At 40.1% G+C, this 121,896-nt stretch overlaps 5 protein-coding genes across 7 annotated transcripts; 2 read left to right on the forward strand and 3 right to left on the reverse strand.

The window, feature by feature from the left end:
- Positions 1-23,402: 23,402 nt before the first annotated feature.
- hmmr (hyaluronan-mediated motility receptor (RHAMM)) lies at positions 23,403-36,962 on the reverse strand. Of its 2 annotated transcripts, none has more exons than XM_055224632.1 (20): positions 36,806-36,962; positions 36,500-36,598; positions 36,339-36,424; positions 34,377-34,454; positions 34,104-34,292; positions 33,938-34,024; positions 33,749-33,860; positions 33,180-33,245; positions 32,802-32,875; positions 32,661-32,725; positions 32,222-32,589; positions 31,304-31,452; positions 30,008-30,243; positions 28,321-28,437; positions 28,019-28,207; positions 27,232-27,921; positions 25,729-25,801; positions 24,611-24,787; positions 23,677-23,830; positions 23,403-23,593 (listed from the first exon to the last, which is right to left on the reverse strand). In XM_055224632.1, exons 1-20 carry the CDS (start codon positions 36,849-36,851, stop codon positions 23,553-23,555), a joined length of 3,096 nt encoding a protein of 1,031 aa, XP_055080607.1. In that variant the 5' UTR covers positions 36,852-36,962; the 3' UTR covers positions 23,403-23,552. The 2 variants fall into 2 exon arrangements, with proteins under 2 accessions (XP_055080607.1, XP_055080608.1); XM_055224633.1 differs by having other exon boundaries at positions 23,404-23,593; positions 36,339-36,421; positions 36,806-36,956.
- A 1,812-nt stretch (positions 36,963-38,774) lies between these two features.
- Positions 38,775-85,271, reverse strand: cyfip2 (cytoplasmic FMR1 interacting protein 2). 2 transcript variants are annotated; one of them, XM_033974010.2, is made up of 30 exons: positions 85,114-85,271; positions 70,340-70,489; positions 69,309-69,398; positions 67,811-67,888; positions 66,418-66,519; positions 66,159-66,340; positions 65,978-66,074; positions 64,548-64,676; positions 64,367-64,471; positions 64,179-64,267; positions 62,772-63,009; positions 61,655-61,807; positions 60,673-60,812; positions 59,255-59,402; positions 57,969-58,122; positions 56,965-57,121; positions 56,796-56,892; positions 56,223-56,299; positions 56,035-56,143; positions 55,824-55,943; positions 54,623-54,822; positions 54,452-54,539; positions 53,243-53,386; positions 52,957-53,047; positions 48,684-48,814; positions 43,967-44,039; positions 43,785-43,879; positions 41,915-42,153; positions 41,680-41,827; positions 38,775-41,214 (listed from the first exon to the last, which is right to left on the reverse strand). In XM_033974010.2, the coding sequence occupies exons 2-30, from the start codon at positions 70,454-70,456 to the stop codon at positions 41,047-41,049; spliced, it is 3,759 nt and encodes a 1,252-aa protein (XP_033829901.1). In that variant the 5' UTR covers positions 70,457-70,489; positions 85,114-85,271; the 3' UTR covers positions 38,775-41,046. The 2 variants fall into 2 exon arrangements, with proteins under 2 accessions (XP_033829901.1, XP_055080606.1); XM_055224631.1 differs by lacking the exons at positions 70,340-70,489; positions 85,114-85,271 and adding an exon at positions 70,211-70,224 and having other exon boundaries at positions 40,990-41,214.
- A 260-nt stretch (positions 85,272-85,531) lies between these two features.
- itk (IL2 inducible T cell kinase) lies at positions 85,532-93,949 on the reverse strand. The gene is made up of 16 exons (XM_033974003.2): positions 93,704-93,949; positions 93,522-93,626; positions 92,403-92,484; positions 92,178-92,338; positions 91,953-92,098; positions 91,362-91,427; positions 91,229-91,283; positions 91,062-91,141; positions 90,842-90,978; positions 89,650-89,730; positions 89,398-89,566; positions 87,547-87,763; positions 87,424-87,485; positions 87,244-87,362; positions 86,995-87,152; positions 85,532-86,597 (listed from the first exon to the last, which is right to left on the reverse strand). Exons 1-16 carry the CDS (start codon positions 93,839-93,841, stop codon positions 86,532-86,534), a joined length of 1,842 nt encoding a protein of 613 aa, XP_033829894.1. The 5' UTR covers positions 93,842-93,949; the 3' UTR covers positions 85,532-86,531.
- A 1,348-nt stretch (positions 93,950-95,297) lies between these two features.
- On the forward strand, positions 95,298-98,717 carry med7 (mediator complex subunit 7). Its single transcript, XM_033974007.2, has 2 exons — positions 95,298-95,420; positions 97,160-98,717. The coding sequence occupies exon 2, from the start codon at positions 97,169-97,171 to the stop codon at positions 97,922-97,924; it is 756 nt and encodes a 251-aa protein (XP_033829898.1). The 5' UTR covers positions 95,298-95,420; positions 97,160-97,168; the 3' UTR covers positions 97,925-98,717.
- A 1,174-nt stretch (positions 98,718-99,891) lies between these two features.
- Positions 99,892-119,210, forward strand: lonrf1 (LON peptidase N-terminal domain and ring finger 1). Its single transcript, XM_033974004.2, has 12 exons — positions 99,892-100,660; positions 101,172-101,290; positions 103,044-103,166; positions 107,597-107,764; positions 108,713-108,830; positions 110,933-111,008; positions 111,978-112,092; positions 112,166-112,287; positions 113,355-113,513; positions 115,172-115,334; positions 115,408-115,557; positions 117,418-119,210. The coding sequence occupies exons 1-12, from the start codon at positions 100,363-100,365 to the stop codon at positions 117,565-117,567; spliced, it is 1,761 nt and encodes a 586-aa protein (XP_033829895.1). The 5' UTR covers positions 99,892-100,362; the 3' UTR covers positions 117,568-119,210.
- Positions 119,211-121,896: the final 2,686 nt, after the last annotated feature.

Below are 121,896 nucleotides of genomic sequence, written 5' to 3' on the forward strand. Positions count from 1 at the left end.
ACGCACCACACGTTCCTTATGATATTTATAGATGTGTCCAATTTTCATTATCGTCTTCATTACTGGACATAAATAACCGGCGTAAATGTGCCCGGACAGACCCCGGCGCCAAGTTCGTCCAAAGCCGTCCCGGGTGAGCGATAGCTGTTAGCTTAGCACGCGTGGCCCCTCCCACTCCATCAGGGAAGCGGACCGAATATGACGGCATTAACTTTTTAAGGTTTTATGGCGTCTTCTTTACCCATCGCGTCTCATCAATTCACTTAACGCTCGCCGTGACCCCTTTCATGGCGTTTCGTAAAATAAAAATATGAATAAACCCATTACGGTCTCTATTGTGGAGAGTCGGAGGATATAAATCACGCTGGTTTTATTAGAAGTACGGCCACGGTGACGAGTCAGTCAGCCGCGCGAAATCGATACCGAAATGTTTGCAATTTAGGGCCGGGAAAGGGATTTTTTAAAGTTATTCGCAGATTTGTATGCGAGAGACGTGGCGCTAAACAGCTACCTGATTTGCAAGGTCCATCTCAGAAGACATTTCGCTCCAGAAGAACGTAATAAACAGGACAGAATACGAAATCGAGGCTAAATTAATGTAAAACAGGACGAGGTACAAAGCAAACTTGAGGAAAAGAAGCCAAATGAAAGCAGTGGCGGAAGGTAACGCAGTAAAAGAAGTAAAGTACACGCGCTACACATCCAACTAGCCTGGTTTTGCACAGTAAAGTACTATATTTAAGTACAAATTTTAGGTATTTGAACTTTACTTAAGTAGATTTAAAACAGTGTACTTTATACTTTTACTTAAGTACATTTGAGAGCAGTATCTGTACTTTCTACTCCATTACATTTCTGAACTAAACTGAAAAGTAAAAGTGTTTTTTTAATTATTGTGTGAGACCTGCTGATTTATTTTTAACACAATAAACAAAAATATACAAAAATAAATAAATAAAAAATACATATTCAACAGTTTTTATCTATTCAACAAAAATCAGGACAAATCTTTAACAAAATCAGTACATCAGACCTCAAAATCTGTGCAAAATACTTCAATGTTTTACTCTTTAAGTACATTTTTAAACAGATACTTTAATACTTTTACCCAAGTAGATGTTTTCATGTGATACTTTTACTTGAGTATTTTTCCGTTCCAGTAACAAAATGTGTTCTTTTTCCATTGCTTTGTTAACCGGAAGTGTTAGTGCAGTTTAGTGTCATTTAGAGACAAAAATGGACAAATAAGGTCAAAACTAAAACCATGAAATATGTAGTAACTGGACCAATATCAGTATCTTGTTGGCATAGGCAGAGTGTGCAAATATACAGAACCTCACCAGCCAAAGTCCACTGTTACAATACAGTAAACCCAGGGCCAGACTTTAATCAGACTGAGCAGCTGCTTAGGGCCCCGAGGCCACCAGGGGGCCCCCATGAGCTCACACATTTATATTGAAAATAATGTAATATTTAAAGTTTGTCATGATCCGCACCGTCTGTTCCACGTTTTTCCTCCTGTCCTGCTCCTGGCTCCTCCTGCGCGCACCTGCAGCTTATTAGCGCAATCACCACCACCTGCTGTGTATAAGAGGAGCCAGGACCAGACACTGCGAGATCATCTGTGTATCACACCCTGTTCTGTGCCGGATCGTATGTGCGTCTCCACCCAGCTTGCAGGACCGTCTCAGCTCCAGCGCTCCCGGCTCAGCTCCGACCCTGCTTCCCCCCTGCCTCCACCCTGCTTCCCAGCCCTGGTACTGTCTTGTTTCATCTCTGCACTCCACGACCCCGGACCCTGGTTTGCACTCTGCGCCCTGCCCTGGTGCTGCCCGCATCGTCATCTCCGCTACAGTCTACGTTCCGCTCCTGGATCCTGGCCCGTGCCTCACCTCCTGCTCACCCCCGGATCAACCCTCGAACTGTACTATTTTGTCATTTCTATAATAAATACTGTAAATATTCCCCGAGTCTGCACTCTTTGGTCCGCTACACCCACTGGTTACGACAAAGTTTTACTGGACACGGGGCTTGTGTGTTTACAGCAGCATAAATATCATCTGAAACTATTTGTTTAAAATATCTACTTCTGTTATGTTTGTTTTTGAGTCGGGCAGAGGTGAGGGCAGCTCTGTGTTTACACCGGAGCAAGGACCCGACATAATGGAAATGTAAGAACACACAACTGAACACATTAAAATACAACAGAAATGAAGAAAAACTGTCTAGAATTTTAAAAGTCTTGACCCCCCTTATGTGTTTGTGTCGTTCTTATATGTTTGTTTGTTGTTGTGTTGTTGTAGTTGTGTCATTCTGGATGTTTTCAGTCTGATGTTGTTCAGATAAACACAAAAACAACTGTTCAAAGTGATGAGAGTCAGAATGTGTCAAATGTGAATCACCAACAGCTGAGCCAGGAGGGGGCCCCAGAGACACATTCAGCCCAGGGCCCCTGAACGCTGGGACCGGCCCTGAATGAAACTGAAACATATGAACAAGTATTGAACCTTAAAAGGACGGATTGGAAAAGATAAATATAATAAAAAGTCGCTAAATAATGAACAACTTCAAGAGTAAATGGGAAGAAGAAGAAGAAGACAAAGACAAAAAAGAATAAGAAGACCACAAAGAAGACAAAGAAGATCACAAAGAGGAAGACGACAAAGAAGAAGACGAAAAAGAAGATGAAGAAGATGAAGAAGAAAAATAAGACGAAGAAGAAGAAGATGAAGAAGAATAAGAAGAAAACAAAGACAAAGAAGAAGTGGACGATGATGAAGAAATAGTAGAAGCAAATATCTCCATGAAGTCAGTTTGTCGTACAGTGATAGCTCCACTTTAAGTTTCACTTTTACCAGTCTTACTTTAGTCTGAAGCATTAGGACCTGACTGTACTTTTCAAACCCTGGAAATAAAATATTGTGACATTTTCTACATTGTACAGTTGAGTTTTTTTCCCGTTTGTGAAAAGCGATTTGAAGTGACAAGGGTCATTGTCTATTATATGTAATTTAAATCAACCTATTTCAGAAGTTCATGGAGATTGGCCTATGGAAAGTGAGAGAAAGGAACATTCTCTTTGAAAACTTCTGCCTATGACCTCGTGATGACCTCTAGTCTCGACCATTAGAGACCCATCAAATAAAACGTGGCTCTGAAAAGAAAACGGCCGCTAACCTCCTCCCAACGCACAAGGTCTGTTAGCCGCGTCCGCGTTGTGTTACGTCGGTGATTAAAACGCTCCGGTTTGCAAATTGTGCATTCAGAGCTGCTCCCGTCTCGTGACACCGTCTTCAGCGCGAGGTCAAGGGTCACCGCAGACCGTGGGTAACGCGACGGAGGAGAGCGTGAAGATGCGAGCGCCGAGTCTCCAAACTGTTGAATTATAGAGCGAGGTCTAACTGAAGCGACGCGACGAGAGGAAAGGGAAAACACTCGTCTTTTGGAGTTTACTCTGTTCTTTAGACGAAAGAACTCGACAGTGTTTTGTTTAGGAAGTGGATTAAAAACGTAGTATTTTAAAACATCCGACGAGTTCATTCAACTTTCTTTTTATCTTTCTATCAGCTTTATTTTTTACATTATTTTCTCTGTTTTTGTCTGTAAAACCCCTCACCACACACTTTATACACTTTTCTCACACAGGCGTTAACATTTTCTCACATTTCTCTCTCGTTTAAACTCTCTCAAAGTTCAAACCTTCGTAGGCGTCTTTGTCGGTGCAGAACGTTTCATCGACATTGTGGGTTTTGTCGGGGAGAAAACAAATCGCAAACGTACAGCACTTCAGAGTCACACTGAGATCCAACGTTTATGTAAATTTGTCTGGACGCATTCTGTACTGGACAGGAGACACGGCACGGAGGAGACTGATGGACAATGGTCTACAGTCCAACAGCCAATCAGGACGCACGACACAATGGTCTACAGTCCAACAGCCAATCAGGACGCACGACACAATGGTCTACAGTCCAACAGCCAATCAGGACGCACGACACAATGCACGTTCATACGCTGGAAAAAAAAGCATGAAAAATTGCCCTAAAAAAATTTCACAAAACAGCGAGACCGTGAAATCTGAACCACGATTAGTTTCCTTTTCATTTAAACCACACACACCTGTTACTTTAAAGATATTTATGTATTTGGTCAAACTGAGTCATTTCAGTTGAACACATCCATCTTTTCTTACCCGAGTCTCCACATGGTCCAGACGCAGAGGGGGCGTGGTCTATGTCGGCCATTTTGAAAGCCGTGGGTGTGGTCGTGGGCCGGACCGTGTGGAGGTAGGTTTGTTTTTTTGTTTTTTGTTTCAATGCTTGTGTATTTATATTTATTTTAAGCACTTTTTTGAGTTAATGGCGTTTACCTGGGGGCGGAGCTTCTGGTTTGAGAGGGTTTATAAGAAGGGCGAGTGTTTCGGGGGATCAGAGCAGCTGCGTACACGTGGTTTTTCCGTAGTTTCTTTATTTCTGTTGGTTTTGTTTTAGCTAAGCCCAGTCACTTTCTGTAAAGATGCATTTTTCCACGGTGACCTGGAATAAATTTCAGTTACAGAGAATTTTTTGGAGCTTCCGTCTTCCCCACAGCGTCCTGGACTGTTTTTAGCTTCAGTGTCGTTAGCTCCTCCCTTCAGACAGATATAAGGCAGTGTCCGGCAGTAATCTGACCACAACTGAAGAAGAAACGGCCTGGACGAGCAGCCGAACGTCTTCACTCCTACAACAATTCGTCCAGTTACAGATTTTTATTTTTATTTTGTTATGAATCAGACCTGGACGACTGAGGGACACACAGATACTGACGAAATATTTCAACATTTTGAGACTTTTAGGGCCTGTAAATAGTCTGATTACATTGATTTACAGTATATGTGCGGCCAGGATATCGATAAAAAACGATATTTAGACGCCGATAAATCCAATCCAGTCACATTTTCAGTATCGGTGCAGATATCTGACACCAGCCTCAGATCTGTGCATCCCTTTTATTTCAAATATAAATGATTTCCTGCCCTATATTCAGCCCGAACTATTCATATTATTTGGTGATTCCATACAAATACAGTGTTTCTAAATTAAGTTGATCAAAACCATCCAGAACGTTCTCATTTTAAAGATGTAACTCTGCTCCTAAATCGTTTGAGCAGAACTGGGGCAACTGGAGGAATTCATTTCAAAACTCACCAAACGTGGGCTTCATCTCCCTGGCGTCACTGAATCTTTCATCCCTGAAAATAAAAATAAAATAAAATTGAATGGGGATTTAAGAAGAAGAGAAAAAATTTAATTCTTAATCAAATCTTAACTGTCTCTGGGATTTTCACACGTCCTGAAGACGAGGGCGACGGAGCACAACCACAGACTGTTTATATAAATGGATGTAGCTAACCTGCTAGCCGCCGCGTTACAAACAGGAAGTGATCACGGGCGCTTTTCTGGCTCCAGTTCACTTTCTATTGATAAACTGTGTCCTCTCTCTGTCTCTGCTGCTTCAGACTCATTTTGGTCTTAAATGTTCAGATTAACCCTCTACATGATCCTTTTTGAGTTATGTTAAGTTTATTTTTTCTATTTATTTATTTATTTTTTTACTTTTTCGTTATTTTGAGGGATTTTTTGTTTGTTGGGTTTTTTTTTTTTTTTTTGTTATTTTTCGTTAATTTTTTTTTTTTTTTTTTTTTGTTATTTTAAGTTAATTTTTTGTTTTGTCTCCTCTCTCTGTCTCTGCTGCTTCAGACTCGTCATTTTGGTCTTAAATGTTCATATTAACCCACTCTACATGATACTGGGGTTCTTTTTTTTTTAAAGTTATTTTGAGTTTATTTTTTTATTTTTTATTTTATTAGAATTTTTATACTTTTTTTTGAGTTTTTTATTTTAAAGTTAAGTTTAATGTTTATTTTCTTTAGTTTTTTTTTTGTTTGTTTATAAGGTTGTTGGTTTTTTTTTGGTTTTTTTTGTTATTTTGAGTTTTTTTTTAAGTTTATTTTCTTTAGTTTTTTATTTGGAGTTTTTTAATTTTTTTATTTTTATTTTGGGGGGGCTATTTTAAGTTTATTTCTTGTTTTTTGTCCCCTCTCTCTGTCTCTGCTGCTTCAGACTCATTTTGGTCTTAAATGTTCGTATTAACCCTCTACATGATCCTGAGGTTTTTATTTTCACTTTTGTGTCTGTAAATCAAGATCTGAACATTAATAACAGACAAATCAGGTCCTTCTTTCCCCGAGGTCACTCCTGTTAGCGTTAGCAACAGGTTTGATTGACAGCGTTGCTAAGCTCCCGCTCCCTGCTAAACCAGAGGAAGAGGCGTTACCTTCAACATCCTCGCTCCAGATCGGCTCTTTGGTCGCTACGATACTCGCGGTTGTCATTCCAAATAAGGAAATCGTCTCTAAATTGTTCGCTATACCTGCCCTAGCACTTCCTGGATGATAAGAACACAGTTTGAAATCTAAAAGTCCACGCACGAGCTCCTGTTTGCAGCCGCAGTGACTCTTCAGCTCAGTGAGAAGTATAGGAGGAGCTACACACACAAAGCACATTCTTCCTGTATCCTGTTTTCATACAGTCACAGTTGATGCTCCGACACCCGCCCGTGTACGTGAGAGCGGCTCCCGGGGGACCACACGATACCTGGTGTTTAATTAGACACTGCACAAATGTACTGAGAGGTGAGAATCTAGTGAGAAGTGAAGGGTCTCTCCAAGATGCAACCTCCTGTAGATGTCATCACAGCCTGGAGTTCTTCGAGCGTCGTTCAGACTCTAAACGTGGAGCGAGGAAAATAACGGGAGGGTCGTGTGGATTAGAGCGTTCTCAAGTTGGACTAGTGGTCAATTACTGGTACTGCAACGGAAAAAGTCCCTCCTGCCCAGAAAGGATTTTTCTCATAAAGCAAAATCACAAACTACAAGAGCTGATAAGGACTTACAGCTTTAACAACGGTCCAGTTTTGTGGCGATTTTGACCTATTTTCAGACCATAAACTTTTTCTCAGCTCAAAATCCATCTGTCCGTCTTTTTAATCGTTCGCTTTGGCTACAGTAAACATTTATCGATAATGATTCTATGATTCTATATTACGCAAATTACTCTTTTAAGTCATGTTCTAATGCTGTTATCGCCTCAAAAAACAGAGCTGGAGTTGTGTTTTGTTTCATTCACATGTTTGAGTCACACTTTATTATTAGTCTGTGACATCTCCAAAGCTCAAAATGCGGCGTTCCACCTTGTGATGTCATAAAGTGGTAGTTTTCAACAGTTTTAACAGCTCCTTTTACCTTTAGTTCAGTCGAGATACGTGGCAATTCCAGGAGCTGAAATGATCCAAATGATTCTAGAAATGAAGGTGTGTGGAGTTTAAAAACACAGAGGAGCACTTCCTGTGTCGCCACATGATGACATCACAAGGTGGAACAGAGTGTTTTTAGTTTGAGAGAAGAACTCAGCCTAAATATGCAGTTTTGTTTGTGTGTTGAACATGTGAGAATGAAAAAAAAAACAAAAAAAACACAACTTCAGGTCTGTTTGTGATGAGGAAACAACATTAGAACAGATCAGAAAACAGTATAACGTGGCCCATTTAAGCACAGATCTCAAAAAAGTGCACTATGTAACTTTTCTAGTACGGTATTAGCGATATCGAGGTAGCAAAATAGCCTTGATATCTTCATGGTCCCTTTTCAATATTAAACGGCTCGAATTTGTGCCCAAAATAACAGTGTTGAGTTTGTGACCGCGATAAAAACAAATACGACAAACTACACTGTGTTACTCTGAGTATTATAAACATAAACTGAATGAGCCCGTCTGAAACGCCATAATCCTGTGAGCGTTCGCACAATATCACAATAAATATCATTCCATGAGATTGGGACATCGTTACATCCATAGACTGTTTATATAAATGGACGTAGCTAACCTGCTAGCCGCTGCGTTCCAAACAGGAAGGGGTCCGTTTTTTGACATATTTTGAGTTTATTTTTACATTTTTATTTAAATTTTATTTATTTATTTTTTGTTATTTTGAGGTTTTTATTTTATTTATTTATTTATTTTTTTATTTGGAAGGTTTTTTGTTTGTTATTTTCATTATTTTTTTGTTATTCTGAGTGTTTTTATTTTTTTATCATTTTGAGTAGTTTTGTCTTATTTTATTTTTTTATCGTAATTTGTTTTTGTTATTTTGTGTTTATTTTTTGTTATTTTGAGGTTTTTATTTTATTTATTTATTTATTTATTATTTGGAAGGTTTTTTGTTTGTTATTTTAATTATTTTTTTGTTATTTTGAGTGTTTTTTTTATCATTTTGAGTAGTTTTTTCTTATTTTATTTTTTTTTACCATAATTTGTTTTTGTGTGTTTATTTTTATATTTTGTGTCCTCTCTCCGTCTCTGCTGCCGTCAGACTCGTCATTTTGCTCTTAAATGTTCGTATTAACCCTCTACATGATCCTGGGGTTTTTATTTCACTTTTGTGTCTGTAAATCAAGATATGAACATTAATAACAGACAAACCGCTGCCTTCTTACTCCGAGTTTTCTCCCGGTCGCGTTAGCAACAGGTTTGATTGACAGCGTTGCTACGTGCCCACGGCCCTTCCTCCTGATTGGCTCTTTGGTTGCTATGATACAAATTCTCCTCTATAGCTTCATTTCTATCTAAACTCCGCGTCTACGTACGTATAAAACAGCACACGTTGCAACTTTAAAAAGGCCAAAGTCCACATTTCCAAATTCAGTGAAATAATGAGAAACCCCAGTTCTCGTCCATCGTTACATCAGAGCGTCCACGTGCGTCTAATCCACTCGTTCGGACCTAAAGTCAATATGCAATTTGAAGCGAGTTGGACGGGAACATTGCTATGACTGATTCTGACCTTTCCCGTGACAGTAGCGGCTGTACTACAATCAAATAATGAAAAGTGTAGAAATCCCACTATCTTTAGCCTTCTCTTTCCAAATAAGCAGCCGCTGTTAATCCCACTCATACGTCTGGCTGGAGCGTTATCTCTGAGGGCGGAGGCGGGTGGAGGGGGTGGAGGTGGCGGAGGGGGCGGGACTCAGGGGGGGCGATATCAACAGATCGATTTGTACCGCCGTGGACTTAAGGGCGAGCGCTTGTTACAGACAGGTGATGTGCAAAGAGTATAAACCTCGGTCCGTTTTAACACGTACTACGGCAACAGAGGCGTTTTATTACTACGCAAAAACACTGACGGCGCCACCTAGAGGGAGCGGCTGATTATTCGTTTGTGAGAATTGGTCGGACGTGGACCTAGAATCACTGTTTTTGTTGTAGAATGTAGTAGAATTTTCAGGTATCTGCGCTCAACTTCAGTACATTTTACAGAGTGTACGTTTTACTTTTACTTGAGTACATTTGAGAGCAGTAGCCGTACGTTCTACTCCACTACGTCTTTGAACAGGACTGAAGTAAAAAGTACTAAGTAACACACCTGAGTACTTCATCCAGCACTGGTTTTCGAAGAACTACTGTATTTTCCGGACGATAAGTGTCACTTTTTTCATAGTTTGTCCGAGGGTGCGACTTATACTCAGATGCGACTTATATGTGAAATTATTCAAATATATAATTTCACATCTTCGTTATTGTCACAGCGATGACCACACGAGGGCGCTCTAGACTTTTTTGCCAGTATGACGCCACGAAGAAGAGAAAACGACGCTTTATCTTCCTCTGGAGTTGGTGGATTTGTTCAGAAGTGACACCGAGGATGAAGAATTTAATGGATTTATTGATTTGGAGTGAGATCCAGAGTAAACCTGTTGTTTTTTCTGCTTTATTTATCTGATTAACTGTTAATATCTTACGTTAACAAACCAGACACGTGTTCAGTTCTGTCTGTGCTTCATGGAGCTGAATAAATATAAATGTGTTACGTTAGCGTGATGTACTGATATTCAGCCTGTTGGTCCATTTTATTATTATTATTAGAACTTCACTTTAAAGATAAAATGTCTGTTCTTGGTCTCGGATTTTGTAAAATAAATTTCCCCAAAAATGCGACTTATATGTTTTTTTCCTCATTTTTCTGCATTTTTTGCTGGTGCGACTTATACTCCAGAGCGACGTATAGTCCAGAAAATACAGTATATCACGATAATTATTAAAGTTGCAGACAGTTTAAAGTGTTCTGCGTGTGAATAATTATAATTTTAATCTTATGAATTTTATGAAAGCAAAAACTTCTCCAGGAGAGTTAATTATAGGAAGTAAAGATTCACAAATACAGGAAACATTTTAACGCGAAATATTATCCCCGTCTTGTACTTTTTAAATATAGTTTCTTGGTGAAATGTGTATGTTCAGTGCTAGTTTTACTATTGTTTAGTATCTGGGTGTCATAGAACAAAAAAAAATGGGATAATTATATATTATAACTTGAATTTAAAGATAAAATGTCTGTTCTTGTCTTGGATTTTGTAAAATAAATTTCCTCAAAAATGCAACTTATATGTTTTTTTTCTTCATTATTCTGCATTTTTTGGCTGGTGCGACTAAATACGATGCGTGTAGTGACCTGGGCGTGTATTGGGGTTGGGTGAAAGTGGGAATTTTCAGAGCGTCCCAAATCCAGGGTAATTTTAATCACTTAAAAAAAACATTTCGAGAGGGTTTATGACGAGGGAGAACCATTGTCACAAGAAGAAAACAGTTTCTTTGAGCCGGAGCACGTGTTCCAGGTGGGACGGGGGGATTCTGATGATAGCAATCACAAAAAGAAACTCTTGAGTCAATACTATCAAACACCACTCAGAAAAATAGAGTCATTACAAAGAAAAGTCGCTGGGCCTATTTTTGTCTCCGCTCTTCACTCACCAGTTCACGCTGACGTCCGTGTTCTCTCCTGTAAAAGCTGGTTTCTGGTCAAATCTACAGCTCTCCGATGGCGATGGCGTTTGCGTTGCCGTGTGCTGTGTACCTGCTCCTCGGCCAAAAGGTTACTTCTACGCTGAATTTCTGCCAAACCCTGAGCTGTGATTGGTTGATCCGCAAAGACTTTACAAACAACTGATTAAAAACAACTCGGAGCGGGTAAAGTTTGGCACAGAAATGTCTGAATGTGATGTTTATTGTCACAGTAAAGACATTTTCTTTATGTAAATGAAGTTGTCTGGATTCCCACGATGCAACTGGACCCTGATAAGCTCCGGAGAAGCTCGTTTGGGTCAAGTCTGGACTATAAATGAGCATTTAAGCGTTTAAACATGAGAGCGCTCACCTGTGTCCACCTGCGCTCACCTGCGTCCACCTGCGTCTCAACCGTGTCCGCCTGCGTCTCACCCGTGTCCGCCTGCGTCTCACCCGTCTCCACCTGCGTCTCACCTGTCTCTCACCTGTGTCCGCCTGCCCTCCCGTGTCCGCCTGCGTCTCACCTGTGTCCACCTGCGCTCACCTGTGTCTCACCTGTGTCCGCCTGCGTCTCACCCGTGTCCGCCTGCGTCTCACCCGTGTCCGCCTGCGTCTCACCCGTGTCCGCCTGCGTCTCACCCGTGTCCGCCTGCGTCTCACCTGTGTCCACCTGCGTCTCACCTGTGTCTCACCTGTGTCTCATCTGTGTCCACTTGCCCTCACCCGTGTCCGCCTGCGTCTCACCCATGTCCGCCTCCGCTCACCTGTGTCCACCTGCGTCTCACCTGTGTCTCATCTGTGTCCACTTGCCCTCACCTGTGTCCACCTGCGTCTCACCCGTCTCCGCCTGCCCTCACCCGTGTCCACCTGCGTCTCACCCGTCTCCGCCTGCCCTCACCTGTGTCCACCTGCCCTCACCTGTCGCCTCTGCTCTGCGTCGATGCCACGCCCCGGGGTCTAAACATGTCCGCTCGTTGAAGTCAGCGGGTCGTGCTCAATGGCGCATGTCGCTAGTTTAGCCTTTAGCGGCTAGGTACGTCCAGTCCTGCGCATTGACCACGAGCAGTTGAGCTACTCCCCCACGAGACTTTGAGCGTCAAGAGGAGCAACTGTGAAAGAGACGAGGGAATAATAAATAAATCCTAAATGACAATGTTTGTGCGTCCAAGAGTTTCTGATCCATGTTCTAAACCTGCAGCTCATTCATGTCGTACCATGTGACCGCACTAACCAATCAGAGCTTGAGCTTAGCTAGCGCGTACATAAGAGCGTAGCCGAAGGTCTGTTTGGAGACAACAGACGGATTTTGAGCTGAGAAAAAGTTTATGACCTGAAAATAAGTCAAAGTTGCCACAAAATTTGGTCGTTGTGAAAGATTTTTTTTTGTTGTAGTACCAATGAGCGTCCACTAGTCCAACTCGAGACCCTCCAGTTATTTTAACAGATCCGTGACCTGGACGCTGATTAGCTGCGCAAAGGTATGTACAGTTTGTGTCTGTGTCTGTCATGTCTCAGCCGAGCGGAGGACGACGCTGGACCATAAACCAGCCTCAAACCTTTCCTCATTTAGACACGAGAGCGCTCACCTGTGTCCGCCCGTCTTCACCTGTCACCTCTCCTTTGTGTCCACGCCGCCGCTCGTCTCCTCCGCGACTTCTCCCACAACCCGAGCCGACACGTCACTTCCTGGTGTTTTAAATGGACGCTGTATCGACGCATTTATTTGTTTAGGTTTATTAACGCTCTTTATTCATTTGATTTAATCGTGTAACCGTTGACGACCTCCCCGAAGACCAGAAACATCCACATTTTCACAGTTGCTTATTTCCATTTAGCTCCGTCGCATTAACACAGCTCATTGTCAGCCTTAAAAATCCAAAAAAACAAAACACCAATTGCAGACGCTGAAACGTTCGCGTCCTGGGCTGAGCTCAAAGCGCCGGTCACATGGGGGTTTAAATAGAAATCTATTTTTCGGTCTGAAAATCAAACTCGCCATCATTCTGTCCTGCCTCTCCTCTCTCTGGGGAACTTGTCACACTTAGAACATGTAGTCATTTTCTCAGCTGTCAAGAGTCTGCTCCCTATACCCCCTTCTCTCCAAACTTGTCAATGTCTAGTACTAATAGGGAAGAATACATCCTCTGTGTGCGTTCATGTGTGTGTGTGTGTGTGTGTGCGTATCCGAGCCGGCATCTTTACGCAACATCTCGATCCCTTAATGCATTTTTAATTCCACTGTGCCATATGTAAAGGTCTAGACGTGGAACTCGAGCAAAGTAGGTCAGCAGAGGGGTTAGTTTAGCATTAGCGCCTGTCACGATTTGGACAGGAGGGAGCAGAGACCAGAGCAGCCCTCGCCCCGACGCACACCCCCACACGCGGGATTCTTATTTTTATTATTTCTGTCATGGATGGGAGGCAGCGGGCCGTGTCACACATTCGGGGCAGTGTCTGTGTGGGGAGAATGTTTGCGTATGACAAGAGTTGCTTGACCTGCCAAGTCGCGTCTGCCCTTGGCTCAAAAACGCTCGACTCTGCCTCTGTTTTGGCCTGGAGTGGAATCTGTCGATATTCTAATGACGCACGTAAAGTACATTTGCATCGTTGAGTGCCACAGTTGTCGACTTGTCAACAATCGTGTCCTCCCGACGGTTTAGCACGGATCATTTTTCACAAACGGAAACTTTATTCGTCTTTTCTGAATCATCATGACGCAGTTTGGTCACAGATGTATTAAGAAAAGAAACAATGAGGTTAGGTTTATATAAGTGCACATGGCTAACCGGTTAGCCGCTACTTTCCCCAACAGGAAGTGAGTATGGACGAGCTAGCGTTAGCAACAGGTTTGATTGACAGCGTTGCTAAGCGCACGCTGGAGGTGGACGTCACTCACAACATGTTAAACACGACACAAAATGAAAACTTCACCAGAGACACTTCTGTATTTAGAAAGAGTGAGTTTGTGTCTCAATGCTAACGCTAATGCTAACTTTGAGGGATAATAAACATTAAAACAACACCACACACTGAAGTTTTGTACATATAAACATCACTGGGTAGTCTTTATTTTAATTTATTTTAATTTACATAGGTTGTTTATTTCATATTTTCCAGTTTTAATAAAAGTGACTGTTAGCATTGAGCCAGCTAGCGTGCTACTGTGTACACAGCTGTTGGGAATATTTTGGTTTAGGCTAAATCACCACTACACTACCACTACAGTTTCAATCAAATAAATAAAACTACTTTGCACAACGTTGCATCGGTGAATAAGAACAACTTTTGGCCCTGAACCTGTCAATCAAACCTGTTGCTAACGCTAACAGGAGTGACCTCGGGGAAAGAAGGCGCCTGATTTGTCTGTTATTAATGTTCATATCTTGATTTACAGACACAATAGTGAAATAAAAACCCCAGGATCATGTAGAGCGTGTTAATACGAAAAAAAAACAAACAAACCTCAAAATAAAAAATAATTTAAAAAATAATCAAAATAAACTCAAAATAACAACAAAAAAAAAACTTAAAATAACAAAAATAAAAATAAACTCAAACAATAAACTAAAAATAAAAAAAAATGTAATAAAAATAAAAACAAACACACAAAAAACTCGAATAACAAAAAAAATAAAAAAGTCTGACAGCAGCAGTTACAGACAGAGGGCACACAGTTTTGCAATAGAAAGTGAATTGGAGCCAGAGTCAATGGAGCAGGAAGTGCGCCCATGATCACTTCCTGTTTGGAACGCGGTGGCTAGGAGGTTAGCTATGCCCATTTATATAAACAGTCTATGCTCAGTCGGCTAAACAGTATTTTTTGCAGTTTTTTTTTAGCCTAAATCCTCCTCGTTCTTTTCCCTCCTCTGTGTGATAAAAACATCCAGGCCTGTTTCTGTTGTCTGCAGCATTATCTGTGCTTTTTGATTCCCTTCAAGTCTCTCAAGTTTCTCCTCTCCGAAAGTCGAGCTAATTATGGAAGCGAACGCAGATCAGTATCACGGCAGATTAACAACATTTCAACAGGCAGAGCTGCTTAGACCCACTTTTATCTCCTCAAACGCCGAAGACGAGACACATTACGCAACGCCGCACCTATGGGACCCAGCCGACTTTCAACCCAGCTCCTGCCTGGCGGTCTGCGCATGTTCCCGGCGTCATCGTTGGGTGTTTGGTGTATTTGAAGACTTTGAGCTCCCGGGGTGAAAAGGGGAATGCACATGTTGTTCTGAGTGTGAGACAATCCCGGAGGAGCCAGTTTGAAAGAGCGGCAAACTTGGACCTTTCCTGGGTATAAGTTTAACAGCATCTCAAACGCAGAGGCAAAGGTAACGACGGAGGACGGCTCTTCTCACCTGTTTCTTTTTTCCCCCCCTGACTCTCCCAAGACTCTCACTTTTGGATTGAAGACACAGACCCATCGTGGAGCCAATTAAAGAGACTTTTAAAGGAGCCGTGTTACACTATTCTCTGATCCGTTTTAATGTTTCCTCATCAAAAACAGACCTGGAGTTGTGTTTTTTTGTTTCATTTACATCATATTGCCGTCTCCTCGATCAATACACTTCCCTCCGGTTCTTTAAAAAAAATCGATATTCCGACACTAATCAATTTGGATTATAAGGATTTCTACGGGAGTGAGCTGAACATTTGTTTCTCTTTAGTATTTTGCAGTAAAAAAGTCGAATTAAACTCACGATTCACACGTTTAATCTCTCTTTATACAAATACTTCGTTTCCTAGTACTTTTTTCTGCATAAATAGTCGTTCTTGCGTGAGCTCCCCCTTCAGGTGTCGTCGTGCGAGTGCAGTTTGCTTCAGATACATAAAAATACGCAACAGTTTTAAGAGCTTTAGCCACGCCCCCTTTTTAGTCGACCAATCGATCGGCAAAACACGTCTTCAAATCAAATACAGACGTAATAAAGCGATGCTACGTTTATTTTTCCTTTAAGGTCATTAAAATACTGCAGAACATTCCAGACAAAGCAATAAAATCGTCGTGGAGATAAGCACATGGCAGATCCACCGCTAGAAAAGTTACATAGTGCACCTTTTTGAGAACATTACGCCGTTTTCTGATAACTCCAGGTCTGTTTGTGACGAGGAAACGACATTAGAGCAGGTGTTTTGTTTCATTAGTATTAGTCTGTAACATCTCCAAAGCTCAAAACGCTCTGTTCCACCTCGTGATGTCACTTCCTGGTAACACAGGAAGTGCTCCGCTGTGTTTTTAAACTCCACACACCTTCATTTCTAGAATCATTTGGATCATTTCAGCTCCTGGAATTTCAAATCTACGACTGAACTAAAGGTAAAAGGAGCTGTTCACTTGAAAACTACCACCTGATGACATCACAAGGTGGAACAGAGCGTTTTGAGCTTTGGAGATGTTACAGACTAATACTAATGAAACAAAACACAACTCCAGGTCTGTGTTTTTGAGGAGGAAACGGCGTCAGAACATGATTTAAAGCTTCATACGAGTCACGAGTTTTGTGTCATATTGAATCTTTAAATCAAATAAACAATTCTGACATTTTGAAGGAGGTTTTGTTTTCTTAAATGTCAGAAATAGGTACGTCGGTGCGTAGGTTAATTTGCCGCGTTACCCCAAAAAAACACTAAGGCATAACCGCTACAGATAAAACTCGTAAAGTAAAGGTAATTTTTAAGAGCGTACTGCACATCGTCCCATAATCCATCAGGGAACTGTACTGATCCGAAGGTTTGTGGTTAGAATCCAGCTCTCGACATAAACATCATCGGCTGAACGATCTGATCCTCTGACTCGCAGGTTGTTGGTGCGATCCCAGCTCCCACAGATGAATGCTGTAGTTGTGTCCTTGGGCAACACACCTTGACCCTTGTGTTTTTTAACCGTGTTCTAGTCGTTTCTTCATATTGAGCCTCTGAATTTGTATTTGGAGTGATTCATGTTTGAGTTTAATCTTTAATCGACTATTTTCAAGACGCCATTTTGTCAATTTTCCCCCGTTTTCACCTCCACTGTGCCACGCCCACTGTGCCACGCCCACTGTGTCGCCCGCGCTTCCTTCTCCAGTTTTATTTCCTTAATCGTTGATACTCGTCGGATTCGGCAGCGTCGCGTCGTCATTTTTTCTCCAAATTCTTAAAAAACATGCTGCTCTAGTGCGACGTGCATCTGTCCATAGGGGGCGCTGCAGCTACACGCCTCTTTATTATCATGACGTTCACGGCGACGTCAGCTCCTTTTGGACACCGCAGTTTTCTAATTTGAAATCCGCTGGACTTGTTTCTTTTTTTAAGTAGTTTTAGATGAATATTGTGATTTAAAATGTGTAAATTATAACAAAATGATCCAGAAATGAGAACCATAGAGACACAAGCTCAATTGGACTGAGTTAAACTGTTAATTTTTACTATTTTTACCCTTTAAACTTCCTAAAACTGCAGATCCTGGCTCAGTATCTGAACATAAGTCGCAGCCCGTCGGGAGCAGGGACCCGCTCCAGATCCACCTCAGCGGGAGGATTTTTTACCTGTTGTTCGTGTTTTTGCGTTGGCATTTTGCGTTTCGTGCCGTAATGAACAGAAAACACGGAGCTCCCCAGATAATCCGAACATCCTCTCTGCGGTTTTAAATTATAAATGAAGCAGAACAACAGGCCTGCGCTTCAGAAAGGTCAAGATCGTAGTCACTGGATCCAACAGTTTAGACGACGATGGCGAGGAGCGGTTTTTTTTTTAACAATAAATTCTGCGTCGCACTGAGTCGGCGTTGCATAATCGTGTAAGACAGTTTCCATATCGTCCCTGGAGATTTGAACTTTCAGGAGAGATGTATATAATATCCAGGATGAAAGTAAAGAGCAGCGTGAGCCTGATCTATAATTCAGCCAATCTGCTCTGCCAAGGAGCCTGGACCGACGCCAAGACCAGCGCGGCGCCGTCAGACACTTGCCAACGCTGTAACGCCGAGCACCGGTCTATTGTTAAAGACACGGTTAAAATGATTCATTCTCAATTCAATATTCTGCAGCTCAGAGCGAAAAACGTCCACGAAGGGTCTATATCGTTACTAAAAGACGCTAAATGTGTTTTTCACCTTGAGAGGAAGTGGATCCATCACTGATTGGACGGAGCGAAAGTAACAAAACGCTGACAGCTACGAGCAGATCTGAGGCGCGTTTGATAAACTGCGGCACGGGAGTATGTAAATGAAACGCTCAAACTGTGCTAGAGGTGAGCTGGCGACTTTAAAAAGGTACAACAAGGAACTTTTCCGGTGGCGGCGACGGTATCTGCTGGAGATTTAACACAAAACTCAGACATAAGAAGTTATTTAAGTCAGGCCTGTTCTCCAAAATGGACTTTTCAAGGATTTTTTACCGTGTTCTAATTGTTGCCGCTCAATATTTCCTCGATCCAACCCGTTTAACCTTCATTAGGGACACGCCCACTGTGACACGCCCACTGGGACACGCCCACTGTGACGTCCGCACTTCCTCCTCCAGTTTTATTTCTTAATCGTTGATACTCGTAGGATTCGGCAGCGTCGCGTCGTCATTTTGGTACAAATGAAAACAAAAAAAAGTGCTGCTCTAGTGCGACGTGCGTCTGTCCATAGGGGGCGCCGACAGCTACGCGGCGCTTTGTTGTGACGACGTTTACGGCGACGTCAGCTCCAATCGGACGCCGCAGTTTTCTAACACGGATGTCAGCGGATTTGTTTGTTTGATTAAGTCGTTTTAGGTGGATATTGTGATTTAAAATGTGTAAATTATAACAAAATGATCCACGAGTGTCAGAGATGAGAACCATAGAGACACAAGCTCGATAGGTTTTGCTTTAATGCCAAATTTAAAAATACAGCTAAAAGTACAAACTCCTTTAACCCATCACCAGCAGAGGGAGCACTCCAAATACAGATTTACAAATTGGAATATTTACATACATTTTTACATTATTTCTATTGTGAAACATTCCAGGCAAAACAATGGCATCACCATGGAGACCCTGAGTGTTGTCATACCTGTTCGACTAATAACTGTCTGAGCCATTCACTGTTTATATAAATGGGCATAGCTAACCTGCTAGCCACCGTGTTCCAAACAGGAAATGAGCATGGACGCGCTTCCTGCTCCATCGACTCTGGCTCCAATTCACTTTCTATTGAAAAACTGTGGCCCAGACTCGTCGTTTTGGTCTTAAATGTTCAGATTAATCCGCTGTACATGATCCTGGGGTTAATTTTTTTAAGGATTTTTATTAGTTTATTTTTTTATTTACTTTTTAATTTTTTTTTTTATTTTGAGGTTTTTATTTAATTTAATTTTTTTTATTTTGAGGGTTTTTTGTTTGTTATTTTTATTACATATTTTTTAAAGTTATGTTGAAGGCTTTTTGTTATTTTTATTATTTTTCTTAGTTGTTTTGAGTTTTTTTTTGTTTATTTCCTTTATTTATTTATTTTTTGTTATTTTGAGGGGTTTTTTTAATTGTTATTTTTAATTATTTGGAGTTTTTTTTTTTTTTTTTTTTTTTTTAACTGTCTCTGCTGCTTTAGACTCATTTTGGTCTTAAATGTTCGTATTAACCCTCTACATGATCCTGGGGTTTTTATTTCACTTTTGTGTCTGTAAATCAAGATATGAACATTAATAACAGACAAATCAGGCGCCTTCTTTCCTCGAGGTCGGCGGGAAGAGGCTTTACCTTCATAAACCTCAGTCCAGATTGGCTCTTTGGTTGCTATGATACTCGTGGTCAGAATTCCAAATGAGGAACTTTGCTCTAAATTCGCCGCTATAGCTGCTCGAGCCTCGATGAGCTTCACGTCACTTCGTTTCCCAGTCTGTGGTCTGGGTTTAGGGTAAAACGTTCGCTGCATCCACAAGTCACTGAATCTGTCCAAAGTCACGAGGCCAAACGAACCGAAAACGATCTAAAAACCAGATCACCTTCAGCCATTTTGAATCCAACGCCTCGAGTTTAGACCCGACTTTCTGTTTAAGATTTCAGGCATAAGCAGCGATGACTTTACACAAGACTTTTCCACGGCGTTTCATCCTGGCCTCAGATGAATTATTCAGCCTCCCTCGTTCTTCAAAGCCCTTATTTTGAGTTGGCCGATGGGTTCAACGCCGCTGTTTTATTCTTACGCTGTTGTGTATCTGTCACGGCATTAGAGCAGCTCGGCTTCACCTAAATACCATTAAGAATCACATAAGCCCCGTTATAATAGGTATTGATGACGGGATTTGTGTTTGCTATAAGTGCAAAGTTTAAGTCCATAAAAGTTTGAGAGTGACTTTAGTGAGCCGTTTATACTTTTTATGTTTGGCGTTCGAGCAGGAGTTTTCCCGCAGAACATCTAAAAGTTTGAATTTTTTTTGTTTTTAGAGGCCGTAGGCGCAGATGAGCAGCCACAACTCTCCCAGTCTGTCCCAGGGCAGCTATGGCACGAACACTGCTGAGTTTAGGGAGCGTGGTCGTAGTTTTATACAGCGTTTAAGCCACTCAAAGCGTTTTACATACAAAAAAAATAACTTGCACATTCACAAGGGAGAGAGGGGGGTTAGTGTCTTGCCCAAGGACACAACAACAAAAGCAATACAGTGATGTTTATGTCGAGAGGAATTGAACCGGCAACCTTCGGATCAGCGGACAAACTCTACAAACTCAGCTACTGTCGCCCCAAAAAGCTGTATCTTATTATATGTTTATTACACAGTTTGGTCTTTGTTTATGAAATTTAAATCAAACTTATTCTACAAAATGGACGTTTCAGGACTTTTAACCAAACGGCTGTAGTTGTGTCCTTGGGCAACACACCCTCCCCCGAGCGTCTTTTAACCGTGTTCCAGTTGTTTCTTCTCGTTGAGACTCTGAAGTTTTATTTGCAGTGATTCATGTTTGAGTTTAATATTTAATCCACTATTTTCAAGACGCCATTGTGTCGATCTGCCCCGTTTAACATCCGACGGTACACGGCAACGGTGACGTACAACTCGCCAACTGTGACGTACGACGCGCCAACTGGGACGTACAACGCGGTAACTGTGACGAACAACTCGGTAACTGTGACGTACAACGCGCCAACTGTGACGTACAAAAGCGGTAACTCTGACGTACATCTCGCCAACTGTGTCCTCCGCACTTCCTTCTCCAGTTTTATTTTCTTAATCGTTGATACTCGTCGGATTCTGCAGCGTCGCGTCATCATTTTGGTACAAATGTTCAAAAATGCGCTGCTCTAGTGCGACGTGCATCTGTCCATAGGGGGCGCTACAGCCACACGACTCTTTATCGTCATGACGTTTATGGCGACGTCAGCTCCTATTGGACACCGCAGTTTATGAACTTTAAATCAGCTGGTGTGTTTGTTTTATTAAGTCGTTTTAGATGAATATTGTGATTTAAAACGAGCAAATTCCAGGTCTCATTAAAATCTAAATCTTATAAGAGTAAAAAGAGACATTTTACGTAGTTTGCCGTCGCGTAGTAACAGCATATAGTCACTTTCTTTCCTCAAACTTGACATTTAAAAATAGATCCTTCCATGTAAACTTCCCTGGCTGTTTTTCAGGCGTCCCCTTTGGCCGGAGCTCTGAGGGCCACAGTGTGCGTACGTTCCCCGCCCGTGCCCCTCCGTCCTGGGCTGCCCCCCGCTCCGAGCAGCCCCTGTGTGGGTTTGACCCTGCGGATGCCTGCTCTCAGCGTGTGGTCCTCGGGGCTTTTACTTTTAGTCCAAAACAAGTTGAGAAGAGTCGATGGCACCTGCTCGGGAAGGCCAAAACCGCTCAAAATAGTCGACGTTTGAGAGCTTTTTAAAACGCGTTCAAAATAATGTCTTGATGTTAAAGCCAATGACGCCATGAAGATATAGTTTGTGGGGAAAAAAACAGCTTCATTTCATTTTCAAACAGCTTTACTTTCCTTATTAATCTGTTTTTTTAAGAGGTTCAAATCTCTGTTTCGGTGCTGTATTCAAACACTCCTGTTACTCGTAGCTGTGAAACATGGCCGCCGGTGTTAAAAGAACAACTAAATAAACTGCCAGCACCAAATGAGCCGCTGCCTCCACTGTGTTTGTCACTTTCATTTGTCAATTGTTTTTGAGACTTGTTTGTGGAGAGGTTTCAAATCAGTCACCTCCTGTAGCACGGTGTCACAGTGCCCTCTGCTGGACGAGGCGAGGACTGCAACGACCAGCACAACAGTCACACTGAGGGTTTAAGGTCAGATCATGTGACTTTAGCACGTGATTAAGAGTTTAGATCATGTGACTTTAACACGTGATTAAGAGTTTAGATCATGTGACTTTAGCACGTGATTAAGAGTTTAGATCATGTGACTAACACGTGATTAAGAGGTTAGATCATGTGACTTTAACACGTGATTAAGAGGTTAGATCATGTGACTTTAGCACGTGATTAAGAGTTTAGATCATGTGACTTTAGCACGTGATTAAGAGGTTAGATCATGTGACTTTAGCACGTGATTAAGAGTTTAGATCATGTGACTTTAGCACGTGATTAAGAGGTCAGATCATGTGACTTTAGCATGTGATTAAGAGGTCAGATCATGTGACTTTATCTGTAAATTAACCAAAATTATGCATCCACATGTTTATTATTGAGTAGAAGTAATAGTATTAGTAAGTTGTGGTAGTAAGTTGTAATTAGTAGTAATAATAGTAGTAAGTTGCAGTAATAGTAGTACCAAGTAAGTTGTAACAATTAGTAGTAAGTTGTATGTAGAATAGTAAGTAGTACTAGAAGTAGTAAGTTGTAGTAAGTAGTAGTAGTCATAAGTTGCAGTCTGTAGTAGTAATAGTAAGTTGTAGTAATATTAATGCCTTGTAAGTTATAGCACGTAGTAGTAAGTTGTAGTAAGTAGTAATAGTAGTAGTAAGTTGTAGTAAGTAGTAATAGTAGTAGTAAGTTGTAGTAATATTAGTACCTACTAAGTTGTAATAGTAGTAGAAAGTTGTAGTACTGATAGTAAGTTGTAGTTGTACTAGTAGTAAATTGTAGTATATAGCAGTAATAGTACGTAATAAGTTGTAGTTAATAACAGTAGTAGTAAGTAGTAATAGCAGTACATAGTAAGTTGTAGCAAGTAGTAGTATGTTGTAGTAATAGTAAGTAGTACTAGAAGTAGTAATAAGTTATAGTAAGTAGTAGTAGTAGTAGTCATACGTTGCAGTTTGTAGTCGTAAGTAGCAAAAGTAGTAAGTTGTAGTAATATTAGTACCTAGTAAGTTATAGCATGTAGTAGTAAGTTGTAATAGTGAGTTGTACTAGTAGTAAGTTGTAGTATGTAGCAGTAATAGTAGTGCGTAGTAAGTTGTAATAGTAGTAGTGAGTTGTACTAGTAGTAAGTTGTAGCATGTAGCAGTAATAGTAGTAAGTTTTATGAAGTAGTAGTAATAGTAAGTTGTACTAAGTAATAGTATAAGTACGTGGATAAAGACGTACTAACAGTATAATAATAATAAAAACAACAATAATAATAATAATAATATTTTAAGCATTTGGAGAAATAAAAAAACTATAAAACCAATCTTTATTTACAGGTAAAATGTTACACCAGACTCGTGTTATTTTTGTATAAAGCTAAAAACAAGTGTTAAATCTATGTAGTAAAAGTAAATTAAATGTTCAAAAGTAACAATAAAATAAGGGTTTAGTTGCTAGTGGAGACGCTCCTCTTGTTTTTGCCGTTACCTACAAAAATAAACCAGGAAGTATAAAAAAAACTGTAAAAACGATTGAATAAATGTGCGGTTCTTCCGTGTTCGGATACTCACCGTCTCTCAGCGGTTTGGCGGCCTCCATGTTTTCCTTGTCGTGCTGAAACGCTTTGCTGGGGTCAAACCTGCGCTGCGTCCCGGCGACCTTCGACCTCAGCTGCTCCATCTCGCTCTTTTGTTTGGACACGAGCGTGCGAAGTTTAGAGACCTCCTAAAAAAAACATGAACGAAAGACTGAGCGCCGCACGGGTCAGGTGGAAGAATTATGACGAGGCGGCCATTTTGAAAAATCGTTATTGTGTTTTGAGCTCGTGATCGTGATTTGAACTGAACGACACGACGACAGCGACGTTTCAGGCACGTGCTTGACTCGTAAATATTCTCTAGAGCCATTTCAGTCGCCATATTTCATCCTTTTTATGATTAAAGTGTCTGTCGATACCAAAATCAAGCGATACCAGAGCAGAGACTGAAAATGTTTCCTTCAAAAACGTCTTTTATTACGCAAAACTGACTCCAGTGTGAATGAAACAAAACAAAACACAACTCCACTTCTGTTTATGAAGAGGCAACAACAGTTAAAAGCTCAGTCTGTCACATCTCCAAAGCTCAAAACGCTCTGTTCCACCTCGTGATGTCACCAAGTGGTAGTTTTCAAGTGAACAGCTACGTTTTTATCTTTAGCTCAGCAGAGATTCACAATTCTGGGACTGAAATGATCCGAATGATTCTAGAAAAATGAAGGCGTGTGGAGGTTAAAAACACAGCGGAGCACTTCCTGTATCGCCACACGATGACATCACAAGGTGGAACTGAGTGTTTTCAGTTTGAGGGAAAAACTCAGCCTAAATCTGCAGGGTTTGTGAGTTCAGCGAGATCAGAAAATAAAACAATATTGTCTCTTTAAACAGAAATAAAATCCTTAAATGTCTGAAATTGAAAACCGTTACGACTCCGGTGATTACGGCAACACAAACAGTTTTTTTTTTACCTGTTTGAGCGTCAAGTTTTCATCTTTGAGCTTCACCACGTGTTTGATTTTCTGTTTCTGGTTCTGGTGACCGAGCAGACGGGCGTAAGCGTCGGAGAGCTTGTTCAGTTCCTCCTGATTGGCTCCTTTCTCGTTTAGCAGCGCATCCTTCTCAGCAGCAAAAGCGTTCAACTGCGCCTACGATAAACAGAAATATAGAGACATTTTAAAGTTTACAAAAGCCTCAAATACCAGTTTTTTTACAGAGCAGTTTCCCAGTGATGCTATGGTAGTTTTGTCAGAATGGATGGGACATAGAGCTTATTTATCTGTATTTATCACAGAACCATGTGTGACCAGTACAGTTCAGTGCACATGTCAAACTCAAGGCCCGAGGGCTAAATGCGGCCCACCATGTCATTTTATGTGGCCCGTGAGAAGGTAAATTAAGGCTTGACTGTCATTTTAAAATAAGTCTGTACTGATTTAATGTTTGCATCGACAATAAACTCATGAGATTTTCCCAACAAGTGACACAAATATTTGCAAATAATCATCCCAAATTGTTCAGGAAGAGGAAAATTGTCGGCGTAGAAGGAAGTTTCAAGAAAGACACTAAAGGTGAATACAAGTTTGTGCTTTAAGGAGAAAATCTGTGTGTTTTTTGTGTTATGAGGCGCGGTCGGTACAATCTACGTCGACATTTTGACACAAAACACGGAGCTAAGTATGAAAAAGTGAGTCTGCGAGAAAAACGACAAATTGTCCAATAATTAAAAGGCTAAAAAAGTCTGTTTTTGAATCAGAGCTGAAGGTTCTGACCAGATCCACACTTTTAAAAATGTCAGTTTATCAGGAAATACACAGTTACACAGACACGTAATATTTGCAACTTGAATAAGTAATAAACACAGAAACAGTTATTTAACACGTTTAAAAGTAGTTACATTTATTTTACATGACATTTGTTTACATTTAGTGACATTTATCCTGCCACAGTCACATCTGGCCCTTGACGGCGGCCATTTTGCTGATGTGGCCCTCGGTGAAAATGAGTTTGACGCCTCTGCTTTAGTTCATTCATTTAGTTTTATTTTATTGGATTATTAAACAGGCTTCAGTAAAGACGCCCGACTCACCTGGAAAGGCCCCACTTTGGACAGCAGCTCCTCGTACAGACTCCTCCAGTGTTCAACTTCGGCTTTTGTGGCGCTTTAAGAAACGATGCACATTAAACATCAGCCATTTACTCCCATATTTGTGTGTGTGTTTATTTATAATATATGTTTTTTATGTATTTTTATGTATATTATTATTATTATTGTCATCATCATCATCAAGTATTTAAAAGGTGCACTTATGTAACTTTTCCAGCAGGGGTTTCCTCCAAAGTAGAGAATGTTATTGCTTTAATGCTGCACTGGGGAACATTAAAGCTAAACTTATCTTACGTAAACTCAGATGTTTATTGTTATAACATCTTACAAAACACATCTTTACTGTGAGCGACGCCGGACGGACGGATACGAGGCTGGGGTCAGATATCGGCGTCGATATGGAACATTCTGGTGGATCTAATATCGGTTCAGTCGATATCGGTTACATTGATATCTCATTTTGGTTTATAAACTGGTGGACGAAGACGATTTTCTGGCTGATGTTGATCCCAAACGTCTCATTTGTTCACATTTGCCTTCAGCTCATGACTGTTTTTATTGTTTGTTGTTTTGTTTATAGAATTTTTGTTGTTGTTTTTACATTTTAATGCACTTTGGTTCAGTTTTTGCTGTTGTAAAGTGCTATACAAATAAAGTTTGATTGATTGATAATATTAAACTTATATTTTACAAAGCTGTTCTGTCGTTACTTTAAATCATATGTGTCAAACTCAAGGCCCGTGGGTCAAATGCGGCCCGCCATTTCATTTTATGTGGCCCGCGGCAAAGTAAATTAAAAGGTATGACTGTCTTAAAATGTCAGTTTATCATTAGATACACAGTTAAACAGCCATTTTTTCATATCTATGCAAATCCATATGCAATATTTGTAACTTGAATAAGTGATAAATATAGAAACGGTTAATTAACTAGATTAAAAAGTAGTTGCATTTATTTTACATTAAATTTGGTTACATTTAGTGACATTTATCTTACAGTTAGTTACACCTGGCCCTGAGTTTGACACCTCTGCTTTAAATGATAAATGGCAGCCACAAAACACATTTGGATCATTTTTTTTGTCCATTGACTTCGCTGTTTGTGTTTAAAGGAAATTAATTATATTTTCAGTCTCTGGTATCGGTTGAAATCAGGCAAATACCTAACGCCAAAGTATCGTATCTGTGTGATCCCTCAGTCGTCCAGGCCTGACCCATCGTAAAAGCAAAAGTCAAATCCAGTTGGCAGATTTTACTTTTGCTTTTACCAAATTATCGGTATCAAAACAGGTGGCATTCGTCATAGGGATGCACTGATCCAGCTGTTCTCTCCACAGATCTGACCTGTAACCCGGCCTTGTGGCACCAACTGCTCGTCCCCATCCGCTCGAAAAGCTACACAGTGCATCTTTACTTATCGTCCGTGTCCACGAAGGCTCTGTACATTTATTATTACTTCTTTTCATCATAACCGCTGCTCGTTTACCTTTGCTCTTTGGCGTCTGTGATCCGTCTGTCAAACTCTCGTCTCTGCTCCTCCATCTCCCACTGCAGCGTCACCTTCTCCTGCGTCAGCACCTCCACCTGCTCCTCCAGGCCCCGCGTCTCCTGCCCCTGCTCCTCCAGCTCCGACTTAAACCTCTGCACCTCCTCCTCCATCGCGAGCACCTCCTCTAACCGGGCCTCGAGCTCATTTTTCACCCGCTCTGTTTCTTTTAGCCTGTTCTCCAGCATCACCTGTGTTTCTTTACTCTTCTCTAAGTCTGACGTGACGCTCGCCTTCTCCTCGTTCACCTGTCGGATTCGCGTCTGCAGCTGAACCACCTCCGCCTTGACCGAATCCCGATCCTTCCTCGCGTCCTCCAGAGCTCCCCTTTCAGTCTTTAGCGTCATTTCTATTTCTACTCTCTGCCTTTTCTCATCCTGAACCTGTTTTAGAAGCTCCTCTTTCTCCCGAGCGATGTCCTCTAGCAGTTTACGGGCCGATTCTTTCTCATTTTGGAGCTGAGTAAGAGTCTGGCTCGTCTGCGCCTCGACTTGCCCCCGTACGTCCCCTCGTCTTTTCAGCTGCTCCATCTCTTGCTGTAACTGGCTGATCAGAGCCGCGTTACTCTCCTCCGCTTCCTTCATCTCGTCTTCTTTCCGAACGAGACGGGCCCGCACCTCCAGCAAGTTCCTATCAAGTCGAGAAGAAAGAGTTTATAAAGGGGGAAAGAAAAAAAAAAAAACACAAACGGTGGAGACTTTCAACAGAGTAAAATCGGGTTTGACACCTTGCAGTTTCATCCTTGGCTCGCTCCTCGCACTCGAGTCTCTCCAGCTGCTCCTTTAAACTCTCCCTCGCTCCCTTCATCTCCTCTTCCTTCTCTTGTAACACCGTGTCCATCTCCTGTAGCTTACGGGTCAGCGCCTGCACTTCGCCTTCCAGCTCCTCTTGTCTTTTAATCAGCGTTTCTTTAGTCCTGGGAGCGATAGATAAACTAGCGACGTTGAACTTTTACCATATGCAGAGTTTGGGGGGATGAAACATAACACAGAAAAAAACAAAACGAAAAAAAAAAAAAAACGTGCTAACCTCTGGAGCTCCGACACAGCTGCCTCCATCTTGTTCAGCGAATGTGTGTGTTCCTCCCTCAGCTCTGTCATGGCTGCCAAATGCTCCTCTTTCAAAGCGTCTGCGTCAATGGTGTTACTGAAAATAAAACATGAAGAACGGCAAACAGCGTGTGGTTACGAAACAAAGCTGGAAACCGACAGACGGTGATTTTGAGATACAACGGAGCGACAGAACAGAACAAGCCCTGAGGTTTTATGAAGCAACAAATTAGATGTACACCGCATTATTTTCACGCGATATTCAGGTGTTTTGCGAGTACGTCTGCGAACGCTTTTAACTTTAATACGCAGGGTTTTGTTGTAGAAGTGCGCCACGGATACGCGAAATGACACGCTCGCTCGGGTGGATTAAAAGAGCGCGATGTAGGTTTGTGATCTGAAAATACCTTTACTTCACTTTAACGCAGGCCCTTAGTTTTATTTGATCATAGCTTATATTATACCACAGAAACGAGCTCCCAGTTTGTGAATGTGTCGTTCTGATTCCATTTTGTCCATTGCTTTAAATCACAGGTGTCAAACTCATTTTCACCGAGGGCCACATCAGCAAAATGGCCGCCATCAAGAGATAAATGTCACTAAATGTAAACAAATGTCATGTAAAATAAATGTAACTACTTTTAAACTTGTTAAATAACTGTTTCTGTGTTTATTACTTATTCAAGTTGCAAATATTACGTGTCTGTGTAACTGTGTATTTCCTGATAAACACATTTTTAAAAGTGTGGATCTGGTCAGAACCTTCAGCTCTGATTCAAAAACAGACTTTTTTAGCCTTTTAATTATTGGACAATTTGTTGTTTTTCTTGCAGACTCACTTTTTCATACTTAGCTCCGTGTTTTGTGTCAAAATGTCGACGTAGATTGTACCGACCGCGCCTCATAACACAAAAAACACACAGATTTTCTCCTTAAAGCACAAACTTGTATTCACCTTTAGCGTCTTTTTTGAAACTTCCTTCCACGCCCACAATTTTCCTCTTCAACAATTTGGGATGATTATTCGCAAATATTTGTGTCACTTGTTGGGAAAATCTCATGAGTTTATTGTCGATGCAAACATTAAATCAGTACAGACTTATTTTAAAATGACAGTCAAGCCTTAATTTACCTTCTCACGGGCCACATAAAATGACGTGGCGGGCCGCATTTAGCCCCCGGGCCTTGAGTTTGACATATGTGCTTTAAATAGAAAAGACATGACAGCGTGTATAATGTTTGTATTTCAGAAAACGTCCAAAGTATGTCGATAAAAACTTGTGCGTACCTGCGAATTAACTTGTACGTCATGTTTAAATCCGTCCTATTGTGCTCGAGTCTCTCTATTGTCATAACTTTACTCCTTTTTTATATTTTCGATACATACAGAACCGAAATGGAGCCACTCTTTGCTTTTGTCGAGAGCGTTTAAAGCCTCGGCCTCGTCTCTAAAGTCTCTTAAATGGTTTTCGGGGTCAAGGAAGTGTCCAAAGAACGGTCGAAGCAAAATGGTGGCTATTTTTAACGCTCTAAAACACGATACGATGAGTTATTTTGGGTTTGTTTTTTGTTTACTACGTTCCACATGGGTTCGTTCACCGATTATGACAATAAAACTAGAGAAGGAAGTGCTAGATTGGCAAAATGGCGGCATAATGATCACAAACCCCAGCAGCTGCTCCCTCGTGTCGCTCAGCTGTTTTTCTAACTCCTCGTTGTCGGTCTGAAGTTTCTCCAGTTCCTCCTGGCGTTTGGAGATGACGTCCCGCCTCCTCAGGTCCTCCTCCTCCAGGACGGACAGCTCCCCCAGCACCTCCTCCAGCTCCTCCTTCAGCTGCGCCATCTTCTGCTCAGACTCCTCCCGCTCCTGCATCAGCAACACCGTGAGGGAGTCGACCAGGGCCTGTCCACGGAAACACACGAGCGATGAGGACGATTATGGAAAGGAAATGGGTCACACATTAAAAACAAAACAGTTACAGGGGTATTTTGGCTCCAGAAAACAGAAAAAACAGCATAAAAAAATAGTTCCATGTGTATTTTGGATTAAGAAAACTGGAAAAAACAGCATAAAAAAAACAGTTCTGTGTATATTTTGGATCCAGAAAACAGAAAAAAACAGCATAAAAAACAGTTCCATGTATATTTTGGATTAAGAAAACTGGAAAAAACAGCATAAAAAATAGTTCCATGTATATTTTGGATCCAGAAAACAGAAAAAACTGCATAAAAAAAACAGTTCCATGTATATTTTGAATCAAGAAAAGAGAAAAAAATGCATAAAAAAACAGTTCCGTGTATATTTTGGATCCAGAAAACAGAAAAAAACAGTTTCATGTTTATTTTGGCTCCAGAAATCAGTATAAAAATCCTCAAAAAAGTCATAATTGCCAGGTTTTAGATGACATCACATTGTACAAGCCAATATTTTTTTTTAGAAATGCATCGATCTGATACTAATGCCAAATATCGGTTCTGTCGATATCCTGGTTGGACATAAAAATCGATGCAACGAGATTATTTCCTGGTTGTAGTTTTATCATTTTTGAATTTTATTAATACAAAAGTTGTTCTGTAGTTTCTTGAGGGAAAATAACAGTTACATAAACACATTTGCATCAGTTTTGCCTTATTTTATTTCAGTTTTAAGGAAATAAATGCCGTTTTCAGTCTCTGCTCTGGTATCTGTTGATATTGGGAATCTGCCATAGTATCGAAACTGGTATCGGAACTGGAAAAGCTGAATCGGTTCATTCCTAGTGTTATTTAATAGAGAAAAATGCAGATTGAGTCTAGAGAATAAAGGAAATGATCAGGTTTAAGACTTGTGAGTTGATCTTTGGGACGTTTCATGGCAAAGTACAATACAATCACCAGGGGAATGTGGCTCTTGCGCCCCCATCTGGGAGTTCGACATCATCACAAACTGAAGTACGCCTCAGTGAATCAAAGGTCAGTTTTACCTTTTCTTTGGCCAGCTCCTCGCAGACGGCTTCATGTTCTTCCTGTAGCTGAGTTTGCTTCGTTTCCTCGTCTTTTTTCGCCTCTTTCAGTGAGTTGAGCTCTGCCTTCAGCTCCTCCACACGCCTCAGTCCTTCTTTCTGAGTCTTGCCTGGAAAATCAAAGTGTGGATACATCTTAAACGCGAGAATATTGAGTGTAATTGTAAGTAAAAACAAAAGATTTTCCTGTTTGACGTCACAAATGTAATAATGATTCAGCATCAGTTTGTCAGATTTAGATTAGATTTGGGGCTGGAGCTAAAATGCACAAAGTTCTGAAACAACTATCCAAATTAGAGGATCGGCCGATATATTGATACAACAGGCCGATATTTGCACTTTTATGCTTATGGGAAATCGGCCTTAAATCTCCTGCCTGGGCCGATATTTGTTTTGAACTCACGAATTGCTGCATCAAGCTTAATTTTAACACTTTTGTGCGACGATGGCGTTTACACAGCTCTGTTATGGGTTAGCAGTAAAAAACAGGGCTGTGGATGTCGAAAAACTGATTTTGATTGAGATTATTTTGCCTTATTATAGTTTAATTATGTAGAAAAGTAAAAGTACAGACAAATCAAATCATATTTATGGCGGAAAATGATCGAAATTTGCCCAAAAAACATCGGAAGAGCTCATCGGATATAGGTTATTCTGTGTTCTAAACAATTGGTATCGGACATGAAAAAAAACATATCTGTCCATCTCTAATCCAACTGTAATAAAACTTAAGCATCCTTGAGTTTAAATGAGTCCAAATTATAATCAAAATGGCACTTTGCTACACAGAGTCACTACTTTTTTCATTATAATCTTCTTCTCGAGGTGCCCAGAGTACGGTTTGTCTATAGCAGAGTGTTTAAACAGCTGAAAACCTACTTCTGTCCTCCTCAGCAAAGAGACACCTTTGTTCCAGATGAGCCACTCTCTCATCCAGCTCATTCTCCGTTCTCCTCAGCACCTCCCTGAGCCGTGAGAGTTCTGCCTCCTGCTGGCGAACCGTGGCATGTGACGCCTGCAGCTCTTTATTCACAGTCATCATTCGGTCTTCCAAGTCTTTCACCGACTCCTGAGACGACTTCAGCTCGAGCTCTTGGCTTTCCAGTCTCATTTCCATTTCCCGTAACACATCTTTTGACAAATCCAAATCCTGCCGGTAGTACAGCGCCTCCTCCTCCTTTTGTCTAAGCTCGTCTTTGGCGGCTTCGAGCTGTGCAATCTGCCGCTCCGCTTCAGACTGGAGCTGTCTGTGGAGCAGGCAAACAAGTGTTGTAGTGTTTGTTTAAGAAACGAGTTGAGTTGAAGTCATTAAACTTACTTCAAAGTCTCCGTCTGACAATCTGCTGTGGCTTTTTCGGTCTCCTCCAGTTTTGAGCGAAGATCCTGTTAAACCCAAACAAACGTTATTTCAAAATTGGTTAGTGATAAAAATAAATGTTGCAAAGTCTGTTCGTTTTACCAGTATCTGCTCATTTGCTGTGTCGAGATAGCCCTGCAGCACCTGAACCTCCTGCCGCAGTTCTCTGATCACAGCTGCACAGAATACAGTTTTAATTATACATGTTTATAGTGAAAAATCAAATCTGTCAACTGGACAAAAGGCAGTGTCCTCCAGTGATCTGACCACAACTTGGATAAAAAGTTGTAGGAGTGAAGACGTTTCGCTGCTCATCCGAGTTCTGGTCAGATCCCTGATGGACACTGCCTTTTTGTCCAGTTGACAGATTTGAATGTTTCTTTTACTGTGGCTCAAACCTGGACGACTGAGGGATTACGCAAATACACAGGTTTAGCAATAAATACAAAAACAAGTTTCGAAGGATCTTTTAAAACTCACCCTGCAACTTTGCATTCTCATTTTCAGCATCTTCAATTTGACTTTTTGTAACCTGGTGGAGGTCGTCTGCAGTGACAAGACGAGGCGAGTTTATTTGTACAGCACAACTGATACACAAAGTAATTCAAAGTGCTTTACAGAATAAGGCAGACATTAAAATCACAATACAACAAATCGAAACATCAATAACGATCAAAAAATAGCCTTTAAGAGAGAAAAGGCAGAATAAAACCCTTTCAGTCACATGCAGCTAAACAGAACGTTCGACTCTGGATTTAACTCTCATTGCCAGTTATAACACAGTAATTAGTGTTAGTTTAAAAAGATCTGCATTTAGAACGTGTAAAGGAAGCTTAAACAAAGCATTTAACTTATGTTCTAATGGAAAGACAGGAGCGGTGTTTAATACGTTTTCTTCTTCCCGCTCCTTTTTGAGATTAAGTAAGAAAAAATATGTGAAACGTGCATTAAGTGAACTGGATACATGCGTTAATTCATCTGCTCCAAATAAATAAATACATGAAAAATGTATGAAATGAATAAATGAAATATCGTGAGTTTCGTTTTACCTAAATCTGCATTCCTCTCCTTCAGAGTCTTGACAGTTTCCTTCGCCGCTCTCAGGTCTGTTTCTAAAGCTTTAACTTGACCTTCAGTGTTGACGCGCAGCACATTTAGCTCCTAGTGAAACAATAACAAGACTGAGCTACACGTATGAGGTTTACTATGATAAAAAAGCATCTACTAGTTATTTATACCTTATTTTTTGCATCCAAATTGTTTCTGGCCTCCATCAAATCCATTGTGAGAGAGTTTATCCTCTTTTTTGACGCATCTGCAGAAACCTACAAACATAACAGGAATAACATGTTTATTTATTTCTTTAAGGCAACTCAAAAACACTTTCTGAATGAGAGAACAAACCTTGTTCTTTAAAAACTCATTGATTTTCTTGAGTTCCGCCCGCTGCCTCTCCAGGGTGGTAACATTAGCAGCGAGTGCGGTTTTCTCCCTGACAGCAGCCAAAAGTTTAGCCTCCGCCTTCTTCAAGTCCTCCTCCAGAGCCTGTAAACGCCGGTCCTGCTCACCCCGCTGCTGGACCAAGGCTCTGATCTGGACAAATGGAAATGAACATATTAAAGGAATAGTGTTCTGAAATCTGTAAACTAATATCGGTGTTCAAATGATCGACGTCACCTCTTTTTCCAGGAGTTTATGTTGTTTCAGATCGATGCTCATAGTGTTCTTCTCCTTCTTTGCACTTGCACCGTTAGCCTGTTTTGTTATGAGAGAATAATGCACATATTAAATAAGAAATGAGTGATAAAAACAACTAGGTCTGTCACAATAACACATTTTGAAGTGAGATTTATAGGTACAGAGGAATACTGCGATAAATGATAATACTGCAACTAATTTATGTCACCGACACAATAATAAAGCGAGACAATCCCAGTAAAACATTTTTAAATAGACGGTATTATTAAAAGGCCTGACCTGCAACAAAAAAAACATCAAAATGAACAAGTAATTAGCCACAGAAGCTACTTTTACAACACTCCACAGCTCAAATGTTATTGTACTACAACAAAAAAATACCCAGAATATCCCCACGTTTAGACACGGTAAAGTTTGATCTTTATCTACAAGGAGACCCAAACAAACAAAACAAACAAGTACACAAGTTCATATAAAACATTACAAACAGGAGTATATGTGTGTATAAAAGTTCTTAACCAGATTGTTAAACTGTGTCACCAACATATCCAGTTTTGCTTTTCCTTAGAGCAAAACGGCCAAAGGCTCTTTCCCATCTCAGAAAAAGCCACAGAAGTCACTTTTCCAACCTTCTACAGCTCAAATATTACTGTATTACAACAAAAATGCCCCAAATCTGCATATTTTTGTGAAGAAATTGTACAGATGATAATGTCTGAGGCCCAAAATATATATCATCAAAGCTTCAGTGTATAGAAAAATAAGTTGATATCGACAGGACAAAACACAACTGAGGCTTCTCCTACAGAAGTAAAGCCAGGAAATCATTTTATTAGACTCAGACCATAAGGACTCGAACGATGAGACCAGGACTCATACTCATTCTATCAGGACTCATTCACACCGTCAGGACTCACTCATTCACACCATCAGGACTCACTCATTCACACCGTCAGGACTCACTCATTCACACCGTCAGGACTCACTCATTCACACCGTCAGGACTCACTCATTCACACCGTCAGGACTCACTCATTCACACCGTCAGGACTCACTCATTCACACCGTCAGGACTCACTCATTCACACCGTCAGGACTCACTCACTCACTCACACCGTCGGGACTCGCTCATTCACACCGTCAGGACTCGCTCGCTCACACCGTCAGGACTCGCTCACTCACACCGTCAGGACTCACTCTTTCACACCGTCAGGACTCACTCTTTCACACCGTCAGGACTCACTCTTTCACACCGTCAGGACTCACTCTTTCACACCGTCAGGACTCACTCTTTCACACCGTCAGGACTCACTCTTTCACACCGTCAGGACTCACTCTTTCACACCGTCAGGACTCACTCTTTCACACCGTCAGGACTCACTCTTTCACACCGTCAGGACTCACTCTTTCACACCGTCAGGACTCACTCACTCACACCGTCAGGACTCACTCATTCACTCACACCGTCAGGACTCACTCATTCACTCACACCGTCAGGACTCACTCATTCACACCGTCAGGACTCACTCTTTCACACCGTCAGGACTCACTCTTTCACACCGTCAGGACTCACTCTTTCACACCGTCAGGACTCACTCTTTCACACCGTCAGGACTCACTCTTTCACACCGTCAGGACTCACTCATTCACACCGTCAGGACTCACTCATTCACACCGTCAGGACTCATTCATTCACTCACACCGTCAGGACTCACTCTTTCACACCGTCAGGACTCACTCATTCACACCGTCAGGACTCACTCACACCGTCAGGACTCACTCATTCACACCGTCAGGACTCACTCATTCACACCGTCAGGACTCGCTCGTTCACACCGTCAGGACTCGCTCGTTCACACCGTCAGGACTCACTCATTCACACCATCAGGACTCACTCATTCACACCATCAGGACTCACTCATTCACACCATCAGGACTCACCAGTCCATCCACAGACATGGTCCTGCGCACTGGGGACATGAATCCTGCCTTGGACGGAGATGGAGGCGGGAGAAGGGCGGTGTCTGCTGTGAACATAAACCTGCATTAGTTTAAGAGACAGTGCGTTGTATTTTTACTCATGTCTGTGTTTAGATCCTCACCGGGCTTGGGGGGTCTGAAACGCTCAGATTTATCGAAAGACGCGGCTCCTCTGAGTTCTTCATGTTTAACGTCATAAGCTCCGGGCGGAGGGGCGCAGCCTGTGGAGAAAACAACAAACATGACCCTGCTGCAAGTATAATCACGATACAACTAATGAAACCTGACTTTAAATAGATTAAAATGGAAAAACAGGACGCAAAGACCCAAGCGACGAGGCTAAGCAAACAGGCTAAGCTAACAGCAACAAAGACCCATGTAAATCTGTGATAAAAGAGATAAAACTGTTTCAGAGCAGAGCCACTTACCCACGTGATCGTTGAATCTCTTTAGCGGGGCTTTTGAGAACGACATTCCTGAAAGATTCTATAAAATCTGCTGTTTAAAACTTAAAAGAAGCGGATCCAGCAGCTGCAGGTCTCTCTCTCTCTTTCTCTCTCTCTCTCGTTGTCAACATCCGACGCGCCGCTGAAAATTCAAACTTACGTCATACGCAGTTTTACGTGGAACTGACCAATCAGAAGTAGAGAGTGGGTGACGTAGGCGCGTCGCTGCGGAAGTAAAAAAAAAAAATAATAACCTACTTTTATAGAACTTAAATGGTGATTTTGTGCGCTCTTCTGGGAAAATACATTTACATTACATTCATGAAAAAAATACTCAAAGTACGAAGAAATCAAGAATGACGTCAAATCCTAAACAATCTACCGAAATACAAAAAAAAAATAAATAAATAAATTAAGATGATCATTTTAACCATCTCCTGTATTTAATTCTGTACTATAATGCCCCTCAGTATATTAATATAAGGTGAGCAGACGTCCCTATTGACCTGAGACAGTCCCAGTTTTAAGTCCTGTGTCACAGCAGGTTTGTCCAATACTGGTGATTTGACACAGTTTTATACAAGAAATGTCCCAAGTCTCCCTATTTTTGACCAAGTTGATACCCACCAAAAGTAAAGAGGGGATAAACTGACATTTGTTTAGCCAAAATACAGAAAAACGTGTTTGAAAATGACCAGAACACAAATAAATATACTCACTGACGTCTCTCCGATTAAACTCCCTCACAACAAGAAGATATTATGTGAAGCTCATAATAATATTCTTAATTACTTGCTCTTTTCTTTAAGCTGTAGAAAGTTGAATAAATCACTTCTATGACTCATTATAGAGACAAGATAATTATTTAAGTGCTGCATTCTGCTGTTAAGTCATTTCAGCTCTTTTTTTTTTTACATTGTGCATTTACAATAGTTTTTTGGGGATAATCATGGTTCATGGTTTGGTTTAAATAATATAATTTATCTGAGCAATATATCGCGCTTCAGAACATTTTATTGTGACAGGCCTGGGGCAACAGCTGCTCTGTTGGTGGAACGTTTGTCCACCGATCCACAGGATGGTGGTGCGACGCCAGCTCCCACAGATGAATGCTGTCAGTGTGTCCTTGGGCAACACACTTGACCTGCGTGTCTGTGTAAACCGGTGTATGAATGTGTGTGTGAATGGGTGAGTAGTTCCTTGATGCAAAGTGCTATATAAAAATGTGACAATTACACCAAAAAACTACATTTTAACACTATTCATTTTATCTGCTTCATCTTTATTAAATATTGTTGGCCTGTAGAATTGCTGACAGTTAAAAATATTCTGGATATGAATAATTATAATTTAAATATATGAATAAGCTCCGTATAAAAAAAACAAAAACAACTTTACATAATTGTACTTTATCAGTGAAAACAACTACGATCTAGAAGAGTATTATAGATTTGTAGCTTTTTTCCTGCACATTCTGATGATGTAATGGAGATTATCTTTGTTGGCGATTCTCACGATTAAATAGAATGTCCCACAGACAATTACTGTGTACACTTTTTATCACGACAAACGATGTTTTATTATCACATTTCTAACTGTGATTTGTGTGATAATGTTTAAATCCAGGCTCAAACGGTTCTGTTCATCTGTGCATACGACTGAAAGGGTTTTATTCTGCCTCTTTTAATGTTCATTATTTATGTTTTGATTTGTTGTATTGTTGTGATTTTAATGTTTTTCTTTTTCTATGAAACACTTTGAATTACTTGGTGTATGAATTGTGGTACAAATAAACTTGCCTTGTTGACGATTATCACGATTATATAAATGTTGACCCTTTTTATTGTTTATGTCCCATCTGTAGTTGTGATGTCATCTGCATTAAACCTGATTGGCCGATAAAGCTGTGACGTCATCTGAAACCCAGCGACTTAAGACAGAACGACACTACTTCAGTTAAACCATTTTATTTCATGGAAATACAACATAATTCTGTATCCTTTCCAGGACCATTGTTGTACATTTTATATTTTATCTTTTTTTGTACTTGAAAACATATTCACTTGTACAACAATATCATAAACAAAGCCTCATGTCACAAATGGAGCCGTTGATGACAATAACTTACACTTGCCATGCTTCAAGAGTTTCAAGAGGAGATACCTGCGTACCTTCATTTTTACTAGATTCATCTTCAAATAAAAGTAAACGGACTTGAATAAATATGTTAAAAAGACACTGGAGTTACAAAATAAACCACTGTCATTCAAAACAGAGCAAAAAAGAGACCACAGGGCTGTTTTGTAAGGGTTAACTTCTCATTCCTTTTTACGAGGACACATTTGCATATTTTAATAACACTGCTAAATCTAAAAGAAAAAAAATAAAATAATTAAATACTGACTATATTTCGGAAATTGCCCTTTAATTATAACTGACACTTTAAGATTTTTACCATTATGTGCAGAGTATTTAGGCCACACTGACCAATAGAATCCATTCACACTCAAACAGCATCTAGTACAGAGTTATCTTTATACAGCCTAGAGGTATTCGCTAATTACATTTCTCACTTCTTTTCTCGATGGAAAAAAAGACACAATGGACCAGATGAATGCGCGTGTGCCGTTTCCATATACAGAATAAAATATCTTAAAAGAAAAGTGACGAGGATGAGGTTTTCGGTCAGTATTATGCAAATTTACGAAATGTTTAAAATAAAAATATTAATAATTAAAAACGAGAACGATTACGACACTCAACACTTCACTTCAGTTCAACAGTGAAATTTACAATGGACCAGTTCAAACGTGGAGGAAACGAAAGGCAGAGGAGGTTGAGAAAGTAAAAAAGGAAACGCAACTTTCATTCGTTTGACAGGAAGCGAGGAGGAACAGAGCACGGAGAGTTAAGAGTCATGGCAAAACACAAAGAAGAAGAGTGGATTATTTCACTAAAAGAGGATATGAAATGTGAGACTGGAGCTGCGCGACGCCATGTTCAACTCAACAGCTGATGGGTTAATGCATTGTTCATTTCGTAGGCTCTTTTTAGTACAATATCTATAATTTAATACTATGTCCAAAATGTAGAATCATCTCGTATGTCACGGTTTAGACCACAGTTGTGCAAATGAAGGGAAATAAAAAGGCATGCACGAGTTTGGAAAAATCAGGAGTAAAGTAAAGAAAAACGTGTGTGAGGAGGTTCTGCTCGTGTTGACTTTGAGGAAACGGCTTCACGAACTTTAAGAAGTTTATGAAGAAAAGAAGAGTTTGAGACGATTTGAGTTTGAGTTCATTAAAAAGAGCCGATTCCACAAAAACAACACGGCAGAAATCAGGGCCACAGTGACGGACGTGTGTCTGTGAGGGGAGGGGCGGGGTCTGTGTGACTGGGGGCGGGGTCTGTGAGACAGGGGAGGAGCTGAGTGACTAGGGGAAGGTCTGTGCGACGGGGGCGGGGTCTGTGAGGCAGGGGAGGAGCTGAGTGACTAGGGGAAGGACTGTGTGACTGGGGGCGTAATCTGTGTGATGGGGACGAGGTCTGTGTAACTGGGAAAGGTCTGTGTGACTGGGGGCGGGGTCTATGTGAGCGGGGGCGGGGTCTGTGAGACAGGGGAGGAGCTGAGTGACTACGGGAAGGTCTGTGTGACTGGGGGCGGAGTCTGTGTGACGGGGACGAGGTCTGTGTAACTGGGAAAGGTCTGTGTGACTGGGGGCGGGGTCTATGAGACGGGGGAGGGTCTGAGTGACTAGGGGAGGGTCTGTGTAACGGGGGCGGAGCCTGCATGACTGGGAGAGGGTCTGTGTGACAGGGGTGGAGCCTGTGTAACTGGGGGAGGGTCTGTGTGACGGGGGCGGAGCCTGTGTGACTGGGGGCGGGGTCTGTCTGTGTGACGGGGTCTATGAGACGGGGGAGGGTCTGAGTGACTAGGGGAGGGTCTGTGTAACAGGGGGCGGAGCCTGTGTAACTGGGGGAGGGTCTGTGTGACGGGGTGGAGCCTGTGTGACTGAGGGCGGGGTCTATGTGAGTGGGGGCAAGGTCTGGCTATGTGACGGGGGCGGAGCCTGCGTGACTGGGGGCGGGGTCTATGTGACGGGGGGCGGAGCCTGTGTGACTGGGGGCGGGGTCTATGTGAGTGGGGGCAAGGTCTGTCTACGTGACGGGAGGGTCTGTGTGACTGGGGGCGGGGTCTATGTGACTGGGGGCGGGGTCTATTCTCAACAGGTGGTGGCGAGCGACTGGTGGATGGGAGGCTGGAAGCAGCGCACATGCTCCACGGTGGAACTGTCGGTCTCCACGGCCTTCATGTACTTGTTCAGAATGGCAAAGATTTCATTGTTCAAGATCTGGTACTTCCTGATGCGGTCGGCCATCTTCTTCAAGGGCTGTGAGGGGAAAAAAACTCGTTAGAAATAAAAATCAAATAGATATAAAATGAAAATCCTCTGAGGACGTAAAACTGCAGCTGTGTCTATGTTAGAGATCGACCTATATGTGTTTTTCATGGCCGATACAGACTCCAGGGCAAATGATCTAACCTCTGCCGATATCTTTGCGCCGATTTAGATCATTTCCCTCAAAAATTATGTTATTTAAATTCACTACAAACAGCCTTTATCACCACAAACCTATAAGAGAGCTGTGTCACATTTAGAGCAGTTGATTTCTTCATATTTAAGTGTTAATATTAAGGTTTGTGTGGATTTTTAGACAGCAAATCGACCACAATAAAACATCGCCCTCTGCTGGAGATCCAAGGCCGATAGCTGTTACACTAAAAAGTCCAGATATCGGTCTATCTCTATCTATATTTGACATTTCTGAATATATACCGTGGATGAGGAACTTACAACATTCTTGATAATTTCATCTTTTCCATCTTGTCTTTGGACTTTGAGCAGATGGTAGCAGAAGTCAAAGAGGTCGAAGCGGCGCTGTTGTCCCAAAAGTACAATGATGGCACATCCGGCCCAGTTCAGCCCGTCCCCAAAGCACTGTCTGAAAAGCAAAAACAACAGAATAATAATAAAACAACAGGTCAATGAGCAGTGTTTTTACCGTGAGGCATAAACCAGTCCAACTCACTCTGCTGTAAACTCGTGTGTGCCCACAGGGATGCAGTACACAAACTGCATCGCGCTCCACAGACGGTGGAACTCCATGCACTCGTCCACGTGCATCACTCCGTTGGTGGGAGGGGGGCCGCGCCACACGCCGTCCTGGAGGAAACTGCGGATCCGGGTTAAAATGACCTCGAACATGGACAGGCCGCAGCACAGACGCTCTTTGGTCAGCAGGTCTCCCTCTCGGGCGATCGCGATTTGCTGTAATCGCCGAAGATACAGACACAAAGTTAAAAAGAGGAGAAAACGAAAATCTGATAGTGACCACAGACTGTATAAAGTGGATTAACCTCCTGAGACTCCAGCTCCTGCAGGACTTTATTTGCAAAAAAACTATTAAGAGCTTGAACACATATATTTTGTGTAAAAAACAAAATGAGAAACAATTGTGCCTCTAGGAATAATGTGTCTCATTTGTGCTGCTTCACAGGTGCAGGAAGACATATGCCTTTAAATAAAAATAAAAATTAAATGAAATAAAAATAAATAAATAAACAAAATTAATTAATTAAAATACAATAAAAAAACAAAAAAACAAATAAAATTTAAATTGAATAAAAATAAATACAATAAAATTAATTAATTAAAATACAATAAAAAATAAAATAAAATAAAAAAAAATTATAAAACAAATAGAAATAAATAAAAAATAAATACAAATAAAAATAAAAAATAAATACATATTCTAAACTCTTACAAATATTCAAAATTGAACATGTTCTTGTTGCTGTTCTTCTAAAAATTTGCACTGTGGCCTAAACAACCCAAAATGTGTTGTCCACAGATGAGGACACCAGGTCTCAGGACGTCACCCGCAGCGTTCGGCTCCAGTCAAATGAAGCTCATCGAGGCTGGAGCAGTTATAGCGGCTAATTTAGAGACGAGTGCTATAATTGGAATTCCGACCACGAGTATCATAGCAACCAAAGAGCCAATCAGGAGCGAGGCTGTTGAAAGTAACATCCCTTTCCCGCCCACACCACAGGTTTAGCAGGGAGCGGGCTCTTAGCAACGTTGTCAATCAAACCTGTTGCTAACGCTAAGAGGAGTGACCTCGGGAAAAGACGGCGCCTGATTTGTCTGTTATTAATGTTTAAATTTTGATTTAGGGGTAAAATAGCAAAATAAAAACCCCAGGATCATGTAGAGGGTTAATACGAACATTTAAGACCAAAATGACGAGTCTGACAGCAGCAGTTACAAAAAAAAAAAAAAAAAAAAAACAAATCAATATAACAAAAAATTATAATAAAAATAACAAAAAACCAAATCAAACTAACAAAAAAAGCACATTTAAGAAAATTCAAAATAACAAAAAAAGATAACAAAAACAAGTAATAAAAAACCCCTAAAAAAATAAAAAAAAAATTATAATAAAAATAACCAAAAAAAAACTCAAAATATAAAAAACCCCTCAAAATAACAAAAAAAAACCAACAAAAAACAGAAACTTCTCCAAACTTCTCTCCTCCAAAGTAACTAAAAAAATAAAGTAAATAAAACAAAATTCAAAATAACAAAAAATAAATAAATAACAAAAACAACTTAAAAAAAACAAACAAAAAAAAAAAAAAAAAAAAACAACAATAATAAAATAAATAAAAAAAAAAAAAAAAAAAACTCCAGGATCATGTAGAGCGGGTTAATACGAACATTTAAGACCAAAATGATGAATCTGACAGAGAGTGGGGTTTTTCAATAGAAAGTGACTCAGAGCCAGAGTCGATGGAGCAGGAAGTGCACCCGTGATCACTTCCTGTCTCTAAGGCGGCAGCTAGCAGGTTAGCTACGTCCATTTACATAAACAGTCTACGATAGCGACGGTGCCTGACCTGTGGAGTGCCCAGTCGCTCAATCAGAGGCACGAGATGAAGAGGAGCGTACTTCGCCTCCAGCCTCTTCATCCTCACCTCCAGCCGCTCTCCCTCTGTGTGACACGAACAAGACTTTGGTCAAACTGAAAAACATGTATTATTATTATTATTAAACCAACAATAAGTTTATAAAAAAATACCTTTGATGTAAACTCGTGGCAGAATGTTTTGGAACGGAGCGGCGTGTAAAAGATCACACACCTCCTCCTGGGACTAAAGTGAAGAAGAACATAGACGTTTAACGATGGATTTAAACGTATTAAAAATCTGTTTACGTTGTGGAGACAGTGTTATCTATCTATGTTAATGATACAGATTTGAAGGGACATGCGTGTAGCCATGAGGTGATGCTGCAAACGTCAAACTCTTTCTGCTAAATTATTTATTTTAAGTTACATTGCACACAAATTCTGCTTATGTAATGAAATAAATTAGTCTTTATTACACAAAATGGACTCTTGTGAGCTTTTAAGTCATGTTCTAATGCCGTTAACTCCTCAAAAACACACCTGGAGTTGTGTTTTGTTTCATTTATTATCAGTCCGTCTACATCTCCACAGCTCAAAACGCTCTGTTCCACCTTGTGATGTCACGAAGTGGTAGTTTTTTCCAAATTAGCAGCTACGTTTTACCTTTAGTTCAAGTACAGATCAGCAGTTTCCAGAGCTGAAATCAACATCAACATCCAAATGATTCTAGAAATGAAGGTGTGTGGCGTTTAAAAACACAGTAAAGCACTTCCTGTATCACCACATGATGACATCACAAGGTGGAACGGAGCGTTTTCAGTTTGAGAGAAGAACTGTATGTTTGTGATGAGGAAACAACATCAGAAAAAAACACACAATATGAGTCGTTTAAGTCTACGCAGTGCGATGATGCGTGTGGTTTATATTTCATCAGACAATATTAACAAGCGGTGATGTTGGTTAGCCACAAGAGCAAACGAAAGATCAGTCTAATGTCTGGTGATGATGAACTCTGAGTGCATTAGCAGGACTTCAAATGAAACGCAGAGAGCAGAGCAGACGGGGAACACCTCGGACCTTTGGCTAAAAGTGATGAGTGAGCCGTGCAGGGTTAAAGCGACAAACGAGAAATGGAAAACTCACAAACAAAACAAAACACGTAGAAACGAGAGCGATAAAGATTAGTCACGATTAACAGAGACAAGCTGCAACGACAGTGATGTGTGAAGAGACCAAGACGGAACAAACAAACCAGAAAAAAATACAACCTTTTCTACCATGGAAACAAGACTGAGGTTTAATCAAGTGATCAAACCATCGACTGTGTGAAGAAGTGGACTCATTTGTCTGTTATTAATGTTCATATTTTAATTTACGGACACAACGGCGAAATAAAATCCCCAGGATCATGTAGAGGGTTAATATGAACATTTAAGACCAAAATGACAAGTCTGACAGCAGCAGCCCCCAAAAAACAACTAAAATAATTAAAAACAAAACAAAAAAAATCCAAATAACAAGAAAATAAACTTAAAATAACTCAAAATAACAAAAAAATGTATAATAAAAATAACAAAAAAAACCCTCAAAATAACAAAAAAACCCTTATAAAAAATTAAAAAAAGAAATTAAACTTCAAACCTAAACTTTAAAATAAAAAATAATAATAATAAAAAGTCTAATAAAAATAACTAAAAACAAAAAAAAAAAAAATCCAAATAACAAGAAAATAAAGAAAATAAACTTAAAAAAACCCTCAAAATAACAAAAAAAAACCTTATAAAAAAATTTTAAAAAAAGAAATTAAACTTTAAACCTAAACTTTAAAATAAAAAATAATAATAATAAAAAGTCTAATAAAAATAACTAAAAAAAAAAAAAAAAAAAATCCAAATAACAAGAAAATAAAGAAAATAAACTTAAAAAAAACCCTCAAAATAACAAAAAAATGTATAATAAAAATAACTTAAAAAAAACTCAAAATAACTAAAAAAAAACGTATAAAAAAAGAAATTAAACTTTGAACCTAAACTTTAAAATAAAAAATAATAATAATTTCAAAAAATCTAATAAAAATAACTAAAAACAAACCAAAAAAACTCAATAACAAAAAAAAACTTATAAAAAAAAGAAACTAAACTTTAAACCTAAACTTTAAAAAAAAAAAAAAAAAAAAAAAAAAAAAATAAAAAAAAAAAAAAAAAAAAAAAAAAAAAAAAACACTTAAAAATAAACTCAAAATAACAAAAAAAAAAGAACCCCAGGATCGTGTAGAGGGTTAATACGAACATTTCAAGACCAAAATTATGAGTCTGAAGCAGCAGAGACAGAGAGAGAAGCCACGGTTTTTCAATAGAAAGTGAACAAGAGACAGTCAATGCTCACTTCCTGTTTGTAGCGCGGCAGCTAGCTTGTTAGCTATGTCCATTTACATACACAGTCTATGGTTCAAGCTAATTCAGACGTGGTAAAAGTTTTTAATGTGAAGTGTTTGGAATTGACATGTGAAAGTTGTTTCCATGGCGACAGGAGGGAACGTTCACGGAAAATTCATAGTAAAAAACAGGAAATAGAAGAGACATAGAAAAAAAACTCATAACAATAAGAGAAAAGTACATGATTCGTGCTGTTTATAATTGAAAACCAAAGCCTAAAGTCTTACCACCTGAAGGAGGTGCCAGCGTGAAACGAAAAATGAGAAATCGGTTTAGAAAACATCACCGGAGTATGTCACATTTCAGAAGAGTTTGGGTCTGGAAATGTTTGAACACGGCCTCGTTTAAGGTTTTTATTTATTTATACGACTTTCTACATTTTATAAACAAACAGAAGACGTCAGAAATGTGAAGTGATGTGTGTGGAATTATGGAGGAAAGAAGAAAATGTAAAAAAAACAACTGATTTTTTAAAATGTTTATATATTTTACATTCAAATCCTCAAAGTCTTCACTGTTTGGTTTGTCGAAAAATATTCTGTAGATGTATTAAAGAGGAAAGAGAGAGAACAGGGGAGAAAGAGAGAGAACAGGGGAGAAAGAGAGAGAACAGGGGAGAAAGAGAGAGAACAGGGGAGAAAGAGAGAGAACAGGGGAGAAAGAGAGAGGACAGGGGAGAAAGAGAGAGAGGAAAGAGAGGCAAGGGAGAAAGAGAGCGAAGACAGGAGATAGAGAGAGGGAGAGAGAGAGAGCAGGGGAGAAAGAGAGCGAAGAGAGACAGAGGGAGAAAGAGAGAGCAGGGGAGAAAGAGAGAGAACAGGGGAGAAAGAGAGAGAGGAAAGAGAGGCGAGGGAGAAAGAGAGCAGAGACAGAGATAGAGAGAGGGAGAAAGAGAGACAGGGGAGAAAGAGAGATGGGGGAGTGACAAGGGAGAGAGAGCGAAGAGAGACAGAGGATAGAGAGAGGGAGAAAGAGAGGGAAGAGAGGTAGGAGAGTGACAAGGGAGAAAGACAGTGAGAGAGAGAGAGAACGAAGAGAAATAGAGGAAAAAGAGAGGGAAAGAGAGATGAGGGAAGAGAAGAGAGGGACAGGGGAGAGAGAGAGAGGATAGAGCATTTAGTCGAGTTATTTCACTTTTTTAATTCCATATCCATTTCTTCATAGATCTGACTCTTCTATTTGTATAAAATGTAGATTGTGGTAAAAATAAAGTTAAAAACACAGAATGAGACGTGTGTCCAGACTCGGGACGGGGTCATTTTGGCACCAGGACAGTTTAGAACTTATAAAAATTATAAAAATACTTATAAAAATACTGAGATAAATGTCCAGATGTTTAAAGACAAAAATGTATCAAGAATCAAGACAAAAGGAAAAAACACAGGAACGTCACGATTGGTGGGTTTCAGATGACATCACCACATTGTATCAGCCAATCAGATTAAAGAAAGATGGAGGAGAAAGAGGGAGAGAAGGAAAGAGGAAGAGGAGAAAGAGAGGGAGAAAGAGAGGAAGAGGAGAAAGAGGGAGAGAAAAAGAGGAGAGAGGGCAGGAGAAAGAGGGAGAGAAAAAGAAAGGAAGGGGAGAGAGAGAGACATAGGGAGAGGGAGAGAGAGGAAGAGAAGAGAAAGAGAGGGAGAGAGGAAGAGGAGAAAGAGGGAGAGAAAAAGAAAGGAAGGGGAGAGAGAGACATAGGGAGAGAGAGAGGAAGAGAAGAGAAAGAGAGGGAGAGAGGGAGAGGAGAGAGGGCAGGAGAAAGAGGGAGAGAAAGAGAAAAAGGAAGAGGAGAGAGCGAGACATAGGGAGAGAGGAAGAGAGAAACAGAGAGGAAGAGGAGAGAGGAGGCAGGAGAAAGAGGGAGAGAAAAAGAAAAAGGAAGGGGGAGAGAGACATAGGGAGAGAGGAAGGGAAGAGAAAGAGAGGGAGAGGGGAAGAGAAGAGAGGGCAGGAGAAAGAGGGAGAGAAAGAGAGAAAGGAAGGGGAGAGAGAGAGGCAAAGGGAGAGAGGAAGAGGAGAGAGGGCAGGAGAAAGAGGGAGGGAAAGAGAAAAAGGAAGGGGAGAGGAAGAGGAAAGGGCAAGAGAAAGAGGGAGAGTGGAAGAGAGAAAGGAGGGATTAAGAGGAGGGAGAAGGAGCAAGGAAGATGAGTCAGAGAGACAGGGCAGGAGAAAGAGGGAGAGAAAGGAGGGGAGAAAGAGAGAAAGAGAAAGAAGAGAGAGGGCAGGAGAAAGGAAGGGAGAGAGAAAGCAAGAGAGGGGAGCGAGTCTTGGACGTTTCATGGTAGAGTTCAGTGTAATCAATAGGGTCAAACTGGCTCTAGCGCCCCCATCTGGGAGTATGATGTCATCACACTCTATAATCTGAAACCCACCGACGTGAAATGTTTTTTTTTATTTTTATTTTTTATTTGTGAAATGTTTTTTTTAATTTGTGTCGTGAAGCTGCAGCGTCTCACCAGAGCCTGTTCGATGAGCAGACAGAAGAGGATGGCGTTCCCCACCTCCCTCAGACTCTGGAACACGTCCGTCTTCAGCTCCGCGTACTCGATGATGTCTTTGAGCTGGTGATGGAAGAACTCAAGAATACCTGAGACGGAGAGATGGAGGAGGAGAGGACAGAGAGGACAGAGAGGAAAAGGAGAGGACAAGAGGAGAGAGGGAGAGGAAGAGGAGAGAGGGGGAGGGCAAAGAGGGAGAGAAAGGAAGGGGAGGGAGACAGGGAGAGAAGAAGAGGAGAGAGAGGAAGAGGAGAGGACGAGAGGAGAGAGGGAGAGGAAGAGGAGAGAGGGGGAGGGCAAAGAGGGAGAGAGAAGGAGAGAGAGAGAGAGAGAGGAGAGGACAGAGAGGAAGAGGAGAGGAGAGAGGGAGAGGAAGAGGAGAGAGGGGGAGGGCAAAGAGGGAGAGAGAAGGAGAGAGAGAGGAGAGGGAGGAAGAGGAGAGAGGGAGAGAAAGAGAAAGGGAGGGAGACAGGGAGAGAAGAAGAGGAGAGAGAGAGAGGAAGAGGATAGGATGAGAGGAGAGAGGGAGAGGAAGAGGAGAGAGAGAGAAAGAGGGGGAGGGCAAAGAGGGAGAGAGAAGGAGAGAGAGGAGAGAGGGAGAGGAAGAGAAAGGAAGGGGAGGGGAGGGAGACAGGGAGAGAAGAAGAGGAGAGAGGGAGGAAGAGAGGAAGAGGAGAGGAGGAGAAAGAGAGGAAGAGGAGAGGGGGAGAGAGAAAGGAAGAGGACAGAGAGAGGGCAGGAGAAAGAGGGAGAAAGAGAAAGGAAGGAGAGAGAGCGGAAGGAAGAAGAGGAAGGGGAGAGAGAGACACACAGGGAGAGAGAGAAGGAATAAGAAGGAGAGGGAGCAGGGGAGAAAGTGAGAGAAAGAGAGGGAAGGAGAAAGAGAGAGAGAGAAAATAAGGAAGAGAGAGGAAGGGAGAATAAGAGACAGAGAGCGAGAGAAGGGAGTGAGAGTGAGAGGAGGAGAAAGAGGGAGAGAGTAAGAAGGACAGAGATAGGGAAGGGAGAGAGGAAAGAGCAAGAGAAAGAGGGAGGGAGAGAAGGCAAGAGCAGGAGAAAGAAAGCGAGAAGGAGAGATAGACAGGAGAGAGGGAGAGAGTGAAAGAGGAGAGAGCAAGAGGGGGGCAGGAAAAAGAGAAGGAGACAGTGAGAGAGAGAGAAGGAGAGAGAGAAGGAGAACGGGGAAGACAGGAGAAAGCGAGAGAGAAAGAGAAGGAGAACACCAGTTAATAACCCACCATCTGCTTTGGCCATTACAAAATCAGACACTTTACAAACTCCTTTTATTGTATCTGTCACTTAAAGCCCCGCGGCGTTGTACCTCCTCACGCTCATTATCTCAGCCATAATCTACCGTTGCCATGGTGAATCAGCCTCGACAGACGCCCTGACCCACATTTGCCCCAGACGTCAGGCCAAAGGATCATGACGAGCTGACAGCGAGCTCACGGACACCGGGCCACGTCCACATCGCACGACTCTGTGACACTTTATAATAACTTCCCTTAATTAGAAGCATCAACGATGATCTTTCTCCATAATGAGGCGACTTAATTAATTTCCTAACCCCTAATTAAGTAGTTACCGACCTTGAATCATTTTTAATACAATATTTCTTCATTATGACTAGGCTCTGTGCACAGTAGCACGCTAGCTAGCTCAGTGTGTCTCAAAGCTAACATTCGCTTTTATTAAAATCAGAAAACAAAGAAAACAACCTATAAATATTCATATGAACTAAAATAAAGACTACACAATTATTTTTATATGTAATACTTCAGTTTGTGGTGTTTTAATATGGATTATGTCTCAAAATTAGCAGTAGCATTAGCGTTAGCATTGAGACAAACATGTCCAGTGAAATATTCATTTAATTTGGTGAAGTTTTCATTTTATTTGTGTCGTGTTTAACATGTTCAGTGACATCCACCTGCAGCTCCCTGTCCACTGTCTGACCCTTGACCCCCTGACCCTCTGACCCTTGACCCTGAACCCACCTGCAGCTCCCTGTCCACTGTCTGTTTTTTAAATATTTATTCATTTTTTCTTGACTCTGCAAAAACCTCAGAGATAAAACTGGACAGGAAGTAGCGACGCTAACAGTCAGGACAGCCTGTTAAGTCTTTGTTCATGCTTTATTAAGGATAATTAAGTTATAATAAAGTGTTACCGACATCTAAAACTGTGGAGTGGGTAAAACCAGGGGTGCATTTGATCCTTTGCTATTCTATTTTTGTTTTATGCAGGTTTTTGTCTGCCTTTGGGTCAATCAGAAGTTGTCGTGGGTTGTATTATTTTATCTGCCAATTTTGACCTCAAATAAGTTCTACAGGGACTAAAGAGCCGTTTTCCAGCTTCCCAGAGAATCGGTGCAGTGTTGACTCGTTATTGCACATTAACATTGAACATTTGACACAAACCAAACTACTTTATATAATATTTTAGCGTCAAAACTTTCCCCAAATTCTCCATTGCCCGGAAATGAAAGTGCTACTACAAACACAGCTCAGTTTAGTTGCATTTATGGTAAAAGTGGGCGGGGCCGAATGTGGTCAATAGCAGAATTCCATATTTGGGATTCCGACCACGAGTATAGCAACCAAAGAGCCAATCTGGAGCGAGGATGCTGAAAGTAATGTCTCTTTACTCCCTGCACTGCTCGTTTAGCAATACTGTCAATCAAACTTGTTGCTAACGCTAGCAGGAGCGACCCGCGGGGAAAGAAGGCGCCTGATTTGTCTGTTATTAAAGTTCATATGTTGATTTACAGACACAATAGTGAAATAAAAACCCCAGGATCATGTAGAGGGTTAATACGAACATTTAGGACCAAAATGATGAGTCTGAGCAGCAGAGACAGAGAGAGGGGACAAAAAAATAAATAATAAATAATAAAAAAATAAAAAAAAAAATAAAAAAGAAATCAAAATAAATAAATAAATAATAACAAACCCACCCCTCAAAAAAATAAAAAAAATAAAAATAAAAATCCTCAAAATAACAAAAAAAAATAAAAAATAATAATGATAATTTTAAAAAATGGAAAAATAAACTCAGAATAAAAAAAAAACTAAAAAAACAAAACACGATAATGTAGAGCGGCTTAATACGAACATTTAAGACCAAAATGATGAGTCTGATAGCAGCAGTTACAGAGAGAGGGGTGACAATTTTTCAATAGAAAGTGAATTGGAGCCATTTATATATACAGTCTTTATATTTGAAATGTTTGAGAACCATTGAGCCACAGGTTACTAAGACCCTTCACATGGAAACTCTCTTCTACTATAATCCAACGCAGTTTAAAGCCAAGGACGGAAAAGACGGGAAAACTCATTAACATCAACACATCTGTATCTGTATTAACTATATCACAACTTAAAAATGAAGTAAACGATTGGAAAACCAGACTGTTTATCCAGAGTGTCCTCAAAAGACTCAAAAGACTTGTTAACTCCACAAACGTTTTCACAACATTTTGTCTCAGGAAACTGCTGACTTCACACAAACGTCTACATCATCTGGACTGAGCCGAGAGCAGACGGGATTTTCACCGCTCCCCTGTGTGGGCCTGTCTATCCCATTAGCTCCATGTGCTACTACGCTCACGGAAACACATGAGAACTGAACGCGCCGGGCTAACGCTGTGCACAAAATATACTGTTCATCTAATGCTGTGCTGTGTAACTTTTCTGAAGGAGCGTCTGCGATCCGCTTGTCTGTTTTGCTTTGGATCATTCCACGCAAAACAATAACAATCAACTTTTTTTCAAGGTATGTTTTATGCTATTTAAATATCTTGAATTCACTTAAAATAGACCCGTTTAATGCAACACTGTGGAACATTCCAAGCAAAGCAAATAGCATCTCTAAACAGATAAACAGGTGTCCGACGCCCACCAGAAAATGCATTCAAATCCAAGAATTCATAGGATAACAGCTGTCTTTCTTGGCGTTTATTAAAAAAAGCTGTCAATCAAAGCAGTTGCTAACGCTAACGGGAGCGACCTCGTGTTTATGCGAACATTTAAGACCAAAATAACGAGTCTGACTGAGCAAGGGGTGATGTTTTTTCAATAGAAAGTGAATTGGAGCCAGAGTCGATGGAGCCACAACGAGCCCAAGCTCACTTTCTATTAGCAACGCAGCGGCTAGCGGGTAAGGATGTCCATTTAAATAAACAGTCTGTGGTTAATATGGCAGCACAGATGTGTAGGTAAACGTATCTCACCTGGGGAGCCGTACTCATGACGAGGCAAGCGGCAGATTTTGGGCATAACTTCTATCAGGGTTTTTACATACTGCAGAATGGTCCCTTGCAACTGTCAAAAAGAATCCAGATAAAAATAGTTGGAAAATATAAAACAACGCCAACAAAAAAAGCACATTTATCAAAACAAAACCTGGAATGAAAACAGTTATTTAAAGACACAGCATATTTAGTGAGACTCGGACATGGCATTATATTAAAAACAAAAAAAAAAAAACCAAACATTTGTCCTAAAAACGAAAAATACCAGGCTTTTGACGATTTTGAGCAGCTCCTCCATCACCACGGCGATGCCCTGGTAACCAAGGAGACGGCAGATGGTCTTAAAATGAGGCGGACCCACGAAGTTTCTGTACGAGCTGTATATGTGGGAGTAGGCAATGTTCAGAGGCTGAGGAGAGAACAGACTTTTTAAGCATCTGGGACAGAGAAGTTATTTTAGTCAAACTAGGGCATAGATAAGACTGGGTTTGATCTTGGGACTGATGTGGTTTGATCCTAGTTTAGCTCTGGATTGGCATTGTTTTGGCTCTGGGTTAGCAGTGGGTTAGCACTAATTTAGCAGTGGGTTAGCACTCTGGAAGTACTGGTTTACCTTAGGTTTGGCAATGGGTTACCACTGGTTTAGCTCTGGGTTAGCACTGTGTTAACACTGGAGCACTGGGTTAGCAATAATTTAGCTCTGAGTTAGCACTGGTTTGGCACTAGTTTAGCTCTGGTTTAGCACTGGGTTAGTACTGGGTTAGCACTGGTTTGGCACTAGTTTAGCTCTGGGTTAGCACTGGGTTTGTACTGGGTTAGCACTGGTTTGGCACTAGTTTAGCACTGTGTTAGCACTGTGTTAGCACTGGTTTAGCACTGGTTTGGCACTAGTTTAGCTCTGGGTTAGCGCTGGGTTTGTACTGGGTTAGCACTGGTTTGGCACTAGTTTAGCACTGTGTTAGCACTGGGTTAACACTGGAGCACTGGGTTAGCACTGGTTTAGCACTAGTTTAGCACTGGTTTAGCACTGGATTGGCACTAGTTTAGCTCTGGGTTAGCACTGGGTTAGTACTGGGTTAGCACTGGTTTGCCCATTCTTTAGTACTAATTTAGCAGAGGAGTAGAACTGGTTTGGCACTGTTTTAGTACTGAGTTATCACTGGTTTGGCACTGGGTTAGCTCTGGGTTAGCATTGGTTTTTCCATTCTTTAGCACTAATTTAGTAGTGGGTTAGCATTGGTTTGGCACTGTTTTAGCACTGGGTTAGCACTGGATTAGCGCTGTTTTAGCACTGGGTTAGCACAGGTTTGACACTGGTTTTCTCCAGATTTTGTCCTCTTTTTGTACATGTTTATTTCAGTATTTCTATATTTTTAGAGCTCGGGGGAACAGACGTTGGATTTGGAGTTGGTTGAGGTAAAGTGATTAGCTCCGTGTAATATTTGAACTATGAAGCTGAACAGGTGCATCTGACCTTTGAACCATAAAGGTAATAAGGCTGCACGTTGGCTGGCTTGTCCCGTTGAGGCTCCTGTGTGAAAGGAATGGCTGTGCGCACAAAGCTGCAAATCAAAAACATTAAATTATAAAAAACAAAATGTATGAGATCATTAAAAGCCATAGCACTAAAGAAGAATGCTCTGACCGGTTTGTGGACCCATTGTAACAGTAGTTTGGGAGGAAATCAAAGTTGAGCTCCCAGAAGACGTGCAGCGTGATTCTTCCATAAGGAGCCGACACGTTGTGGTTAGCTTCACGAAACATGGCGTCAAAACTGTCCAGAGTCATGTGTTTGGACAGCAGCCGGTGAGTCAGACGGTTTATCTCCAACAGCCATTCCAATTCCTGTAAAAGACAAAATATATATATGCTACCAGTTAAAAGTCTGGACACACCATCTTATTTAATGTTTTTTTTAGTTTATTTCAGGTTTAGCTCTGGTTTAGCTCTGGTTTAGCCCTGGTTTAGCTCTGGTTTACCTTTGGTTTAGCACAGGTTTAGCTCTGGTTTAGCCCTGGTTTAATCCTGGTTTAGCACTGGTTTAGCTCTAGTTTGGGCCTGGTTTAGCTCTGGTTTAGCACTGGTTTAGCCCTGGTTTAATCCTGGTTTAGCACTGGTTTAGCTCTAGTTTGGGCCTGGTTTAGCTCTGGTTTAGCACTGGTTTAGCACTGGATTAGCACTGGTTTAGCTCTAGCTTGGGCCTGGTTTAGCACTGGTTTAGCTCTAGTTTAGCTCTGGTTTAGCACTTTTTTTCTTTATTTTGCTACTTCATACATTTTATATACACACACAGAAGACATGACATCAAATATATGAAGTAAGATTACGTAAAAAGAAATTACGTACAAAATCCTCCAAAAGTAGCTACCCTTTGCTTTGTCGTAAAATAGTTAGTACTTTTGACTGGTAATGCATGTTTAAACACCAGTCAAAAGTTTGGACAAACCCTCTTATTATTATGTTTTTGTTGTTTTAATTCTTACTACATTTTATATACACACAAAATACATCAAATATATGAAGTAAGATATATGGAATTATGTAGTAAAGAAAAAAATGTATAAAACTACTAAATATTTTTTCGACAAAGCAAAAGGTGGCTACTTTGTCATTTAAAATTTTTGTTGTAGTTATTCAACTTTTTACATAAGTCCATATATATCTTACTTCAGATACTTGATGTCTTCTGTGTGTGTATAAAATGTAAAAAGTAGTAAAAATAACACCAAAAAAAACTACAAAAAAACATTAGCTGAGAGGTTGTGTCCAAAATGTTGTCTAGTGTTTTTTATATTAAAAGCTCTGGAGAAATATACTGTTTCTAAAATTATTTAAATAGACGTTACCACGATGGAGGTGAGGTCTTCGCTCTCGAAGCGGCTGATGGCGTGATCCAGAGACTTGTACATCGCCGCAGAGATTCTTTGTGTGATCAGTCGGTTTAAATCAATCGACCGACCCAGCAACTGCAAAACATCAGATATAAAGTTATTTTCTACCACAACAAACATGGCGGTCTGGTCTATTTCCAAACAGAACGTCGCCGATGCCGTTTACCTGCACGTGTCTCTGTTTCAGCAGCGTCTCGTACCGGTTTGAAGGAGGATACGGGATTATTACGCCGTAGTTTTTACACTCTGCTCTGAAGCGTTTGTCTAAGAGCACGCTGCGAGGGACAAAGACAATTTTATCTCCAGAGACGGAAACAAGATTACACGTTTTAGGAGATAAGTATCTACTCCTACCTTCCAGCCATCGCTTTGTAGTACGCGAATATCTGATCGGCGAGTTTGTACACGAACTGATCAAAACACAGGTTGACCTACAAGCAAAAAGAGGACGTTTTAAGCGTTATGTGTTTGTTTTGTTTCATTCACACATGTTTAACACACAGACCCTGCAGATTTAGGCTGGAAAACGCTCTGTTCCACCTTGTGATGTCACTTCCTGGTGATACAGGAAGTGCTGCACTGTGTTTTTAAACTACACACACCTTCATTTCTAGAATCATTTGGATCATTTCAGTCCTGGAATTGCCACTTATCTCTACTGAACTAAAGGTAAAAGGAGCTGTTAACTTGAAAACTACCACTTGATGACATCACAAGGTGGAACAGAGCGTTTTGAGCTTTGGGGATGTTACAGACTAATAATAAAGTGCGACTCAAACATGTGTGAGTGAAACAAAACACAACTCCAGGTCTGTTTTTGAGGAGGAAACAGCATTAAAACATGACTAAATATTTAGAGTAAACTTTTTCGTGATATAGGACCTTTAAGGGAATTATTAAGTGTTAACAAAATGATTCTTTTCTTACCTCAGCTTCAATCTCATCGTACAGGAACTGTTTCTTGAATTTGGTGAGAGCGTAGTATCCACTGTCATTATACAAGTCGAGTGGGTACAGCACATATCTAAACACAAGAGAGTGGGGTTACTTTACTGAACACTAACAGCTGAAAATAAAGCTGATTTGAGGGTCTTACTCCATCATCGACGGCTCCTTTGTCTCCAGGATGTGGTCTGTGAGGATCCAGGGCATGGACATCTCGATGGGGAACTGGATCCTACGGCCCATGGTCAGCTCCAAGAAGAACTCTCTGAACCAGAGCTGAGACAGATCACAGCACTGCTGCAGGGCCTCTGCAGGGACAGAGACAGGGGTCGCTTTAAAGAAGACACACTGTGATTGTGTCTCTATAGTTACAGTCTACAGCACCTGTGGAGCATTATGTTAGAATCTGCACATTTTAAATCACAGTACACTGGCCCCTCGTTTATCCCGGGGGTTACGTTCTAAAAATAACCTTCAATAAGTGAAATCCGCTTTATGTTTTACAATTATTCTATGTGTTTTTGTCTGTAAAACCCCTCACCACACACTTTATACACTTTTCTCACACAGGCGTTAACATTTTCTCACATTTCTCTCTCGTTTAAACTCTCTCAAAGTTCAAACCTTCGTAGATTAAAAAAAAAAAGGTACAGTATTATAGAATGAAACCGCGTTATTTTCCTCCTTTTTTATCTAACGAACCGAAGATGAATTTATTTTGTAATGGCGCCCCCTGCAGCCACGGAACTTCTACCTAGTCCAACTTTTTCTGCGAAGGTTAGCATCTTTCTCGACCTTTTGGGTGCGACTGCTGCTTTGTCGGTGCAGAACGTTTCATCGACATTGTGGGTTTTGTCGGGGAGAAAACAAATTGCAAACGTACAGCACTTCAGAGTCACACTGAGATCCAACGTTTATGTAAATTTGTCTGAACACATTCTGTACTGGACAGGAGACACGGCATGGAGGAGACTGATGGACAATGGTCTACAGTCCAACAGCCAATCAGGACGCACGACACAATGGTCTACAGTCCAACAGCCAATCAGGACGCACGACACAATGGTCTACAGTCCAACAGCCATTTGTCTAGTTTACTAATCGAGACATTAATCGCTGACACGTCGACTCGTCCGTGTTTTACTTTCACTTTACCGCTGAAGTTGAGCAGGTGCGTGTAGAAGAAGGAGTGTTTGTGGAAGTCTTCGATCGCCACGACGATGGGTCCGTCCAAACTGCTGCGGAGCGTCTTCTTCGAGCCGCTCTTATCGGCGATCAACGACTCCAGCATCGTGCGCACCATGTACAGCTGCAACGGAAAGAGACGCAGAAGAAAACGCTTTAAAAAACAACTTCAATTTAAACTTTTAGACTTATTTTAATGCTGTTTTCTCCTCAAAAACAGACCTGGAGTTGTGTTTTGTTTCATTCACACATGTTTGAGTCACACTTTATTATTAGTCTGTTACATCTCCAAATCTCAAAACGCTCTGTTCCACCTTGTGATGTCATCAAGTGGTAGTTTTCAAGTTAGCAGCGCCACCTTTTCCGTTTCGTTCAGTGGAGATTGGAAATTCCAGGACTGAAATGATCCAAATGATTCTTGTGAAGGTGTGTGGAGTTTAAAAACGCAGTGGAGCACTTCCTGTATTACCACATGATGACATCACAAGGTGGAACAGAGTGTTTTTCTTTTTAGTTTAAGAGAAGAACTCAGTCTAAATCTGCAGGTTTGTGCGTTAAACATGTGTGAATGAAACAAAAACACAACTCCAGGTCCGTTTGTGACGAGGAAACATTAGAACAAAAGAAGAGAATAGTGTAATATGGGCCCTTTAAAAACACAGCGTTCCACCTTGTGATGTCATCATGTGGTGATACAGGAAGTGCTCCGCTGTGTTTTTAAACTCCACACACCTTCATTTCTAGAATCATTTGGATCATTTCAGCCTCTGGAATTGCAAATCTTTACTGAACTAAAAGTAAAAGCAGCTGTTAACTTGAGAAAAAATACCACTTGATGACATCACAAGGTGGAACAGAGCGTTTTGAGCTTAGACTAATAATAAAGTGTGACTCAAACATGTGTGAATGAAACAAAACACAACTCCAGGTTTGTTTTTGAGGAGGAAACAGCATTAGAACACGACTTAAAGCTCACAAGTGTAATTTGCGTAATATAACAATAATGTTTTTTTTGTTTTGTTTTTTTTTTCCCATGATCCTTTGAGATGATGATTGAATGCTGTTGGATCAAGCTAACTGAAGTCAATGGGCCGTGTTTTCTGTTTAAAAGCCTAAATATTTGCGTTTGCGATGAGGAAACGATATTATACCACAGATGAGAAAATGGCGTAACACGAGCGCTTTAAACAAACGATGGTAAAGCCCAGAGTCAAACGTGTGTCATGTTTTTGTTTTGGGCCCTTTTGAGTTCAGACCTGTGTGCTGGAGGGGCCCACAGCTCTGCGAGGGACTTTAATGTCAAATCCCCCTTTAGGGTCTTTCTCTCCTCTGAGGCAGGGGTCGTTCGGAGGCTCCCGTCCTCCCTCCCAGTCGCACACGGTCTTTCGGATCGCCTGAAGAACACTGGAACAAACACAGAGAAGACGTGGAAATATACAACTGTCACATGAACAGAGACGTGCTGTCAGGGGTCAAAGGAGTAGTACTCAAGTAAAAGTAAAAGTATCACATGAAAAATCTACTCAAGTGTCAAAGTACCGGTTTAAAAATGTGCTTAAAGAGGAAAAAGAACAAGTATTTCACGCAGATTTTGAGTCTTATGAAGCGTCAAATGTGGTGATTTTGATAAAGATTTGAGCTGAATTTTGTTCCACAGAAACAATTAAAAGTAAAATTATCACATGAAAAAATCTACGTAAGTAAAAGTATTAAAGTACCTGTTTAAAAATGTACTTTAAGAGAAAAAAGTAAAAGTATTTTGTGCAGATTTTGAGTCTTATGAAGCGTCAAATGTGGTGATTTTGATAAAGATTTGAGCAGAATTTTGTTCAACAGAAACAATTAAAAGTAAAATTATCACATGAAAAAATCTACTAAAGTAAAAGTATTAAAGTACCTGTTTAAAAATGTCATTTAAGAGAAAAAAGTAAAAGTATTTTGTGCAGATTTTGAGTCATATGAAGCGTCAAATGTGGTGATTTTGATAAAGATTTGAGCTGAATTTTGTTCAACAGAAACAATTAAATAGATTTTTTTCCCATCTGTTTTTATTTGTATATTTTTTGTTCAAATTCTAAACGTGTTAAAAATAAACCAGCAGATTTTTCAGCAGGTCCCAGACAAAAATACTTTTACTTTTCAGTCTTGTTTAAAAATGTAGTGGAGTAAAAGTACAGATACTGCTCTCAAATGTACTCAAGTAAAAGTATCACATGAAAAAATCTACTTAAGTAAAAGTATTAAAGTACCTGTTTAAAAATGCACTTTAAGAGAAAAAAGTAAAAGTATTTTGTGCAGATTTTGAGTCTTATAAAGCTTCAAATGTGGTGATTTGGATCAAGATTTGAGCTGAATTTTGTTCAACAGAAACAATTTAAAAGTAAAATTATCACATGAAAAAATCTATTAAAGTAAAAGTATTGAAGTGCCCGTTTAAAATGTACTTAAGTGTTGTTCATTTGTTAAAGTATAAATGTAGTAATAAAGATTCAAAATGAGACATATTTTGTTTAACAGTAACAATATAAATACATTTCCTAGTTTTTCTTCTGAACTTTGTGGATTCATTTTAGTTTCGCTCAAAGCCAAAGCATGAACTTGAAAACTTTAGTCAAGATGTTTCCACGAACTGGGTAAAAATAATCATATGTAAAGTACTTTGATAATGTTGTACCTGATTAAGACGTTTTTCTTCTTGCGGACGGCCTGCCTCAGTGGTTCTCTCAGCGTCACTTGGGCAAAGTCCTGCAGAGCGGCGTAGATGGTGTTTCTGATGGCCTGGTTAAACACGGACTCCATCCTCCCCATCAGGACCTAAACACACAGGAATATTATTATTATTATTTTAAACAGGTCAATAAACAGTGACGTCATTTAAAAACCCAACCTTATTATTATTATTATTATTATTATTATTATTATTATTATTATTATTATTATTATATGTATACAATTTATTTCTTTTTTTATTATTTATTTATTTTATTATTCATTTATTTTACCCCCATTTACATTCTCTATATCTTCGTTTCTCACTAAATAGCTGTTTTGGAGAGGAGGAGGGGAGAAGGAGGAGGGGGGGAGAGGAGAGGGAGGAGGAGGAGAAGGGGAGACGGAGGGGAGAAAGAGGGGAGAGGGAGGATAGAGGGAGGAGAGGGAGCAGGAGACGGGGAAGAGAGGGACGAGATGAGGAGGAGAAGATGGGGAGGAGAGGGAGGAGAGATGGAGAGGAGAGGGGGAGAAGAGGAAGAGAGGGAGGGTATGAGGAGGAGATGAGGGGGAAAAGAGGGAGGAGAGGGAGCAGGAGACGGGGAAGAGAGGGACGAGATGAGGAGGAGAAGATGGGGAAGAGAGGGCGGAGAGGGAGGAGAGATGGAGAGGAGAGGGGAGGAGAGAGGGAGAAGAGGAAGAGAGGGAGGGTATGAGGAGGAGACGAGGAGGAGATGAGGAGGCGAGGGGGAAGAGAGGGAGGAGAGAGGAAGGAGATGGAGAGGAGATGAGGAGGTGAGAGAGGACAGAGAGATCTCCATTTGTCACTTTGTTTTACGTGTACAGTCCTTGTTCTGTCTTGTTGCGTCTTATCCTCACGTGTCACTGTTTATGAAATGTATTAAATAAATCAAATCTGGACCTTTCTCTCTGGTCCAGTGTTTTACCTGCAGTCCCTTGATCATGGCGATGACCTCCACCAGGGCAAACTTCTCCTCGCTGGTGTAGTTGTACCTCGTGGCTCGCTCGTACTCCTCTGCTGTCCCGGGACAGTCTTTGTTACAGAATTTATCTGTGGGATGGACGAGCTTCCACGAGTACTGAGGGACGAGAGGCAGACGGTACAAAACATCACTTTTGTTTATTTTTATGTTTATTAGAGTTTTCACCATGAAGTTTAGCTTTGCAATAATTTCCAAAATACACACACATACATCTGTGGTTGAAAATAACATAAGAGAAACAGGACGTCAAAGGCAGGATATTTTTACTATGTTTTTATTTATTTATTTATGATCATATATTACTACTACTACTGCTATTTTTAAATTTTAATTTTTTGTATTATTATTATTTAAATTTTTTGTAATATTATGGTTTCAAAGTTTTGTATTATAATTTTTTATTTTTTATTTTTTTCTTAAATTATATATTTTTTATTATTATTACAATTTCTTTTTGGAAGTTTATAGAGCCCAGTTATATATTTTTATTATTTATTTTTTTGTTGGCACAGGCAGTTATACATTTTTCTAACATAAAACCCAGTTGTTTCTTATTTTTCTTTCAACAAACTTTTAAGAGAATAGATTTTATATAATAAACCACGTGCTCATCAGTGTGAGAAATATTGGTAAGTTGAGAACAGCACAGTTGTTCAGAGAATATGAAGTCTATTATCTTTAATTAAAACTGTTAAGAATAACATCAACAACATTAAAATATATTAAACAGAAATGGGAGAATAAAACCCTAAAGCCTCTTCTCTTTTAATGTTCATTTTTGATTGTGTTTTGTGTTGTGTACAGATAAACTGGCCTCGTCTTATCGGCTGATGATAAAAACGCGGCTGTGAGTTTGGAGTAAATTTAAATGACATAAATTAGGGAAAATAATCCAAGTTGGACCCACAGTTTGGCCCAAAGACTCAACAAACTCAACAGAGTTTATCGCCATCGGCTGCACTGGATTCTAAATAATCGGTTTAGGTATCGGCCATGAAAAAAACCACACTGAGCTTTATTTTTCCCCGATATCGCTCGACCATCGTGACTCCGCCCTCACCACTTCCATGACGTGCGTGCTCCACTTGGACAGCAGCTGCAGCCCCCTCAGCGCCAGGTCGAACAGCTCCCTGTACTCCTCGTCGGATTTCTGGGAGTCGAGGCCGGAGCCCGTCACCACTTCACTGTTACTGTAACGAGCCAACTCCGAAATGAAGCGAATGTGGTCCTCCCTGATCTGAACCATCTGCTCACACAAGTTATACTGAGGAGACACGCTGCTCTGGGTACACGTCCACCTGAGGGGGGAGGAGGGGGAGGAGAGGGAGGGGGGGAGAGGGGGAGGGGGAGGAGGAGAGGGGACAAGAGGGGGAGGAGAGAGGGAGAGGATGAAGAGGGAGGAGAGGAGGGGGGGCAAGAGGGGGAGGAGAGAGGGGACAAGAGGGGGAGGAGAGAGGGAGAGGGGGAGGAGGAGACAGGGGGAGGAGTAGGGAGGGAGGGACAGGGGGAGGAGTAGGGAGGGAGGGACAGGGGGAGGAGAGGGGGCAAGAGGGGGAGGAGAGAGGGGACAAGAGGGGGAGAGGATGAAGAGGGAGGAGACGGGGGGACAGGTAGAGGAGAGGGAGGAGGGGGGAAGAGGGGCAGGAGGGAGGAGGAAGGGGGGGGAGAGGGGGGAGGAGAGGAGGAGGGGCAGGAGGGAGGAGGAGGAGGGGGAGAGGGGGAGGAGGAGAGGGGACAAGAGGGGGAGGAGAGAGGGAGGAGAAGAGGGGGGGGGAGAGGGGGCAAGAGGGGGAGGAGAGAGGGAGGAGACGGGGGGATGACAGGCAGAGGAGAGGGAGGAGGAGAGGAGGAGGGGGGAAGAGGGGCAGGAGGGGGAGGAGGAGAGGGGGAGGGGGGAAGAGGGGCAGGAGGAGGAGAGGGGGAGAGGGAGAGGAGAAAGAGGGGAGAGGGAAGAGATAGAGAGGAGGAGAGGAGGAAGAGAGGGAGGATATGAGGAGGAGACGAGGGGGAGATGAGGAGGCGAGGGGGAAGAGAAGGAGGAGAGGGAGCAGGAGACAGGGAAGAGAGGGAGGAGACGAGGAGAAGATAGGGAAGAGAGGGCGGAGAGGGAGGAGGGAGGAAGGAGATGGAGAGGAGAGGGAGATGGACGAGATGAGAAGAAGGGGGCGAGAGGGAGGAAAGGGAGGAGAGGAAGGAGAGGGGGAGGAGATGGAGAGAAGATGAAGAGAAAATGAGGGAGTTGAGGAGAGAGGGACGAAAGGGGGGAGGAGACGGAGGAGGAGAGGAGGAAAGAAAATGGAGGCGTTTTCATGATTTTAAAATTGAACCATGACTTGAACATGTGACAGTTCTGTTTACACAACATTAAAAATAATTAAGAGAAATGAATGTCAACTTCATGACATCACAAGGTGGAACAGACCATCCAGCTCATTTGTCATTTAAGTTATTTCAGTATTTTTCTCACTTGGACTTGTTCTCTTCGTAGTGAGCGCTGGTCTCGATGTAGCGTGACAGTTCTATCTGCATATCTCCAAATAACGGCACCACTTGAAGCTGAAACAGACGTACGAAAAAGCCTCGGTTTCACCCTCGGGCCACAAACACGAGCGGCGTGCGGGATGAAAGACATGCAAAAACGAGACGCCGCCTTACTTTGAAAAACTTGTCAATCTTGCTCAGGTTGATCCTCTTTTTGGCGTCGAGCTTGTAGATGTTGCTTACATTACCGTCCATCAAATAGAGACCAAAGCCCATTACCTGCGACGCACACGGAGACGGGGCGATTATAACGAGAACGCAGACACGGGATAATGCGTGACCGTCGTGTCCGTACCTTCAGGAGCATGTGTTTCTCGCTGGGGGTCAGGTACATTTTGTTCTCGTAATAGTCGACGCAGATGTTGACGATGTCGGCCAGAAGCTCCTCGTACCCGGGGATCACCTCCAACTGTTGGTGCAGGCACTGCGGAAAAAGCGTGGGAAAATGCGATAAGGATGTGCGTTTCCGGGCAAAAACGAGGCTAGCAGTTATAGCGGCTAATTCAGAGACGAGTTCTGTGTTTGGAATTCTGATGGTGAGTGTCATAGCGACCAAAGAGCCAATCAGGAGAGAGGATGTTGAAGGTAACGCCCCTTCCCGCCCACGTCGCTGTCAATCAAACCTGTTGCTACGTTAATACGAACATTTAAGACCAAAATGACGAGTCTGAAGCAGCAGGTACAGAGAGAGGGGACAGTTTTTCAATAGAAAGTGAATTGGAGCCAGAGTCGATGGAGCTGGAAGTGCGCACATGATCACTTCCTGTTTGTAACGCGGTGGCTAGCAGGTTAGCTATGTCCATTTATATAAATAGTCTGATGTGGCCGTGTTTAAATTATATCCAGCCCAGTGTGTTTCAGTCTGTGTTTATAAGTATTTCATATTTTTAGATTTGATTCACCGTATTTTTGGCTTTTTCTACAAATAATCCCGCTGCTTTTTTGTGAAATTTGAACAGTTCTTGGTGTTTTAATTTCACTACTGTGTCTGTAAATCAAGATATGAACATTAATAACAGACAAATCAGGTCCGTCTTTATCCAAGGTCGCTCCTGTTAGCGTTAGCAACAGGTTTGATTGACAGTGTTGCTAAGCACCCGGTCAAAAACCAGGACTAAACCAGGACTAAACCAGGACTAAACCAGGACTAAACCAGGACTAAACCAGGACTAAACAAGGACTAAACCAGGACTAAACCAGGACTAAACCAGGACTAAACAAGGACTAAACCAGGACTAAACCAGGACTAAACAAGGACTAAACCAGGATTAAACCAGGACTAAACCAGGACTAAACCAGGACTAAACCAGGACTAAACAAGGACTAAACCAGGACTAAACCAGGACTAAACAAGGACTAAACCAGGATTAAACCAGGACTAAACCAGGACTAAACCAGGGCTAAAATCAGGATTAAATCAGAAGTAAACCAGGACTAAACCAGGATTAAAATCAGGAATAAAAATCAGAACTAAACCAGGACTTAACATTGACTAAAACGGGGCTAAACCAGGACTAAACCAGGACTTAACCAGGACTAAACCAGGGCTAAAACAGGACTAAACCAGGACAAAAACCAGGACTAAACCAGGACTAAACCAGGACTAAACATGGACTAAACCAGGACTAAACCCGGTCTCTGCTAAACCAGCATTACCTCCAACACTCTCACTCCTGATTGGCTCTTTGGTTGCTCCACTTCCCCGTTAATATAATTTAAACAAACCTGAGTGATCCTGTTGTGATTCGCTAAAAACATGGACAGGTTCTGAGACTCTTGGATGGACTGAGGGTCGGCCATTTTCCGTAGGAACTGAGCAGCTCTGGAACAAAACATGGACACCACAAACGTTTTATAGACCGTTGTTCTGATTAAACGCTTTTGTTACGCAGAACGAGAGCTGTACCTCTTATAGGCGGAGTGGTCGTTCTTCACGCTACACTTCATGTTCTTTAACTCGTCCAACACGGCAAACATATTAATGAATTTTCCTAGAGTGAGTAAATACGCCTCCGAAACAAAGTCCTTCCTCCTCTCGGCGTGGCACAGGCGTTTGACCTCGCTGCAGAAACGCTCGATCGCTTTCCGCTGTGAAGGAGAAGACACGCACGGATCGTAAACACCAAAAACACAGCAAAAAATAAAAAAATAAAATGTGGTCTTACTTGAAAGTACATGAACTTCATCAGCTTGGTCACCTCAGGCTCTAAAACCTCCACTGTTTTTTCATAAATCTCCACTCTGTTGGGTTGTTCGTTGCATTTTACCTTTGGAACACAAGAGGGCGCCGTTTCAATGCTTTGTCATGAAATATTGTTTTAAATAGATCGTTAAAAAAGCCTCAAAGGGGAAACATTAAAACACTGAGATCTTTAATTAACAGTAACTCAAAATAAGTAATAGTTTATTTTGTGGTCGTAAATTGATCTGTGCCGTTTAAACCGAGAGAGACTTATCCATGTGTTTGTCTCCAGTAGGTTTGACCAGGACTAAGCCAGGACTAAACCAGGACTAAACCAGGTCTAAACTAGGACTAAACCAGGACTAAACCAGGTCTAAACTAGGACTAAACCAGGAATAAACCAGGACTAAACAAGGACTAAGCCAGGACTAAGCCAGGACTAAACCAGGTCTAAACTAGGACTAAACCAGGACTAAACCAGGACTAAACTAGGTCTAAACTAGGACTATACTAAGACTAAGCCAGGACTAAACCAGGACTAAACCAGGAATAAACCAGGTCTAAACTAGGACTAGACCAGGACTAGACCAGGAATAAACCAGGACTAAACTAGGTTTAAACTAGGTCTAAACTAGGACTATACTAAGACTAAGCCAGGACTAAACCTGGACTAAACTAGGACTAAATCAAGACAAAACCAGTGCTAAACATGGACCAAACGAGGACTAATAAACCAGGATTAAACCCGGACTACACCTGGACAAAACCTGGACTACACCAGGTCTAAACCAGGCCTAAACCAGGACTATACTAGAACTAAACCAGGACTAAACATGGACTAAACCAGGACTAAACACGAACTAAACATGGACTAAACCAGGACTAAACCAGGACTAAACCAGGTCTAAACCAGGTCTAAACATGGACTAAACCAGGTCTAAACACGAACTAAACATGGACTAAACCAGGACTAAACCAGGACTAAACCAGGTCTAAACCAGGTCTAAACCTGTTGAGTGTTTGAGTTTCCTGCAGATAAAACATTCTTCCTGAAGTTTTCACGCAGGCGTCTAATTTGACAATGTTTATTTGTTTCATATGATTTTAATCTTATTCTGTAAACACTTTAAGTACAAACTGTACAAATAAACTCGTCTATGAGAATATTATGGATTCACACTTGAACAGAGAGTAAGTTACTTTCTCATGTTTGTTAAATTACATCGTGAGAAAGAAAAAAAAAGGGAACTTCTGTGGTTAGACTTTTTTAAATATTATACAAAACCAGACAAGTACGAAACCGGAGCGAGAAACGGATCAACAAGCCAGAAATATATTTAATCTCCGTGTTAAGAGTCGATAAAAGAGCCGTTTACCTGTGGAATGGCTCTGGAACAGCTCCTCCAGGTGTAAAGCATCACCGCGTACTCATGACCCTCCTCCAGCATCTCATTCTAAAAACACAACATTTCAGCGTCAACGAAGGACGGGAAAAGTCAAAATAATTGGACAAAGAAGTGGAACCTGAACAGAGACTTTAACCATGTTTAAAGAGTCAATGTTACGATGTTTTCTGATCTGCTCTAATGTCGTTTCCTCGTCACAAACAGACCTAGAGTTGTGTTTTGTTTATTTCACACACGTTTAACACACAAACCTGCAGATTTAGGCTGAGTTCTTCTGTCAAACACTCTCAAAAACACTCCGTTCCACCTTGTGATGTCATCATGTGGTGATACAGGAAGTGCCCTACTGTATTAAACTCCTAAAAAAAAAATAAATAAATAAAAAAACAAACTAAAAAAATCTGTTAAACTCCTAAAAAAATAAAAAATAAATAAAAATAAAAAACAAAGAAATAAAAAAAAATCTGTGTTAAACTCCTAAAAAAAAAAAATTAATAAAAAATAGGGGAAAAAAAACAAAACAAACAAAAAAAATAAAATAAAATAAAATAATAAAAAAAAATCTGTGTTAAACTCCTAAAAATAAATAAATAAATAAATATAAATAATAACAGACAAAAAAAAAACAAAAAAAACCCTCAAACAATCAAAAGATAAAATAATAATAATAAAATAAAATAGCCGTGTTAAACTCCACTCCATACTAAACTCCACACACCTTCCCTAGAATCATTTGGATCATTTCAGCTCCTTTCAATTGCCTCTACTGAACTAAAGGTAAAAGGAGCTGTTAAAAACTGTTGAAAACTACCACTTGATGACATCACAAGGTGGAACAGAGCATTTTGAGCTTTGGAGACATAGACAGACCGATAATAAAGTGTGACTCAAACATGTGTGAATGCAGCTGGTCGGCCTCAGCGACGCATTTAATTGTTAATACTTAAATTTTTTGAAAAGTCTATGGGAAAAATGGACGTAAAATTGACTTCTGAGCTCCATGTACTCTTTAAAAATATCATAAAAAAGTATAAATCGTATTCACAACATCACCTAAACATAAAAATAACAGATATACTTATTTTTGAGCATCGTTCACATAGTGCAGACGAGACAACGCTCTGACAACACCCAGTCTGAGCGAGCGGCGTCCTCAAATAGACCGGACCTCCTCTTTGGGACTTCCTTTTTTTACCCAGGGTTAAATAAAAGTCCACTTCCCCTCTTTACCAGTCCAATCACACTCTCCATTCATCCAGCATCACGGGAGAGAAGAGCTTTAGCCCGATTCACCATTAGCCGAGTGTGAAACTAAAGCCCCCGACGATCGCCAACGCCGCTGAAACAATGGGCTTTTTGATTGCGAGGTTCAGATTCCCACAGTGAGCTTTGTGTCGGTGAAAAAGAGCTAAAACACGGAGAAAAACACACACAAAAACATGGTACATATGTAGGTTTAGAGTCTCACCATGCTGGAGTGCACCGTGGCCTGCTCTATGTAGCGAGCGATCCCCGTCACAAACGCGTTTCTGTCCTCGAAGTTGGTGTCGAAATTGGCCTGGAGGAACGAAAAGGAGATGAGAGAAAGACGTGAAGAAGAGACACAGAGAAAAAACAAAATGGCGGATCTGTCGAGGCCCAAATTACACAGTACAAACAAAACACTATACAGACACGAAATACTACAAATACTACATATACTACATATACTACTTATACTACATATACTACAAATACTACATATACTACATATACTACTGTAATGTTTGGAGGAGGGAGGAGGCAGGAGGGAGGAGGAGGGAGGAGGGAGAAGAAGGGAGGAGGACGGAGGAGGAGAGAGGAAGAGAGAGAAGGAGGGAGGAGGACGGAGGGGGAGGGAGGAGGAGGAGGGAGAGGGAGAAGAAGGGAGGAGGAGAGAGAAGAAGGGAGGAGGACGGAGGAGAGGGGAGGAGGAGGGAGAGGGAGAAGAAGGCAGGAGGAGAGAGGAGAAGAGAGAAGGAGGAAGGAGGGAGAAGAAGGGAGGAGGACGGAGGAGGAGGGAGTTAGAAGGAGGGAGGAGGGAGAAGAAGGAGGGAGGAGGGAGAAGGAAGGAGGAGGAGGAGTTAGAAGGAGGAGGTAGGAGGAGAGAGGAGGAGGCAAAAGGAGAGAGAAGGAGGGAGGAGAAGGGAGGAGAAGAGAGAAGGAGGGGGGAGGAGTTAGAAGGAGGGAGGAGGGAGAAGGAGGAGGGAGGAGGAAGGGGGAGGGAGGAGGAGAGGGGAGAAGGAGAGAGGAGGAGGGAGAAGAAGAGAGGATGACGGAGGTGAAGAGAGAAGGAGAGAGGAGGAGGGGGGAGGGGGGAGGGGGGAGGAATGGGGTTACGTGGTGTTTTACCTGGTACATGATGGAGGAGGAGGAGGAGGAGGTGGTGTTTTACCTGGTACATGATGGAGGAGGAGGAGGAGGAGGAGGAGGTGGTGTTTTACCTGGTACATGATGGAGGAGGAGGAGGTGGTGTTTTACCTGGTACATGATGGAGGAGGGCGGGGGCTCGATGCAGGGCTGCTGGTCGGGGAGGGGCAGCTCCTCCAGCAGGTCGACGTTGGACAGAGCATCCTCCAGCGTCACGTGGGTCGTCATGGCAACGGAGCGTCAGTCACACAGCAGCCGGGTCTGCGGAAAAGAGAGAGGGAAGGAATGTAAGATGTCTCCTCAACGAGAGACGAGAGACGAGAGACGAAAAAAAGACGACTTGAACCTTTAGGTGTACCTGTGCTCAAAATAAATAAAAATAAATAAAATAAAAATAAATAAATAATGAAAAAAATTAATAAAAAGGCAGAAACGTGACAGGAATTAATGTGTTTTTATATAATGATCATTTTATTATTAAATTATTTTATTATTTTATTATAAGTGTGAAGGTGAACGATCCAAACACAACAAAAAAGACACAGATTTGGTTTTATATTCGTTCATTTTTACACATATGGGTTAGTTTTATTTTTGTAATCAATTAAATTCAATGTGATTTCTCCATAATAATAATAATCTCAGAGGTTACGGACGTTTTATACGACACAACGTTTGAAAAGTTTTAAGCTGAAACTGCGGAAAGCTCTGGATTTACAACAAAACCAACGCCAAAGTCTCGGTGTTGACTCCACCTCAGCGTTTTTGTTCCATTCTTGTCGTTCTCGTTGTCGTTTTTTTTCCCGTTGCCGCCTAAAAAAACGTCTAATGGTTACCACGGCAACGCTGTGCATCTAAATTATCGTCAGTGACCCTTTGATGCAGTTATTGTCGTGAATTTAAACGGTAAACGGCATTTTTATTTAACGCTTTCCCACCTTAAAGCGGACGAATGCTCTACCGACTGAGCCACTGTTGCCCTTTTATACATATATTTCTTTAAACTATAAATATAAACTATAAAAATATATAAACAAAGCATTTCACTTATGTTTTAATGGAAGATAAAGGCGGGATTAATTAAGTTTTCTTGCACATTTTACATACTTTTTTTATATTTAAACATTAACAGCTGGATAAATGTATACTGCCCCCTAGTGGTCATTAATCCGCTCCAAATAAATGAATAAATTAAATGAAAATGTGAAACGTGCAGCTCGACGTGTCACTATAACAATAATATCCATTCAAATATACATCGTTTGTAGATTTTTGTTGTAAAACTGGGAAGATTTCTGCTGTTTTTGTGTAAAACGGTGAGATTTGAGCCGCGGACGGACGAAAAAGTCACATCCAGGACATGTTTTTTGTTCATTCTGATGTTTAATAGTTTTAGCTGATGCTTTTCACTGATACTGTATTAAAAAAAAGTTAAAAAATACTGCGTTTATTGAGGTTTATGTTGAGTCAGTGGCGTAAAGTCGTTTCAATTTTATCGTTTATCGTGATATTTCTCTGTAGCGACGTATCAAACTTCAGGATGTTACAGTGACAGATATTTGCAGTTTTTATCAGTTTTTTTATTCCTAATCGTTGCTTTTCTGACAAAATTCTAATTAATATTCCGTCGGGAAAGTGTCTGGATCTGCAGAGGAAAATCGGGAAAGTTTGAAATAAAAAAACGTTAAAAAAAATAAGAAAGAGAAAGAAAAAAAAGAGCCCAGTTCCAGTAAGTTCCTCGTTGGTCGTCGCCCTGATGGTGCCACGTCTGGGCGGAGCGTCTATGAGAAATATTTGAAGTATTTTGGCCTACTAATAAGAGTACTACAAGAGATGGAAGGTCATGAAGTACAAGTAGTAAAGTGCTGTACTTAAGCAGGAATTTGAGGTATCTGTGCTTTACTTGAGTACTTTTTACAGTGGATACTTTTTGCTTTTACTTTAGTACATTTGAGAGCAGTATTTTACTTTTCAGTGCAGTAGTGTAGTAGAAAGTACAAAGTATTTTTATTATTGTGTGAGATTTGCTGAAAAGACACAAAAATATACAAATAAAAACAGAAAAAAAAAATTGATTCAGTTGTTTTGGACTAAAAAACTCAAAATACTTTTACTTTTTCCTCTTTAAGTACGTGTTTAAACAGATACTTTAATACTTTTACTCAAGCAGATCATTTCATGTGAGTATTTTTTTTTTGTACGTTTACTTATGTTACTACACTGAGTACTTCTCCCGCTGCATGGCCCAAAAGTACCAGTGTTATTTCCGTTTGTTGTTGTGACATTAAAACAAAAAGAATCTGAACAAAACAAACTCGTCACTGGAATTTTATATCGACACAACAATAAATCAGGAGTAAAATGAAACGGGCCAAACCCTGAAACACGACTCAGTTTATGCAAAAGATTCACACCAGAGAAGGAACAAGACGGAGGAAAAGGAAAGTACTGCACTCATGAAAAACGTGTAGGTGTCTGTACTTCATCTGAGAGCAGTATCTGTACTTTCTACTCCACTACTTCAGTATTTGAACAAGCAAAAATGTACAAACAAAACCAGTTTGTAAAGAAAGTGGATCCAAAAATCTGTGAAATACTTTTACTTTTTCCTCTTTAAGTACATTTTTAAACAGGTACTTTAATACTTTTACTTAAGTAGATTTTTTCATGTGATACTTTTACTTCTACTTGCATTTTTTTTTTTTTTTGCTACACTATTTGTACTTTTACTTAATTAAAAGTAAAAGTATCACATGAAAAATCTACTTGAGTATTTCTTTGCTCTGGTATTTGTACTATTACTTAAGTAGATTTTATCATGTGATATTTTTACTTTTACTGGAGTATTTCTTTGTGCCAGTATCTATACTTTTACTTTAGTAGATTTTATCATGTGGTACTTTTGGTTTTACTTGTGTATTTCTTTGCTCAGGCATCTGTACTTTTACTTAATTAAAAGAAAAAGTATCACATGAAAAATCTGGAGTATTGTACTTGAGTATTTCTTTGCCCTGGTACCTGTACTTTTAGTTGAGTATTTCTTTGCTCTGGTATTTGTACTTTTACTTAAGTAGATTTTTTCATGTGATACTTTTACTTTTGCGTATTTCTTTTCTCCAGTATCTGTACTTTTACCTAAGTAGATTTTATCATGTGATACTTTTACTTGAGTATTTCTTTGCTCTGGTATCTGTACTTTTACTACAGTAGATTTTTTCATGTGATATTTCTACTTGAGTATTTCTTTTCTCCAGTATCTGTACTTTTACCTAAGTAGATTTTTTCATGTGATACTTTTACTTTTATTTGAGTATTTCTTTTCTCTGGCGTCAGTACTTTTACTTAAGTACCACACGCAGTACTCGTTCCTTGTCTCCGTTTCTACCTCTTCTTCTTCTTCTTCTTCTCTCGTTGTATTTTGTGCGGGCTCACTCTTATCTCTGCGCGCACCTGGATCCACTCCCCTTTAAATTCCCTCTGAGCCAAATTTAAAGGCACGGGCCGATTGGTGTCACCTTTTCTGCTTTTATTTATTTGTCTGGAGGCTTTTAATTCTTCAAACACGAGATCAGCTGCAAACCTCAGAGAGACGACGGCGACGGCGGCGGCGGGGGCGGGGGCGGGGAACATCTGAATCTGTAAAAACGCCGCCGGGAAAGACGACCCAGAGCCGACTTTCTGGAAGGAACCTGTTGTGATATTTATTTGTAAATCGTTCAGATGCTTCCGGCTCGTTTACGCTGTTAAAATTCCTCCGTATCCAATTTCGGTTTCGCTTTCGGAAAAGTACCTACAATTTTTTTTTTTCCCCGTTATGAAACATCAAAGAGGTTGCCACGGTAACGAGCCCCCGTCACTTTAAAAAAACGCAAACAAAAGAAACAAACGGGTGTTAAAAGATGGACAGAAGGAAAAAAAACAACCAAACGTGGACTTTAAAGACGGGAGTTCGGTTAAGTAAAGTTTAAAAGGTCAACGAACTGGTTTAACCTACGAAAATACAAGGAAATATGAACCAGACCAACGAGAAATGCCAGTTATGTGAGAACGCCGTACCCAGAAGGCTTTGTGGTTTTGACCGTGCGCAGCGAGCCACAAACAGAGAGACGGCGAGAGAAAGGAAGAGCAGGTCACGGAGGACAGAACACAACAACAACAACAACAACATCACGCTTTTGTTTAAGATTATCAATAAAGAATGTGATCTGGGACTAAGATTAAAGAAAAAATTTGACGTTTTCAGACACGTAACTTGCTGCGATTTGGGATTTAATCAGGTTTCTGTTCACAAAGAGCATTTTTAAGCACGTTAGCCGTTAGCTTTACAACTTGAGAGAAGAAGAAGAAGAAGAAGAAGAAGAAGAAATGTGAAGATGTTAAACTAAAACAAGATCCACAAATATTAAGAGCAAAAAGACACGATGTTGTTTATAAAGAACATTTACATAAATATCTGCAGCTCAACACTGGTGCGTCTCCGATAGACTGTTTATATAAATGGACATAGCTAACCTGCTAGCTGCGGCGTTACAAACAGGAAGTGATCATCAGCTCTGGCTCCAGTTCACTTTCTATTGAAAAACTGTCTCCTCTCTCTGTCTCTGCTGCTTCAGACTCATTTTGGTCTTAAATGTTCGTATTAACCCTTTACATGATCCTGGGGTTTTTGAGATATTTTGAGATTATTTGTTCCATTTTTTTTTTTTTTTTTTTTTTTTAGGTTTTTTTTTTCCTTTTTTATTTTGAGTTGGGTTTTTTTTTTTACTTTTCAAAACTCAAAAGTTTTTTTTTTGTTTTTTTTTTAAGTTATTTTGAGTTATTTATTTATTTTTTTGTTTTGTTTTTTTGAGTTTTTTTGTTTGATTTTTGTTTTTTAAGTTATTTTGAGGTTTTTTGTTTTGTTTTTTGTTTTTTTGGGGGGGGGGGGGGGGGTGTTATTTTTTTGGTTTTTTTGTCCCCTCTCTCTGTCTCTGCTGCTTCAGACTCATTTTGGTCTTAAATGTTCGTATTAACCCTCTACATGATCCTGGGGTTTTTATTTCTCTATAGTGTCTGTAAATCAAGATATGAACATTAATAACAGACAAATCAGGTCCTTCTTTCCCCGAGGTCGCTCTTGTTAGCGTTAGCAACAGGTTTGATTGACAGCGTTGCTAAGCGTCCACTCCCTGCTAAACCAATGGTGCGATCAGAAAGAGGCGTTACCTTCAACAGCCTCACTCCTGATTGGCTCTTTGGTTATGAAACTCTGCTCCAGATTCGCCGCTCTAACTGCTCCGGCCTCGATGAGCTTCATTTGACTGAAGCTGGACGCTGTGGGTGACGTCGCACTCGCTCAGTCCACGTCTTTACAGCGTTCAGATGTGAGTGATTGACAGGTGGTTTAGCCAATCAGGGAAACGCATCGTCTGCCCGTGGATATATATTTTTTAATGTTTGCTTTCCTGTTTACACGGAAAAAGGAAAGGAAAAAATGCCACAAGGGATTGAAAAAAAAAAGAATTGAAGCAGTGAAGTGGTTGAAAATGACCAGTGACCTCCTTTGACCTCCATCCGCTCCATCAGCTCCATCACACGTGACCCAACTAATCTGATAGCACCAGTGTCAATTTAAAATACTTGTACTTTATTTAAGTTTATAAATAAAAGTTTTCACCTTAAACATCTGGACTTGTCCGTCTCTCTCTTCTCAGTCCTGTTTTTTGTGAGACAGAAGTTGACGTATCGTTCCGTACATGAAATATGAAGCTGGAACGATATTTTTGGGACCGATATTTCTAATGCTACTTTTTTTTTTGCACCACAAGGACATTTTTGGTTATTTTTCATCTATATGTTCAAATTTAAGAGGTAAAAGTTTGTATAAATAACTTCTGTGCCTCATTACAAACGCAAACTAACGACTAAAGTGTTTAATTCTGCTGTTTATTTACTGCAGCTCATGATTTTTTGACATTTTTGTAGATTTGAAATAGTTTTTTTTGGTTTAAATCTGCTCTTGGGACACATCAAACCTCAAAAAGTGTTATCATGACAGGTCTGTGTGTTCAAAAACAACATAATCCACTATATTTTATGCATAATTATCTGAAGAAAGTCATGAAAAACTGTCTAGAAAAAAATCCTTGTGTTATTATTCTGGCATTTAGCAAATAGAAATAATTTTGTTAATCCTAATTGACCTAAAACAGGGAAAGTTTAGTCTGATTTCATGTCAGACAGTGAGAAAAAAAAGCATATGTGTCTTTTTATATAGTGTCTGTCTGTGTAGAGTTTCAGCTGAGTTTATATAGAAACATATTGATCCAAACTCATCGTTTCCATTTCTGACGCGGCGCAGAGGGGCGGAGCTTCCGGTCCGTTCAGTTACAAAACAGAAATTATATCAACCACAAACCTCAGAATATTAAGTGATACAGAAATAAACAGGGTGTGGTCTGAGCTGCACAAACACAAAGCCCAAGACCACAGTTATGTCAACACGTCTCTGTAAACGAGTCAATATCATAAAGTAAAAATGATCTTTAGACGTGTGCAGACGTGTTCAGAAACAAATGGGACTCTTGCATCACTTCATATTTCAGTATTTTATTAAATATTAATGACAGTGTGTGCTCTGACTCTGGACAAGGCAAACGCACGAGCCGCCGCGTTTCAAATAAGAATTGAGCGTCGACTGTGTCTCCTCTCTCTGTCAAACTCTTTTTTTTTTTGTTATTTTGAGGGGTTTTTTTCTGTTTGATTTTTGTTTTTTAAGTTATTTTGAGGTTTTGTTTTTTTTTAGTTTATTTTTTTGTTTTTTATGTCCTCTCTCTGTCTCTGCTGCTGTCAGACTGATTTTGGTCTTAAATGTTCGTATTAACCCTCTACATGATCCTGGGGTTTTTGAGTTAGAGTTTATTTGTTCCATTTTTTTTTTTAGTTATTTTTTAGTTATTTTTATTTTTATTTTTGTTTTAACTTTTTTTGTTTTGAGTTTATTTTTTTTCCATTTTTTGTTATTTTGAGGTTATTTTTTTTGTTTGATTTTTGTTATTTGTTTTTTAAGTTATTTTGAGTTTATTTTTTTGTTTTTTATGTCCTCTCTCTGTCTCTGCTGCTGTCAGACTCATTTTGGTCTTAAATATTCGTATTAACCCGCTCTACATGATTCTGGGGTTTTTGAGTCGTTTTGAGTTTATTTGTTCCATTTTTTAATTTTTATTTTTTTATTTTTTATTTTTTTTTGTCATTTTAATTATTTTTGGGTTTGGTTTTTTTTTTTTTTTTTTTACTTTTTTGGGGTTTTTTTTCATTATTTTGAGTTAATTTTTTCCATTTTTTGTTATTTTGAGTTCTTTGTTTGATTTTTGTTTTTTAAGTTATTTTGAGGTTTTTTTTCTTTCTTTTTTTGTCCCCTCTCTCTGTCTCTGCTGCTTCAGACTCATTCTGGTCTTAAATGTTCGTATTAACCCTCTACATGATCCTGGGGTTTTTATTTCACTTTTGTGTCTGTAAATCAAGATATGAACATTAATAACAGACAAATCAGGTCCTTCTTTCCCTGAGGTCACTCCCTTAGCGTTAGCAACAGGTTTGATTGACAGCGTTGCTAAGCGCTCGCTCCCTGCTAAACCAGTGGTGCGGACAGGAAGAGGCGTTACCTTCCACAGCCTCGCTTCGGATTGGCTCTTTGGTTGCTACGATACTCTCGGTCGGAAATATGGAATATGGAAATCAGCTCCAAGTTAGCCGCTATAACTGCTAGCCTCGATACGCTTCATTCGACGCCACACTCACTTAGTCCACTTCTTTACACAGTTTATGGTTTTTATCCCAGCTCTGGTCTGACAGCACAAGAGTTACAGAGCAGGCATGACCAAACTGTGGCTCTGGGGCGAAATGCGGCCCTCGAGCTTCCAGGTGAATGGCCCATATTACCTCAAACAGCACTTTTTACTGTATATTTCTTAAAATCTACTTTAACAAGCCCATAAAAAATATTTAATATGTCCAGTTGAGGATGTCAGCGCGAATAAAGGTCTAGAAGTTCAGTTTAATTTGTAATAAACACACAGATTTGAAGTATTCACTGTGTTAGCGACGAGTTTATGGCCCTTAATCGACCTCAGCTTCGTCTGTGTTTTTATATGTGGCCGTTGATGAGAAAAGTTTGGACGTGGATGTGCCTTTTCTCCACTTCCACAGAGGTTTTGAGAGGCATAAAAAGATATTATCTGCGTAGAAACGTAGACACATCTGTTCTCGGGGACACAGCCGCGCTCCGACGGCTGAATAAACTTCCACGGCTCGTTTCAACAGTTGGCGTGTGTGCGTTTTTCACAAAGCAAAGAACCCCTTTATCCTCTTCTGGCCCCTGTTACAGACCTTTTAAACAAGCGCAACAACGGAGCGAGGCAGCGCAAGACAACCAGACCCTTTATGACCGGCGCGGTTAGCAAAATACAGGCTTCTTCCATGTCAGGACCCCGTCGCATCACTGAAACGGAGAGCAAAGAGCCCCCAGCTGGACAACTATTGAGAAAGAAGCTGGTGTTTGTGTGTGAGAGCCCCGAACGCAACGTCACGAAGGAAATTAACCAACGACAAAAGCCAGACACGACACAGGAAAACTAAAATAGCTCCGGTAAAATAAGAAAAAGGAAGCAGCAGTTTACACATGACAAGTTCTGACTAATATAGAAAGAGAAGCCAAAGAGAATCAGACGTATTCTGCGATTCACGTTTGAGTTTAATCTTTAAATCGACTATTTTTAAGACGCCATTTTGTCGGTTTATTCCCGTTTAACCTCCGCTGTGACGTCCGCACTTCCTCCTCCAGTTTTATTTTCTCAAATCGGTGATACACGTGGGATTCGGAAGCGTCGCGTCGTCATTTTGGCACAAATAAAAAAATAAACGTGCTGCTCTGGTGTGATGTGCAGCTGTCCATAGGGGGCGCCGACAGCTACGCGACTCTTTATCGTCAGCTCACATTGGACGCCGTGGTTTTCGAACTTGAAATCAGCGGGCATGTCGTCGTTTTGGATGAATATCGTGATTTAAAACGTGCAAATTATAACAAAAAGATGCACGAGTGTCAGGAATGAGAACTATAAACACGCAACCAAACGCAAACTGTATCTTTTTCTCTTTTTTTTCCTTTATTTTTACACTTATCAACGCACGACGCAGATGGATTTTCGCAGCTACTTTAAAACAGCGTCAGTAACTACATTCGGAGACATTTAAAACCCGTTTGTGCCGTTCTGCGCGTGAGAAAAGTCCAGAGAAACGCATGTAAATCCAACGCCGTGTTTTGTGAATGAACCTCCCTCAGGCCAGAGCTCAAACCACGACAATAAGATGTGACCTGATCGTCGTGGAAGTGCGTCGTCACAAGCGCACACGAGCGGAGATAGTGACACCGGTATCTACGTTTGAAGCTTTGTTATACCTCAAAATCTGCACCAAACTGTTTTAATTTTTCCTCTTAAAGTGCGTTTTTAAACACGTCGGTTTCTGCGTGTGATACTTTAACTTTTACCTGAGTACTTCTTCTTCTTTTTCACTTTAAGGACCACAGAACAGAGGCCGCCGGAGGTATTTCCCAGGCTAAATGAGATCAAGTTTGTCCCTAAAAGCTGTTGTAGACTCCTGATCCACATGATGTAACGCACACGGCTGAAGCTCACACGACAAAAACCCAACGAAACTGTAAAAATGAAAACGATAAAGGCTGGACTAATGCTCGACGCGTCACGATAACGCATTTTGAACTAAGAAATATCGCTACCATAAACTGTTTATATAAATGGACGTAGCTAACCTGCTAGCCGCTACGTTCTAAACAGGAAGTGATCAAAAAATGTGTCCTCTCTCTGTCTCTGCTGCTTCAGACTCGTCGTTTTGGTCTTAAATGTTCATATTAACCCTCTACATGATCATGGGGTTTTTCAGTTATTTTGAGTTTTGAGTTTTTTTCCTTTTTTATTTTTTAGTTATTTTGAGTTAATTCTTTTTGTTATTTGGAGTTTTGGAATTTTTTTTTTTACTTTTTTTGTTTGTTTTTTTTAGTTATTTTGAGATCATTTTAGTTTTTTGTTTTTTTTTAGTTTTTTTTATTTTTATTTTGTGTTTATTTTTTGATTTTTTGTGTCCTCTCTCTGTACCTGCTGCTGTCAGACTCTTCGTTTTGGTCTTAAATGTTCCGCTCTACATGATCCGGGTGTTTTTAATTCACTATTTTGTCCGAAACTGAAGATATGAACATTAATAACAGACAAATCCGGCGCCTTCTTTCCCAGAGGTCACTCCCGTTAGCGTTAGCAACAGGTTTGATTGACAGCGTTGCTAAGCGCCCGCTCCCTGCTAAACCAACAGTACGGTGCGGGAAGGGGCGTTACCTTCAACAACCTCGCTCCTGATTGGCTCTTTGGTTGCTATGATACTCACGGTCGGAATTCCAAATATGAAACTCGGCTCCAAATTAGCCGCTATAGCTGCTAGCATCGATGAGCTTCATTTGACTGGAGCTGAACGCTGTGGGTGACGTCACACTCACTCAGTCCACGTCTTTCCACAGTCTATAATCGCTACAGAGAAATATAATGATAAACGATAATATTGAAACTAATTTATGCCACTGACAAAATAACCACAAACCAGAATGAGGCAATAATCCGCCATAGAAGTCACTTATCCAACCCTCGACAGCTTAAATCTTATTGTAACACGACAAAAACAACAAAAATCATCCCGTTATTGCGAAGAAAAAGTACACACAATAAATATTGACCCCAAAAAATATCGTTCGATCTTTTATATATCAAATGCTAAGTCTCTATGCTAATACACTGTGTTATAATCACTATGAGGAATGTCCAAAAGCACAAAATACAATATTAATCATCTCTACTATAACCCAGTTCCTATTTCTGAGGCTTTATGAATAATTTGTGCAAAAAAACAAGTGACCATCGCCGTGGAAAAGAGCAGAAATGGACCAGAGACGGAGCGTTACTGTGTTTGGCATCAGATATTTTAAGATTAGAACAGTTATTTACTTATTTTTATTATTATTTTTAAGTTGTTTTTTTGTTTATTTTTTATAAAGTTTATTTTCTTCATTTTTTTTTTTAGTTATTTTGAGTTGATTTATTTTATATTGAGTTTTTTTCTTGAGTTATTTTGAGTTTATTTTTTATGTTTTGAGTTATTTTGAATTTATTTATTTATTTTTTGTGTGGTTATTTTGAGTTTATATTTATATTTATTTATGTAGTTTTTTTATGACTTATTTTGATTTTTTTTGGTCTATTTTTTGTTTTTTTGAAAACCTGTGTCCCCTCTCTCTGTCTTAAATGTTCGTATTAACCCTCTACATGATCCTGGGGTTTTTATTTCACTATTGTGTCTGTAAATCAAGATATGAACATTAATAACAGACAAATCAGGCGCCTTTTGAATAATCTACTTTATGGTTTAGTCTCAATATTATCATTTATCGTCTATATTTGCTTCAGTGATACATCGAACTTCAAATTAATTATCGTGACAGGTTTAGATTACAATTAAAAATACTCAAGTTTAGAGCTGACGGTTGTGTGATGTGGTTCTTCTGCTAAACAAACATCTGATTACGTTACACTGTGAAACCCACAATGACTTCAGTAATAAAATACTTCTCAAAACTGTGGACGTGACAGAAACAGCATTAAGTCAACGTAAAAAATCGAGTTTGGCATTTCAAAGTTTGACTGGTTTAGTCTCTCAAAACCCGAGTTCTGTTTTAGCCAAGATCAACTTAATTTAACACAAAAGCCAGAATAAAAGCCACAAGTATCATAGCAACCAAAGAGCCAATCAGGAGCGAGGCTGTTGAAGGTAACGCCCCCTCCCGCCCGCACCACTGGTTTAGCAGGGAGCGAGCACTTAGCAACGCTGTCAATCAAACCTGTTGCTAACGCTAAGGGAAAGAAGGACCTGATTTGTCTGTTATTAATGTTCATATCTTGATTTACAGACACAAAAGTGAAATAAAAACCCCAGGATCATGTAGAGGGTTAATACGAACATTTAAGACCAAAATGAGTCTGAAGCAGCAGGGACAGAGAGAGGGACAGTTTTTCAATAAAACAAAAAATAAACTCAATTAAAGCCGCAAGCGGCATCGAACGGCCCTCGCGGGCCATGCTTCGCACTCGGCCGACCCCGCACTCCCTGTTGGTGGCGCTAACGCGCCACTTGTCCCTTTTTTATTTCGGCTTTGGGCTGCACTTGTCACCAAACTAGTCAAAACACATTGGAAGTGCTGATGCACAAAATGCAAAAACATGGGTTTTGCAGGCATCGCCATGGCAACACCGTGCAAAATACAAACTTGGCCCCCTGAACTTTTTTGTCGGGGACGACCTGAAGAATCACCGTGCCAAATTTTATGTCCGTCGTTGACGGTAATAAGTCGTTATAAGTCGAAATAATATTTCCTGCATTTTACGTTTTTGTTGCTATGCGCCAGTTTATTTCTAATTAGAGACAGAAAAATCAGACTCGCTCAAACTTTAAGACCTGTGTTTTCTGTTTCTCTCGCTAAAACTTTGCAGTTCAAAGTCAAAAACACACATTAAAGCCACGTACTGTGTTCAGTAAGTGTCACAGAAATCACTAAATCGACTTAATAAATGATAAACTAATGATTATTTTTGGGTTTTGTCATTTTGAAGGGACTTTTTCTGTGTCGTCGTGGGATATTTTAGTTCACAATTCAAATTTCTACAACTCAAATCTGACACTTTGGCAGAAAAATGAACCAAACGAATGAATTAACTGTTGTGTTCTGATGTTCATTTATACAGATCAAATATACTTCACTTTTATTCTACTTTTAGATCATTTTTTGTGAATATTTCTGGTTTCAATATCACCGTTTATCGTCTATAGTTACTTCAAGCGATATATCAAACTTCATAATGTGTTATTGTGAAAGTACAGACATTGGAGCGATAAATACTCAAGTAAAAGTATCACATGAGAAAGTCTACGTGAGTAAAAGTATTAAAGTACCTGTTTGAAAAGCAAAAAAGTCATAGATTTCGAGACTTGTAAAACTTCAGATGTGGAGATTTTGATCCAGATTTTTCAGTCCAGTTCAGAAACGTAGTGGAGTAGAAAGTACAGATACTGCTCTCAAATGTACTCAAGTAAAAGTAAAGTATCTGCTGTAAAATGTACTTAAGTAACATACAGATACCTACCATTTTTACTGAAGTACTTTACTACTTTTACTGTTACATTCCACCACAGGCTGATTCTGAATATCACTAAATGAAAGAGATTACAGTTACTCATAAATAGTATTCAGAACGTGTATTTCCAGTACTTGTATTCAGATATTTCCATCACTAATCCAACTACAAAATGAACCCCCTCAAAATGCCAGGCCCGGGTCTACAGGGGGGGCAAAAGGGGAGTCTACAGGGGGCAAGAGGGGCACAAGACTGACGACAAATTCATTTAAAGTGAGTGTAAACAAAAAATAAACACAATTAATACGTAAGAGCTCTGGATTTGCACCTCTTTAAGACTCAGATGCCCTCCCTGTCAGCCTAGACCCTCATAATGCCAGGCCCGGGTCTACAGAGGGGGGCACACGGGGGTCTACAGAGGGGCACGGGGGGGCACAAGGCTGATTACATCCTCAATTAAAGTGACAGCTGTGTAAAATAAACACATCTAAGAGCGCTGTCTTTGCACCGTTTTGAAACTCAGATGCCCTCCCTGTCAGTCCAGACCCTCATAGCAACAGGCCCGGGTCTATGGGGGGGTGCAGGGGGGTCTACAAGGGGAACGCAAGGCTTATTACATCCTGATTTAAAGTGATAGCTGTGTAAAATAAACACGTCTAATGTAAGAGCGCTGTCTTTACACCTCTTGGAGACTCAGATGCCCTCCCTGTCAGTCCGGACGCTCATATTGCCAGGCCCGGGTCTACAGAGGGGCTACAGGGGGGCACACGGGGGTCTACAGGGGTTTATAAGGGCACAAGGCTGATTACATCCTCATTTAAAGTGATAGCTGTGTAAAATAAACACAAGAGCTCTGTCTTTGCAGCCTTTTGAGACTCAGATGCCCTCCCAGTCAGTCCAAACTCTAACAGTGCCAGGTCCGGGTCTACAGGGGGGCAGTGGGGGTCTACAGGGAGACATAGGGCTGATTACACCCTCATTTAAAGCGATAGCTGTGTAAAATAAACACGCCTAATGTCAGAGCACTGTGTTTGCAGCGCTTGGAGACTCGGATGCCCTCCCTGTCAGCCCGGAGCGCAGGGGGCCTGGCTGTAGCCTCTAATCTCTGGATGCATCACAGAGAAAACGAGCGGAAGTAGGTGAACCTGTCATATGCATCAGGAGGCCGCCCTGATGGACGCGCAACAACCGCTCACAATCTCCACAGCTCGGTCCAAACGAGGCGAAAACAACTAAAACATGGAAAATACACGAGATACGGTGATAAAAACGCGAATAAACTGCAGAAATGACACGGATACATGAGCGCAGCGGCTTCTGTGGACGCCTCTCCTCACCCCACCCATCTCAGTGTGAGCTACACCGAAGCTAACGGGACTCCCATTCATGCGCCAGCGTTTCCAAAAAAAAGGAAAAAAAAGAAAAAAAACGCACCAAAACCAGCGCTTTGTTTTAGATTTACACGTCCCCCCGCAGCGTCCACGGCCCGCTCCTGTTTCCGCCGTGGCTCCTGAGAAAAGGGGCCCCATGCACGAGGCAGAAAAACAGATGCACTCGTCCCCTCGTCTCCAGCCTTCATCACCAAACCGCGCACATCCCCAGCGCAGCCCCCGCGCGCTCCTGCCGCTCCATCTCCTCTGCGCCTTTTTACGCACGTACCTGTCCGTCCGGGGGAGGCAGAGAGGCTGAGACGGGACGGGGCCGCGGGTTTGGCCACAGCTGTCCACCGCGGGGCCGAGGGGTTCGTCTTCACCGCCGACTGATGCTGTAGTTTCGCCCAGTGCCGAGCGAGCGCCGATCTGCCCCACACAAAGAGCAGAAAATGGCTGCAAGTGCATTTTCTTAAAGCGACAGTCGCCTCACGGCCGGGGGAGAGGGGGGAGAGGGGGGAGAGGGCGAGGGGCCCCGGACACGAGCGTTCAGGGCGGTTTAATGTGTTTTTTATCTGTTTAATTACATTTGGAGTACATTTGGAGTATATTTGTAGTACTTCCGTTACATTATCACAGTGAACGTGCGCGTGTGGGAGGGTCACGTGTCACATTTGAGCAAAAAAACTGGAAAAAAACAAACAGTTCAGATGTTTTACTGTAATTTATTTATACTGTATGACACATAGAGAAAAGGTCTGGTTCAGTAGTAGCAGTAATTGTTGTAATACTAGTAGTAGTAGTAGTAGTAGAAGTAGTAGTAGTGGTTGTAAGATCATTTCTTGTAAGATAGTAGTACGTTTAGTAATGTATTTCTATTGTATGACACATAAATAAAAGGTCTATTTTAGTAGTAGTAGTAGTAGTAGTAGTAGTAGTAGTTTAGTTGTAGTAATAGTTTCTGTAATAGTAGTAGTAGTAGTAGAAGTAGTGGTAGTAGTAGTTGCAGTAGTAGTAGTAGTAGTTTTTGTTGTGTTTGTTGTAGTAGTAGTAATAGTAATATCAGCAGCAGTAGTAGTAGTAGTAGTAGTAGTAGTAGTAGTAGTAGTAGTAGTAGTTGTTGTTGTAGTAAAAGTTCTAGTATTACTGTAATAATCCGTTGCTGAAAATGTTGTTTTTTTGTCTGAAATATTCACATTTTCCACGTTTATTTTTTATTAAACACTTCCAGGTTTAGTGCTGTTGTTACCGGGGCAACGATGAACTAGACCAGACGTGGGCAAACTACGGCCCCGGGGCCACACACGGCCCGTCGGGCTTATTAATCCGGCCGAACGTGACCAAATTATATTAAAATAGGTAAAGGTAAATTTAATATATTAATTATTCATTTACTTAATGCATTTGAAAACAGTTTATACAATGAACCTTCATATTCATGTTTTGTTACAGGCCACATCTCTAATGTCGTATAAACACATATATATCCTGGCCCCGCCCCCTGTCACATTTTAGACCCGCTAAGGCCCGAGTGTCAAAAAGTTCATCCCCGAACTCAAAACAAAAGTTTAGTACAAAAATCCTTCAAGCTCATCTGAGCAGAGACACATGTCGACTGGAGAGTTACTGTATAAAAATGTGTATTTCTATGAAAGTAAAAACACGAGTGTGAAGTAAAAACACGAGTGTGAAGTGACGAGGTTCGGTTCAATCATTTGGAAGAGTCGAGAGTTGATGAAGCAGCTGAGCAAACGCAGGACGATCGTCTGGATTCTGAAAAACAAAACATAATGTCAACAATACTAAGTACTACAGACTACAAATATACGAAATACTACAGGCTACATATATTCAAAATACTACAGGCTGATTATATTTGAAATACTACAGGCTTCTAAATAGTACAGGGTTATATTCTAAATACTGCATGCATCTATTCAAAATACTATGGGCTTTTATTCTAAATACTACAGGCTGATTATATTCTAAATACTACGGGGTTATATTCTAAGTACTACAGACTGATATTCTAAATACTACAGGTTTCTAAATACTACAGGCTGATTATATTCTAAATACTGCATGCTTCTATTCTAAATACTAACAGCTGATATTCTAAATACTGCAGCCTAAATATATTGTAAATACTACACTTAAATACCACACGTACTTCCTTCCAGCACCAGGTCATGAGCACGTGCACGTCTGTGGGGGCGAGCTCGGGCTTTGGGAGTCTCTGTCCTCTGTTCAGTGAGTTCACCACGTCCATGTTGTTCTTTTTCTCGTACGGCAGAAGTCCTTCGCTGTAAACCTCCCACATGAGCACACCTGGAACGAGACGCGACGCTTTAGAACGTTCTGCAACCTGAGACAAATATAAAACACCCCCAAAAAAAAACCCAACACCGAAGAAACTCACCAAAAGACCAGACGTCAGACTTGCTGCTGTACTTTCCATATCGAATAACCTCCGGGGCCGACCACCGAATGGGAAACTTTGAGCCTTGAGAGCTTGTGTAGTCATTATCCAGCACAAATCTATGAAAAAACCCCGCATTAGAGCTTTATCGTTACCAACACGACCCTAAAGAAGACCCACCTCGCCATGCCGAAGTCTGCCACTTTGACGATGTTCTGTGAGACCAGACAGTTTCTCGCCGCCTGTTTAAACACAGAACATATTTACATCTTTAACACGTGGAAATGACAATCACAGACTCACCAGGTCCCGGTGCAGGTAATTGGAGTTTTCTAAGTAATTCATCCCCTCACAGACGTCCAGGCACATCCCCAGCAGAGTGTCCCGGGACAGGACCCCCCTCCGGGCCCTCAGATAGTCCAACAGCGCCCCCTGCTCCATGAACTCAAACACCATGTAGAGAGGAGAGCCCTGTGTGCACACGGCGTACAGCTGCACCAGCTTCTCATGGGACAGTCTCCTAAAGGAACAAGAACAATACTCAGTACTCAAGTAAAAGTACAAGTACAGCTGCACCAGCTTCTCATGGGACAGTCTCCTAAAGGAACAAGAACAATACTCAGTACTCAAGTAAAAGTACAAGTACAGATACACCAGCTTATCATGGGACAGTCTCCTAAAGGAACAAGAACAATACTCAGTACTCAAGTAAAAGTACAAGTACAGATACACCAGCTTATCATGGGACAGTCTCCTAAAGGAACAAGAATACTCAGTACTCAAGTAAAAGTACAAGTACAGATACACCAGCTTATCATGGGACAGTCTCCTAAAGGAACAAGAACAATACTCAGTACTCAAGTAAAAGTACAAGTACAGATACACCAGCTTATCATGGGACAGTCTCCTAAAGGAACAAGAACAATACTCAGTACTCAAGTAAAAGTACAAGTACAGATACACCAGCTTATCATGGGACAGTCTCCTAAAGGAACAAGAACAATACTCAGTACTCAAGTAAAAGTACAAGTACAGATACACCAGCTTATCATGGGACAGTCTCCTAAAGGAACAAGAATACTCAGTACTCAAGTAAAAGTACAAGTACAGATACACCAGCTTATCATGGGACAGTCTCCTAAAGGAACAAGAACAATACTCAGTACTCAAGTAAAAGTACAAGTACAGCTGCACCAGCTTATCATGGGACAGTCTCCTAAAGGAACAAGAATACTCAGTACTCAAGTAAAAGTACAAGTACAGATACACCAGCTTATCATGGGACAGTCTCCTAAAGGAACAAGAATACTCAGTACTCAAGTAAAAGTACAAGTACAGCTGCACCAGCTTCTCATGGGACAGTCTCCTAAAGGAACAAGAAGAATACTCAGTACTCAAGTAAAAGTACAAGTACAGATACACCAGCTTATCATGGGACAAGAAAGAGGAAGAAGTACTTCATCTGTTACTCAAGTAAAAGTACAGAAACCAGGGCAAAAGTAAAGGTACTGGAGCAAAAAATACTCAAGTAAAATTAAAGTATAGATACTGGAGCAGAAAACTCAGATACCAGGGCAAAAAATACTCAAATAAAAGTACAGGTACCAGGGTAAAAAATACTCAAGTAAAATTAAAGTACAGATACTGGAGCAAAAATACTCAAGTAAAAGTACAGGTACCATACAACTGGACCAGTTTATCATGGGACACAAAAGAGCCACAAGTACTCCATCTGTTACTCAAGTAAAAGTACAAGTACTGGAGCAAAAAATACTCAATTAAAATTAAAGTACAGATACTGGAGCAGAAATACTCAGATACCAGGGCAAAAAAATACTCAGAAAAAGTACAGGTACCAGGGCAAAATATAATCAAGTAAAAGTACAGGTAACAGGACAAAAAAAATACTTAAGTAAAAGTACAAATACTGGTGCAAAAAAAATACTTGAGTGAAAGTACAGATACTGGAACAAAAAAAAAAAAAAAAAAACTCAAGTAAAAGACCAGATACTGAAAGAAAAAAATACTTAAGTAAAAGTACAGATACTGCTCTGACATGTAGTGAAGTAAAGGTAAATTATCCAGATACATAAATGTATACTTTAATGCAGTACTTTACTCTGCTGCTCACTCTGTTCGACTTTAAACACTCACATCATCACTTTGGCCTCCTCTTTAAACGCCTCCTCGGACATCGCTCCTTCTTTGATCATCTTCACCGCGACCTTCTTGTCCCTCCACGTCCCCCTCATCACCAAACCGAACTGTCCACAGCCGACTTTCTCCTCCATCTTCACCTCCGACGGATCGATCTGCCACTGACCTGTCCAACGCACAACGGGACTGAGTTTGTGACATTTCTGACGTTTGAACCACTCCCAGAATGAACTTTGAGAAGATGTGAACCTTCAAACTGATCTGAAGTGACGGAAGAGGCTCGTCGGGAGAACGGACGCGACACGGGATGCCTCAGTCGTGTTACCATCCCTGCAAAAACACACAAAAACACACAAAAACACACAAAAACACTGAATACATATCGTGTGCGCTACGTTTTCTTTGCAATAATGTGGAGATTTTTGTCATTTTTTGTTGCGTTTCGATAAGATTTGAGCTGCAGAGGGTTGGACGAGTCACTTTTAAGTCGGATTGCCTCATTCCAGTTTGTCAGTGGCGTAAAGTAGTTTCAGTATCATCGTCGTTATATCTTCGGCTCGTTTAGCGGGGAGCGAGCGCTTAGCAATGCTGTCAATCAAACCTGTTGCTAACGCTATCGGGAGCGACGTCAGAGAAAGAAGGCGCATAATTTGTCTGTTATTAATGTTCATATCTTGATTTACAGACACAATAGTGAAATAAAAACCCCAGAATCATGTAGAGGGTTAATACGAACATTTAAGACCAAAATGATGAGTCTGACAGCAGCAGTTTTTCAATAGAAAGTGAATTGGAGCCAGAGTCGATGGAATTGGAAGTGCGACCATGATCACTTCCTGTTTGAAACGCAGCGGTTAGCAGGTTAGCTATGTCCATTTATATATACAGTGGTCCCTCGTTTATCGCGGGGGTCACGTTCAGCTTTATTTTTTACATTATTCTCTCTGTTTTTGTCTGTAAAACCCCTCACCACACACTTTATACACTTTTCTCACACAGGCATTAACATTTTGTCACATTTCTCTCTCGTTTAAACTCTCTCAAAGTTCAAACCTTCGTAGGCGTCTTTGTCGGTGCAGAACGTTTCATCGACATTGTGGGTTTTGTCGGTGGAGAAAACAAATTGCAAACGTACAGCACTTCAGAGTCACACTGAGATCCAACGTTTATGTAAATTTGTCTGAACACATTCTGTACTGGACAGGAGACACGGCACGGAGGAGACTGATGGACAAAGGTCTACAGTCCAACAGCCAATCAGGACGCACGACACAATGGTCTACAGTCCAACAGCCAATCAGGACGCACGACACAATGCACGTTCATACACTGTAAAAAAGCATGCAAAATAATCGACGAAACATCGACGCCACGAAAGGTGAACCGCGATATAGCGAGGGACAACTGTATCGTGCTTCAAATTGTGTTTTCGTGTCTTTACCGGCGCAGTCGTGTTGATGGTAGTGGACCAGCTCAGGGATGGTGCCGAACGACTTCTTCTCTGCCACGTAAAACGGCGCCTCACTGTCTGATTTCTGCCGGATTAGGTAATGCCTCACACTCTTCCCAGGATTGGATCTAAGTCACACAAGGAAGAGGAAGTCACAACACTTACCAGAAGGAATCAACTGCAACAGAGACAAAATAACACGAAAACAAACCCCGGAGCTTTGGAGAAAACAGACAACGTGAATTGTCCTGGTCGACTGGATCTGCGGAGCATAAACGCTCCCTCTTTGTCCTAAAACACAGCTCAGTTTCACTCATTCATGTTGATTTTAAAGGCAAATATAGTGTGTTTTACAGGATATTTGTAACTTTTCTTTACCTCTTTTGCCAACAACTGTGCTGCTTCATGACTCGTGATGTCGTCATCGAACCACCTGCAAACGAAAAGTGTTCAAAGCTTCGTCAAAGTCCCTAAGAGACCGAACCTGGGTCAAAATACAATAGAACCTTACTCAAAACGGCTAAAGTTGGTTTCAAATTTCCCAGCGACGTACGTGCTGGGGACGAGACCTGCGTTCCTAAAACAAAAAACAAGACAATAAGCGAAGAAATAGACAAGAAATAATCAAGAACACAGCGCAGGGAATGACGTTAAAACGAGTAACGAACACAGACTGTATAAAGAAGTGGACTCAAGGTCATCGAGGCTAGCAGCGGTAGCATAGCGGCTAATTCGGAGCCGAGTTCTGACCGAGGGTATCGTAGCAACCAAAGAGCCAATCCAGAGCGAGGCTGTTGAGGTAACGAGGTAACGCCCCTTCGCGACCGCACCACTGGTTTAGCAGGGAGCGGGCGCTTAGCAATGCTGTCAATCAAACCTGTTGCTAACGCTAACAAGAGCGACCTCGAGGAAATAAGGCGCCTGATTTGTCTGTTATTAATGTTCATAATTTGATTTACAGACACAATAGTGAGATAAAAACGTAGAGCGGGTTAATACGAACATTTTAAGACCAAAATGACGAGTCTGACACAGTTTTGGATGGAGCGGTGGCTAGCAGGTTAGCTATGTCCACTTATATAAACAGTCTATGGTGATGTACCCTTCAAAATCCTGGATGAGCCACCGATCCAGATCTGAGTCATCGATTAAAATATACTTCTGATCTTTCTGTATTTGTATCTCTCCGTTTTCCACCGGTGTAAAGTCTTGTATCGCCGTGACCACCTTCACCGTCTCATCTTTCATCTGACGCAAAACACAGCAGAATACACGTTATAAAGCACATTTTTATCAACAAAATAATCCCAAACGAGTCATTTTTCACCTCTGGAGTCGTCCTGGGAGGAGGGTTGTGGTTCATAATCTCTGTGGGGTAGTACTGCGCACATCCCGCTGCCGTTCTGTCCGTCTGAAGGCAACATCTCCATTTTCCGTCCATCCACATGTCCGGGTGGTACTCGGTGATAAAAGTATTAAACTGTGTCTCTGAAATCATGTAAAAACATTCATGAGATTTGATTTTTCCTGTGTAATCACTCGGTTTCTTTACCTTCTTTCAGAGCCGTTACCCACTGCTGCCGACAGGTGTGGTCAGGAGCGAAAATGTACAGGTAATAGTTGCCGTAATAAATCTAAGTATCAAGTATAAGACACCTGCATTAGATCAGTTCAGTTTTGTTCAGGTTTTTTTTTATTTATTTCTATTGCACATTTAAAACAAGATGACCACAGTTGTTAAATCATGTCTGTTCATTAACATGCATTGTCCCAAATAAATAAATAAATAAATAAATAAATAAATATGTAATAAATAAATAAATAAATATGTAATAAATAAATAAATAAATATGTAATAAATAAATAAATAAATAAATATGTAATAAATGAATAAATATGTAATAAATAAATAAATAAATATGTAATAAATAAATAAATATGTAATAAATGAATAAATATGTAATAAATGAAAAAATACGTAATAAATAAATACTTAAATAAATATATAATAAATTAATATGTAATAAATAAATAAATAAAGTGCTTTCAGTGGTGGATCAAGGACTCAGTTTTGTTAAGTAAAAGTACAGATACAGAGGTACAAAGTATCTGAGTATCACATGAAATAATCTATTTAAGTAAAAGTATTTAAGTACTCGTTTAAAAATGTACTTTAAGAGTAAAAAGTAAAAGTATTTCACACACGTGTTGTTCATTTGTTAAAGTGTAAATGTAGAAATATCAGTTAAAAATGAGACATATTTTAGTCACAGTAACAATACAAATAATTTTCTTATTTTTTCTTCTGAATTTTGTGTTTTTTTTGTTTTGTTTTGCTCAAAGTCGAATCTTGAACTTGTGAACGTTAGTCAGGATGTTTCCATGAACATGTAAAAATAACCCGTCAAATCATGTGAAAAGTACTTTTTAGGTGTAAGTCCTGTTCAAAAATGTAGTGGAGTAGAAAGTACAGATACTGCTGTCAAATGTAGTGAAGTAAAAGTAAAAATACACACTGTAAAAAGCGCTTAAGTAAAGTACAGATACCTAAACATTCTACTTAAGTGCAGTACTTTACTTTACTACTTGTTCTGTTGCCTTCCACCGCTGAGTACTTCACATAAAACATAATCCTTCTTAATTATATTCAAAGAAAAGTCCTGATCCATACCTGAAACGGGTATTTATAATGGCACGGTATTGGGAGTTCAGAATTCACAGCCTCTACGCACTTTATTTTGCTCAGTTGAATCGATCCTTTCAGAACAGGCTTTCTCTACGACAAAACAAGAAAAATAAGACAGTATTTTGTATCGGAACTTGAGTGAATGAGTGTAGAGGCGACACACTTACCCCGGGGCGGCACTCGGAGTATTTCAATTCTTTAGTATCCAAAACAAATAATCTTTCCTTGTAATTTTCTGGAGATGTAATTTTCTTTTGTTGAGATTTCTTGATCAGCATCCCGTTTAAAATAACCCTGGGGTACATGGCTACGGCTTCTACCGCAAAAGTCACTCATATGAAAGTAACGCGTTCACAGTGTAGTTCTTCTGGTTTATCTGTGTGAGTCTGAAGGTCGGCAAACTCGTTCAACTCACAGAAAGCTTCCGGGCATAAGTTGTTGCACCTGGTTTACCACATCCTTCAGGCATATCTTCTGCATGTTTTCATCTCATTTATATTTATGTCTGCAGGGAGATCCCAAACAACACACCAAATACCTGCAAATATCCATTTAAAACATTAAAAACAAGAGCAGGTGACTGTAAATGTTCATCACAAGATTATTAAAGTGCATTAGTGGCACTTATATAACCAGTTTGGCATGTTCTTGAAATGTGTTGCATTTTTAGGAAGCAGTGTGAAGAAAAAACAGCTGCTCCTTATCACAATCGGATCAAACCTGTTCATTCAAAGACAATAACATCCTGAACTGCGCGTGCATATCTCACAACTTTAAATAAATATCACTTACATTATCAGAGCTGCCTTTGTTTGTGAGAGAAACGTGACCAGAGGTGAAGTAGAGAGTATCTGGCACCACCACCTGGAAAAAATAAATATTGTAGGTAAATAAATAGTAGAAACAGCACAGAGAGTTGTAAACTGGAATTTCAACATTAAATTAAAAAAGGTGTAAGTAAAGTTACAAATAAATGCTAAAATAATTCAGTCTAAAAATGAATAAACTTGTGTCTGGATGATTGTTGATTGTGTTGGTTTAAATTTCTTAGCTCCTGCATCAGACACACTGGAGGAACTGTGGATCATGGGACTAAAATTTAAATAAATAAATTAAAAATAAATAAATAAATAAATACATAAATTAATAATAATAATAATAATAATAATAATAATAATAATAATAATAATAATAATAATAATAATAATAATAATAATAATAATAATAATACCTTTATTCATATTTTTATGATAAATGACCTTATATTCAAACAAACGATAAACAACAGATACATTAAGGTATTTATTTATTTTTTTTCTGGCCATGAATGCAGATTTCAAATCAAAAGAATCAAAAGAGGAGTGGAGAGAAGCAAACGATTATGTATTTAAACATTTTCATATTTGGCCTTTTTTTTCTTTCTTTCTTTCTATTTTTTTGTTAGTTTTTTTAGATGTCTTTACTATTACGTATTCTGACGCTACAAACTGAAAAATAAAATCTTTTTAAAGAAATGCAGTGTTATTGAACTTCCCCTTTCAATAAAATATAAAAGAATAAAAACATAAAAACAAACTTTGCACTTTGACGAAACGAACGACCTTCTGTGAATCATAAACTAGACCTCAATGTAAAAAGACTTTATCCAATCACAAGCCTCGCTGCTCGCACGTCCAGCTCAACCAGCCAATCAGCGTCCAGCTTGAACCATTCATTGCTTAATCAGCCAATGAGCGTCGAGCTTGTTTCACTCTTTCCTTTGTGTGTGTGAGATGTGAAAGTGTCTCACCAACAATGAGCTAAATCTCTCCTTCTGACGCAGTTTAGGACGTTTTTGGACCTTTCCTGACATATTTATTTAAAACTTTAGGAGGCAGATATAAGGTTTGTGACACTTTGTTTGTTTCTGAGCTGATGCAGATCTCACGTTTGGCCTGGATGTGTTTATGCTAATACTAAAGCTAACATGCTAATGCTAAAGCTAACAGCAGTACTAGCTTCATTTAGCTCGCTCTGAGACTGAAGAAGGCTCCAGGACGGGCTTTTCTGTATTATATTCATTTGTGAAGTTGTTTTGTTGAACTTAAAAACCTGCGCTATTCATATTTTAGCAGGAATAGTCTGAAAATGATCTGTATATAGTGATTTTACGCACGGACAGGTAGAAAAGACTGTTTTAAAGGTGGACTGCATTTATAGTTTAAGATGGGCTATATTCTTACTTTAATGTGAACTCTATTTATAGTTTAATGTGACTGTATTTGTAGTTTTCTTACTTTAAGGTGGGCTGTAAGGAGGACTGTAATCATAGTGTTTTGTTATTTTTTTTTACTTTAAGGTGGACTGTATTCATAGTTTTAATGTGACTGTATTCATAGTTTTAATGTGACTGTATTTGTAGTTTTCTTACTTTAAGGTGGGCTGTAAGGAGGACTGTAATCATAGTTTTTTATTTTTTATTTTTTTTTACTTTAAGGTGGACTGTATTCATGGTTTCAATGTGACTGTATTCATAGTTTTCTTTATTTGTAGTTTTCTTACTTTAAAGTGGGCTGTAAGGAGGACTGTAATCATAGTTGTTTTTTTTTACTTTAAGGTGGACTGTATTCATAGTTTCAATGTGGACTGTATTTGTAGTTTTCTTACTTTAAGGTGGACTGTATTTGTAGTTTTCTTACTTTAAGGTGGACTGTATTTGTAGTTTTCTTACTTTAAGGTGGACTGTATTTGTAGTTTTCTGATGGAGGGTCCTTCACCTGACACTCACTTTGTCTTGAGACCATTGATGTGAAGTTTGTGAACGAGTTGGCTCTTTTGTACAGCTCCTTAACGCGAACGATTGGAACTGCATCCTTTTTTTTTTTTTTTCCAAGATACAAATTTTCTTTCTAATTTTGATGCGTTTTATCCTGATTAACGCTGAACCAATACAAGAATCAGAACAGAAGCAGAGCAGCGACACAAGTGAGAGATTTGTGCATGAAAAAAATAAATAAATTGGTATCATAAACACAGTTCCTTTTTAAATTATTATTATTGTTGTGCAACATTTTATTTCTATTTTCATCATTCTAAAGGGTAAACACACCCAGTTTGAACCAATTTAAACACATGTGAGCTGTGTTTTTTTTCTCTCTGTGATTATTTTGTAGATAAAATGAGTTCTCACATTGGCTTCTGTGAAATAAATAAACGTCTTTTGAACGGCTCTGAAATGAATGGATCCAAAAGATTCAGATCCCATAAAAGACCCGAACGTTTCATCACTGCTTGTGACTTGGCCTGTCACGATAATCTCTGTACTGACTTAAAGATGGGACAGTATTTGTTGGGGGTCAATGTTTAGAAAGTTGAATAAATCACTTCTATGACTCATTATCGGTACCAGATAATTACATTTTACTGTTTCGTTAGTTCAGCTAATTTTTTTTTAAATATTGTACATTTAATACAATAATTTAATAGTGTTTTGTAAAGACTAGTGTGAATAGAATAGTGAATAGTGTTTGTTTATTTACTTCAGTAATCTATCACACTTCAGGAATTGTTATCGTGACAGGCCTACTTGTGACTTCAGTATCCAACAAATAATTATTTTCTTGTTTTGTTGCGTTTTTTTCCAGATCAGCGTCATGGGGGAACCGCAGCAGGTCAGCGCCCTCCCGCCCCCTCCCATGCAGTACATCAAAGAATACACAGATGAAAACATCCGCAAAGGTCTGGCTCCGAAGCCTCCTCCGCCCATCAGAGACAGCTACATGATGTTCGGAAACCAGTTCCAGTGCGACGACCTGATCATCCGCCCTTTGGAGAGCCAGGGCATCGAAAGACTGCACCCGATTCAGTTCGACCACAAACGTGAACTAAAGAAACTCAACATGTCAATTCTGATAAACTTCCTGGACTTGTTGGACATTCTTATTAAAAGCCCTGGGAGTATAAAGCGCGAGGAAAAGCTGGAAGACATTAAGCTTCTGTTTGTTCACATGCATCACTTGATAAATGAATACAGACCACACCAAGCCAGAGAGACACTGAGGGTCATGATGGAGGTACAGAAACGACAGAGGCTGGAGACGGCCGAGCGCTTTCAGAAACAGCTGGAGCGAGTGGTGGAGATGATCCAAGGCTGCCTCGCTTCGCTGCCCGACGACCTGCCTCAGATGGACGGGGCTGACGGCTCCGGTGAAGCGCTACGGAGCACACCTGCCGCGCTGGCCCCCGCGGCGGCTCCACCCGGGATGATGTCTGAGCCCATGGACGTGGACGAGCCAGGCGCCAGCTGTATGTCCACTACGCAACAGGACAAAGCCACGACTGGTCTAAAACGGGACAAGATGTGGGACAAAGACGCAGCCATGTGTAGTATCATTGATGAAATCGCGTAGCTCACACAATATGTAAATGTCTTATTTTGGTTTGAATGGGATTTGGTGTATTTTTTAAATCAGACCTGTTCTGCAAATGCAACTTTTCAGAGTTTTAACCGTGTTTGTAGTTGTTTCCCTTCAGCATTTACTCATTGAAAGTTGTATTTGGAGTGAACCATGTTTGAGTAATCTTTAATCTGTTATTTTTAAGACGCCATTTTGTCGATTTCCCCCTGTTAAACCTCCACTGTGACACGCCCGCTGTGACGTCCGCACTTCCTTCTCCAGTTTTATTTTCTTAATCAGTGATACTCGTAGGATTCGGCAGCGTCGCGTCGTCATTTTGGTACAAATGTCTGCGTAATCGTCCAGGTCTGATCCATAGTAAAAAGCCGACGTTAACTCTATCAACTCGACAAAACTCCTACAACGTTTTGTCCAGTTGAAAGATTTAACTTCGGCTTTTACTATTTTGGTACAAATGAAAAAAAAAAGTGCTGCTCTAGCTGTCCGTAGGGGGCGCTGACAGCACGCGGAGCTTTGTTGTGATGACATTTACAGCCCATTGGTTTTCGAACTTGAAATCGTCTGCCGTGCTTCTTTTATCAAGTCGTTTTAGATGAATATTGTGATTTAAAACATGTAAATTACAACAAAATGATCCACGAGCGTCACAGATTATAACTCCAGAGCACAATGGGTCTGATTTAAAACACCACCACAGTCGTATAATCACGCCTCATTGAAATAGAACTCCTCTATTTCCAGTGTTGTTTTTGTTCATCCAAATAAAGTCCTGGTGAAACATTGTAGACTCTTGTAGAACTCTGATCATATAAGTGAACAGTCACACACCCTAAACTTGTAAATCTGCTTATACAAGGCCCAGCTGCCTCTTATCCTGCCCCAACGTTATAATTGGTGCATTGGGGACAAGGCTTTGTTTGCAGGATTACATAAGAATGTTTACAAAACTAATAAGGAGTTTGATGAGTGATGGGTTTAAGAAGCATGTTGGCCTGTCACGACAACACGTTTGAACTTTGATATACTTCCGTCAGGTAAATATAGACGATAAATGATAATATTGAAACTGATTTGTGCCACTAACACAAACAAAGAGCAGATTTAAACCACAAAAACTATTATAAAACTAACAATATTGCTGAAAAATCATGAGTTGCGGTAAATAAACAGCAAAATAAAACACTTTAGTCGTTAGTTTGCATCTGTAACGAGTCAGACAAGTTATTTTTTCAACTTTTGATGGCTTAAATCTTATCATATTGTCAAAAAATAACCAAAAATGTCCCAAAAGTGCAAAGAAAAAGCAACAGGAGAAATATTTACCCCAAAAACATACTGTTCCCACTTTCATAACCTGAATAAATGGATATAGTGATTATATTAACAGGCCTATGAGTGTTACTTTCACTGTGAACATCTCTGGAGCTGTCCATCTGATCTGACCCATGGATTTATCAAAACATCTGACAAACCAAACAACTTGTGTAACCGGCTAATTATGACACTGCTGAAAATGAGTTGTGAAACAGAATCTTTAGTTTAACCTCGTCAAGTGACCATAACGTGTGTGCATATGCAGAATCACGCCCCTGCAGTTTGATTTCTTATATATATATTTAAATAAGTGAGACAGACCCCACCCCTGCCCCGTGCACAGCCCCCCCCCCCCTCCTCCTGCCCCTGTACAGTCTGTCCTGCTCTGGGACTCCCTCCTCCTCTTTTTGCTTCTGTCAATCTCTCATTTTCGTTTTAAATTGACCAAACTCCTCTGTGCGTAATTATAAACTATAGTTACGTGATTATTATAATTTTTTAAACAAATATGTGGACTTTTGTGGGAGGAATGAGGTTATGAAACTTGCATCGTCGCGTTTCACAACAGGGCGGAACAGGCCGAGCTCGACCAATGGCGTGTCCCGCAGCGCGTCACGTGATCTTTATTTATGTAATGTAATGGTGTTACACAGTAACCTCCTGTGGCTGGAGACGCGTCCTGACGGAGGGAAAAGCGGGTGAAGGCTGGTCTGAGATGATCTGATGAATGTGCAGATGTTTAGTGTCGTGTCCGGGGCGTTTAGCAGCGACGCACGACACGAAAAACAGACAAAAGAAGAGTTTTTATTCATTCTGCAGCGACAGAAACACGCTCCTCTGCGCGCATTTGGGATGATGTCAGCGCGTAACCGGGACTAAAGTGCAGAATTAGAGCAGGTTAGACTGTCTCCAGCTCGTACACAGCCTGTTTTGTTTTTATTTTTGGAGAAACAGATGTCCAAAGAGCTGCGTGAGCGCGCGTAAAGTGTCGATGCAGCGCCTCTGTGGCTCATCCAGAAGTGCTGCAGCCAGGTCACACTTCTCACCGGGCACATTTCCATCTGTATGACACAGACAGAGACATAGACAGAGAGTCAGAGAGTTTCCCTTTGACCATGGAGCTGCTGGAGTGTCCTCTGTGCCTCTTCCTCATGGTGGAGCCGGTCACTGTGTCCTGCGGTCACACGTTCTGCCGGAGATGCGTCTGGACTTTCCTCCCGTCCAAATGTCCCCAGTGCAAAGACAAACTCAAACCCAGAGACACGCGGGCCATGAAGAACAACGTGCTGCTCATCAGTGTGGCAGAAAAGTGCTGGCCCCAAGAGACGAAGATGAAGAGCCACATCCAGGAGAAGCTGAAGGCTGGACAGTTCGTGGAGGCTTTACGCATCACCAACGAGGGATTGGACCAGGGTAAGAGCCACAGAGCCGTGCGTAAAACTCACACTTTACGCACATATGTTCTGTTCTGGTGCCTTATATTCAAAAGTGGGTGATAACTAACCTCTGGCCTGTGTTATTCCTGTTAAACCCAGGCGTTATGTGACTTAAATTTACAAAAAGTCTGAGAAAACGATCAACTAAAGTCATTTTATTTTACCCCACGTGCCAAATTTACTCCCATTGACCCAGACACTTATCAGGACTTATCTTTAAAGGTGCGTTTGACCTTTTCCTGCAGGGACACCAGAGTCCTGCCCCAGATAAGCTCAAGTTCACACTAAGTATCAAGCTTTTACTCAAATGTTTGCGTATAAACATAAGTCAAAGGCAAGAATCTGCGGAAAAATCCACCGTTTTATTCCCTGCAGCGCGTCACGCCCTCATAAACGTGTTGTAATGTTGTAACTGCGCGGACTTGAACGTTCCGGCGCCTGACACGAGCTTCTGTTGATGTAGTTTTAACATCAGTGTAACTCCACAGTCCCCGAGGATCTGAGTCTGAAGCTGTTCAGAGCTGAAGCCAACACGGGCCTCCTGCGTTTGCCCGACGCTCTGACCGACCTCGACTACCTCTGCTGCCTCCGACCCAACTGGACCGAGGTAAAGGAACACGACAAACACGACAAACACGAACGAACACGAATAAACTCACAAACGGAACAAAACAAACAGAAATGGATGCATGAAACAGAAGAAAATACAATAATCTTGTCATTTTTGCAGAGTCTTAGTTGGTCAGTTGCTTGTAGCGGTCGGAAAAATGATCACACAGCTAGAAATTATATGAAAAATTAGCTGGATCAGGTATCGGTTCCATGATATCGTTTCAGCCGATGTCATTTCAACTGATACTCTGGCTGGGCTAACGATTGGGCGTAATAAGACGATGTACAGGCTGAGTTTGGCCTATCAGAAGAGCGATTACATGGTTAAAAATTCTGAAAAATTAGCAGGATCCAGTATCGGTTCCTTAATATCATTTCAGCCGATATCGTTTCAGTCCATATACTGGTTAGCTCTTAAATTGTATGTAATAAGACGATTTACAGGCTGAGTTTGGCCTATCAGAAGAGCGATTTCATAGACTAAAATTCTGAAAAATTAGCTGGATCGAAGTGTCGGTTCCATGATATCGTTTCAGCCGATATCATTTCAACTGATACTCTGGCTGGGCTAACGATTGTGCGTAATAAGACGATTTACAGGCTGAGTTTGGCCTATCAGAAGAGCGATTACATGGCTACAAATTCTGGGAAATTTGCCGGATCGAGTGTCAGTTCTATGATATCGTTTAGCCGATATCATCTCAGCCGATATCATTTCGGCCGATGTACTGGCTGGGAGTTCAATTGTACGTAATAAGACGATTTACAGGCTGAGTTTGGCCTAGCAGAAGAACGATTACATAGCATAAAATTCTGAAAAATTAGCTGGATCGGGTGTCGTTCCATGATATCGTTTCAGCCGATATTATTTCAGCCGATATCGTTTCAGTCCATATCCTGGTTAGCTCTTAAATTGCACATAATACGACTATTTACAGGCTGAGTTTGGTCTATCAGAAGAACCATCACATCGCTCGAAATTCTGAAAAATTTGAGTATCGCTTCCATGATTATCATTTCAGCCGATATTGTTTCAGCCGATATCCTTGTCAGCCCTTTAATTTTACGTAATAAGACGATATTACAGGCACATTTTGGCTTTGAACTGAATTTTGATCCTTATGAAGCTGTTTAGTTGTAGTTGTAGTTATTTGGAGGGTAAACACAGCTGCGTGACACATTTGGATCTCTTGTGTAACTGCGTTTTGAGAAAATAATCGGCATTTTTCCCACCGTACACTGGTATCGGTTGATATCGGGCATTGGCAGATACTTAAAATCGATTTACGAAACAGTATTAGAGCTGAAAGAGCTGGATTTCCTCTGCATAATCAAGTGTAGGGACAAAAACAAGAAGAAATGTGCCTGTAATACGACAACAAAATGTAAATAAAATGTATAAAAAGTTAAAAAACGAATTTAAAATGGCTTCCAGACGATGAAGCTCTGTGGAGTTGCGCGTATTTGAACGGCAGTAACCCCGTGGCACACTTACACGGCACCGATAAACTGTTTGTTTCCAGGTATGATTGTTTTATTACAGTTATGTCATCTGTGCCAGCGTTACGCAAACTTCCTCTTTCTGTTATTTAATCTGTGCATGTCAGTGGGTTAACAACGCTAGCCCAGATTAGCCGTCCTCTGCGTTCTGGTTAATTATGTTATTCCATGTTATAATTTTAGAACGTGTAATGGCTTGTTGTGGCTCTCCAGCTGCGGCGCGCTCATCCTCGCCGTTCTCTGTGCAGGGCCTGTTTCGTAAAGGGAACGCGCTGCTGGAAATGGGTCAGAAGACGCAAGCGCTCATCCAGTTTCACCGATGCCTGAAAGTCCAAGCGGATTTCACCCCTGCGAAAACCCAAATCAAAAAGGTTTGTTCCGCTGTTTGGACGTAACGCGCTAAAGCGAAGAGACGTTCATGTGTGTCACCTGGATAAAAGTTTAAAGCGAAGACGTTTTGAGCTGGAACGAGGAGCGTAGACATCATTTATCCTCTGTTAACGTAAATCTAAGTAAAGAAAACAATAGAATCACAGCGTTAGGGGCGGAGCCATGACTCATAGTTTGCACAAACAGAAGCTAAAGAAATACTTGTGTTAGCGTCTGTGTTAGCTCCTCCTTTCAGACATATAGAAGGCAGTGTCCAGCAGTATTCTGACCCGAACTGAAGAAGCCAGTTTTCTCCAGTTGTAGAATTGGCTTTTCTGTTGCTATGGATCACTTTTCTGTTGCTATGGATCACGGGGAGTCAAAGTCAATTTCACCGAGGGCCACATCAGCAAAATGGTTCGTCACAAATTTGCAAAGATATAAAAAAATATATCTGTGAAACTGCATAACTCCTGATAAACTGACATTTTAAAACAGTCATACATTTAAATTTACCTTGTCGCGGGCCACATAAAATGACATGGCGGGCCGCGTTTGGCCCCCGGGCCTTGAGTTTGACAAATGTGCTATGGATCATATCTGGACGCCTGAGGGATTACACAGACGTAACATGCAAATTAAAATGCTAAAGACGTAGCTTCTACTTTAGCTAATGCTCTGACGCTAATATCGTGTAACTACGTCGCAGTGTCGTTGTGTTCGTTTCAGTTTAGTGTGTTTAAACTCAACTAAAGCTGCCCAAAGTGGTTCACATAAAACAGTCCATTGGCAAAGAAGAACAATAAAACAATAAAACACCAAGTCTAGACCAAAAACTGTGTAAAGAAGTGACTGAGTGAGTGCGACGTCACCCACAGCGTTCAGCTACAAATGAAGCTCATCGATGCTAGCAGTTATAGCGGCTAATTTGGAGCAGAATTCCACATTTGGAATTTCGACTGTAAGTGTCATAGCAACCAAAAAGCCAATCCAAAGCGAGGCTGTTGAAAGGAAAGCCTCTTCTCGCCCGCACCGCTTAGCAACGCTGTCAATCAAACCTGTTGCTAGCATTAGTGACCTCAAGGAAAGAAGGACCTCATTTGTCTGTTATTAATGTTCATGTCGTGATTTACAGACACAAAAGTGAAATAAAAACCCCAGGATCATGTAGAGGGTTAATACGAACATTTAAGACCAAAATTAGTCTGACAGCAGAGAGAGAGAGGGGACAAAAACAAAAAATAAACTCAAAATAAAAAAAAAATAAAAAAATTTTTTTTTTTTCAAAAATTAACTCAAAAATATTTAAAAAATAAATAAATAAAGTAAAAAAAAACAACTTAAAATTAAAAAAAACTCAAAATAACTAAAAAAATAAAAAATAAACTCAAAATAACTTAAAAAAATAAAATATATAAATAAATAAAGTAAAAAAAAAACTTAAAATAAAAAGAACTCAAAATAACAAAAAAAAAATAAAAATAAAAATAGAAAAAATAAACTCAAAATAACTCAAAAACCCCAGGATCATGTAGAGAGGGTTAATATGAACATTTAAGACCAAAATGACGAGTCTGAAGCAACAGAGACAGAGAGAGGACACAGTTTTTCAATAGAAAGTGAACTGGAGCCAGAGTCGATGGAGCAGGAAGTGCGCACATGATCACTTCCTGTTTAGAACGTGGCGGCTAGCAGGTTAGCTACATCCATTTATATATACAGTGTGTGGTTTAGAGGCATTTTTCACTGTTTAAGTTTGTTTAATGTTAACATAGTAATAATATAACGTAAGTGCAGTTTAATGATCTATTTTAAATCCTAAAATGTGACATAACGGTTGTTGTGATGCTACTCATTTGTTGTTTTAAGCCACAGTCCGAGTTTGTAACTTCATTTCAAACTCTTTGAAGGCAAAACTATGTCACACTTTGTAGTTTTTGGCTCCTGAGAACAGATAAGAAAAGATTAATGTAACACAAGACATTTGACTTTAGAGGGAAACGATCTGAGGAGCTATTTTTACAGCAACAGAGGCACTTGGAAATGTCTTTTTTTTTTTAATTATAAACAAAATAGTCCTTTTTTTGATACACTCAGGTTTAGTTTTTTAGAGAAGAGATTTTATTCAAAAAGATCAAAAATTACTAACTTAATTTTGCTTCTAAAATAGTTAAATTTGAGTTAAAATGACCTGACTCTTTTTGTACCTGTTCAAATCGAGTGAGCAGAAGTGGTAAATTATGAAAGAAAAGTTATTTTATTGATCAGTGAAAGACGCAGGGTTTATGAGGTTTATTTCCTTCCTGTTCTTTGTGTAATATTTATATAAATTGTCTGATTATTTTTCCGATTTTAACTCTTTAAACTGAGGCCAACAAAATGAAATGGCCTCAGCGAGCGATGGATAAATAAAGTTCTTTTCCAAAAACTCTCCAAAACTTGAATTAAACCGTTAGAACTGAGGAGTTTAGAAGTTTTTAGAAGTTCAAATGTGAGTGAGCAGCAGGTTTATGGTCGAGTCTGTGCACTTAGACCTAAACGATAATTAATTCAGAGCGTCCATTAAGTCTCTTTACGATTTAAAACATTTATCACAAAGGCAGTCGATCAGATCTCTTAATCAGACGCCTGTTGTTCTGTTGTATCAGTGATTTCCAAAGTGTTTTATCTCATTTATTACACCTCTGTATGGGAAACATTAGTCACACGACGCACATCTAGACTTTGGGACTGGATTTCTTGTGTGGTAGAAATGTTTGTGTGTTGTTTTTCCGTTGTCTAAGATATTTCTGCAAGAAGTGTTAAAGCCGCACGAGTCTTTGTCAAATCCTTCAGTCTCAGATGTTTTTTTTTCTTTATTATTATGCATCTAAGTCGCACTGGACGATGTTGCGTTTGAGTATAAGTCGCACCGATGAAAAAAGTGCAACTTACTGTCCAGAAAATACAGGCTTGGAGGTGTAACTTTGTGTTTTCCATTGACATGTCTGCTGTTTGCACATGTTTATTGTTTGGTCGTCTTTACCTGCGCTCAGACGTTAATGTAAAGGTGTGACGTCTCTGAGCTGAGAGGCCAAACGTCCAGACTGACCTTAACCTCCGGAGACCTGGCGTCCTCATCTGTGGACAACACATTTTGGGTTGTTTAGGTCACAGTGCAAATTTTTAGAAGAACAGCAACAAGAACATGTTCAATTTTGAATATTTGTAAGAGTTTAGAATATTTATTTATTTATTTTATTTTTATTTTTTTTATTACATTTTTATTGCATTTTTGTATTTATTATTATTATTATTATTATTATTATTATTATTTTGTATTTTAATATATTTGTATTTTATTTATTTATTTTTATTTATTTATTTTATTTTTTTTTATTGTACTTTAATATATATATTTTTTATTTGATTTGATTTATTTATTTTTATTTAATTTAATTTTATTTTTATTTAAAGGCATATATCTTCCTGCTCCTGTCAGCAGAACAAATGAGACACATTGTTCCTAGAGGCACAATTGTTTCTCATTTTGTTTTTTACACAAAATATATGTGTTCAAGCTCTTAATAGTTTTTGTAAATAAAGTCCTGCAGGAGCTCGAGTCTCAGGAGGTTAACGAAGGGCTCGGACCTCAGACTTTATTTAAATCTTGTGACTCCATCGCTCTGGTTTGTTCACCGGTGCAAACGTAATAAACCAACATAGACCGTCTTCTTGTATGTTTTGGTGTTATTTTACAGATCATTTCCACGACTCTTTCCATGTTTCGCTGCACCAGAGCCTCATCGATGGCTCAGTCTTGTCTGTATCTTTTGCTTTCGTTCAGTAATGTCTCGTCTTAAACACAGCCTCAGCCTTCCAGTCCAACGATCTGGAAATGTTTGACTGAGGAACTCGCTCTCGAACGCGCCGACTCCAAAATGGTGGCTTCACGTTTACTGGAAAATCCTGGTTTGGTTGAAGGTTCTGCGGTCGTGATGCTAAATTCAGTCAAAAGGTCAAAGTCGATATTTCTTAGAGGTTCAATCAAAAGGCAAAAAATACAAAATACAAAAATACAATGTGATTAAACACTTTTATAAACACTGAAAACAATAGAATAATCAATCTAATTAATAAATCTTATGGCTTGCCTTTGTAAATACATTGTAAAATTGATGAATAAGACTTTAAAGACGCTCTGTTTGTTGAATTATCGTTCCTTATGTGGTCAGTATTTATCGTGGAGACTTTTTCTTTGTACTATTGGGGAAGTTTTGCTGTTTTTTTTTTGTTTTATGATGAGATTTAAGCTGTAGAACGTTGAATAAATGACTTCTCTGGCTCATTATAGACACAAAACTAACTCCTAAACTGTTCCATTCTGCTGTTTTTCCACAGTATTTTACGTTTTGAGTGGGATTTAGGTTCATTTTGGTGTTTGTAATGTCAGATCTTGGAGGCAGAGGGCGTAGCGGTGCCGGAGGAGCTTCCCGGGATGCTGCAGGTCGTGTCTGAGTACTTGAAAGAGCCGTATCCTATCACCAGTCTGACCGGCTCCCAGGGGCCCCACCCACGAGGAGCGGAGGGCGAGAGCGACGCCAGGAGAGGCGCCGCACAGGTACGACTCTGATCTGTGTTATAATGTGGTTTCCTCGTCACAAACAGACCTGGAGTTGTGTTTTTGTTTCATTCACACATGTTTAACACAAGCAAACCTTTTTCTCTCAAGCTGAAAACACTCCACCTTGTGATGTCATCATGTGGTAATACAGGAAGTGAAAAAAAAAAAAAATCTGTGTTAAAAATATAAAATAAAATAAAATAAAATAAAAATAAATAAATAAATAAAATAATAATAATAATAATAATGATAAAAACTCTACTCCGTAATAAACTCCTAAACCCCCCCCCCCAAAAAAAAAAACTGTGTTAAAAATATAAAATAAAATAAAAATAATAAAAATAATAATAATAATAAAAAACAACAACTCCATACTAAACTCCCCCCCCAAAAAAAACCAAAAAAAAAACCTGCTAAACTCCACTCCATACTAAATAATAATAATAATAATAATAATAATAATAATAATAATGAAAAAATTATAATAATAAATACAAATAAAATTGAATAAATAAAAGAAGTGTTAATCTCCTAAAAAAAATAAAAATAAATAAATAAAAAAATAAAATAAAAAATAATAATAAAAACTGTGCTAAACTCCGCTCCATACTAAACTCCACACAACTTCATTTCTAGAATCATTTGGATCATTTCAGCTTCTGGAATTGCCACTTATCTCGACTGAACTAAAGGAAAAAGGAGCTGTTCACTTGAAAACAACCACTTGATGACATCACAAGGTGGAACAGAGCATTTTGAGCTTTGAGTCACACTTTATTATTAGTCTGGAACATCTCCAAACATGTGAATGAAACAAAACACAGCTCCAGGTCTGTTTTTGAGGAGGAAACATTATTAGAACCTGGATTAACGCTCACGAGAGTCCGTTTTGCGTAATATCGGACCTTTAAGTCTGTGTTTTTTCTAACCTTGTGTTTCCCAAAGGTGAAACAGGACACGGGGACGGAGTGCTGCCTCTCCCTGTGTCAGGCCGTGTCCTTCCTCCCAGCCGCTGACGAAGACGATGAGCTGATGATGAGGAAAGAGTTTGTGCAGAGCAGAGGTACGCGGCAAAGTCTGAACTCGTTTAACTGATTTATTTACAAAGACAAACTCGAGCAGAATGAAGGTTCACGAGGAAGTTCACAAAATAAGACCCAAAATGCAAAACCGCTAATAATTTAATCAATAAAGAGGCACTGGGGAAGAGAAAAATGAAAATTCCAACATCGTCCAAGCTCAAGGAATCACAGAAAAACGAACGAACGGCAGGAAAAGACGATGAAAACACAAGAGGAGAGGAAACGTGAGGCTAAAATACAACAGGAAACAAAGAACAGGTGAAGCACAGGAGGGCGGGGCAGGAAGTGAAACACAAAAACACAAGCAAAGAGGACGCACGTCAAAATAAAACACGTCAACTATGGAAAAAAGGCAAACTACAACATGGAAAACAATGAAACAAAATGTGATCCGTGATGTTTTTCTTTCATTATTACATGTTGTTCATTATTAGAGCGACAGAAGCACAGTTCAATTCAGTTACATTTATTTTTGTAAAGGCCAAAATCACAACAGCAGCAGTCGCCTCTCCAACCCTCCCTTTAAGAGACTTTGAGAGACTTTGAGACACTTTAAGAGACTTTGAGAGACTTTGAGAGACTTTGAGAGACTTTAAGACACTTTAAGAGACTTTGAGACACTTTGAGAGACTTTATGAGACTTTAAGAGACTTTGAGACACTTTGAGAGACTTTGAGAGACTTTGAGAGACTTTGAGAGACTTTGAGAGACTTTAAGACACTTTGAGAGACTTTGAGAGACTTTGAGACACTTTAAGAGACTTTGAGAGACTTTGAGAGACTTTGAGAGACTTTAAGACACTTTAAGAGACTTTGAGACACTTTGAGAGACTTTATGAGACTTTAAGAGACTTTGAGACACTTTGAGAGACTTTGAGAGACTTTAAGAGACTTTGAGAGACTTTAAGAGACTTTAAGAGACTTTAAGACACTTTAAGAGACTTTGAGAGACTTTAAAGAGACTTTGAGAGACTTTAAGAGACTTTGAGAGACTTTGAGAGACTTTAAGAGACTTTGAGAGACTTTGAGAGACTTTAAGAGACTTTAAGAGACTTTGAGAGACTTTGAGAGACTTTGAGAGACTTTGAGAGACTTTGAGAGACTTTAAGAGACTTTGAGAAGCCTAATTAACACGATTCATTTAGTGCGCGGTTAAAAGTGCCTTTCATTACGTAACAATCATTTTTAGCCGATGCTACGTCAAAACGCTAACGTCAAACTTTTTAAAACTTAGGTCACACTTGTATTAAGAATATATCACCTGTCGATACTTTCAACTTTTTACAGTTTTAATTTTGGAAATGTGTCAAAGTCAAACCTGTCCTGTTGAGCTTGAGTCTCTATGGTTCTCACCTCTGACTCTGTGGATTATTTTGTTAAAATTTACACATTTTAAATCACAATATTCATCTAAAACCATTTAATAAAAGAAACAGTTCAAGATGAGTTCAAGTTAGAAAATCAACAATGAAACAGAAACAGACAAAGAAATGAATCAACAGAAAACAAGAAAATGGAGAAGAGACTAAACCAGGACTAAACCAGGACTAAACCAGGACTGAGCCAGGACTAAACATGGACTAAACCAGGACTAAACCAGGACTAAACCAGGACTAAACCAGGACTAAACCAGGACTAAACCAGGACTAAACCAGGACTAAACCAGGACTGAGCCAGGACTACACCAGGACTACACCAGGACTAAATCAGGACTAAACCAGGACTGAGCCAGGACTAAAAACTAGGACTAAACTGGGACTAAACCAGGACTAAACAGGACTAAACCAGGACTAAACCAGGACTAAACCAGGACTAAACCAGGACTAAACCAGGACTAAACCAGGACTGAGCCAGGACTGAGCCAGGACTAGACATGGACTAAACTAGGACTAAACCAGGACTAAACCAGGACTAAACCAGGACTACACCAGGACTAAACCAGGACTAAACCAGGACTAGTGGTTCCTTAATGTAAAGCGCTTTGAGTGACTTCTTAGTGGCATGTGTTTCTCTTCTATTCCTTTTAATTTTTAATGTTTTTGTTGGGGTCATTTTTTATAATTTTCTTTTCTGTCCCGTTTTAGCCGAGAGCAGCCTGAGCCGTGACAAAACCCTGAGTCTCCTGAGTGTGTCCGACTTCGAATGCCCGCTCTGCATCAGGTCAGTGCTCCCGAATCAATCACGCCGCTCTGACTTAGCACTTAGCCTGACACCACTCAGAGAATATTACAATTCACACATTTATCTTTTAAAGAAACTATTCAAATACACTTCCCCAGCAGTGTCTGAATAAGGAAGTGGACTAAGTGAGTGTCACGTCAATAAAGCTCATCGAGGCTAGCAGTTACAGCGGCTAATTTGGAGCAGAGTTACATGTTTGTACTTCTGACCATGAGTATCATAGCAACCAAAGAGCCAATCAGGAGCGAGGCTGTTGAAGGTAACGCCCCTTCCCGCTCGCATCGCTGGTTTAGCAGAGAGCGGACGCTTAGCAACGCTGTCAATCAAACCTGTTGCTAACGCTATCGGGAGTGATTTCGAGGAAAGTAGGAGCCTGATTTGTCTGTTATTAATGATTTACAGACACAATAGTGAAATAAAAAACCCAGGATCATGTAGAGGGTTAATACGAACATTTAAGACCAAAATGACGAGTCTGAAGCAGCAGAGACAGAGAGAGAAGTATCAGCTTTATTTTTTACATTATTCTCTCTGTTTTTGTCTGTAAAACCCCTCACCACACACTTTATACACTTTTCTCACACAGGCGTTAACATTTTCTCACATTTCTCTCTCGTTTAAACTCTCTCAAAGTTCAAACCTTCGTAGGCGTCTTTGTCGCTGCAGAACGTTTCATCGACATTGTGGGTTTTGTCGGGGAGAAAACAAATCGCAAACGTACAGCACTTCAGAGTCACACTGAGATCCAACGTTTATGTAAATTTGTCTGAACACATTCTGTACTGGACAGGAGACACGGCACGGAGGAGACTGATGGACAATGGTCTACAGTCCAACAGCCAATCAGGACGCACGACACAATGGTCTACAGTCCAACAGCCAATCAGGACGCACGACACAATGGTCTACAGTCCCTTACCACCGCTTGTCTCTGTTTTGTTTCTCTAGGTTGTTTTTTGAGCCGGTCACTACGCCCTGTGGTCACACCTTTTGTAAAAACTGCATGGAGAGAAGTCTGGACCATAACCTCCGATGTCCGCTCTGCAAACAGCCGCTGCAGGAGGTAACGACGCGCCGACACGTGACACATATTACGCGAGGATTTCCGCTGGTTTTAATGGTCTTTTTGTGTTTAGTATTTTAAAAACAGGAAGTTCAACGTTACAGTTCTGCTCCAGGACATGATGACGCGCCTGTTCCCATCCCAGCTGTCAGAAAGGGAAGAAATCCACAACAATGAGATGGCTGAGCTGTCAAAGTAAGAGCGCGTCCTCAGATGTTTTTACGCTAAAGTCAAAACGATTAAGTTCAATCATTTTAGCAGCAAAAATAGCATCTCATTTATAAAATTCAACCTATTTCATGAATCTAAAAACAGCTAGAGAAATGATTTAAGCAACGTGATAGTTTTTATTGCTGTGGGGTAATGTAGTAGACTGTTTATATAAATGGACATAGCTAACCTGCTAGCCGCCGCGTTCCAAACAGGAAGTGATCATGATCAACCTAAAATGTTCGTATTAACCCTCTACATGATCCTGGGGGTTTTATTTCGCGATTTTGTTCATAAATCAAGATATGAACATTAATAACAGACAAATCAGGCGCCTTCTTTCCCCGAGGTCACTCCTCTTAGCGTTAGCAACAGGTTTGATTGACAGCGTTGCTAAGCGCCCGCTCCCTGCTAAACCAGCAGTGCGGAAAAGGGGCGTTAACTTCAACAGCCTCTGTCTTTTGGTTGCTATGATACTCATGGTCGGAATTCCAAATTTGAAACTCTGCTCCAGATTAGCCGCTATAACTGCTAGCCTCGATGAGCTTCATTTAACCACTTCTTTACACAGTCTGTGTTTCTTGCATTTAATTGTATTTTCTAAACTTAGTGATTTCTCTGATGATCTAAAATCTTTCTTATGATGTTGTCGTTTCTGTAGATTTATTATATTATTATTATTATGTATATTTAGTATTATTACATATTTTTATTATTATTATAGTATTTTTTTTTGCTGATGTCGTCCTTTTCTCTAGCTTTATTATTATTATTATTAGGAGTAGTATTATTGTAAGTGTTATTATTATTATGTATATTTATAATTATTATTAGTAGGAGTAGTATTATTGTAAGTATTATTATTATTATGTATATTTATTATTATTATATATTATTATTATTATAGTATATTTATTATTATCATATATTATTATTATTATTATTATTATTATTATTATTATTATTATAGTGTATTTATTATTATCATATATTATTATATTATTATTATTATTATAGTGTATTTATTACTGATGTCGCCTCTTTTCCCTCAGCCTCACACAGGACATCCCGATCTTCGTCTGTACTGTGGCGTACCCCGGCGTCCCGTGTCCGCTGCACATCTTCGAGCCACGGTATCGTCTGATGATGCGGCGCTGCATGGAGACGGGCACGAAGAAGTTTGGCATGTGCAGCTACGAGCACGGCAAAGGGTGAGTCAGGGCAACCGCACACGGCAACCGCACACGGCAACCGCACACGGCAACCGCACACGCCGAGACCTGTCATGGCACCACCCACACGAAATGTTACATGATGTTTTTTGCTATTTTGATCCACACTGCGGGGACAGAGCGTTATATTATTACAGATACGATCTTGTTGGAGTCTGGCACCTGTATTTTTTCAGTTTAAGGTGTTTGTACCGCTAACAAAAGTGACTTCAGACCTGTAACTTGGCCTGACGTGACCTGCTGATTGTCTCCATGGAGCAAAGAAATAACACCTCATCAGAACAAGCAGATGGTGGACCAGAAAAGTTACATAGTGCACCTTTAAAATTACAGGACAGACCTGGTTTATACGCACAGATTAGTGGTGTAGTAGTGCAGTGTTAGTATTTTCCTGTTGGTTGGTTTTACTTCCTGGCTCAGATTTGTGAATGTAAATCATAGACTGTTTATATAAATGGACAGAGCTAACCTGTTAGCCGCCGTGTTACAAACAGGAAGTGATCATGGGCGCACTTCCTGCTCCATCGACTCTGGCACCAATTCACTTTCTATTGAAAAACTGTGTCCTCTCTCTGTACTTGCTGCTGTCAGACTCATCATTTTGGCCTTAAATGTTCGTATTAACCCGCTCTACATGATTTTGGGGTTTTTGAGTTATTTTGAATTTATTTTTTCCATTTTTTTTTTGTTATTTTGAATTTTTTTTTATTTCTTTTGAGGGTTTTTTAAAATTATTATTATTTATTTATTTTTAATTTTGAGTTAATTTAGATTTTTTTTTTTTTTTTTTTTTAGTTTATTTTTTGTCCCCTCTCTCTGTCTCTGCTGCTTCAGACTCATTTTGGTCTTAAATGTTCGTATTAACCCTCTACATGATCCTGGGGTTTTTGAGATATTTTGAGTTTATTTTTTCCAATTTTTTTTTTTGTTATTTTGAATTTTTTCTTTTTTTCTTTTGAGGTTGTTTTTAAATTATTATTATTATTATTTTTTTAGTTAATTTAGAATTTTTTTTTTTTTTTTTTCCCCTCTCTCTGTCTCTGCTGCTTCAGACTCATTCTGGTCTTAAATGTTCGTATTAACCCTCTACATGATCCTGGGGTTTTAATTTCACTATTGTGTCTGTAAATCAAGATCTGAACATTAATAACAGACAAATGTGGCGCCTTTTTCCCCCTGAGGTCGCTCCCGTTAGCGTTAGCAACAGGTTTGATTGACCTCGTTGCTAAGCGCCCGCTCCCTGTTAAACTAGCTGTACAGGCGGAAAGGAGCGTTACCTTCAACATCCTTGCTCCAGATTGGCTCTTTGGTTGCTATGATACTCACAGCTCCAAATTAGCCGCTATAACTGCTAGCCTCGATTAGCTTCATTTGACTGAACGCTGTGGTGTAGGCTATAATGTAAACAAATGTCTGAAACTATTTTACAGAACACAAATCTATATCAGGAAGACGTTGCGATTAGCGCTGTCATGTCTAACCTTTAATTACACGTAATTATAGCGTGTTAGCGTTAACCACAACAGAACGCCCTCTTTTGATGTCTGCGAGTTACGTTACAAACCGCACTCACGTTGGTATTTTATGAGCACTTCACGTCACTTTTTTTTGTAAACGTCGTCCCTTTTTTCTGTCAGGTTTGCGGATTACGGGTGTATGCTGGAGATCCACGGTTTGGAGCTGCTGCCTGACGGACGCTCGTACGTGGACACCGTGGGAGGGAGCCGTTTCAGGGTTTTAAGGAGAAGCCAGAGAGACGGATACCACACCGCAGATATCGAGTACCTAGAAGACCAGAGGGTAGAGCGTAGTCCTTAAACGCACCTCGCCGCAGATTATGAAATGGTTTTTGAAGGTCGATATGTTTGTTTAGGTCGAAGGGAGCGACTTGGAGCTGCTGCGGCGTTTACATGACAGTGTTTATCAGCAAGCGCAGGACTGGTACCAGCGTCTGGGGACTCGGCTCCGAGACCAGATCGACAGACAGTACGGGACCATGCCGGAGAAAGAAGACGACATGCAGGTAAAAAAACGGAACTCGCATTTAAAACACTGAAGACTGTGGTTTATTATTATATTTTAAGAACAGACACGGTCAAATCTTCCACCTTCCATTTTGTTTTTTTGTTTGCCTGTTAAATATTCAGGGGACTGCACTAAAATCAGCACATTCCCAATCCAGCTCTCAGTGGATTAATGGATTATTACCGTGAATTTGGGACTATAGAGCGCACCTGAATATAAGCCGCACCAGCTAAATTTGAAAAGAAAATGCGTTTTGTTCATATATAAGCCGCAGGTTTTTGTGTCGTAACGTGATATTTACACAGAAAGACGATACACAGAAGGTTTTTTTTCTTTTTTTTCTTTTTTTTTTAACTGTGTCTGAAAAGCGTCATGTCTCACTTTTACATTTACTGTTATAGTGCCCCCCAGTGGCCGTTAGGCAGTAAAAATCTATAAATTAGCCGCACTGTTGTATAAGCCGCAGGATTCAAAGCGAAGGGAAAAAAGTAGCAGCTTATAGTCCGAAATTTACAGTATATTGTAGATTAGGTTTTCCAAGATGGGAAACATAAACAAATTTTATAGAAAGTGGCAAACATCTGTTGACGTGAAACTTCTAACTTGAAACTGTAAAATATAACAAAAGCTTGATACTCTTGAGCTTGATTGATACTCGATCCTGATGGGGGCGATATCATTATCAAATATCGGTATAACGCCGTCATATAAGTCTCTTCTATTTACATTTGAAGAGAGTTCTATGGCTGCATTTTTACACAAACAACAACAACTTATTTTATATTCTAGAGAAATCCATTTTATTTTTGTTTTTACAAAAGTGAAAGTGAATTTGTGATGTTACTTCAACTTAAATCTGTGGGTCCTGCTGTGGATTTTAAAAGATAAATCACACAGTTTTCGACAACAGCAGGTGAAATATCAGGTATCGATATCGGCTCAGAAAAATACATATCAGTCAATATAAAAAATAAACATTTAAACTAATCAGATCTTTTTTTTTTTAAAGCTTTTTTATAATGTTGTTTCCTCCTCAAAAACAGACCTGGAGTTGTGTTTTGTTTCATTCACATGTTTGAGTCACTTTATTATTAGTCTGTCAGTCTGTCAGCTCAAAACACTCTGTTCCACCTTGTGATGTCATGAAGTGGTAGTTTTCAAGTGAACAGCTCCTTATTGCTCCATATTTAAGATGGAAGAATATTTTTTGGGTCAATTTTATTTATTTTATTTAACTTATTCTTTGATCACATTTGAGCTGTAGAAAGTTGAATACATCACTTCTGTGACTCATGACTGATATAAGTTAATTACTTAAGTGTTGCATTCTATTTGTATTTCTATTTTATTTAGTTAGTTCAGCTCATGATTTTTTTTTTTTTTTTTTTTTTTTAAACATTGTGCATTTATATAATGGCTCATAAAATCCATATCTGCCCATCCCTAACACTGGTCAGTCATTATAATACATTATAATAAACTTTGCTGTTAAAAAGACAAGAACATATTAGAAAAACAAGGGAACTATTTATTTATAAGTATTTATTTATGCATTTATATATTTATTTATGAACATATTTGTTTATTTTAATTTTTTTAAAATATTTATTAAATTCCTATTTGTATTTATTTATTTACATGTTTTTATTTATGTATTTATCTATTTATTTACATTTTTTATTTTATTTATTTACATTTTTTATGTTATTTATTTTCATATTTTATGTATGTATATATTTATTTATTTACATATTTTTATTTTATTTATTTATTTACATTTTTTATTTCTATGTATTTTTTGTATTTATTCATATATTTATTTTATTATTTTTTTAAATGTCCACTTTTTTGTTTTCAGGCTTCTATCAACGGTCCCATATGGTGCTGGTGGTTGCTGTCTGTCCTGCAGCTGGACCCGGCCTATCAGACCACTGTCCTGTCCCTGACCTCTCTCAAAGACCGCCTGGGACACCTGCGCCTCGTCCTGGAGTACTTCTCTCAGAGCTAGGGGGCAGCACTGGGTTCAAAACTAGCTCAAAATGAAACGCAGAACTCACAAGTGGTGATCGTCGGGTTTGGACGGGCTTGATTTTTAACTACTTTTGAGTAATTTTTATGTGTATTTTACTGACGCACCTCAAAGCCAAATCACTTGGGCCATTGAGACGACGACAACAACAAAAACAACGACAACGACAACAACAAAAACAACGACAACGACAACAACAAAATGCAAATATAATAACTTTAAAGGGCCGATATTATGCAAAACTGACTTTTGTAGCTGTAATGTTCTAACGCTGTTTCCTCCTCAAAAACAGACCTGGAGTTGTGTTTTGTTTCACTTACACATGTTTGAATGATCCTGGTGTATTAGTCTGTCACATCTCCAAAGCTCAAAACGCTCTGTTCCACCTCGTGATGTCATGAAGTGGTAGTTTTCAAGTTACGTTAGCTACGTTTTTTACCTTCAGTTCAGTAGAGATGTGCAATTCCAGGGCAGAAATCAATCAAATTATTCTCGAGTGAAGGTTTATAGAGTTTAAAAACACGGCGAAACACTTCCTGTATTACCACATGATGACATCACAATGTTGAACATGACATCACAAGGTGGAACAGAGCGTTTTCAGTTGGAGAGAAAACCTAACCAACCTAAATGTGCAGGGTTTGTGTGTTAAACATGTGTGAATGAAACACAAAAACACAACTCCAGGTGTGTTTGTGACGAGGAAACGACATTAGTACACAAAAAAACGTGTAATGTGGGCCCTTTAAACCTCACGTCACATGACCACTAGGTGTCACTATTGTCTACATTTTTAACACAGAACAGTGTGCGGCAAATCCAAGCTGTTCAAAACACCTTTTTATCAAATTTAAAGAGATCACGTTGCTATTTTTGAGATGTGGAAAGTCTATGCACATGACGTCTGTGGCATTTGTACTCTGCAGGTGGGACTTTGGCGAAGGGGGCGGGGCTTATATGCAGTAACGCTTGTGTTTACTTTCCATCTGCCTTGAAGCCCTTTTACTACGGCCATTTTTATATTGTGTCACTATCTTCCCTGGTTAGACTTTAGAACCTTAGGAGTAATTATAGTGCTGTGCCCAATGGGATTTTTTCTTTACATTTTTTGAATCTGTTTGTGAATTGATTGATCACAGCGCCATCTCCTGGAGCTTTAATTTAAGTGTTGAATGTGAGTGATCATGTTTGAGTGAAAGCGAGTGGGTTTTTTTAGTTTTTTTGTGATGAGCTCGTGACTCATTTCTAAACATGCAGTTCTACTAGTCACTTTGCTGCTATAATTTCACACGTCCCAGTCAGTAAATTACGATATGGAGCAAAAATAAACATTTAAAATACAAAAAATAATTATTTAAAGGGCTTATATCACACAAAATGGAGTCTTGTGAGGTTTAAGTCATGTTCTAATGCTGTTTCCTCCTCAAAAACAGACCTGGAGTTGTGTTTTGTTTCATTCATACGTTTGAGTAACCCTTTGTTATTAGTCTGTTACATCTCCAACGCTCAAAATGCTCCGTCCCACCTTGTGATGTCATCAAGTGGTAGTTTTTTTTTAAGTTAACAGCTCCTTTTTACCTTTAGTTCAGTAGAGATTGGCAATTCCAGGACTGAAATCATCATCCAAATGATTCTAGAAATGAAGGTGTGTGGAGTTTAAAAACACAGCGGAGCACTTCCTGTATCACCACATGATGACATCACAAAGTGGAACAGAGCGTTTTTACTTTGAGATAAGAACTCAGCGTAAATATGCAAAGTTTGTGAGTTTGTGAATGAAACAAAACATTCATTCACACATGTTTGATTAACACTTTATTATTAGTCTGTCACATCTCCAAAGCTCAAAACGCTCTGTTCCACTTTGTGATGTCATCAAGTGGTACGCTAGCCACGTTTTTACCTTTAGTTCAGTGGAGAATTACAATTCCAGGACTGAAATCATCATCTAAATGATTCAAGTGAAGGTGTGTGGAGTTTAAAAACACAGTGGAGCACTTCCTGTTTCACCACATGATGACATCACAAGGTGGAACAGAGTGTTTTCAGTTTGAGAGAAGAACTTTGTGTGAATGAAACAAAACACAGAGTGATACGGGCCCTTTAAGATGCTTTTCCAGTCGCATGTTACAGAAAAATAAACTGTCTGTTAGAGGTGTTTTGCTCAAAGGCACAGTCACAGTTTCCATTGGGCGGAACTGGAATAAAAAAAAATCCTGATTTGTTTCCAGATTCTTTAATCTGTTTCATAATAAGTTTGTTTAATCAGCGTGTTGTAATCTACTGACCTGGAGCGCTAATTGTAAAACTCTTGTTGTTTATCAAAACTTTAAGTGCAATATCACGGTTTATTAAAAGGTCATCGAGGCCCTTTGAAGACAAACCTCAAACTATACAATTTAAAGTCTTAGCGTGCTACGAAAAAAAATAAAATAATAATACGAATAATAATATGCTACATTCCAGAGATTTTAGCGATTACGGCGTTAAGATAAAACGTGTGTAAAAAGGTTTTCTTTGCCCAAATGTGCCATAGATTTTTTTTAATGTTTATGTTTGTGTATTTTGTCTGTGTAAAGAAGTGGACTGAGCGAACGCGACGTCACCGCCAAATGAAGCTCGCCGATGCTAGCAGTTATAGCGGCTAATATGCAACCGTGACCCGTATTTGGATTTCTGCCCGCGAGTATCATAGCAACCAAGGAGCCAATCCGGAGCGAGGTTGTTGAAAGTAATGCCCCTTAACGTGTAGCTTAGCAACGCTGTCGATCAAACCTGTTGCTAACGCTAGCGGGAGCAACTTTTGGGGAAAGAAGGCGCCGGATTTGTCTGTTATTAATGTTCGTATCTTGATTTACAGACACAATAGTGAAATAAAAACCTCAGTATCGTGTAAAAATAAATCGTTCGTTGGACTAATCGATACGAAAACTAATATTGAAACTTGATACTCATTTCAACAGGTATCGATACTGAAAAAAATCATGTTAACAGGACAAATTTGAGCTTTCCTGAACAGTTTGGTTCAAATATAAAACCTTGAGGAACATAACGAATTATTTTGTGCTGAAAATGACATTGTGTTACTAAAAATGTAGCATTTTTTGGTATCGTAATCGGTATCGAGTATTGAGCGTGACATTTCTGTATCGAGACCAACACTGGTTTTGACGTATTGATTAAATTATAAGCAAGCTACATAATTTTGAAATGTAATTATTCAATCAAACCTGTTGCTAACGCTAACGGGAGCGACCTCGGGGAAAGCTAGCGCCCGAAGAAAAATAGCGAAATAAAAAACCCCAGGATCATGTAGAGGGTTAATACGAACATTTAACACCAAAATGACGGAACCGGACGCGCCGCACATGCTCACTTCCTGTTTGTAACGCGGCGACTCGCACGTTAGCTAAGTCCATTTATTTACACAGTCTCTGCTTCACACGAGTGCATTTTACTCCGCTGTCAGTCACGTGACTCAAACGTCTGGCGAGCGAGCGGATTTTTTCTTTCGTTTTAGTTTTAACGACCTTGAACGCACAACGATTTAAGAATGTGCCAGTTTTTGTTCCAGTTTTTGTTCGTTTTTGTGCGCAAACATGGCGATAAGGGAGATTTTTTTTTTTTTTTAACGCTTTGCCGAACTACCAGCCCCGACAAATTTTCTGCCGCCGACTTGAGCCGACAGCGACGCCAAACTGATTCTCACTCCTTCCTCCCTCTGTCTGTCCGGACACTTTGCTCGTTGTATAATGTGTTTTTTTTCTAATGAATGAAATATTGTGCATTTGTGTCAAGTTAATAAAACGATTAAAACAAAACGAGGAAACACTGACTCACTGTTTAAACGAACGTACGATATCTGCTTGAACTTTCACCCCAGTGGCACAAATCAAACCCTTGATCTTCCAACGATTAGTTTACGACTGTGCCACGAGCCAAACGTCATATAACTCTGAGCGGGCTTGCTTCTCCGCAGATCTGACTTCTGCAGTAAGTTTGGACACGCCCGCTCATTGGCCCTCGCCACTCACGAAGTGATGGCGAGGGGCATTGTTCTTCCTGGGTTTCTTCTTCTTATTATTATTTTTCCGCCAAAAGGATCGCAGTTTTCACCCCCTGAACGTCGACGAAAAGTCCCACATATAGGTATAGGATCGACCGGCTCGGCGAAAAATTTCATAAAATTGGCATCGCGACAATGTCCGAAGCACACCGGCTCGACAGCGCCACCTACAAAATTCAAAATTTTAAAATGAATTGGGAGCCGACACGCATTTTTCGCCCTAGCCTGACGAAATTCACACC

This window comes from Periophthalmus magnuspinnatus, chromosome 10, assembly GCF_009829125.3.
Source record: "Periophthalmus magnuspinnatus isolate fPerMag1 chromosome 10, fPerMag1.2.pri, whole genome shotgun sequence".
NCBI lineage: Eukaryota > Metazoa > Chordata > Actinopteri > Gobiiformes > Gobiidae > Periophthalmus > Periophthalmus magnuspinnatus.

What these genes read in the sequence shown, in the direction of transcription:
- hmmr (XM_055224632.1), bottom strand. Translation starts at nt 36,851, where the DNA reads ATGTCGTTCTCAAAAGCCCCGCTAAAGAGATTCAACGATCACGTGG. An exon ending in GAGATTCAACGATCACGTGG is followed by an intron (nt 36,599 to 36,805) that starts GTAAGTGGCTCT and finishes TTTTCTCCACAG; the next exon opens with GCTGCGCCCCTCCGCCCGGA. An exon ending in ATTTGGATGCAAAAAATAAG is followed by an intron (nt 33,861 to 33,937) that starts GTATAAATAACT and finishes TTGTTTCACTAG; the next exon opens with GAGCTAAATGTGCTGCGCGT.
- cyfip2 (XM_033974010.2), bottom strand. Translation starts at nt 70,456, where the DNA reads ATGACGACCCACGTGACGCTGGAGGATGCTCTGTCCAACGTCGACCTG. An exon ending in GACCACTCCGCCTATAAGAG is followed by an intron (nt 66,075 to 66,158) that starts GTACAGCTCTCG and finishes GTTTTGTTCCAG; the next exon opens with AGCTGCTCAGTTCCTACGGA. An exon ending in ACGATGAGATTGAAGCTGAG is followed by an intron (nt 56,300 to 56,795) that starts GTAAGAAAAGAA and finishes TTTTGCTTGTAG; the next exon opens with GTCAACCTGTGTTTTGATCA.
- itk (XM_033974003.2), bottom strand. Translation starts at nt 93,841, where the DNA reads ATGTACCCCAGGGTTATTTTAAACGGGATGCTGATCAAGAAATCTCAA. An exon ending in CTCATCCAGGATTTTGAAGG is followed by an intron (nt 91,428 to 91,952) that starts GTACATCACCAT and finishes TTTTTGTTTTAG; the next exon opens with GAACGCAGGTCTCGTCCCCA. An exon ending in GTCTGACGTCTGGTCTTTTG is followed by an intron (nt 87,153 to 87,243) that starts GTGAGTTTCTTC and finishes GTCTCGTTCCAG; the next exon opens with GTGTGCTCATGTGGGAGGTT.
- med7 (XM_033974007.2), top strand. Translation starts at nt 97,169, where the DNA reads ATGGGGGAACCGCAGCAGGTCAGCGCCCTCCCGCCCCCTCCCATGCAG.
- lonrf1 (XM_033974004.2), top strand. Translation starts at nt 100,363, where the DNA reads ATGGAGCTGCTGGAGTGTCCTCTGTGCCTCTTCCTCATGGTGGAGCCG. An exon ending in TCCGACCCAACTGGACCGAG is followed by an intron (nt 101,291 to 103,043) that starts GTAAAGGAACAC and finishes TTCTCTGTGCAG; the next exon opens with GGCCTGTTTCGTAAAGGGAA. An exon ending in GAATGCCCGCTCTGCATCAG is followed by an intron (nt 111,009 to 111,977) that starts GTCAGTGCTCCC and finishes TTGTTTCTCTAG; the next exon opens with GTTGTTTTTTGAGCCGGTCA.